This window comes from Filicampus tigris, chromosome 1 (genome assembly GCF_054856515.1).
Source record: "Filicampus tigris isolate MCC_2025a chromosome 1, RoL_Ftig_1.0, whole genome shotgun sequence".
Taxonomy (NCBI): Eukaryota; Metazoa; Chordata; class Actinopteri; order Syngnathiformes; family Syngnathidae; genus Filicampus; species Filicampus tigris.
Genome location: NC_141217.1, coordinates 2250647 through 2394825, shown reverse-complemented (window position 1 = coordinate 2394825; position 144179 = coordinate 2250647). Strand labels below are relative to the sequence as shown.

At 41.8% G+C, this 144179-nt stretch overlaps 5 protein-coding genes across 23 annotated transcripts in view; 1 reads left to right on the top strand and 4 right to left on the bottom strand.

The window, feature by feature from the left end:
- The window catches only part of hm13 (histocompatibility (minor) 13), a 30460-nt gene extending 6384 nt beyond the window's left edge, over positions 1 to 24076 (bottom strand). The window contains exons 1-12 of one of the 4 annotated variants that reach the window (XM_086046790.1): positions 22905 to 23720; positions 12233 to 12277; positions 11725 to 11760; positions 4523 to 4621; positions 3293 to 3375; positions 3128 to 3216; positions 2957 to 3042; positions 2728 to 2853; positions 2604 to 2661; positions 1868 to 1988; positions 625 to 727; positions 465 to 550 (exon numbers count right to left, since the gene is read on the bottom strand). In XM_086046790.1, coding sequence (XP_085902916.1) covers positions 465 to 550; positions 625 to 727; positions 1868 to 1988; positions 2604 to 2661; positions 2728 to 2853; positions 2957 to 3042; positions 3128 to 3216; positions 3293 to 3375; positions 4523 to 4621; positions 11725 to 11760; positions 12233 to 12277; positions 22905 to 23129 — 1157 coding nt within the window. In that variant the 5' untranslated portion in view covers positions 23130 to 23720. Of the gene's footprint in view, positions 1 to 464; positions 551 to 624; positions 728 to 1867; positions 1989 to 2603; positions 2662 to 2727; positions 2854 to 2956; positions 3043 to 3127; positions 3217 to 3292; positions 3376 to 4522; positions 4622 to 11724; positions 11761 to 12232; positions 12278 to 22904 lie in introns of all 4 variants that reach the window. The other 3 variants (XM_086046813.1, XM_086046798.1, XM_086046805.1) reach the window with 3 other exon arrangements.
- Positions 24077 to 27991: 3915 nt separating this feature from the next.
- Positions 27992 to 59652, top strand: LOC147152467 (deoxyribonuclease-1-like). 4 transcript variants are annotated; one of them, XM_086046766.1, is made up of 10 exons: positions 27992 to 28160; positions 38442 to 38606; positions 38682 to 38770; positions 39769 to 39780; positions 49610 to 49696; positions 54263 to 54360; positions 54421 to 54533; positions 58416 to 58573; positions 58646 to 58742; positions 59194 to 59652. In XM_086046766.1, the coding sequence occupies exons 2-10, from the start codon at positions 38448 to 38450 to the stop codon at positions 59317 to 59319; spliced, it is 939 nt and encodes a 312-aa protein (XP_085902892.1). In that variant the 5' UTR covers positions 27992 to 28160; positions 38442 to 38447; the 3' UTR covers positions 59320 to 59652. The 4 variants fall into 4 exon arrangements, with proteins under 4 accessions (XP_085902892.1, XP_085902874.1, XP_085902903.1 ...); XM_086046748.1 differs by having other exon boundaries at positions 38682 to 38782; XM_086046777.1 differs by lacking the exon at positions 39769 to 39780.
- Positions 59653 to 71423: 11771 nt separating this feature from the next.
- Positions 71424 to 95795, bottom strand: LOC147152466 (uncharacterized). The gene is made up of 6 exons (XM_086048148.1): positions 95385 to 95795; positions 86658 to 86875; positions 80250 to 80418; positions 77169 to 77264; positions 76579 to 77062; positions 71424 to 73112 (listed from the first exon to the last, which is right to left on the bottom strand). Exons 1-6 carry the CDS (start codon positions 95409 to 95411, stop codon positions 72205 to 72207), a joined length of 1902 nt encoding a protein of 633 aa, XP_085904274.1. The 5' UTR covers positions 95412 to 95795; the 3' UTR covers positions 71424 to 72204.
- Positions 95796 to 99203: 3408 nt separating this feature from the next.
- Positions 99204 to 127443, bottom strand: LOC147152465 (uncharacterized). The gene is made up of 7 exons (XM_086051308.1): positions 127408 to 127443; positions 126349 to 126816; positions 108820 to 108970; positions 102750 to 102817; positions 102473 to 102582; positions 100927 to 101018; positions 99204 to 100448 (listed from the first exon to the last, which is right to left on the bottom strand). Exons 2-7 carry the CDS (start codon positions 126811 to 126813, stop codon positions 99910 to 99912), a joined length of 1425 nt encoding a protein of 474 aa, XP_085907434.1. The 5' UTR covers positions 126814 to 126816; positions 127408 to 127443; the 3' UTR covers positions 99204 to 99909.
- Positions 127444 to 134567: 7124 nt separating this feature from the next.
- Positions 134568 to 144179, bottom strand: part of edem2 (ER degradation enhancer, mannosidase alpha-like 2) — a 10284-nt gene continuing 672 nt past the window's right edge. For 3 of the 13 annotated variants that reach the window (XM_086046652.1, XM_086046633.1, XM_086046643.1), the window contains 12 exons: positions 144171 to 144179; positions 143505 to 144056; positions 140204 to 140314; positions 140088 to 140127; positions 139889 to 139994; positions 138110 to 138235; positions 137800 to 138011; positions 136214 to 136355; positions 136015 to 136139; positions 135798 to 135942; positions 135161 to 135282; positions 134568 to 135093 (listed from right to left, as the gene is read on the bottom strand). The exon at positions 144171 to 144179 is cut by the window's right edge. In XM_086046652.1, the coding sequence (XP_085902778.1) occupies positions 134641 to 135093; positions 135161 to 135282; positions 135798 to 135942; positions 136015 to 136139; positions 136214 to 136355; positions 137800 to 138011; positions 138110 to 138235; positions 139889 to 139994; positions 140088 to 140127; positions 140204 to 140314; positions 143505 to 143641 (1719 nt within the window). In that variant the 5' untranslated portion in view covers positions 143642 to 144056; positions 144171 to 144179 and the 3' untranslated portion in view covers positions 134568 to 134640. Of the gene's footprint in view, positions 135094 to 135160; positions 135283 to 135797; positions 135943 to 136014; positions 136140 to 136213; positions 136356 to 137799; positions 138012 to 138109; positions 138236 to 139888; positions 139995 to 140087; positions 140128 to 140203 lie in introns of all 13 variants that reach the window. The other 10 variants (XM_086046678.1, XM_086046659.1, XM_086046668.1 and 7 more) reach the window with 10 other exon arrangements.

The following is a 144179-nucleotide window of genomic DNA, read 5'->3' as shown; positions in this document are numbered from 1 at the left end:
CGCTTAAATAAAAAGAAAAAAAGATCGGCACAGTATTTTTTGATTTTGTGGAGGTGGCTTTTCTTCACAGGAGGTCACATTTGATCAATGGTTCATTTGATCTGTTGCAGCTCATTCGACCGGAAAACAAATTCCTTGCCTGTTTTTCATAGTTGTCCAATAAAGACAATTCTGATTCTGGGATGAAAAGTGGATGCAGATAGAGGGAGAAGACAGACAGACAGAAGTGGAAGCAGACAGAGAGAATGAAGAGGTATTCACAGAGGAGGTGGACGATGTGTTGGCAGATAGACGGGAGGAAGAGGAAGAGACAGGAAATGGATGCAGATAGACAAGAGGAAGATGGTGTCTGAATACCGAGAAAGATGATGGCTTGTGTTCACTGAGACTTGTTGCCATGACAGGAGCAGTGGCTCAGATCGCTCCTGCAAGGATCACGTGACCTGCTTGCCATGAATACTCACCTGAACATCTCGGTAAGTTCTCCTTTGAAGAGTGCCACCACAACAGGGAAGCCGACACAGGCAGGCACCAGATAGAGCAGAGCGGGCTGACCATACACAAACATATGTTAGCTACTCTCCGAGGGAAGGGGGCTTGATGGCACTATGACCTAAAACGCACCTGTGCATGTTTGAAGGTGTGCATGACGAAGATGGTGAGGCCCAGTCCGAAGATGTAAGCCAGGAAGCTGGAGCAGAAATAGGTCCTGCTGTTCTTCTTCAGGCTGCAGACAAAGAAGAACAAGAAAATCTTGCAAAAGATGATGGCGAGAAGTAGAGATAGACTGATATGTTTTTTTCAAGACCGATACCGATTATTAGTAGTCAAGGAGGCCGATAACCGATATTAAGGGCCAATATTCATTTTCACTAAAAAGGAAAATATTGGTGTCAGAATAAAATTTTTAAAAAACTCTGTTTTTTCGTTTAAAAAAAAAACTTTGTTTAATCGTCTTTGACCATATGTGTATTGAACAATTTTTCAGATTTGCATAACGATTTAAAAAAAAAAAAAAAGTCATTATTATAAATGTTTGCCACAGTGGCCATCTTTGTTTTTCCAAATTCTAACAAAAAGAGATATTGTATTGTCTTCAAATAAAAACAAAAGGTGCATAGTGTTCCCAGGGTCAGTAGAATCTCTTATAAAGTTCACAGAATATTTATATAAATACTTCCTTGAAGCTAACACTGTTTTAAATTGATTTACCATCAGCCATCAGATTTTTAAATATATTCGTCAAAATACTGAATATCTGCGCTGATCCCCGGCCCGGCCGATAAGCGGTCCATCCCTAGAGAGAAGTGATAGGTAAAGAAGAACAAGTAGAATAATGAAAACAAGTAGAAGGAGAAGAGCAAGTAGAGTAAAAATAAAATCGTGGAAATAGGAGAACAAATGGAAGAACAACAAAAATAGAATAAGTAGATGGTTAAGTAGTAGAGAAACAACTAGAGCAAAAGCACATTTACAAATAGAATAAGGATAAGAAGAAAAGATGAACAAGTACAAGTAAAATAAGATTAACGAGAAGAGGAAAAACAAGAAGAAAGAGGAGCAAAGAACAAAACGTAAAATAAGTAGTTAGAAGAATGAGCAGATGTGGACCGAGTAGAATGCAAAGACAGAAAAGTAGAAGTACAAATACATAATGAGTGATTATTCGATGAACATAAGTAGACGGATAAGAATCACCAGAAGAACAGGTAGAAGTAGAGAAACAAATACAACTCAAATAAGTGGTAAAAGAACAAGTGGAAGAGTGACTCAAAGAACGAGCAGAAAGAGGAAGGAAGAACAAGAATGATGAGAGATGGGAGACAGTAAGCTGTGGCTACGGCGAGCATCCCAACTGCAGGCTTACCTGACGTCAAAACGCAGCAGCAGCGCAATGAAGATACCCGGGATGACAATGTCACCGAGACCCAGCATGGCAAAGTTGCTGGCATTCAGACCTTTCTCCAATAAGTCTTGAGGAAAGACCACTGGCAGGGGAGAGAGTGAGCACATCAGGATGTCTCTGCCGCCATTTTGTCAACAAGTTGAGCAGCGAGCAGATAAGATGTCGCTGAAGATTACCAGTACTTTTTTGACAGCCATGTTGAAATCTTTTTTTTTTTTTTGGGGGGGGCGACTGCTCACCCGTCCCCTCTACTTGTGGGGTGTTCCATGCACCACAAGTATTGTTGATACATGAATTGCGTGATTACAGATTTCAGGTCCAGGCATAAACAAACCAGACACACAGAATATGATAAAAAATATACACACACACCAAGGTAAAACACTAAGAAGCATCACACAAAAGACAGCAGTACCAATTTTTTCAGAAGTGGGACTGGTATCGTGTAGCACCTATAAGATGATGTTTGGTAAATGTGTAAAGATTTTGCCAACAGAAACTGTAAATTTGTACCTCAGATTTCTGCAATGTATTGACCCTTTCATTTACAAACATTTTGCTTGCACTGGTGGTCCATCTAGGTCTATTGAGTAATAATCTCAATGCATCATTGTAAGCTTTACAATAAATTGGAACATTTGAGTCACTTTCACACATGTGATCAGATAAAAGTCTCGTGATCATAACCAATACTCACATTTAATTGGCGCCTCAAAAGACTTGGCGACTGTCACCATGACATTGGTACCAAATACCTGAAAAAATAAGAGTGTCATCACCAACATTATGTTTATTCATTTCAGGTGTCGTAGGCCTCTTACCCAGAAGATATCGTAGACAAACAGCCCGCCCAACAGGATGCATCCGGTACTGACATTGTTCAGGTGCAGAAGTTCCACCCCGTTGAGGGCAAAGGCCAGGCCAAAGAGATTGTTGGCGATCCAATGCTGCGAGGCCACAAACACACAGGTGTGTTATTGGCCGCCCCAAAGTAAAAAATGATTGGCTTCGAGTGTGCGACATTATCAGGCCAACTGTGATGTTCAGTACCTTTTTGAGAACGTACCAGACGCCAACCACGCCGCTGGCAAGCAGACACACCAGGTTCTTGGTGTCAAACTCATAGTTAATGATCTCTAAAGAGCCAAAACAACAGAATTTGACCGTCAGTGCGTGCAGGCTAGAGGACTAGGAGGCACACGTTTTTGTTTTTTGACTCACCTTCTTTGTTCTCACCAGCACCCTGCGTGAAGAGCAGCTGGTATTGCTTGTTTGGTATGGAAGAGGGCAAGACTCTGGACAGCAGAGGACTTGAACACCAAGAAGAGTTAATGCATGTTAGCCTACAAGATGGCGCCGCTTAATGTGCAAGACTGTGTGAATTACCTCATTGTGTGAGACAGCGCCAGCACACCAAGCACAAAGAAGTAGACCGACAGCAGCAGGTTTATGTACTCTTGAGAAAACACCTGCAATATCACCACACAAGTACCAAATGTCATGCTAAAACATGCCAACTGCGTCCCTTAGCTGCAAAACACACTTATAAGAGTAGCTGGAATCACTCGGATGTTGACCAGGTATAACCAAGGCTGGAAATATATATATATTTTTTTCTTTGCAGAGCAGTTTCGTGAATCGACAACTTAATTTGAGGAGCAACTTTTAACATTTTTTGAGCTTTTTTTTTTTTTAATTAAATTTTTGGCAGGTTAATTAATCCCAGGGAACTGGAGCAAGTGTTTTATACAACAATAAAAATATGACAATATAATGAATGAACTATTTTAAGCACTGAAGAGTTATTGTATTTTAATATAATCAGTAGGTTTTATTTAAATTCACATTGTGTAAAACAGTAAACTTTATTTTTTTGTTGAGAAGCAGAGCTAAATCTATTGAAAAAAACCTCTGCTGTAATGTAATTTTAGTAAATAACATTTATTTTATCGTTTATTTTAAAATGATTCCTTTACTTACTCTACATAGACATACAAAAAAGTTAAGAGTACAATAAACCTTAAAGCGAAAGTCAACCCAAACATATTTTTTTCAAGAATATGTTCCCAGCAGGCCCACTAGTTGTAACACTGCATTCTGATTAATTTTGCATTTGTGGAATATAAATTAAGCAGCAAAATGCACTCGATTTTAGCCATCTCTGTGGGCGGCCATTTTGTCTTCTGTCGACTGAAAATGACATCACAACTGCTCACAATGACCAATCAATCAATACACAATACATTCCAGTGGTGTTACCAGGATGCCTGGCTAATGGGTGGGCATTAGTCTTACCTAGGGGGTCAAAAACGTGCTACAATGCTCAAGTAGGTCAAAATCCAGCGTCGGGCTACTGCACCTTAAAACGTGTTTTGTTTTCTCCTTAATTGAGATAACTGTTGTTGTGATTTGGGCTAAACAAATACAAGTTGATTTGATTCTGATTTTTTGTTTCCCATTCATCAGAACTACATCCAGTTTTCTTTGGGTGGGCAGAGTGTGTCCGTGGGTGGGCACTGCCCCCCATGTGCTACAATTCTATAAATAGTCAAGTGTGTCTTAGCTGTTCACAATGGATAGTTTGAGCCAAGTACAAAGAAGAACCTGCAAGGTCACCTTGAAGAAAAGATAGAGTCCAAAGAGAGTACAGCTGGCAATGATTGGGAATCTGGCAGCATCTCGGCTTGTGATGGTCTCTGGCATGTCTGAAGCGTTCTGCGGACAACAGTGTTGGTAGTTAACACAGTTAGTCTTGTTCATCAAACCTTTGAATGGGATTAACCAAGTATGCCTGCTTCAAAGGACAAAGATCTCAAGAAATAAATAATCAAAGATAAAACAACATTAACTTATTAATTGCCAGCCATTCGCAGCACAGCTAGACCCAAGTGTCAGTCATTTTCAAGGATTTTGACCCATCTTTGAAGGACCACAGAATATTGTGTTTTATGTAGTGCTGTCAAATTTACGGCGTTATCGGGCGGTAATTACATTTTGTTATTGATCGCGTACAAATATTTGACACATTTAATTCATGCGCAGAATGACCGCCCATGCATAATCCCACTCAGAAGTGCAGTGAGCAGCAGAGCGGATGTGTGTTGCCCGCGGGAGTATAAAGAAGCATTTCGAAAGAAGAGGGTAGCTGTAAATCTCAGAAATGTGAATAAATTGGTTTGCCTCAGCCATTGAGGATGAGTAGAGAGGAGGGCTGTCTTGTTTTGTGTTCATAAAGTCAGTTAATCTAACACACAACGTTCTGATAACTGTGCTGCTTCTCGCGTCATATGAGCCAATCATATCGATGTGCACTTCAGGGACAACTCGGAAAACATAAACTCTAAGAATATTACAAGGGCCACACATGAATGTGTACATTACACAAGCACACACTTTGTTTGCACACATTTGAAATATTTCTGTCACTGTTCTGAGGCCCTTTTGGGTTTTTGTAGTGAATAAAAATACTGTCTACTACAGAAAGCATGTTAATAATTTCAAAAATTTAATTTTCATCTCATGAGGATTTCTTGTTATAATAAAAAGATACATTACATATGAACAGTATGTTGAATGCAAATATCCGTCTTGTGTCTTATCTTTCCATTCCAACAACAATTTACAGAAAAATATGGCATATTTGGGAGATAGTTCGAATTGCAATTAATTACGATTATTTTTTAAGATGCGATTAACTCGATTAAATTTTTTTTATCCTTTGACAGCCCTAGTTTTATGACTATATTGACAAGGGACCTACCAAAAGATAGATAAGACTTTCTTCATTCATCAGAAAAACATTTTATTTCTAACATTTGTCATTCTTGAGTAATCTGCAGTAGAGCAAGTTTCACTGAAAATGCTGTTTCTGGGGAAAAACAACTGAGAAATCAAGGGTTTTGTGAAAAGACACCGATATTTTTTGCTTTTATGACACCTCAGATATAAAAACAGTACTTTTCTTATAAAAAAAAGCAATCTCTAATAAAGCAATTTTGATGGAAACACAAATGTACGTTCACGTATCTATTTACAATTTGCAAAAAACGTATGAACATTGTGCTACATACAGGTGCATTCATGTGTGTGCGTGTGTGACTGTGTTAAAAGGGACGGTGGGGCCCTTGTAATGGCCATGTTTTCACTAACAAGTTCATTTTATATATTTTTTGATCAGGAAAATGAAAAGAGTTGTCATTTTCTATTTTATCAATAAATTTGGGAGAAATGAGGAAATAAGTGACGCCATGAATAATACCCCTTGTTAATGAGCAGAATGGAGGAAATAAGTGACTCCATGAATAATACCCCTTGTTAATGAGCAGAATGGCTACGGCCCCTACCGTTCTATCCTTGTTCGGTCTGAGTCACTGGAGGGACCGATTACAAACTCTCCATTGGAAATCATTGTACTTTCATTGCTTATAACGCCCAAAAATGGCGATCAATTGGCACCAAAACTTATGTGGACATTCTTATTAATGACCACTTCAACATATCATAAGGCTTAACCTCACTGTGGCCAATTTATGAGAATGAGGAAAGGTGGAAGTGAGCATGAGCTACATAGATTTATGCTGGGACGAGCGCACACTGCTTCTTTGCTTAATAAAAAAAAAAACACGGCTTCTTCGCTGATCACGGTTAGGACGAGTGAGGCATTTAACGCATTTAACACCAGTCAGGATATTTACAGAGACTGAAGTGGGAATGAGTGGACGTGCACATTTATTTGGATGAGGAATGGCCACAGTTTTTCGACCGACAACACGCCGTGGAACGTAACAGCCGAAACGTTCATTCCAATGCGGCCACACTGGGCTGTGGAGTCGGATGCGCACGTTCAAAACACTCCTGGTGTTCGATGGACTTACCTCACTCTGACGCCGCTTCACTCTCGCGGCTGCAAGTGGTTTCGGACAACGCACGCTACTCCTTGGGAGGCAACCCCGCGACATGAAGACGCAGGCTCATGATCACCTCCACACGCGGCGCGGGCAGTAAGGAGCTAATGTTGTTGTGCTAACGCCTTCTGTTTTAACGGCCTGAAGCTAGTTGTTGCTATTAGCTGTACTGTTATCCTACGGTTAGCTGGGGAGGGGAGGGGATGGAAGGGAAGGGGGTGGGGGGGATAAAGATCCATGCTTGCCTGATTGCTTGCCCACTGCCAGTCGCCGCCTGCCTCCCGAGAGTTGACACGAGTTTAGCGTCGCTAAATGTCCGAAATATAACCAGTCGGGGTTTGTGTGCGCATTCATGCTCTTGTCCGCTTCAGCCTGTCTAAGTGGAGAAGCGATCGCCACGGTATTTTTGATTTTGTGGAGGTGATCATGATGAGATCACGTTTTGTGTCAATAAATCCAAACTATTGTGCAGATCACTTTTATACTTTCACAGGTTGAAGTGGAGCGGTCACTGATAGTGTAGTGGTACACACGCCTGAGTTGTGTGCGGGCAGCGTGGGATCGATTCACGCTCAGTGACAGTGTCTATGTGTGCCCTGCGACCAGTTCGGGGTGTAGTCTGCCTTCGCCCATTGACGGCTGGGATAGGCTCCAGCAACTACCCGCGACCCTGTATAGGATGAGCGGTTTGGAAGATGACATGACATGACAGGTTGAAGTGGACAAAAGTAGTAATGTGCATTTGCATTTTGGTGGCGATCGGTCACCGTTTCAGACAACAGAACTGACAAAGCGAGCAATATTACCACATTTGGCTCCCTCCCATGATGTAGGCAGCTGAGACAGAAAACATAACATAAGCCACGCCACAAAAAGGGGCGGGGAAATTTGTTGTAAACCCAATCACAAAAAAAAAGCCCTTACATCACTACAGAGTCTTTTGAGGTGGGCATTTTAGTACTGATGTCATTGTGCCAATGTTAAGCTCATCCAAGTGTCCCTTTAACTATGATCACTAGAAGCATATATTCTGCGGGGGTATGGGAGGTTGGAAGCCCACGAAAGGATACACACCACATTGTTCAACACCCCAATACATGGTCAGAGTTGTTTTTTGCACAAACCCAGTGCAAGAGGTTTCTTCTATACAGTCATACAAATAAAATGAAGTACTTTTGAAATGAAACTAAACACTGAATGAATGAAAATACAGTGTTCCCTCACTTCTAAGCGGGTGATACGTCTCATGATTACCCGCGATGGGTGAATTTCCACAAAAGTAGAGGCTGACTTTTTGGATGGGGGATTTACGCCTCTATTAAAGGAGGGTTAATTAATTTCATGTATGGCTTGATTGGTAGTAATTAATTGTTACAGATACAGTTACCGGGGGTAGAAAAAAGAAACCCGCTCAACACAAACAACTTATCCACGCTACTTTTAAGCAGCCTGGAGAAGTGAAAGCAGACAGAGCCAACAATATTCGTAATGAAGCAATCGGCATATACATAGCACCATCTATGCGCCCATATGCTTTAGTCGAGGAACCGGGCTTCAAATGTTTTTAAAGATGCTGAAGCCCTGTTACAATGTTCCATCCTGGGCGCATGTTAGCAAGACCGCGCTCCCTGTCCTATACAATCGCACAAGAGCCGTGGTGGACCATGAGCTGTCCTCTACTGTGCCCTAACTCTTAGAACAAAGTTAAAAGTTACTAGTTGGCAAGTGTGACCTGATTTTATCTGCAACCTCATTCTATCCATACAAGAAAGGGGGGTTTCCTGTGTTTAATTATTATACCTTATTATTATTATTATCGAACAATCCTAATGCGCAAGTTTTTATTCGATTTTGTGCTTTTATAACAGGGAATGTTTTGGGTTTATAGAAAATTGAATTGTAACCTGCTCTCTGTTTCAACAAAACAAAAAAAAACTAGTCTTATGCATTTGAGACTTACTGCTGTACCGAACCCGTACCGAACCATGGCCCCCACACAGAGGTACGTACCGAACCGTGACTTTTGTGAACTGTTACACCCCTACTATCTAGGGCTTTGGTCACATTGTGCTAAGCAGCCAGGACAGAAACACAGGGACTTCTTTTAGAACATTCTTCTTCTATGGTTATTGCAGTTTCATTCCATCAATGACAAGGCCAAACGCACACGAGTTTAGTTTGGCGAAGAGATTTGCAATGGCTCGCTACATTAGCGTCTTCGTTGCTATCATTCGTTGTGGATTTAGTAGCTGCTGGTTACTTTGCATTTATGGGTAGGCTTGAACTGCTTCTTTGGTAAGCAAAGTCCTTCTTACAAAGAAGGCATATCACCCTGCCTTTATCAATAGTGCCGTCAGGGCGTTTTTTAAATTGACCATTCATCAGACTCTCACATGCTCCTCCATCTTCTCTATGATCCTGAACCTGCCCTACCACCTACAATGGGAGCCTATCAGGTTATGCCAAACACGATGACAGCCAGCCAGTGTCCACTTGAGGGTGTGAAATTGACCATTGTTTTTTACACCCCCAACAACTCAAGCACAAGCCATCCATCCATCCATTATCTGCCGCTTATCCGAGGTCGGGTCGCGGAGGCAGCAGTTCAGCCCTTTCCAGCTCTTCCGGAGGAATCCCAAGGCGTTTCCAGGCAAGCCGGGAGACATAGTCTCTCAAGCGTGTCCTGGGTCGTCCTTGGGGCCTCCAGCCGGTGGGACATGCCCGGAATACCTCACCAGGGAGGCGTCCAAGAGGTATCCTAATCAGATGCCCGAGCCACAAGCCGCATGCATCAAAATGGATCTCCTCATCATACAGAAACAGTAAAGTTAGAGATGAAAAATTAGATTAATGCGATTAAAAACATGAACGCTTTGACTCTGACTAATTAATTGATTGCAATTACTGCACTAATTTGACACTCCTAATTATAATCACACTCAAATGATTTTAAATGTACTATTACATGTTTTCACATTCTCCTAAGAACATTCACAAATTGTTTTGAAAACCTGATATATTGCCCACCTATAGATTTCACAGTACAGACTGATGATGTGATATCACATTTTATCAAGGCACACAGTTGGGGAAAAAAAAGTCTGAGAGTGCTAAAGGTTTACACTTTTCTTCTGTGAAGTCATCAACATCCCACTGTCTGTTAGTGACCACCCAACTATGAGAAGATCCCCAAGAGAGAAGAAGCACTGAGGAGCCACATTGAGAAAAGGTCTGTTGTCGTCATATTTGATTAAACTCCAGAAGCTGAGAGGAGATGTTGCAAATATATTTTCCTTTTATTTGGACTTATGATTATGATTATTATTATTATATTCTGATATTTATTGTACAGTTTTATTTTGCGGGGATTTGCGCCTCTGTTACACCGAGATGGTTCGCACACTTCTAAATACTTGTTAATCAATTTAACTATAAAAATGCATGATGAAGAATATAAATACCAAGCTGCAGGCTTGAATTTAGCTTCGACCGACCACGGCAGCTCACGATCACGACGGAACTTTCGCTAAAAACTACGTTAAAGTTTTAATTTTTATCATTAAATTGACTTACCTTAACTAGAATGCCATAGTGTAATTTATCCAATCCTGCACTTTAAAACGCTTGTCGTCGTCGTGAAAAGTGAAAGTAAAATGGCCGCTTCTTCTTATTCTTCTCCTACTACTTCATTTCAAAAACAAAGAAGAAGCATGGCCGCCGGATAAGGATCATGCATTAACTTTATCTTTTCACAATAACATCAATAAAGCCCTTTGGATAATATGCAACGCAGGATTGTAGTTAAGGTAAGCTGTTTTAAGACAAACTAAGACAAAAGTAATAAACACGTTCACACTTTATTTGGCGATGTCTTAAGTCGTCTGTGCCGCTGGCCGGCCGGGAGCGCGCTGCGCTCACGACTTATAAACACAGCTGTTGTACTGTACTATCCGATTTTTACAAAACTTCATTTGAGCAAACACATCATTACAAATATGGAGGAGAAAGTATCCAGCTTGACTCTGACTAAATCAACGGCACATTTGAATAGTGGACGAGACTAAGCGAGAGGCTGCGATGATGTGCACCCAGTCAGATCACACACAGTACAGTGTGTGGAAAAAGTAAATCCACTTTCCAGTCACCGCCTTTTATGGGTGCCTGCGGGTATGTACAAAGCCTCCGAGTCAACTCTTCTTCTCTTATCTTTGAAACAATGCGTTTTTCTGCAATACAGCTCCCAATATGGCTGTGTTGTTTCATTTTTAATTTGTTATGAATGCTACTGAAAAATCCGCGATGCATCGAGGGCGCGAAAGTTGAAGCGCGAAGTAGCGAGGGATCACTGTAATTGCTGACTGTTGTAAAATCTTTTTCCAGGCTACGGTCGTTGTTGTTCTCCAATATTGATCATTGTGTTTTCTTCTAAACAACGTTATTTGTTCAAAAACGAGTGGATTAACACTTATTCCACGAATGCAATATTTATCAGAATGCTTTGTTTCAACTAGTGAGCTTGCATAGAACATATTGTTGAAAAAAAAAAAATGTTTGCGTCGACTTCCGCTTCAAGATGTTCATTGAACTTAAGTCTAAAAGACTTTGGAGGCACATTTCTGGCTGAATTCCAAATTGTTCCACGTTAGTCCACTGTTGTCACAGTGCACTTGACAAGTGACTGACCTTTTTCAACGTAATGCTTTCTTATTCATGAGATGCATCGATCAAAATTAAGACAAAACAAGTGATCTGACTGGTGAATGATGGGGGGAAATGTGAAAAAAATCTCTCATGCGGTCGACACGGTCCACGGTTGTCATGGTGATATGATGGTGGACTAATTAGTTGCACACACACACACACACACAAAGTATGTATGTTTACATGCATACAAACAGCATCTTTCATACTCACTCGGATGCCTGACTCGTACGTTTTGTCTCCGAGATCCTATGGACAAGACAAATGTAAATGACAAGACAGGAAGAAAGAAACAGGATCAGGACTGAATCCAATTAGTCATGCAGAGGGAAAAGCACATAATTGAATGTTCATTAATGAACGAAGGAGAAAGAATGATGAGAAATTAAGACAACGTAACTTTGATTAATTTGAACTTTCACACCACCAGAAATGTGACACAGACCATTTACATTTTCTCCCACTCCCTGTTCGCTAGTGGAATAAAAGTTAAACTCCCGTAAGTCCAGTGGTCACAGGCAAAGGAAGACATTCTCTGTCAATATCAAAGCAAAGCAGAGGTATACATAAGTGTGGCAGTTCATTTAGTTTTGAAAGGGGACATACTGTATGATGTCAAAGTAGGGCTGGAACAATAATTCAATACCAATATGTATCGCGATTGACATCAATAGAAAATGCCTTCAGTTGAGCCTTTGATAGAATATTTTTAAAAACAAACCCGATTGCGGCGTGGTGCGTGATGTAGGCAGCTTGCATCCGCCTCCTAACACGACAAACAAGTTAAACCAACGAAGAAGAAGCATCTAACCCAATGGAGAATGCGTGCGTGCGTGCGTGCGTGCCTAGCGGCCGTGCGCCATACTCGCGTCGAGCGAGTTCGCGGCGTAACTTTGTTCAAATAAATGACCAGTCGACTCAGTTAAACTTTTTTGATAAAATGATATTATGCATGATAAACCGATTAAACTCCTACGGATGGAGACATGGTGTACAAGTAAAAGAGTTCCCTGTCTTTGACATGCTAGCGCGCCATGTCCGACGCTCGGCATCGCACTCAAGTTAAAATCAAGCAAGTAAAATATGAATGGACTATGGCAATAAAGGGTCCGTGAAAAGAGAGAGTAGTCCTAAGACTGTTGGTCAACGATAATGTACAGTGGGTTGCAAAAGTACTCATACCCATGAGCAACACTATTTCTAGGCATAGAACAAAGCATGGGCGTAAACAGCCTGTTTGCGAAATACTCCCCTGCCTCGAAAAGGTTCAGTCCATTTGATTCCCAGCACCGCTCTCGCCCCACTCCTCCTTCGCTCGGCTCGTGTGTATCACGGTGAGAGTATGTTATACAGTGGTTATGTTGAACAACTATTTTACCACCCAATACCATGACTTTGTTAGAATCAACAGATATTAGTCTTCATTTCAGCTGCATTGAATGGAATGTAACAATGATCAGCCTTGCTTAGTTGTTGCGTGTGTGTAAGCGATGTGTGTGGTCATCCTCCGAGCACCAGCATGGACATTCGCATTTTTTCTATAAAAAAGCACCTTGTTCAGGTGAGAGTCTATTACCCACAGTAACTATAAAGAAATACACAAAACCTCTTCCTAATTTATTTGTATATGGTTGTCAGCACTAGGAGAGAGAGGGGTAGAAAGGGAGGAGAGGGAACCTGGAGACCCAGAGAACACAGGTAACACATTCACGGAGAAGCAAAATATGAACAGTGGCTGAAGTTAAAAACATCCCATCCAGAATAAAATTTAGGATGTATGCTGATAACTATGCATTTTCTCCTCATCAGTTGACCACATTATCATCACATTTTGATGGATTATCTATAAACCATTTGCTCTTAAAAAAAGTTATGAATTGATACTGATTTTTATGATACGGAATTTTCATCTTCTTGGTAATAAAATAGCTTGTGTTTGATAACACAGAGGTAGATTATTTATTTATTATTTATTACTTATTTAAATGACTGAATTAATATTTTTAATGACTGAAAGATGTTTGCATGTGGTTGTTAGTGGAAAGGGAGAGAGATAAAGAAAGGGAGAGGAGATGATGGTGCAAGAACAGGAAGAGTGTGTGTACTTTATCAGAAATAAATGAATAAAAACTGGGCATGGCGTAGTAATAGTGTTTCTGCTAACCACAAAGTGTAATATGCTGTTCACAAATGGGAATTGACAGTCCTGAACAGTGTTGAATGATCCTAATTCACTTTAAGTGAAATTTAAAAGAAAAAATTGAACCAGCCAGACACTCTCGGTGCTCAGCACCCTTAAAGCTCTGAACCTAAAATCGCCCCTGGAACAAAGGCAAAGTATGTTTCACCTTTCTTGCGTGAAAGAAAATAGCATAAACACAACAATCCATCACTGTTTTTGTTCATAAGCACTCTTTACTTTATATAGATTGCAAAAGTCTGTATTTCATTGTTGCAAAAATATTCACACCATTGCATCAAATTTGTTATTTTGTATTGTATTGTATACAGATAAACTCTGCAACTGCCCTGTTGAGCCTTTTAGCATCTTTGCTGTCCTTTGGGTACTTCATGTGCTGGTGAAAGACATCTTGGAGAGTAGGCTGCTTATGAGTGGGTGGTGTCACCCTCTCTGAGCCAGTAGCACTAGACTTCTGTTGTTGGTGGAGGGAGAAGGTACAGTATTTTAATTAACATGATCATTTTAATTTGAATGTCATGCTTTATTGTACTTCTTATAATTCAAAGGGTTCGTGTTTTGAAACTTTACATGAAACATTTAATGGACATAACTAGAAAAATAAATTGAGGCTCATATCATCTAGGATAAGATTAGATATTTACAAAAACGTGTTTCAATATAATATTTAATTTATATAATCTTTGTGCTTTAATTGTTTATTTAAATATTTTTAGAATGAAAAATAAATGACATTTAAAAAAATATATTTTATGTATTTATTAACCATGGATGGACATGTTCAGGGGTTGAGAGTGTCTTTTTGGCGTACCCAACAACTGGCGAGTAGATTTAGTAAAATTGATTTAGGATAGGTTCACACCGCAGGCAAATGCGACCCAGATCGGATTTTTCTGCCCATATGCGACCTGCATCAGATTTTTTTTATGACAGTCTGAACGGCTCAAGTCAGATTTTTTCAAATGCGACCTTGGTCGCTTTCATATGTGGTCCTGGATCGGATACGTATCCGAACTTTTCCATTGCGTTCACGGTCTGAACGGCCAGGTCACATATAGCCGACATTGACTTCTTTGCCTGACGACTTCCGCCCGCTTCCCCACAGCTCCGCTGTGGCGCACCCCCAGTGGACCGCCAAGTAATTGCCCAATAAGGAAAGAACAACAAATGAGTCTTTACAGCGGCCGTATATTAATTTAAAATATCGATACTTGGCAATTGATAATCGATCGGAAGACAAAACATCGTGACGTATCACCATATCGAGATTTTGTCACACTCCTAATTAGTGCAACTCTGCATAGTGTATAGTTTTGGTTCAATTTTAAAACGCACTTAAGAATTACAGCTAAAAAATGTAAGGCCAGAGTATCGTCATCAATTTAAGTCGCTCTTTTATTTATAAACACGTCAGGAATGATGGCTTGAGTTGCAAAGTTTAATACAAGTTGAATATACTATCATCTTGTCTTCATGATTTGTTTGTACATCAAGAATTTAAGCTGTAAGCGAATGATGCTTATTATAAGAGCAGCAGCTCGCTGCTGCGATTTGACGCGATTTGTATATTATCCGATTAGTCGACTAATTGCAACTACTGTTAGTGATTAGTCGACTAGCAAAAGAATCGTTTGTGGCAGCCCTAACTGTAAATGTACATGTATGTACCTGAACAGATTCTTTCGGTTAATCGACGGCTGACTTGCCTTCTGAAGCTGAGCCGTGATTGGTCGTTACCTGAGTAGTTGTGATGTCATTTTCAGTCCACAAAAATGACAAAATGGCTGCCCCCTGAGATGGCTAAAAAGGGGTGGATTTTGCTGCTAACTCATATGCCACAAACGCAATATTCATCAGAATGCTGTGTTTCAACTTGTGGGCCTGCTGGGAACATATTTAAAAAAAATATATATGTTAGCGTGGATTTCCCCTTTAAGTGACATAACTGGAAGTATCCATTGTGGCATTCATGAAAGCTGATACTTGTTAGCAACACATTAGATCTGTTTGCTAGCCAATATTTTATGCATTCTGATGGCTAAGGTACTAAAGACCAATTTGAATACAGTACATCTCTTCCGTGCCATGTCTGTAATTAGTGTTTCCCAACTCTATCAGCTGTTTTTTTTTAAGACACATCACACAGAAGTGTAACAGCTCTGACGAAGGCTGAAGCGACAGCTGAAACTGTCAGCAAGGTAAGAGTTTGCCCATTATAGCGCTATTACAAGGAAGATACGGACATGACAGTGTCGTCGCCCTCCACCGCCGGGAAAGACTTACACAGCAAAAAAAAAAAAAAATAAAAAAAAAAACACACCTCCGATTCAACCTCAGATGCAAAAACCCCGGCAAGCCTCAACATCAAGAACCCTATTCCAACCAGAAACGCAGAAAGAAAAAAATCATAAATAAAGCAAAGAGAACAGAAAAACAAAAAGCAGAACAAGAAAACAAGAAATAACAGACCACTGCAAAAGAAATAATCAGGCTATGGACTGAGAGAAGGGGAAAGTCATCACATCAGAAACCAATCAATTCAAAAGATGGATCAAGGATGCCATCGAAATAAGACGACGTGGAGACAGGACCATCAACAGGGACGAGACATGCTCCCACACACTTGTGGCGGGGAGCTGGAGCGTAGTTTTGATCGGGTCAGGGAGCATTATTTTGAAGGTTTCCCGACCTAATCAGCTGTTGTTGTTTTTTTTCCCCAAGACATGTCACAAGTGTGACAGCTCTGACGAAGGCTGAAGTGACAGCTGAAACAGTCAGCAAGGTAATTCTTTTCTCTCTTTACTGGAAAAAAATGTATTAAAAAAATTACTAAAAAGAAAAAGAAATTGCAAACTGCTTTTCTCTCAGAAGAAAACCACTTTCTCACATTAGGATTTCTTCAATTGTGTGTTTCATTTAAAACAAAAGAAAAACAGGTGCAGGCAATAGATCCACTGACAAAGATTTTTTAAATTTGTGGCCACAATAAATACCATGGACACAAAAATGTGTGTGGGTGCTCAAAATAATTTGTGGGTTAAATTTCACTTGAATAACTTGACATCTGGGTTAGCAAATGCTGCACACCTTTGCTGGAGACCTCAGTGTCTGGTGTCCTTAATGAACAAGTGTCTTTAAATAGTCTGTTCTCATCTTTAGGCTGCAATGGCAGCTTTTTCCACTATTCATAATAACCAGCCTAAAAGAAAATGCAATCTTACTAGTGTGTAACCATAGTCTTTAACCCCCCACATTTTTGTCCAGGTCTGATTCATGAATTTTTTTTAAAGATAACTCTGCTGAACCACAATTCAAGAGCAATGCCTGTGTTATATTATGATGATTAGTTCATATCGTTTGTGGAATTAGGCTGGAGATGGAGCATTACAGTACGTATCGCCATCTCCTGGTCAGTATGAGAATTGCTGTCAGTGACAACTTCCAGGAATCTAAAACAAATATACGAGCCGTATTTCGATTTGTCGCTATGTTCTATTATCGTTTTAGAATAAAAAAAAAAGAAAAAGAAAATCTAACTGTTTTTTTAAATACTTTTCCTTACTTGTTCCAGACAACAAACTAGAAAATCAAGCTGTATTTCAATTTTGCTGATTCTATTTTAAAATGATAAATAAAATAACCTGTCGTTTTTCCATTTTTAATATCTGCTTCCAATCATAACATCCAATGACTAAAAGAGACACGGACCGCGGGGGACTACGGACTAGTTCATTTTTGGTACAATGAACTTAGTTAAAGAATCTCCAATTATGAAGTGAACTAATTCGTTTGAAAAAGAGATGACTTTGAACTAGTTAAAATAGAAAATTAACTTTCTCAACCTTGTGAGGGACACTCATCCATTCTTGAGCTGCTTTGAGCGTTCACATTTTTTTTATTGATACTTTCAAATATTTACAAACAATTGTTGTATAAAGTGAAAATATCAATGGAATGTGACATACATACAAAAAGCCAATATAGAAGAAAAATTACATAAAAAAATGTAAAGCACAATAAACGTTCATTCGAGATCAACCAGAGATAATTCACAAAGGAACTGTAATGTACAAACACTTTTCTTATTTTTTGTTAATTTCAAGGTATTTACATATATATGGGACTCAGTAAGGAATACCTGAAAATTTGGACGTGATTCGGACATCCTTATTTTGTGTAAATAAAACTTTCCAAGTAAAAACATACAACTGATCGCAAAGGACAAAGATCTGTCATTATGTACAAAACTTGTAATAATATCTTTTACGGCAATTGCCCGTTTTTTTCCACATATATATGTTTTAAAGTCTCTCCCAAATTTTGGTGACGCAGGGCAATTACAAAATAAATGCAGAAGTGTCTCAGAGGCTAGGTTCACTGCACCGCAGGCAAATGCAACCCAGATTGGATTTTTTTTGCCCATATGCGACCTATATCTGATTTTTTTTAATGAACGGCTCAATTCCGCTTTTTTCGAATCCGACCTGGGTCGCTTTCATATGTGGTCCTAGATCGGATACGTATCGTACCACCATGAGCGCACGTCCAGCACAATAATTAATCTGGCCGTGCTGAACGTGCGCTCCCTTTTAAACAAAACTTTTATCATAAACGACCTGATTTTAGACAATAATTTACATGGTATACTTTTGTCTGAGACATGGCTTGGTACAGATGCTCCAGTTGCTCTCAACGAGGCTTGCCCACCGAATTTTAACTTTTTATTTTCTACAAGGGATGGCAAAAGAGGAGGCGGGACTGCATCAATTTTTATTAATACTCTTTTATCAAAGGAGATCATTTTTAGCAGCTATTTATCGTTTGAACACCATGCCTTTGTTTTTAGCAGTCCCCCTATTCTCTGCATTACCGTCTATAGACCTCCCCATCATTCCACTTCTTTTATTACAGAATTTTCAGAATTCTTATCCATTTTATATTCCAGTTATAACAGGATATTAATAACTGGCGATTTTAATATACACATGGACAACATCTCGGACCCACTATCCAGAGATTTTTCAAACCTTTTAAACTGCTTGGATTTTAAACAGCACGTCTTGCAGCCAACTCACAACAGAGGACACACCCTGGATTTGGTTATAACCTATGGCTTGTCTGCTGGTGTGTCCTCTGTTGTTGACTTGGCAGTGTCAGACCACTACTGTGTCTATTTTAACATCGCCAGTTTTAACCATCTAGCAGTCCCGGTCAGAACAGTGAAGAAACGCTACCTATCTTCTGAGGTGGCTGCAAATTTTATCGAGATCTTAAAAAACACTCCTGCTGACATTTTACCTGCACCCTGTGATCTTATTGTTGACAATTTTAACCTACATCTTAAATCATCATTAGATTCAGTAGCTCCACTTTTAATTAAAACAACAAAAACAAAGACTATACCCCCGTGGAGAAACAATGCTATCAAAATATCAAAGAGAAAATGCAGGAGTGCAGAGAGGAGGTGGAGAAAAAGTAAACTTACAGTACACTATGAAATTTTATGCGAACAACTGAAATCCTACAATAAAACAGTAAAACTGGCAAGATCTTCCTATTTCTCAAACCTCATTACAGTCAATAAAAACAACCCCAGGGTTCTCTTCTCCACCTTTGAACTTTTAACTAGTTCTGATTTTAATAAGTCCCCACAGAGACCAACAGATGCTCTCTGTGAGGACTTTGCAGACCACTTCAGAAGTAAAATCGATGACATAAGATCCAGTCTTTTAGCCCGTCAAAACACAAGTTTTAATAAACCCGGACAATCATATTTACATGAGGAAACACTGGAAAGTTTTGCCCTGGTTGATGCAAGGACACTTGTTCGAGTTTTCTCCCAGGTAAACCCAACAACCTGCCTTTTGGATCCAATTCCCACATTTCTTTTTAAGACATTTTATGGATTTTTTGAAGAACAAATTTTAAATATAGTCAATTGCTCTCTTCAGACAGGCGTCTTCCCCGCTGCCTTTAAAACGGCGGTGGTGAAGCCCCTTCTGAAGAAGAGCGGTTCTGACCCGAGCGTTTTTAATAACTACAGACCCGTATCCAACTTACCGTTTTTAAGTAAGATTTTAGAAAAACTGGTTTTCATCCAGTTGAATCATTTTTTAAATACAAATAATATTTTGGAGAAATATCAATCTGGTTTTAGGATGAACCACAGTACGGAGACTGCTCTTTTAAGGATCTTAAATGATATTAGGTGCACTGCAGACGTGAGAAAACTCACAGTCTTGGTGCTACTGGATCTAAGCGCTGCTTTTGATACAGTAGATCACCAAATTTTATTAAATAGACTTAAAAATCTAGTGGGCATCTCTGGTACTGTTTTTGACTGGTTTTATTCCTATCTCACAGACCGATATTTCTTTGTAAGTATGGATACTTGTTCCTCTAAAACTCATGAAATTAAATGTGGGGTTCCTCAAGGTTCGATTTTAGGCCCCCTACTTTTTAATCTTTATATGCTTCCCCTCGGGGATGTCATCAGGGGACACGGCATCAGCTTTCACAGCTATGCTGATGACACGCAGCTGTATATTGCCGTGTCTCCTGATGACACAGGACCCATTGATACCCTTTTAAATTGCATTTTAGATATCAAGTCATGGATGGCAGATAATTTCCTACAGCTCAATCAGGACAAGACTGAGGTTTTAGTTATCGGTCCCGAAGGTCAGAGAGAGAAGCTTTTACCAAAACTACACATTTTTAATCCCTCACACTGTGTGAAGAACCTTGGCGTCATTTTTGACTCTGAGCTCAGTTTTATTCCTCATATTAAAAATGTAACCAAGATTGGTTTTTATCACCTTAAGAATATCGCCAGAGTCCGCCCGTTTCTCTCTCAGGCTAACACGGAAGTGCTGATGCATGCCTTTATTTCCTTTCGTTTAGATTACTGTAATGCCCTGCTCTCTGGCCTCCCGAAAAAGAGCATTTCACCGCTGCAACTACTGCAGAATTCAGCCGCTCGGGTGCTGACGAGAACCAGAGGGCGGGAGCACATTACGCCAGTTTTGAAATTGCTGCATTGGCTCCCTGTGTGTTTCAGGATCGATTTTAAAGTACTTTTATTAGTTTATAAATGTGTTAATGGTCTTGGGCCATCTTATTTATCTGATTTGCTTTTATCATACCAGCCCTCGCGGATCCTGAGGTCCTCTGGCGCCGGCCTTTTATTTATTCCAAGGGTGAGGACCAAAATGCATGGCGAGGCTGCATTCAGCCATTTTGGTCCTCACCTTTGGAATAGCCTGCCAGAGGATGTCAGGTCTGCAGAGACTGTTGATATTTTTAAGAGGAAGCTCAAGACACACCTTTTTAGTTTGGCTTTCAACAACTTTTAAATAATTTATCTTTTCTTTTGATTGAAGATAATTCTATGTTTTGCTTTGAATGTTTTAAAGCACTTTGAGTTGCATTTCTATGTATGAAAAGTGCTATATAAATAAAATGTGATTGATTGATTGATTGACGTATCCGATCTTTTCCAATGCGTTCGCGGTCTGAACGGCCAGGTCACATATATCCGACATTGACGTCATCTGGAGCCAAAAATGTGCAGGCAGAAGGAAACTGCTGGCAGCAGGGGATCGAATCTACAAAGTTGTTTTGAGTAACACTATTGACTTTATATTTTACTTTAATTTAATCCACCTTGAAACATGAAGCATAAAGTGGACATTTATGGCGATCGTAGTAATTCAGCCACGTCATCGTTAGTGATATCTCCATTAAAACCTCGCCTCATAATTTCCCCCAAATACTGTATTTATTTCTACCTGCTACCTAATTGCTTGACTGTATAAATGCCCCGACACGCTGGACCACATTTATTTCCGTAAACACAACGTCGGGTGTGACGTCGTCTCTTCTTCTACGCATGCGGGCCACTTTGACGACGCATGTGTTCATACAGCAGACAAGACCGAGGTCGCATTTATAATGTTAAATGAACGCTTACACACACAAAAAAATCTGATTTTTTCAAAAAATCAAAATTGAGTATTAAGACCTGCAGTGTGAACCTAGCCCCTGACTCATCTCCACAGAAGGTGCATTTATCATCTGCATCAGTGAACTTGGAAAGGGAGTTATTGCAACGATAAATGCACAGTATTTTAAACCTAAGCTCTCTTATTTTGTTTGAGATGCAGAATTGAAGGGGGCATAACCATGTTCTACGGCAATTTTTGTCATTTAATGTGTTCCGGTAGAACTGGGCGGCCAAGTCCGGATCCTCAAGAGCCACAATCCAGCCTGTTTTAGGTTTATCCCTACGGCAACACACCTGATTAAAATCATCAGGCTTTTGATCCCTACAGCAACACACCTGTTTCAAATGATCAGCTCATCAGCAAGATTGCCTGATGATTTGAATCAGGTGTGTTGCCATAGCGGTAAACCTAAAACAGGCTGGATTGTGGCTCTTGAGGATCCGGACTTGGCCACCCCTGCAGTAGAATTGACCTCGTGGAGATATTTTATTATAGCTACAAAACGTAGTCCTAATGTGTTTATTCGTGCAATTTTTTACTAAATATATCAATTCCTCTAATTATGAGAGAAGGTGTTTTGAATCTGTATAGCTTGATATGTCAGATGACATTTCATCAGCTAAGTAACACTTTGAGGAAGCGCATTTACAATTGACTAAAACTCTTTGAACTTGACTGCGGTCTGGGAAGGATTTTGTTTTCCCAAAATGTTCATAACTATTGTCATTACTTTCAAACAAATCTGAAACATAAATTATAACCCTTTCCTTTCAATCCAGGCTTTATTATACAAAGTTTTTGCTTTGAATGTTCGCGTGCAGCGTATCTTTTCGCCAGTAGGACACACAACTGCGTCTTCCCAAATGCGGCAATCGAGTCTTCAATTTATTTAAATATGATGTAGCGTCGATACTTCTCGCGCGATTCACGGGAAAATAACGCTAGGTGGCGGTCAAGGTAAAATATTCACTGCGTAAGCAAGAAAATGACGTCAACAGCCGTCCGACTATTAAATGAGCCCGAAACAATATAACACAAGCACAAACAACACAAGGTCAAAATTCAACAACGGTGAACATATTAATTAGAACATAGGTTGTATTGGGAATCATATTTTGTAACGTAAGAAAGCTTCGCGAGCTAGCGCGATGATGCGCACGAGTAGCCCCAGCTAACGGGAGTCTTACCTTGGACTTGGAGCAGGCCACGGAGCGAAGAGCTCCAAAGAAGATGGGCACCAGAGCCATGAGCACCAGGCTGCCGTAAGCCAGTGCTGTGCCCTCCGGCGTGGCCACAAACTTGGCGGTCGCGTTGAGCGCCTCCGTCCCATTGGAGTCGGTGGTGTTCAGGGCGTCCAGGAGAGCGGCGGCAGTCTCCGTAGCCGAGGTGCTGGCTTTCTCCACCTCAGACATATCTTTCCGGGATCGCGGCTGTTAAGGCAGGGGCGGCGGATGGCGCTGGAAGTTTGTGGAAAACAGACCGACAGACGAAAGGACGAAGCCGGAATCGTAAGCTTGTCATTCGTGGACGACACGCAATCCAGCCGGTAACCAACTAAGGCCACGTTTCTTAAAGCAAAGAGTTAACGTGCAGGCAGATCTCTCACTCTGAAGCTGTCGGAGAGCAGCACAACATAAACGCGTGCTAACAGCTGTACGGTGGATCCCCGCATACTTACGGTTCGGCACAAGCGGATTCGTATATTTGCGGACCCCCCCCCCCCCCGGTTTTTAAAATGTTATTAGTAGTTCTTTTTAACCTTATTTTTGTTTTTGTTTTTTTTAGGAAAAGGGGTTATTTTTTCCAATGCATTGTATTCAATATGGTCAATTATAAACGGATCCATGCGGATATAATCACGTTTACATCGCTCTGTACGCTGTAAAACAGCCGTTGGCAATGTAATCGGTAGATCAGAATAGCTGATGTCACATTAAGCAGTTGAACAGAGATCTTGAATGGGGATGATTTCAACCGGAATGACAAAAAAAACTTCTCCATTTAAACCCGTCTAATATAGAGATGGTGGCTTTCACAAATCAGCAAAGCTGATCTCAATCAGTCCATACATCTGGTGATTATTCTAAACACTTTGTTGAAGATAAGTAATGTTAGAAAACTAACAATACGTACAGTGTACATATCAATTTCCAATGTTTGCATTTTGTTCCAGAAATCTTCAGTCTGAAATAACAAATTAACTCGCTCATACTATTCATCCACTCCACTTTATCTATATTTCGGTCACATCATGAAAAAGGCAGGCAAAATATTGTAAATGAAAAGTAATTTCAAAAATAATCAATCCATTAATTGATCTTAGGAAGGATGAAGCATCCGCCCCCACCACCCCACCATAGACGCAACCATTGCACACAAAAGCCATGAAATAAAGAAAATCAATGTCCTCGTTGTAATAGACGATCTTTGTTATGAGGACCAGGAACTTCTTTTAGGCAACAACTTTTCAAGCTACACAGCAACAGCACCTCTTACAGACAAGGGGGCAAAACTACACTAATACAAGTCATCCGACGCTGCCATGTGATTCCAAAATAAAATACAAAATATAATATAAATACGAATCGAATCATATACTGATATATATATATATATATATATATATATATATATATATATATATATATATATATATATATGTGATAATGTTTTTCACATGACAGCGACGATATGTATGTATATATGAGTCAAAATAAAAACATAGACTCAATAATTAACTTCTCGACACCTAATGGCCTTGTTTTTCCCTTTTTTCATGTTAAACTATTTCCTTGGCAGCTGTAATGATGCCCAGTAATGCGAAGTAATTTCACATTGAAAGAAACTATTGGGTAGTACTTCCTCTGTTGGGGACATGTAGCACATCACATCCCTTTCATTTCTTAGTGGAGGACGTCTTTCAAAACAATAGCAGCTTTAAATAACACCAGTCTCAGTCAAGGCAGCTGTTTTATTATTATTATTATTATTATTATTATTATTATTATTATTATTATTATTATTTTAAGAATTGGTCAGATTTGCTAAAAAGCTATTTTGTCATGGTTCATCAAGATTTTTTGAACCAATTGCTTTCCCCCCATTCCCCCCCATCCCAATTTTCACGCTCCTCGTATTTTGGTGAGAAGTTGTTTGGGACCAAACCTTATGCTGATGCTTTATAACAATGTGTTTATAACAATGTGGATAAAGGTTGTATTTCTGAACAGAGAGGCTGTGGGAGGCTGTCGTTTAGATTACTGTAATGCCCTGCTCTCTGGCCTCCCGAAAAAGAGCATTTCACCACTGCAACTACTTCAGAATTCAGCCGCTCGGGTGCTGACGAGAACCAGAGGGCGGGAGAACATTACGCCAGTTTTGAAATTGCTGCATTGGCTCCCTGTGTGTTTCAGGATCGATTTTAAGGTACTTTTGTTAGTTTATAAATGTGTTAATGGTCTTGGGCCATCTTATTTATCGGATTTGCTTTTATCATACCAACCCTCGCGGATCCTGAGGTCCTCTGGCGCCGGCCTTTTATTTATTCCAAGGGTGAGGACCAAAATGCATGGCGAGGCTGCATTCAGCCATTTTGGTCCTCACCTTTGGAATAGCCTGCCAGAGGACGTCAGGTCTGCAGAGACTGTTGATATTTTTAAGAGGAAGCTCAAGACACACCTTTTTAGTTTGGCTTTCAACAACTTTTAAATAATTTATCTTTTCTTTTGATTGAAGATTATTTTTTTTCTATCTTATCTTACTGATTCTAGTTCTTAGACTATACTACTGTTTTGTCTTTTAGTTTTGTTGCTCTCTGCCGTTGTCAGCTTTTAGCTCCAGTGTTTCCTCATGGGGGAGCCTCCACTTTGAGGGAGGGGTGGCTGCCCTTCCCGCGGGGGCTGTCATCGCAGGGACTCCTTGGGTCTGGGTGGCCGGCGGCCTCTACACTTTGTAGCCTGTCTAATCCGGGCCTCTAAGGTGGTGGCGCCCCTGTGGCCGTGGGCTGTCATTCCCCTCGGCGCGGAGAGCTCCCCTTGGGTACCCTTTCCTCATATGGTTTCTCTGTGCCTTGTCATGTCTTTTTAACACATTTTATCAGGTTGTGCACTTTGTGTGGGTGTGTGTGAATGATTGCTGATGTACTAATGGATATCTGTCTTGGGTTTGTTGGGAGGGAGGGCATGAACGGATTTTTTTTTTTTTTTCTAATTATCTATGTTTTGCTTTGAAAGTTTTAAAGCACTTCGAGTTGCATTTTTATGTATGAAAAGTGCTATATAAATAAAATGTGATTGATTGATTGATTGATTGAATGTGGAATTTATTAGTCATTTTAACTAGCCTGACTAAGATGAAACACATTTTAGTTAAATCCTCTTAACTCGCAAGGACAAGTTGATATAATAATAAATAAGTTAGTTGGACTTTTAACTTTAATTATGAGTTGTAAGAAGCAGACTTGAGTTAGTTTGATAAGGTAAATAAAGTTTTCATGCTCTTATACTACACTAATTATTGTTTTAACTTTTTAAATTCATCAAGTCAATGTCACTATAGCGTTGTAGTTATCTCAGTATTGTTTTACAAGTCGTAAAAGTTGACTTCACTTTAACCACTAGTTGTATTGACGTTGTGAATAAATCCTAACATTACGAAATGGAATTCTGAGTCAGTGTGCTTTACACCAACAATGTTATAAAAAGCACTTCAGGCTGTCCTTGATTGCAAAGGATTTGCAACAAGGTATTGAAGTGGCAGTTTGATTTATGATTATGTTAATTTGTCCAATTACTTTTGGTCGTGTCCGCTGATAGTGTAGTGGTACACACGCCTGAGTTGTGTGCGGGCAGCGTGGGGTCGATTCCCGCTCAGTGACAGTGTCTATGTGTGCCCTGCGACTGGCTGGCGACCAGTTCGGGGTGTAGTCTGCCTTCGCCCATTGACGGCTGGGATAGGCTCCAGCAACTCCCCGCGAACCCTATATAGGATAAGCGGTTTGGAAGATGACATGACATGACTTTTGGTCGTGGCGGCACGGCGGTAGACTGGTTAGCACGTCCGCCTCACAGTTCAGAGGTCATGGGTTCGATCTTCCCGGCCTCCCTGTGTGGACTTTGCATGTTCTCCCCGTGCCTGCGTATCCCGGGTACTCCGGTTTCCTCCCACATTCCAAAAACATGCATGGTAGGTTAGTTGGACACTATAAATTGCCCCTAGGTGTGATTGTGAGTGCAGATGTTTGTTTGTCTCTCTGTGCCCTGCGATTGGCTGACAACCAATTCGAGGTGTCCCCCGCCTGCAGTCCGAAGACTGCTGGGATAGCCTCCAGCACTCCCCGTGATCCTTGTGAGGATAAGCGGTATGGATAATAGATGGATGGACTTTTGGTCGTAAAACGGTGGGGGCACGATCACGATGTGTTGTAATTCCCACACCATTCACCTGATTTGGATTTAAATAATACCCTCGAGCTCAGAGTCTGCATTTAAAGCACATCTTGATTGTTTCATTTCAAATCCAATGTGGTGTTGTACAGAGCTGGAATGATGAAAATTGTGTCAAAGTCCAAATATTTATATTGACCTGACTGTAAGTCCGTGTAGTCTCCTCCAACGTAGTGTATCCAGTGGCCATCTGTTTGAATAAGAAACACTGCCCTCTTCTGTCAACGTGAGAACCACGCCGCAAGGCATTCTTCGGACGGTTCCAGAGGTGTTCGGGCTTGTGAAGCAGGAGTGCTCAAGTCCGGTCCTCAGGAGCCAGTATCGAGCCTGTTTCCCATCTCTCCCTACATGCAACACACCTTATTCAAATGATCCGCTCATCACCAAGCTTTGCACAAGCCTTGATAACGATTGTCATCATTTGTATGCAGTGTGTTCAGGCAGGGAGAGATGGAAAACAGGCTGGATTTCGGCTCTTGAGGACCGGACTTGAGCACCCCTATAACTGTCATTGTCACCGTTTGTAAATTTCCGCATAACGTACTTTTCAATGATGATGTGACGTCCATTAGGAATGCCAACGGGTCGTCTCGCCCCATTTCAACCGTGGCTTTGGGGCGTACAATACTCTCTATTTTTACTTGGTTAGGTTGTTGTTCGCTGGAAAAAAAAACCCTAAACAAATCACTGGCGAAAACGCCCTTCTGACTTAACTGACAGAAGGCCGACTGCGCTATTGAAAAAAAATGCTTACTGTACTTTTTTTGGTTCCTCAGCTGTCAAATTGTAAAAAGAAAGAAAGAAAAAAAATAATCGACACGCTTTGAATGCAGCATAGCTGGGGGGCGTGTTCCACTGCTGAGTCAGGAAGGTGTGAGCCCTGAGCAGGTAAAGAGAGACCGATTCGGAATGAGAAAGAAATAGAGAGACCCCACCCAGTCAAGTATTCGCTTCTCTTGCTTGATCACTACACAACCAACGCTGAAACTTTGGGCACAGGTAAGAACACTCGGAACTGAGCGTCGTGCACTTTACTTTGGCGTCTATTGACTTGATGTTTTGACGGTAAAAACAAACAGAACAAATTAATAAAAGCGAAAAATGTTGCTTGTTTCAAATCCCCCCTTCCACTCCCTTTTGATACGGACCGCGTGTATATTTCCATAAAAACACTAATAATAGGCTAATACACGCAAATATTCTCTGCTGAGTGGGGCAACAAGGATCCAGACAATTCATAGTCGAATATGTTAATGAATTACAGGAGTTAAATTAAAGTTTACCTAAGAAATCCAGATTCGCCGCTACCGAGCTAGAACGCGGCTGTAACGAAACTAAATAGTAGCAACGAGTCATGATCGTGGCTAGCAGTTGTCAGCTAGCGCCCACGCTGACAGTGGCCTGCGCTGTCAGTCTCAGGTCATAAATTGGATTGACAGGGTCCAGGCACAATTATGTTGCATAATTGCAGCTGTTTAGGAATATTTTTGGGGAAATGTAGTTACACTTGAAGGGCTTATAGGGGAAGTCAACCCCCAAATTTTCATTACAATAATATGTTCAGGGGTGCACATTTTTTTCTTGGGTTACTAACATGAGGACCAGGAGATTGACTTTGGTACCCACTCGAGGTTCAACAGATCACGTAAGTCACGGTTCAGATCGGTCACGGATTTTGAGTCACGGATCGGATTGTGTTTCCGATCAGCAAAAAAAAAGAGAAAAAAAAGAAATAGTTAGAACTTTGACTTCATTTATTTTATAAAACACTTTTGCCTATTATAAAACTCCAATGTATCATATGGCCATTTAGGATTTACGAACGCAATATAAGCCAGGATACCTTGTTGTTATTTTATACACTGTACCACATATAAAATAAGAACATTTTTATTTTATTCGGACGTATGGACATATTCTGCATGACATTTTGAGCTGAATGTTTTCTTGAAATTATTTAATGAGCAAAAGTGTTCTTATAAAATAAATAAAGAAAAGGTTTTAATTATTTTTTTCCATAATGACAAAGACCTTGAAGTGCAATTTAAGGCACCTTCCTTTACACATGGACAGCGCATTACAAAATAATCTCCACAATATTGAAAAAGAAGTTTAAAAAAAAAGTAAGCCAGGCTGTTGAACTACCAGCCAGGCACTTGGTGCTAATGATAAGAGCTGCTAGCCACTAACGCCGGAGACTTGTGCCGTATCATACAATGACAGCCTAATTAACTAGCGGTTTGTTAGCGTCCTAAATTATCGACTGAATATGACTTTGGGATGGCGTTGTGTTGATGTAGGTGGCAAGCCGAGATGTTGAAAACAGATGTCAAGTTAGCTGTTACGCCACCACGGAGGTCAACATCAAAGTAAAAGTCTATTAAGGCTATTGCATTGGCATCAATGTATTATTTGTTAAGCTTTATTTTAAAGTTAGCATTTGCGGAGGTGGTGTGTTCGTTCAGAATGCTTGCAAAGCGCTCCCATATGCGATTTACATAAGAGTCTTCAACTTTCTCTGCTGCTATTACAGTGAATGCGGACTAATTACGTTGACTTAATGTGAACGCGCACGTTTTTTATTCACCAACCATTCTGCGGATCGGTGCCAAGCTAACACATACCAGATTTAAATGTAATATATAACGACCTATGAGCAATTCAGCTTACAAAAAGCATCTCGGAACATTCTTTGTTGGAGTATCTTGGTGATTTATGAAAGAAAACGACTGACGTAACATAAATTGCACCTAAGTTGTGCGTAGGCTAGTCATTTCTTGCTTTTTTAAAGCGGAAGTCAATCCAAACATGTTTTTTTCAAGAATATGTTCCCACCAGGCCAACTAGTTGAAACACGGCATTCTGATAATTTTGCATTTGTGGAATATAAATTAAGCAGCAAAATGCACTCGTTTTTAGCCATCTCTGGGGGCGGCCATATTGTCTTCTGTAGACTGAAAAGGACATCACAACTGCTCACAACAACCAATCACGGCTCAGATTCAGAAAACAGGTCAGCCGGTAATGTCAGTTTCCTGATTTAAAAAAAAACAAAAAAAAACATAAATTGAGCTCGTGAAAAATGGACCATCCCAGCTGAATGATCCCAAATACAGCTGTTTTTGTCCATCTCAGAAGGCGGCCATTTTCCACTTTTTGTCGACTGAAAATGACATCACAGTTGCTCAGGGCTCAGGTAACGACCAAATATGTCTCAGCTTCAGAAAACTGGTGAGCCGTAATTGGTCGTTACCTTAGCCCTAAGCAACTGCAATGTCATTTCAGGGTTTCCTCCAGAAAACTTGCTAAGCCTAGTGGTAGAGAAGCTAACCGGCTTCATAATAGATATTTAGTTTTCGTCAAAGTTCTGCATTTACATTATTGATCGGCCTGTCACGATGATACATTTCTGCGGATGAAATATTTACCCAGAAACTAGATGGGCATTTTACAAAAAACTGAGCATCCGTTATTCGTCATCCGTCTGCAGCATGGGTTCCCTTCCGTTGTCCGTCATTTGCCTTTTTTTCCAAGGGGAAAAAAATAGTACATGGGTACCCTTCCGTCGTCCGTCATTTGCCTTTTTTTCCAAGGGGAAAAAAATAGTACCTGTCTTCAGGCCAGTCCGCCAATAATTTTAAACAGTCGTCCGTCGCGAGTCCGACTAAACTTTCACTAGCAGCCCCCACTGCCCTGCTTGATTATGTTTGAAGAAAAATAGTGACTCACTGCGCTTTGGAAGCCTGGTCCCCCACTCAAATCTGTCCCCCAAGCAAGAACAACTCACTATTTTCCTCCCCGCGGCCATCGAAACCTTGCCGCGAAAAATAGACAAATGACGGACGGCAGACTAAATAAAGGGGTTTCCGTCTATGCTTAATCCGTCTATTTAAAATTATTTCCCACTGTTCGTCAACCAGTCAGCAAAACGGTCGTCTGTCAGTGACGGATAAACGGACCGGTCCGTCAGATAGACGGAACGCCCAGCTCTGGAAACTATCATGATAAACGATAGTATGATTTGTTGTTGAGGCCTTCGCACGGGGGGTGTCCTCTTGGAGGCTCCTTAGGCCCAGGTGACCGGGGGCCTCTACACTCTACTCTACTGTGTAGGGTCTACCCTGGTTAATCTGGGCCTGGGATCTTTGTGATGGTGGCTCTCCCTGTGTAGACTTGGGCTGTCATTCCTTGAATGAGCTCCCCTTGGGTACTCATTCCTCATATGGTTTCTCTGTGCCTTGCCGTGTCTTTTTTAAGACTGGGTGTAAAAATGCCTTGTCCATTGCAGAAACAGCAAATAAAAATGCACATGACCTCCAGAATCCTGGCGCAACAGCAAAATGCTTCAATGTAAACAAAGGCGCGCATCAGAAAAGAGCGTACAAGAGTGGCTGTGTTCACGAGTGTTATCGTTGCAAAGTACAACACCGAACTGCAGAATGCAAGTTTAAAAAAAGAGAAATGCCATGCATGTGTAAAAGTTGGCCACATTGCCAGAGAGTGCAAAAATAAAGGTAAACAAAAAGGAAATGCTCAATCTGTTTGTGTGAAAAAGAGCAGTCACATAAAGTTCAGGAACAGCAAGAGGATAGGAATACAGACAGTTCGGAGGAAGATCCTTTTGCATTACAAAGTATGAAGTTCAAGCTAGGCCATGTGAGTGAAATACACCTAAGGAAAGTTGAGCCATACACGGAGAGCATGACAATAAATGGCAAAAGAGTTACATTTGAGATTGACACAGGCTGCAGTCTCACTGTAATGAATGAAAAGACAATATAGGGAAATACAAATACTCCCCAGATCGCATAAGTCCGAATCAAGTTGGAGACTTGTACAGGAGACCCAGTGGGAATTGTGGGAGCAGTTATTGTTCCAATCAAGTACAAAAAGCAAAGAGCCAAATTGTCCCTAGTGGTCGTGAAAGGAGAGGGTCCCAATTTTCTGGGCCAAGGCTGGCTAGAAGGCATTCTTCTCAACTGGAAAGAGATAAAAGCCAGACACAAACCACGTGGGGAACATCATATCCATTCTAAGGGAAGCACACAGGGAGCGAATGAGGCATTACAATAAGTTTAATTGTGCAAACATGAAGTTTTCAAAGAGGAGCTGGGCACATAAAGAGCACCAAAGCTTCCACTCATGACAATTCTGTTCCACGCTTCTTCCGTCCAAGTTCTATTCCTTACGCCATGAGACCAAAAGTGGATGAGGAAAATGACAGGTTGCTTAAAGAGGACATAATCACCCCGGTGAAATACTCAGAATGGGCCGCTCCAGTAGTACCCATTCTGAAACCAGGGGGCACAGTTCGATTATGTCGGGACTACAAATTGACTGTAAATACAGTGTACTTGCGCAGTATCTAATACCCAGAGTGGATGATTTGTTAAATGCACTATCAAAAGGAACACAGTTTGCCAAGTTAGACATGAGTCATACTTATCAACAAATACTCATGGATACTCCAAGAAATACCTCACAGGAAACACGCACAGAGGATTGTTCACCTACAAGAGACTACCGGTCGGTGTGGCCTCTGCTCCGGCCATATTTCAGAGAACAATGGAGAGTCTCCTAAGTGGAATTCCTCTGGTAACAGTGTATCTGGATGACATTTTGCTCAGTGGTGTGGACAAAGACGATCGTATTAAGAACTTGAACAGTGTGTTAAAAAGATTGAAAGAGGCTGGACTATGCCTCAGGAGGAATAAATGCACCTTCCTTCAGGATGAAGTTGAGTACCTTTGCTATAGAGTGGACGCACAAGGACTCCGCCAAGTAGCTAGAAAGGTCAAAGCCATTCAAGACGCTCCAGCCCCAACAAATCTTACTGAGTTAAAATCATTTTTGGGATTGTTAAATTACTACAGCAAGTTTCGTCCCAACCAGGCCACCTGGTTGGCACCATTACATGAACTGTTGAGACATGATGTTCGGTGGAAATGGAATAAGGAACAAGAAGAGACGCTCCAAAATACCAAGGACTCGCTAAACACATCGGATGTTGTTGTCCACTACTCAGCAGACCGAGATCTGGTTTTGTCATGTGATGTTTCACTTTATGGCGTAGGTGCAGTATTATCACACCTCATGGAAGATGGAAGTGAGAGACCGATTGGATTTGTGTCCCGTATTTTACAACCTGCTGAGACAAGATACTCACAGTTGGACAAAGAAGGACTTGCAGTCATATTTGGGCTTAAAAAATTTCACAAATATTTGTACGGACGCAATTTCACCATTTATACAGATCACAAACCGCTGATCTATTTTTTGGATGAAAAGAAACCAATTCCCCAAATGGGATCACCACGAGTATAAAGGTGGGCTGGGAAACTCGGTGCATACGATTATAACATGGTCTACAAACCAGGCAAGCACCACGCAAATGCTGAAGTGTTGATCAGATTGAGCAGATTACCGGTCCCTGTCAAATTCAGGAGAGAAAAGGAAACTGAGCAAGTGCTAATGATGGACATGTTGGAGGAGACACTAATGAATGCTAATCAGATTAAGAGTAGTGATAGACAGATATGATTTTTTTCAGGGCCGATACGATACCGATTATTAATAGTCAAGGAGGCTGATAACCGATATTTGAAGCCGATATTCATTTGTGGAAAAAAGGGATAAAATGTGTTAAATTTTTAAAAAGTAAAAACACTTGTCTTTTAAATGCCTTTAAGACCATGTTTATTAAACATTGATGTTAAAGTATACTGTTCACAATGTAGGAGTATTACTTAGTTTTGCCTAAGTTGTTTTTGGTTTATTATTGAAATATATTTAATTTGATATATGCTGGTTGTATAATTGTTTAACTGACCATAAGGATGTTTTTGCTTGAAGGGTTAGGGTTAGAGTGAAACTATTGCATACTGTTGCTGTCTACAAGGTTCCCCAGTAGAGGGCGAACTCACCTGTTACATTCAATGTGAAGATACAATACAATTTTATTTGTATTGCGCATTTCTCAACAGCTAGAGCTGTAACAAAGCACTTCACATACAAACAACAAAATAGCCATAATACAACAAGTGAAATCAATAAATGAACATTATATACAGTAGACACTAGAAAACCGCCCAAAAATGTGTCAGCCTCAGGTCGGATCAAAAGCCAGAGAATAGAAATGTGTCTTCAACCGGGTTTTAAAAGTGGACAGAGAGGGGTCTTGCCTAACATCCAATGGGAGGTCATTACAAAGGGAAGGGCCAGCAGCCGAAAAGGCACGATCCCCTCTGAGGCTCCGATTAGTTCTCGGCACCTCGAGCAGCGCCTGGTCCGCAGACCGGAGGCTGCGGGAAGATGCGTAGGAGTGGAGGAGCTCAGAGAGGTACGGGGCGAGGCCATTTAATGATTTATAGACAAATCTTAAATTGAACCCTAAAATGCACTGGGAACCAGTGAAGGGAGGGCAGAATTGGGGTTATGTGCTCCATCTTCCGAGCTCCAGTTAGGAGGCGGGCAGCAGCATTTTGGACCAACTGGAGACATATAAGAGAGGACTGGCTGACTCCATAATAAAGTGCATTTCAGTAATCTAGCCGAGATGTAACAAAGGCATGGATGGCTGTTTCTAAGTGCTGATGGAAAAGGAGGGGCTTTACCTTAGCCAGCTGTCTTAAGGTGAAAGAAGCTGGACTTTACAACAGCACTGATTTGCTGGTCCAATTTAAGATCACTGTCCATTTTAAAACCAAACTTTTAGACTGTTGGCTTTAGATATGAAGCCAAGGGGCCCAGGTCAACAAGGTGGGATGTAGAAGAGCCACTGACACCGAATACCATTACTTCTGTTTTCCTTCCATTGAAAAACCGGATTCTTATGTTTTTTTGTTGGGTTGAATACAGTGATTGCAAAATGAGTCAGAGCGTGTTGCTTTCTGTAAATTAACGTTTTATTTATCTGTTTCAAGGCTCACGTGCTGACAAGTAAGGTGGGGGAGGAGCGCAGGGAAGGGGGGCACGGGGGGAACGGGGTGATGGGGGAATACAGTACAAAACCAAAGTTAAACGTTTTATTTTCAACATCGTTATATTGTATAGACACAATTATATTCAACTCTACATTAATGCCATTCATCCTTGACACGGCAACCGGAAAAAGAAATGGAATTCAGTCGAACTGCAGGTGAGCGAAAGCTATACGCTGTACACATTATACGCTGTGCTGGCGGCGCTGGTGCTCATGGGAAATGTAGTTGACGTAGGGCAAAACATTACCGCTCTTGTCCGTATGGCGCCGCCATAATCACCGAAAACTGAAAGTTCTCTAGGGTTGCTTTAAAATGTTATTTTCTTATTAAGCATATCCTAATATTTTGAATTAATAACAATTTTTTTTTAATTTTGAAGTTCTTTTGTCAGTTTTAATTTGGCTGCTTTTGCTGATTTTAGAGTTTTGTTATCAAAGTATTTTATGCAAGTATAGTATCTTAAGACTACACGAATATAGTCCAATTATGGGCCGACAAACGTAGGTGCTCTTAGCCGATTATGAGTTGTCTTGACGCATCGTAGGCCGTGTAGTGTGACATAATCAACGATTGGTATGTCTGTGTGACATGTCCTACGTTGTTCTTCGGCATTGACAAATAGGAAGGCAGTGTGTCCTACTTATGTGTGTCCTACTTTCAACCAACCAATCAGCGTCCATCAGCACAGAACGCCCCCTCAAACGTTCCGGGTAGGTGCACGAAGACCCTGCTGGCCAGGTAGTGCTCAGGTAGTTCCTGGTGGAACTGTCCAGCCTGAAAAACTTTTTTGTGTGTCAACAGAAGTATGACACAAATTACCAGGGTAGATAGGGATGTTCCAAAATTAGTTGCTGCGGTCCGAAAGGGGTTCATGTTGCTTGTAAAATAAAGTAAGTCAGTTGAATTTATTGAAAACACGCACATGGTCAGGCTGGTACCACCTCTGCCTCAATTTCAGCCAGGAATTACCCTGAAGTATTTAATATTAATGCTTCAAAGAATAAATCATTCACAGAATTATTTACTTAGCAGTGACCGTTCAACAATGCATATTACACACATGCGCACGCATATATTTTTCAATAAATGAAGGCCCCCAATCACTTTAGTGTTAATGGTTATTTTCATGTGCAATCATTTTCAAGGACCAAATATGGGCACCCTTCCGTCGTCCCTCATTTGCCTTTTTTTCGTGGGGTAAAAAGAAAAATACTACCCGCCTATACGTTGGTCCGCCACTGATTTTAAAAGGGCTTCCGTCAGCTATCCAGACCGCAAACTTCAATAGCAATTTCCACTTCAACAGAAATTTTTGGGTTGACTTCTCCTTTAACAGTGACGAATGTGAATGTCACTTTACTGGTTCTGCCGCACTCGTTGATCTTTGCCGCTACAAGCCCGAACACGCTTGCAAAGGACGTTAGTCCCCGCTGAGCTCTTGCACTTCCAACCATGGGCGCATATTGCAGGGATGACACCTCTCCCCCCCACCTTCATGATGACTGCACTATGTTTCTATTTTGTGTCAAAGTTTTTCTTCCTGCAGTTTCTCTCTATGGGCTCATTGCGACCCACTCGCTCTTCGGAAGAAGTGGGTCAATTGTCCATTGTCCCAGTTGGTCAATGCAGAAATCTCCATAGCAGGGTCTCCTAGGATGTGATCAAACTCTGATCTTGTGTCACTCAGTTGCTGTAGAATTCAGACAGCGACTTCCAATTCGGTCATCATCACCTAGCCCTCTCCCCAAGGAGAGGGGGCAGAAAAGAGAATAGAAACAGCAGTAAACAGGCGAACAAATAGTTCAACTAAATGCAAGAGTAAACAAATAAGTCTTTAGTCATGTTTTAAACTTTTCTACTGAGGTAGCGCCTCTAATATCCATGGGTAGGGCATTTCAGAGCACCAGTGCCCGAATAGAAAATGCTCTAGAACCTGTGGACTTCTTTCTGGCTCTCGGGATCACTAAAAGACCAGCATTTTGTGAGCAAAGGTTTCGGGACGGAACATACGGTACAATGAAGTCAACGAGGTAGGAGTATGCTAAGATGTATAGTATTTTATAGGTAAGTAACAAAACCTTGAAATCGAATCTCAAGTGGACTGGGAGACAATGCAAATTGGCTAGTATCGGGGTAATATGATCGAACTTTCGCATCCTTGTCAGAAGTCTCGCTGAGCATTTTGCACTAGCTGCAGGCTTTTAATACTAGACTTGGGAAGACCAGAGAGCAAAACCGTTACAATAATCGAGGCTAGATGTAACAAACGCATGGATTATGATTTCTGCATCACTAGCAGATAGAATTGGATGAATTTTAGTGATATTGCGGGAGTGAAAAAATGCAGTTCTAGTAGTATTCTTAAAAAATAATAATAATTCGGCCATATTTGGACATCCAAGATTTTTGGCCGATTTATAATTTTATTTTCATATTTCGAGCTCACAATAATCTTACAATCTACACTATAGTTAAACAAACACAAACAAATAAAATACTTTGTTCAGATATTGTGCAGTTTTGGTGTCGCTTGCAGCAGGCGTGTCAGAAGGCAGCCACGCACGCCGGCTGTTTGCTGTGCTGTCAAACGTCTCTGAGGAAGGCGATGCTGATCACCGAAATTGCACAAGGTCTGAAGAAAGAAGTTAAAAACGTTGACTTAATTAGAAGACATGATATACGTTTTTGAGACAAATAACATACTGTAACGAATTGGGTTGTCTGTGATGTGACATTTGTGTTTTGCTAAGTTGTGTTGTTTCCGAGGTTCCTGAATGCATCACGGTGGAAGGGTGTCTAAGTGAGAGGAGTGAGCAAACAGCGAAGGACCGTGTGTACTTATGGCGGAACTGTTGTTGCATTGTAGCACACGTTTGGCATCGACTACGGCCCACATCAGCCGTGTTGGAATAATAAAAAGGGAGATAACAAAAATACGTCTGACGTCGTGTCTTTGGAAGACGTTACAATACACTTCAATCGGACACTTATAATTTATTTTCCCAAGCCACACAGAGCTGCAACGTATGGATGAAAGAGCCGCATGCGGCTCCAGAGCTGCGGGTTGCCGACCCCTGATCCAGTCTAAAAATGTTGAATAGTGACAGCCTAATTCCATGCAACCTTCTTTTCTTTCTTCCTTCCTCTGAATTTGCTTTCCTCACTCGTTCTCATGCAACCTCACTTCCACATGTGACCGCTCTCCTCCACACATGACCTTACTACCATCATTTGTGATCAGACTTCCTTCCTTCCAGTGGCTCTCTGCAAACAGCTTCATGTGTGTTTTATTCCACAGCTGAACATGAGGTGGCGCGCTTCTTACCATGGTCCCCTGCTGACCTTCCTGTGTGTGGTGGTCTGGGGTGGAGCCGTCTCAGCCTTCAAGATCTGTGCCTACGATGTGCAGAATCTTGACCCCAAGAAGGCATCAAATAAAAGAGTGCTGCACACGCTTACACGGGTACCTTACACATACACGCACACGCACTCATAGACTTGCACGCTTTTTATGTGCTCAAAAGTGCTTGTGCTACAGATTGCTTCCCGCTGTGACATCACACTCCTCCAGGAAGTGATGGCTTCTGATGACTCCTCTGTCAAAACTTTGCTGGCATCACTCAACAGGTACAGTGGAAGGTACTGATTTAAGCCAAACTCACTTGGACTACTACTTTGTCGCGATTAATGTGTCCATCTCCATTTTTTTTCTCCACCAATGATACTGTTGCACATCTGCATTTGGTGTAAAGTGTGTTTTAACTTCAGGTTGGCAGGTAAACAAATGGTGACAAGGACAGAGTCAAACCCGTCGAAGTTCACTCGCTGTCTGTTGGAATTACTTAGTTCCCGTCAATGATGTATTGGATTTAGAATTGCTACAGTTATGCTGCAGTCAGACCGAACAGTTGAGCTATTCTCACAACGTGATTACATATAAAGTCAATGCAGTTGTTGCAGATAGGTGTGAATCCGATTCGCTCAGGTACAGGAACACAACCATCGTGTCACGACAGCCAATCTGCGTCAATAATATACTTAAACACGGCATGTGTATGTACTTGCAAGGTAGCATGCAAAGGCGATGTAGGACAAAATTATCATTGGGGTCTGTGGGCACAGCCAGCTTCTAATACCGGCAGGGACAGAAACAAAAAGAAGCACGTTTGGAGAATAGGGAGCGAGGAAGGTGGCATATTTGGAAAGTGATATTACACTTGTTTACAGTTGTTGAACTGTGAACCAATATAGCAGTGGCATTTAGTATTAGCTTGAGTTTCTGGGTCACTGGGAAATGTATTAAAAATCAGAGTACAGTTGAAGGGGAAGTCAACCCCAAAATATTCTTTTCAAGAATGTGTTCGAAAGACAGAGCTAATTTTTCCGTCAGATGGCATCCCAGGCGCTTGTAACATATTGACAGCGGAAACTGTTATACCTCCTGAACTTGCAGAAATGCTTAATGTTAATGTGTTGCTGTTCGTGTGGTCCATTAGGTCATCCTGAGTTTTGTCAGAATACGGTAAAGTTTAGAGGTGTGAGTGTCAGGCTTTCAGACCTACAAGGTGCTTGTAGTGACCTATAACCTTGCAGTGATGTCATGTCTGCTTTCTGACCCTCAACAGGGAAGCTCAAAGGTATGATGAATTCTTCGAGCATGCGTCGTCAAAGCTTTCGCAATGAGCCTTATAATCCAATCTACTAATCTGATTGGCTGCGATTGCATTAATCACATGATTTGCCAATGCACCACATCGGCTGACTTTGAAACTGTCAATCGAGTGTTATGATGTGATGTGTACGGCTAGACATCACATATGATGTGTTTAATTTATACTTTTTCAAATTAGAACTTTAAAGAACTTGTGTGCGTGCGTGTGTTTGAGTATCCTAAAAAGAGCTATATGAGTTATTGTTATTATTATTTTTAGGGATGCACAATATCTTTTACTTCAAGCAAATACCTTTTTTTCAAGCTGATAAATTCCTGTTTTTCGATACTGAATACGATACGTTTTTTATTTTTCAAGTTTTCAGTCACCTGGAGGAAAGAAATACACAAAGATCTGTCCTAGTCAAATGTGACACCTACCACTATTACAAAAAAATTAAAGAACAGATCGTTGTCGAGAATTTCACATTTATTTATTTTAAAAAGAAATTGTTTGTTTTGAATGGCTTATCAAATGTTAACTCTAGCGATAGTAAAAAGAAACCAGTAAATGAATGCCAAATGGCATGTGCATATAATCGAGTTCAGATAGAAATAGATCTACAGTATGACTGAACATGCATGAATTCGGACAACATTCATCACCATCTAGATGTTATTTTACTTTACTGCAATAACTACTTCATGTCACTACACTGGATGCACATGGAAAATACAAATTTAAAAAAAAAAAAAAAAAAAGCTTTTAGGAGTCCAAAACTAGTGAGTTAGTGTTTATAAAGTGCACTAACAAGTACTACAAGCTGAAAATGTGCATTGTCAATAAATACAGTAAATGCAGAACTGACTACTGCATACAGTACAGTCCTGTATAGTTTGAAGTTCTCCAAACAAGCAGGCAAGCAAAGCTAGCTTGACTAACGTCACATGTCAATAAATTACTAGTGACGCTTGTGTCCTTATTTCCATCTAACACTGTACGCAAGAGTGTGTCACCTTGAATTTGTAGGCAAATATACAGCCGAAAAATAGTAGAGGCTCTTAAAGTGGAAATCAACCTAAACACATTTTGTTCAAGAATATGTTCCCAGCAGGCCCACTAGTTGAAAAACGGAATTTTGATTTAATATTGCGTTTGTGGAATATGAGTTAAGCAGCAAAAAATGCTCATTAATTGTAGGCATTCCTGAACACGTTAGTTTTGCACTGATTTCTCCAAACAAATTGATAAAAGTTCAAATGCAAGCTAATATCATTTTCCTGATTAAAACCGTTGCGCCAAGTGGTTTATTAGCTGACAAATTTCTGTGTCCTCAACGATGGTAACTGGTTGGTCCATGATGAAATCATAGATTGTGTAAGCCCTCAGGTCAACTCTGTCAAAATGTTTGCATTTTTCTAATGCAGTGAGGATGGGAGCAAGCCCTGGGCCTTTCTTTGTGGCTGGCTTTCGGGCAGTTTACTTACAGCGCAAGCCTCTTCGTAGGCTTTTCAAAACACTGTTGTAGCGCTGAACGTTTTAAGTAGCTGATAAGCAGAAGTGGGAGTAGGTCACATATGCAAGTCACAAGTCAGTCTCAAGTTCCAAACTTCAAGTCTCAAGCAAATCACTGTGAAAAAAAAAAATCAAACAAGTCGAGTCACCACCAAATTTCAAGCAAGTCAAATCAAGACTTGGTTCAAACAAACCTCAAGTCAAAAAATCTTGCTCAGTCACAACATATGTTTTTTCACTTTTCATACTACGAAGAGTACATTTTCTCTCAAATTTAGTTGAGCATTTATATCTTTAACAATGAAATGAAAATAACTTAACCAGAACTGGGTAGTCCGTCCCTGGGCCCGACCGGTCGGACCCTCCAGATGCCCATTTTTTGGGGCGGAGGGGTGGGGGTGACAAATTAAAAAAAATGGCTGGACTAAGCATGGCCGGAAGTGGATTTTAGTCCGGCCCACTAATCGGCCCTCATGCGTGTGACGTGCTCGCGAGGCACGGGGTCGGAACGGGACGGTGGCCGACAATGTTTACGAATATGGCCGGGGGGTCGCGGCCGGAAGGGTACCCAGGTCAAGGGCGGTAGGTTGCGGCCGGATGGGCAAAAAAGGGTCAAGTGCCCAGCTCTGAACTTAACTTATAAAATGAATGCCTACATTTCAATTATTTTGACGAAAGCATGTTATTTGTTCATACTAACGTTTATATGAGTGGCACACTGTTATTGAGGTGATAAATACTGAAATGCTGCATGTGGGATTAGGGGTGTCACCAAGGCCGGCCCAAGTCATTTGGGGCCCCTAAGCAAAATAATGCCAAAAGGCCCATATTTTTGACACACAATTTAGTCACAGTGTACTATGCAACCCATACACCCAGATTTCACATATTCGTCAGATGTTGTTGTACTGCAGAACATAGTTGAGTTATGATTTTTTTTTTTCATTTTAAGATTGTAATCAAGTATCAAAACACACATAAATTGTTTTAAAGTCAAATAAAGCAAACTGTAATAAAATAAAGAATATGATGTATAGATAGACAGATCTATCTATCTACATATACTGTATGTACAGGGGTGCACAATTTTTTTTCATGGGGTACTCACATGAGTACCAGGAGATTGTCTTTGGTACTCACTAGGGGTACAACGGATCACATAAGTCACGGTTCAGATCGGTCACGGATTTTGAGTCACCTATCGGATCGTTTTTTTGATCAGAAAAAAAAAAGAAGATACATAGAACTTTGTCTAATGTCTAAAATGGCTATTTAGGATTTAAGAACACAACTTAACGCAATAAAAGGCAGGATGTATTCTTATTTTGTAAGTGGTACAGTCTATAAATTCCAAGGTATCCTGCCAGACATTTAGAGCTGAATGTTATCTTTGAATTATTTATTGAGCAAAAGTTGTTTCTATGAAATAAATGAAGACAAAGTTAGATTTTTTTTTTTTTTTCATAATGAAAAAGACCATCCATTATCTATACCGCTCTTTGAAGTGCAATTTAAGGCACATTCAACATGGGGAGCGCATTACAAAGTAATCTTGGTCAACAACATTGAAAAAGTTAAAAAAAAGAAAAGTACTGTAAGCCAAGGAACAGCTGTTGAAGTACCAGCTAATGGTAACAGCTGCTAGCCACTAACACCAGTGACTTGTACCGTATTGCACAATGACAGCGTAATAAACCAGCGGTTTGTTCACGTCCTAAATAAGAGACTGAATATGATTTCGGTGTGATTGTGAGTGCGGGTGTTTGTTTGTCCCTGTGTGCCCTGCGATTGGCTGGCAACCAATTCGGGGTGTCCCCCGCCTACTGCCCGAAGACAGCTGAGATAGGCTCCAACACGCCCCGCGACCCTTGTGAGGATAAGCGGTATAGATAATGGATGGATGGACGTTTACTAAGGCTATTGCATTGGCATTAATGACTCAATGTATTATTTGGTAAGTTTTTTTTTGAAGATAGCCTTTGCGGAGGTGGTGTGTTCGTTGAGTATGTTTGCAAAACGTACAATTTATGTACTCTCGAGGGTATTGAACTTCCTCTGTTGAATGCGGACTAATCGCGTTGCCTTATTGTGAACACGCACAGTTTTTTCACCAACCATTCTGCAGATCGTGCCAATCTTGAACCGATGCTTGGTCTTTACCATTCAAAGATGATTCGTTCCACTGCACCACTAGTGTGTACAGGTACGCAAACGCGCGTCGTGACGCAAATGACGGTACGCATCAGTGATTTCTGTTGCGCATGCGTACCAGTAATGTGCACTCCTGTATGTGTGCGTGTGTGTGTGTGTGTGTGTGTGTGTATATATGTGTGTGTGTGTATATATATATATATATATATATATATATATATATATATATATATATATATATATATATATATATATATATATATATATATATATATATATATATATATAGATAGATAGATAGATAGATAGATAGATAGATAGATAGATAGATAGATAGATAGATAGATAGATAGATAGATAGATAGATAGATAGATAGATAGATAATTTTTTTTTAATTGTTTTTATTTATTTTTATGCTTCCTTGCGTTCATTTAATTATATGGTCAATAATTATTGTGCATCCCTAATTATTATTTTAAATTTATTATTATTATTATTATTTTTAATTCCTGTTTTATTTTTTTTATCATCATCATTGATAATTGGCTTCATTTAACCCCCCGACTAACACGCTCACTAACAGCAGCCATGTTGATTCTCCTCAGTGATTGGTTGGTGAAAGTGCTTGACCTTTAATTGCTAGATGCAGCGCTTGCATGTGCGATTGTCTGTTGGACCAAATGTGAACTGTCATAACATGGCAAGCTGGGGTGGGGGGGTTGTGGGCGGGGTTGCTGGGGGGGTCGGTAGCTATTGCTTATGACAAAGGATCATGTGATCAGTGGTTCTCAAACTGGGTTACAAGGAACCCCACCCCGGGTATCCGTGAGCCGTCACTTGGAGGTTTGCAAAGTAATTTACAATAAATCATGTTTCGTTCTTTGAAAATAAAAGTGCATACCTACTTATTGGTGATCAGTGAAGCAAGAAAACAAATCAGTCTTAGCTTTGGGCCAATTACCGCCACCTTCTCTACAGTAAGTGCAAAACGTTTCCATATTCAGTATAGCCACGGAAGTAATCCACAAACAATCACACGAAACACCACAAACACACAAAACAGTCTTGAATATAATTAATTTCGCCAAGATTTAACAGAATACTACAACCATAAAGATTTATATGCAAATAAATACAAAGAGCTGGACATTTTGCTAAAACTTCCCGGTCCTTTTATCGCAACCGGGATACCCTTCCACCGTCCGTTTATCCGCCTTTTTGTCCAGCCGGACCAAATAGTAATCGACTATAGTCTGGTCCGCCTATCATTTTAAACGGGCTTCCGTTAGCATTTCCGACTACCAACTTTGACAAACTACCACTGTTGTTCTCTAAGCCGTCAGCAAAACGTCAGTGACGGACTGAGAGGGCCTAACCCAGGTAGTGACGATTGCACTGACGGATGAAAGCCCACCTCCGGCAGTGCTTAGCCCATCTTTTTTTTTTGTTTGCTGTCAATCATGTGTCCGTCACTGATGGACCTTCCATCAGTACTGACGGAATGCCTACCTCTGAGAAAAACCTTGAGAAGAGACCACAGATAAGGGTGTAAACATTTGTGAAAACTCATGAAACTTGGCACACACATCAGGCCTGACAAAAACAAAACAAAACAAAACATATATTAGAGGTTTATTGTGCCATTCTCAAAAAAATTCGAATTCCAATGTGCCAGTACCCCAACATACCAGCACCTCAATGTGGCCCAGGCTGTGAGGGCCATTCATAGTTGCTCGCAGCTCTAATTATTTACAGTTTTTTTTAGTTTTTTTTATTGGTAAATGGTAAATGGGCTTTCACTTGTATAGCGCTTTTCTACCTTAGGTACTCAAAGCACTTTAACACTGTTTCCACATTCACCTACTGATGACGCAGCATCAGAAGCAACTGGGTTTTCAGTATCTTGCTCAAGGACTAGGGATATCACGATATCCAAATGTCACGATACGATAATATCACGATATGAACTTCACGATATGATAATTATCACGGTATTGGGGGGAGATTGGCAATATATAAAAAGTTCTCAATACTGTACAAAATCTCACAATATTGTAAACATGAAAAAAAGAAGCTACAAAAAAAAAACATCACAATTTTTTGTACATAACAGGATTCACAAAGAAATAGGCTTGGCCAGTCATGAGCTCCAATTGGCGATTAGCGTGGGTCTTAAACATAGGTGCATCAAATTAAACTGCACTAATAAACTAACCACCAGAGGATGCTGAAACTGCACAAATGGAAAACAACTTGGGATTTTAAACAGATTTCCTGCTATTAATATCGTGACATGAGACGACAATATATTGTGGCCATTTTAATACTGCAAATCACGATATTGCCGATATTGTGACATCCCTAGCGATTAGTGTGGGTCTTAAACATAGGTGGCATCAAATTAAACTGCGCAAATAAACTAACCAACAGAGGGTGCTGGAACTGCACGAATGGAAAACACCTTTGGCTTTTAAACAGATTTATTGCTATCAACTCATTCAAGTACCACCTTTTCAGACCCTCTGTGAAATGACATATAAATATGTCATTGGGATAAAATGAGTTACTATCCTGACATGACGATGACAATATATCATGGCAATTTTAATATTGCAATATCACGACATTGCCGATATTGTGATATCCCTATCAAGGATACATCAAAATTTTCACAATGGCCAGTGATCGAACAGTGATGGGAGATGACCACTTAACCATTCAGCCATGCCCCCCCATTGCTATTATTTTAGTATAGCAATGCTGTTCTGTGAAAAACATTTATGTCCATTTTTTTTCATTTTTCGTATTTTTACGTTAATGGTGTTTCCGTGTTACAGACATTGCATTAACGTGAACATTTTTTTGAAAAAATCCAAAATTGGACATGGCGTGTTTTTCACAAGACAGCGTCCGTATTATTATTTTTCTTTGTTACTTATTGATTTTGTTGTTGTTGTTGATTCATGTTATATTTAAAGATGAGTTTTCAAGCATTTAAGGATGTTTTTTCAACAACATTTCTACACATTAAGGCATGAAATAACAGAGCTGGAAATTCTTTCATACCGACGGAAGGTCCGTCTGTACGTCACTTTTTCCACATCACACACAGGCGCCACACAAGCTGACACGCAGCCAAATAAAGAAAACAATTAATATCAAAAGAAAACAATCAAAATAAACACACACACACAGCACGGTGTTTGGTGAAACAAAAACAATATAGGACATGTCACTGAGGACCGTGGGACTGAAAGGTATACAACAGTGTTTTCTGTATTTGGCTGCGTGTCAGCACCTGTGTGTGACGTACGTAGTACCAGCAAGTCCGTTCTCAATGCCGTTTGGCTGTCGCCGATGACTCAGACGGACTGGGCCTAAAATACGGCAGCTCATTGATGGACGTACCGGACTGATGATGCCCATCTCTGCGACATATGATACACAATGTCCCAGTTTAGCCCAAGAAGTCCCAAGCCTTGTCAAATTGAAAATAAAACATAAAAATAAGATAAATATGATAGAGATAAGTGGTGCGCTTTTTCACGATTTGAATGTGTGCAAAGATTTAATGCAGCACAGATGTGGATGTAGCATAATGAAAATGCAGGTCATTTTGTATTTGCCAAACAAATTAGTTTTCAACAATAAAGTGATCAATGTGCAGCGATTAATAGGCATGGGGGGTGATGGTAGTTTAGGGTAGTAGGCGTTTTAGCTGAATAGTTTTGTTTTGAAGTCAGTGAATAAGCATTCTCAATAATCGTGATTTCAGCATAAATCAAAAACAATCGTGATTTTTTTTTTTTCCCCATACAAATTATAGTTGTCAACATCGCCTGTACTTTTGTGAACTCGCACCTCACTGTCCGCAGACCTGTTGTTAAGCGGAAGCAGATCATGTCTGCTAGTGACGATGGATAAATCTTTAATACAATTTAATTTCAAGTTCCTTTTCAGTAAACAGAGCATCGTTTCAGTTGAAATGGTTAAAAAACCCACAAAAAAATCATAAAAATTGGTGTGGCATGTTGGGGTGCACATGGTATAGTTAAGTATATTTGGCAATTGGTTATGAGGGGCCAATGGAATTTTTTTCCCCCTTGTAAGGGCTGTCTGGATCCCAACAATTTGATAACCCCTGTATTAAAGGAATGATGCAAAAAATAAAATAAACAGCAAAACAGTTAAACAGCTTGAGCCCCAGGAGGACATCCAACAGAAAATTACACGTTGTACACATTTTGAAGTGAAAAAAAAAAAAAATTCTGTCCACAAAAGTTATGATTGGATGCATCTTGCTAGCAGTACCCATCAGCATCCTCCAGAGTCGCACAGGCCAAAAAGGCCAAATTGCACTCCTTCTTCAGCTTGACCATCGCTGGTGTGCACCAGCACGAAGCCCAAGACATGCGGTCGCCAGTCTGATGACATGAGCACAAAGTTGATCATCAAAGTGTGGCCTAGGGTCCTGTTGCCAATTGCACGCATTAGACACCCATGTAGTTGAACATGAGGTTTGTTATGGACAATCCTAGATGAGCACACAGTCCAAGAACAGCACACCACTCGGATTCTGACCAAGTCTCACTGTCTTTGCCCACGTGTGCATGGAAGTCCTCTAAAATACACACTTCAGTCAAAACACTTATCAGTCCAACAGACACAATCATCAGTCCAAAAGGCACATTTAATGGTCAGATTTTCCATTTCAAAATATCACTTTTGTCCTGTGAAAAACATGTATGTCCAAATTTGGAATTTAAAAAATGTTTTCACGTTAATGCGATGTCTGTAGCGCGGAAAATCTATTCACATAAAAAGTAAGAAAATTTTTTAAAAGACACATAAATGTATTTCACAGGACAGCAACGATATAGTCCATAGGACATAATTATTTGTCCAAAAGACATATTTTTAAGTGGACAGTGTAGAAATTTGTGATTTTTAAATTTCATCCATCCATCCATTATCTGTACCGCTTCTCCTCGCAAGGGTCGCGGGGCGTGCTGGAGCCTATCCCAGCTGTCTTTGGGCAGTAGGCGGGGGACACCCTGAACTGGTTGCCAGCCAATCGCAGGGCACACAGAGACAAACAACCGCACTCACAATCACACCTAGGGGCAATTTAGAGTATCCAATCAACTTACCATGCATGTTTTTTTTTGGAATGTGGGAGGAAACCGGAGTGCCCGGAGAAAACCCACGCAGGCACGGGGAGAACATGCAAACTCCACACAGGGAGGCCGGAGCCGGGATCGAACCCACAACCTCTGAACTGTGAGGCGGACGTGCTAACCAGTCGACCACCGTGCCGCCGATTTTTAAATTTTCATTCATTTATTCATTCATTCTATTCATTTCAATAATATGCAAAAAAATATGTTCTATCACATCAACGTACATTTAAAAAGTAATAATAATTGCAGGGTTAATTATCGCTAATTATATTACATGGGTCGCGTCTCACCCTACAGGAGGCTGACATGTTTCACCACCATCTTTCTGCTACGGATACCCGAGGAAGGCAAATCTCCCAATCACTAATTTGCTGGATCAGTGACGAAAGAATGTTTAACAAATGCAATGCATTTACCGGTACTTTGTCGCTTGAAGGAATACTAGAAGTTGTTTGTGATGACGAATTGTGGTCTCTCTTGAGGCACCGTAGTCTGCAGACTTCAAAATGCACGCTCTTCCAACTTAGGTCGTCGCATTCTGTTAGTTCACCACTGAATGGCATTGAAAAATCCAAAAATTCGACACACTTTCTCTTTAATCTGAAAAACACATCAGTCAAAAATGAATGTAAAATGTATTTGTCCTGAGTTCACATTTGATATACACTAGTAGTTCTAAATAAATGGATAAAAGTCAAGGCTGATTTTGTTTGTCCAAAAAACGGAGAACACATTGACATTACGTCAAAATGCACATTGAATTTAAGGCACTTTTTTTTTAAGTCAAAATAAAGTACAGTTTGGTTTAAATACATTTTTAAGACTTATTAATGAATAAACACACACATCAACAAATTATATGTTTGTGATTGATTGTGTGTCAGTTATGTGGTTTATGTTGAGTACTTGTATGTATGTTTGTGTGTGTGTGTGTGTGTGTGTGTGTGTGTGTTTGTGTTATTTGGAGGTATGAAGGTTACCATTACAGCTCGGTGTCCAGCCCCAGTCTGGGAAAGTCTCCTGATGACCTGCAGAAGTACGTCTTCATCTACAGGTGAGACACCATCATCGTTTGCCATAATACGCCTCCTCATGTTGGACGACATGTTTACACCCAGTAGTGCCAAGGGATGTAACTGGACTGGCCCCCGGCTGAATTATTAAAAACTGCACTATCGATAAGCTCCGCCCTTAATGGTTAATTTTATATTGTGTTTTATGTCAATTTATTGGCTTTACGTATTTATATTTTTATTTATATATTATTTATATCTATATTTATTAATACCTGTATCACAGCCTTTTATTTTTTTTGTTCTATCTATTGAATTGTTTGTAAAGTGCTTTTTACAGCTCCAGCTGTTATGAAATGTGCTATATAAATAAAATTGTATTGTATATTACGATATGATATTTAGTATCGTACGAAAACGTCCATTGTGCCATATAACCCTACCATTTTTATTCTGTTATTTTGATGTGTGGGTTGGGTATTTTGAGCAACAGTAGCGACTCCTCCACCGTCCTAGCCCAACCTACTTGGGCTTCAAAGCCATGTCACCGGTTTGGGAACCCGGGCCGCTGTATCAGCAGCTTTGAAGCCTCAGAGGAGTGAGTTTTTTTTTTTTTTTTTACTAACAAACAGTACACTCATGCGTTAGCTGGCGTCCCTTACATTGGGTTTGCTCTGTTTCTACAAACGTAGCATCCGAGCGTCACTTTGAGTGGCTATACCTGGAGAGGGAGGGAGGGATTATGTCGCAACATCACTGCTGAATGCACATTGCTTCAAGTGCATAAATCACTAAAATGTCAGGGGCAAAAACAAGCAAGCTTAACAAATACATAGAAAATGTGCTCTCACCTCACAGAAGTGCTTTTTGTAGCGTAACTGCGTGTTCCAGCCTTTTTGCTCCACACCAGTTTTATTTTTACACTATTTTTACACTAAATAATTGTTTATATTATTGTTTATATTTAACTCTGTAATAGTGATTTGTTCAAACCATGTATTTTTCTGTAAATTAATGTAAATTCCTTTTTTTCATTGTGTTTTCATTGTGTTGTAGTTGCAAAACAAGTACATTTGTTAAAAAAAAGAAAAAGCAGCGAATCTAATATTTGTTTTTGATTTTCTAAACACAAAAATGGGACTAAGAATACTGTTAAAAGCAGTTATCATTAAGAGCAGTAGAATCGTTCAAATCGTAACGATACCCATCCCTAATAGTACACGTTTACCCAATTGTGTTGTTTTCTAATTAGAGCAGACATGGGCAAAGTACGGCCTGGGGGCCACATCCCGCAGCCTCTGACCGACCCCCTCCTTGTGACTATGAAGTCGAAGTAAAACCTAAAATATGCGCTGTTTTGATTTTGAAATTCTTTATTTTGTGCATAAGTGTGTATGCTAGTACAACCGAAGTAGCAAGCAGAAGTTAGAACTTGTCTGCAATGATGCCAACTTAGCGACATTTTTGCAATATTTAGCAACTTTTCCAACCCCTCCAGCAACAATTTTTCCCCAAAAAGAGATCAGCAACATATTTCCTGCACGGTGGAGGGAAGGGGAGCAAGAATATTTGGCCTGAGTTTAGAGTTTCATAGTTTCATTTACTGTACGTATTAGGTCTGTATCATAATACATCATTTACATAATAAATAATATATATCAAAAATATAAAAAAATAACTATTAAAAATAATAAATAATATTGTGCTTCCCACTTATCTAAATATTTGGGAGTCCTGACTACGAACGGCTAATATGAGTTGGAAATTGGTGCACAAAATCACTCTTTTAAATTTGTAGTGTAATGTAGTGTAGTGTAAAAATTTGTAATGTGTAAATTAAGTGTAATGTGGTCCCTTTGCAAAATGAATTGCCCACCCCTGAATTAGAGGGTACCAAATTAATGATCTGTCACACTTTTTGGCACTATACTGTTTGGTTACCAATCACAGTGGTAGGTAGGTGCAACCGAGACTGAAGGGGTGTAGCGCCGTGATCCCACTTAATATTTGACCACACTTCCGTCCGATGCATTTTTACATCCTCAAGTGACCCCAATTCCTGCTTGCCTTTGTTGGGGATTTTACATCTGTCATATGCAACCGAGCTTTCTTCTTTTGAGCTCATTTAACATGTGACCTTACTTCCTCTGTGTGAACTCACTACCTAACATGCGATTTCACTTTTTTCAGATGACATCGCTTCCTTCCTTTTGACCTTCAGTTATGTCCTTTGAACTCACTTCACATAACTTACTACCTCCTGTGACCTTGCTTGCTTTCCACACTGCTTCGACTCCTGCATACACATGACATTTCATTCCTTCCTTATGACCTTTAGTTGTTACCTTTGAACTCAGTTAACACAGAGGCTTACTGCCTTCATGTGTGACCTTACTTGCTTTCTACACTGCTTCACTTCATTTGCATGTGATTGCATTTCCTTCACCCGCGACCTCTATTCCTCATGTGACCATGCTTCTTTCCAATGACATCACTTCCTTCACTTGTGACCTCACCGTCACTTCCTTTACTTTACCAGACTTAATTCCAAGCACCTTACTTGTTTTGACCTCTCTCTCTTTATTTGAGCAATCGTTCCGATGACATGTCCCTTCCTTCACTCTTGACACATGCCGCACACACACGTCATTCTCTCTCGTGATTGGTCCGTTATGCCGCATGTTGTGATAACGTACTCTTTTCCCTGGCTTGGTTCTTTGAGGGCAATTTATTTGTCACCGCGGAGGAGAGGATCCACCACGCAGCTTGTTGCTGCTGCAAAGCAAACTAGTTTGGCAGCGGTCGTGCGTGTTATGTCACGTATGTCTGTGCTAAGAACCCTACACAGGCACGTACCACCTTCGTCGCCACATTCCTGATCGATTTTGCAATTCAATTAAATGCATAATCATCTAGGTCCTTTTGTTGTAGCAGGCACGATATCCATTTTTGTCGCTGTCGTTTTGATCGTTTCTTGGCAGTAAAAACGACTTGAAGTGAAACCGCAACAAATTTTCAAAATCAAAATAATGCGCATGGGTTGCGTGCATGACGTGCTCGCGAACTCCGGTATTATGGCCACTTTTGACCCTGCGTCTAACATTAGCTCAGTATTATGGGACTCTGATCACAGAATGCTGACTTTAACCTTGCAACGTATGCAATCAAGGCAGTTTGTGTCCACATTTATTATAGTGACTTCTGGCACAGCTGCAACCTCGCTCACGTGTGTACTTCCCCGACATCTTTGGCAAAGTGTCGTTTCGTTTTGCAAGCAGTGCTTCTTTTACAGGATATCCTAGGAATTTGAAAATGTGTTGGAATGATGCCAAATGTACTTGGTGTTGATCCTTGAACTTACCGTGTTGCTGTAGCGCTGGTCTCTGCTGAACAATGTGTACATCGCCTTCTGGTGGTTCCTCGCACATACTGTATCTTTAGCCTCTGATACAGCAGTTTCAATTTGTCGTGAGGAGTGCTAACCGTAGTAAACTCTCGCTCATGCGCGCGGAGTTCGTCTTTGAGTGCAAAACAGACCTGCGCAACGTGACCACATGAATATGGCATCATGAAAAATGGTGGAAACAAGTCAGTTGTCACATACCTACATCATTGCCTTCATAGTTTGTTTTGTTTAATATATATAATTTGTTGATGTTTACAGCAACCTTTAAGATGTTTTACCAGTTTAATGTAATTTTATTTAGTTTGATAGCTTTTGTCAATACATCTCAGCTGAAGTGTACACACATGCTGGTCGGTGTGTGTAAAGTGTTCTGTATCTATATTTATGTTATAAGGAGAATAAAAATGTATTCATTTTTTTTTAAATACAGACTTTTCCATATGTCAAAATGAAGCAATGTTTGGCACAATTCCCAACATAACTAATGTGCCACCGGCGGAGCCATGGGTGGGCCGTGGAACAATGAACCAGCTCTACACCCTATACAGAGTTCGCCCAACCAGTCTACATGTGTTTTGTGGACTTGGAGAAGGCGTTCAATGGTGTAACCAGGTGTATCTTGCAAAGGGTGCTCCGGCAATATGGGGTATTGAACACCCTAGTAGGCGCTGTTCGAGCCCTGTACGACCGGTGTCAGAGTTTGGTCCGCATTACAGGCATATTTCTGATTCTTTTTCCAGTGAGGGTCGGGCTACGCCAAGGCTGCCCTTTGTCACCTGTTCTGTTCATAACTTTTATGGACAGACTTTCTAGGTGCAGCCAAGGTGTTGAGGCCTCCTCAATCAGTGATTCTCAACTCTTACTGGAGCGGTTCGCAGCAGAGTGTGACGCGGTTGGGATGAAAATCAGCACCTCCAAATCTCAAACCATGGTCCTCAGTCGGAAAAGGGTGGAGTGCCATCTTTGGGTCGGGGATGAGATCCTGCCCAAAATGGAGGAGTTTATATACCTTGGGTTCTTGTTCACAAATGAGGGGAGGATGGAACGGGACATTGACAGGCAGATCGATGCAGCATCTGTAGTAATGTGGACTCTATATCGGTCCGTCGTGGTGAAGAGGGAGCTGAGCTGGAAGGTGAAACAAAAAATGGAGGAGTTTGCGTTTTAACTCTTCAGTTTGACGCTGATGTTTTGTTATCAGGACAGAGACGGTGCGTGTAATGGGTCAACATCAGTACCAAGGCCAGAATCAGTTTGTCAGAGCGCCATTTGCTGCTCACTTCAACAGCAACGCAACTGGTAAGCATGACCTATTTGCATGATGTTGTGTTGTTTTATGAGAACTGCTTTTGTCGGCAGCTATCAAGAATTTTGTTCTGGTCGGGCTGCACGCGGACCCAAGCAACGCTGTCCAGGAGATAGACCACCTGTATGACGTCTTCAAGCAAGTGCTGAACAAATGGAGTAACAAGGTGAGATGCACGCTTACTTGTGACCACCTGACTACTGATTAATGAATTTACACCTACTGTACATACCCCGGCAAAAATCATTTAATTTTTGAGGAAAAGAGGCAAATCACGGCTGTTCCACAAAATTGAAAATGCCGCCTTTCTGACTTTACAAAACACAACAAAGCCAGAGAGAGAAATTGTTGTAGTCAATAATTTTTTGAGAGCAAGTAGAGAAAAAAAATCGTGAATCACTAAATTCTGAGGAAAAAATTATCAGCTTGTAATTTTCAGTTCTAAAACAAACACCTACATCAGACCCTGTTCACATGGAAATGGAGGATTCGTTCATGAAAAAAAAAAAAAAATCTCTTTGACTCATTGACTGCCATTGACAAATTGACTTGTTTTTTCACATTCCAGCAGTCCCAGGAATGTATTTATATATATATTTTTTCAAACGTTAGGGTAAAAGAGGGTCTGAAAATGTTTGGCAGCGAATGAGTTCAACACTGAATCGTTTCAAGAAACTTGTGTCCAGAAGGCGACACTGAAAGGCTGTAAAGTGTATGCCAAGTCTGAAGTGGCACTGTAGTGCAATCACAGGAAGTCATCAGAAAATAGAAAAGAAACCTGAGCATGAAAGAAGACAACGACGAAGCAAAGAAGAGTAGTTGCAGCAATGGCAAATAATTCAATACAATCTCTGGAGGATTTTTTTCATTGGAGGGATGACAAGGTGGAGTTTCTTCTTTAGGTCCTCACACAGTTATCCAGTAGAGCGGGGCAGGTGAAGCTTCATGAAGCATTGAGGCTTTCCTTCAAATTTGGCTGAAACAGATTGGGATTTTTAGTGCTTCAGTGAAAGCAACATATAGTAAGGGACATCTACTGGAAGACTCAAGTCAAAGCAACCTATGTCACTTAAACCCATTGAGGCGGAAAGCCCCTGGCTCAACATCTCCCCAAAACCTATGGGTAACTATAGAATCACCCTCTTTTCCCAGAAAATTTTACACCTACAAAATAAAAATCTCAGCCCCTGTAGCAGATAGAAACATCATTCCAAAAGAGGATGAGTCACACAAGGCCTGAGTTTATTATTATTGACTGTTTCAATCAATAATGTCAAAATAAAGTGTCAGTGCAAAAGAAGCACTTCCGGCTCTAGTGGTAGAAACACGGTTATGCGCTCCCGGTTAAAGACATCATTAGCTAGGATGGTCCATTTTTCAAGAACAAGCTCAATTTATGTATTGTTTCACCAGGAAGATGATATTAGCTCTCATTTTCAATTTCATATATACAATAATAGGTTATTCATGTAGTATATCCCAACAAGAAAAGAAGAGGAAAATAGTCAACGTATAAACCTACTCATGTATACTATAAACCTACCCATATATACAACTGTACTTAAACTTGTGTGCATCGGTACAAAAGCACACCATATATATATATATATATATATATATATATATATATATATATATATATATATATATATATATATATATATATATATATATATATATATATATATATATATATATATATATATATATATATATATATATATATATATTTTTGGTACCCGCAAAGTTCAACACAGGACGATTTAACAGTTTTTGTTTGAATGTAATGGCAACCCCCCTATAAAAACAAAACAGCAACACCAGCACAAATACACAGCAAAGCGAGCATATCTTGAGAGCTCATATGCTGGTCTATTTTATGTGCGGCCATATGTATAATGTGGCTCTTTGCAGTAACGCTTTAAAAATCATGGCTCTAGTTTTAATAAATGAATGCTTTAATGTGATAGTAGTCATTCTTGTTGGAATTAGTATGTTCCTTGTAAAAGAAAGAGACTCAGTTGAATTTACAGAATACATGCACTTCATGGCGTATGGTCAGGATGGTACCACCTCTCTCTCAATCTGAGCGAGGAAAAACCCTGATTACATTACATTATCTAACAGGTTCCAAATATTATGGCATTTAAGTAATTTACCGATTTTATATAGTTTTTTTTTGTACAGTACTTTTGAACCTATTTTTGAACACAGCAAGTGATTCTCTCCTTTTCAGGTCAGTTCTGAAATTATTCCACAAGCCAACACCTCTTAACAGAAACACACCTTTGTTTTTGTTTTGGATTTTTTGTAGACTGTGTAACCATTAAAATGGAAATTAACCCAAACATTTTTTTCAGGAATATGTTCCCCGGCAGGCCCACGAATTGAAACACGGCATTTTGATTAATATTGCGTATGTAGAATATGAGTTAAGCAGCAAAATCCACCCCCGTTAGGCCATCTCAGGGAGCGGCCATTTTGTCGCTTCAGTCGACTGAAAATGACATCACAACTGCTCAGGGTTTACCCAAGCTGGTAACGACCAATCATGGCTCAGCATCAGAAAACAGGTCAGCCGTGATTGGTCGTTACCTGAACCCTGAGCAGTTGTGATGTCATTTTCAGTCGACAGAAGTGACAAAATGGCCGCCCCCAGAGTGGGCTAAAACGGGTGGATTAACTCTTTTTCTGCAAACGCAATATTTATCAGAGTGCCTTGTTTCAACTAGTGGCCTCTAGTTGCTTTAAGTCATAGAGACTCTAATCTCAAACAGCTTCTGAGTATTGTGGCAGAGCAGGTTATTGTGTACTTTGTACATTATTTGTGCTATTTCAAAGTCAACCAGGTCATAAAATTTCATAGTGTTTAATTTGATAAATAATAGATTTGTTGGTTCAGTATATTTCGACCGATGAATAATTGTAATTGCTCTTTTTGTAGTTTGAAAAGGAGAGTATTTGTTTTATAGGTGAATCCCCATATTTCCACACAATAGGTCAGGTATGGTAATACAATTGAACAATAGAATGCGCATAACTTCTTATTCAGGACATCTATTTTGTACAGGATCCCTTAACATTCTTAACATTTTACTTTTGATGTTATCTATATGTGACTTCCAACATAATTTTGCATCAGTTACTGCTCCAAGGAATTGATTTTCATGCGTTTTTTTCTATTTCAATAAATCTGACTTGTGTTTAGTTGGTCTAGTGTCAAAACAATTGATAATGATTTTGTTTAAAGAGGAAGTCAACCCAATGATTTTCTTTCCAAGAATATGTTCTATGCAGGCCCACTAAACAAAACATGGCATTCTGTTTGTGGAATATGAGTTAAGCAGTCCAATCCACCAGTTTTTAGCCATCTCTATTCTGAAGCAGCCTTCTATGAGCCCTGATCCAAATCCTATTGAACATCGGTGCAAGGAGCTGAAACATGCTGTTTGTAGAACGCACCCTTTAAACCTGAGACAACTGGGGCAGTTTTCTCATCAACAGTGGGCAAAATACTGCTGAGAGGTGCACACGTGTCAGTGAAAGTTACATAAATTGTTTTCAGTGATGCCTTCAAAAAGTTGCACAACACAAAAATAAGTTAAGTCATTTTTGTCCAGGCCTGTTTCATGAGTTTGTTTTTTAAAATAATTCTGTTGAACCACAATTCAAAAGCAATCTCTGATTTTCAGTGGTTAATTTTCATAAAATGATCTTTATTTTTACTTTTGTCAGATTCAAGGCATTTCTGTGACGACTGCATTTTTTTTCTTTCATTAACAGAGCCAACCATTTTGTCACTTTGTGTAGCTTGCAGAAACCACTCATTCGGCTTATATAAACACAACATTAAACATAGAAAAGCACAGACCAGAAACGCTGACACGCTCACACACAACACAAAACTAATTTGGCTCGACAGCATGACTGGATGGCAAGATGTCGTTTCAGCTGGCGACCACATGAATGCATTTATGTGCAGCAGGTCCCCAGCCCATATGTACCGGTAAATGTGTGTATGTGTGTGGGTGTGCGTGTGCGTGCATAGAACGTGATGTTCTTGGGAAATTTTCATGCTGGCTGCGCTTACATGACGCGCCGCGACAAGAAGAACATCCGACTGTTCACCAACAGTAGCTTCTTGTGGCTCATCGGAGACAAAATAGACACCACCATCACGGAGGAGACAAGCTGCGCATATGATCGGTAGGTGTGTGTGTACGTGTGCGTGCGCATTGAAATGATGTTTGATGTGTGGCCTCGCATCTTGTACTGCAGGATCGTCGTATATGGAAAGTCCTTCCTGAAAGCCATAATGCCGTTCTCCGCCAATGTCTTCAACTTCGCTCGAGAGTTCAAACTGACCAGGACGACGGTAATGCACACTTATGTTGTTGTCACGCATCCTTGCATAATGTTTACGTATTCATTGACACTATTAAAGCTTTCTTCGCTTTATTTGGCAAACCAGTTTGAAAGTTAACCACTGTGTGAAAAAAGAAAATAAGGCTACCCTCCCTTTGAAGATCCCTGTCACATTACAGGGGGAACAAGGAATTGTGGTCATTTCCATGCTCCTCCGTAGCCATTATGTGTTCACTAAAATGCTATTGATGCTAGCAGTCTGCATTTGCCCCATTGAAATGTATTTACTGTCATGAACGCAATTGACATTATTGCACGGTGTTGTAATACGTGTTTGCTATTCTGCTATTAAATTTCACCCTTCTGTGGTGTCAACACACCCAAAAAACTAAGAAAAAGCTAAAGTAATTTCCTTTTGGTGTAGATGATTGTTGGTTACTGAGTGGTGTTTTTCCTTCCAGGCTCTGCAGCTAAGCGAGCACTTTCCTGTGGAGGTGAGGCTCAAGAGCTCCGCCCTGCTCCTTCAGGCCATGCCGCTCCTACTTCCGCTTACCATCGCCCTCCACTGTTTTCTGTCAGCTCTGTGAATTCCCTGGACCTAATAAAGTCCTGATTGGATGCGACAAACATCAATGTTTCTGGTGACGCGCTATTGCCCGCATGAACACTTAAAATACATGTATATTTTCAAACTGTCACTACATAAATGCACTGTTTAGACATACTTGTTGAACATTTTTGGGGGTCTTGGTCTGTTTTGCACAAATCATAAGAAAAAAAAAATCACGAAAAATGTCAATAAAACCTCAAAAGGTCGTTTTAATTATTTTATCTTGTATGTAATAATTTTCAAGATCATGTTTGGTTTGTTGATCTTTTTACATTCTGTGAAATAAAATTATATATACGAATATTTAAAAGTGTTGATCGCTAAAACAATGATGTCATTACACTATATTAGCTAAATGCATTTTGCGTGAAATGTTGCATTTTAGTTGATAATTAACCTTCACAAAATTCATTTGCAGTTTCAAAATAAATTTCCATATTAAGATTGAAGGTCACCTCCCTGATCTTACCGTAGTAGCGGGGTTTGTGTGTCCCAATGATCCAAGGAGCCAAGCTGTCTGGGACTTTTGCTTTCTGAATCTGGTAGGGTTCTCGTTGAGGGACGAGACAGCATGACTCAAAGACCTCCGAGCCTGCATCCATGGGGCCAGGCCGGGGCATAGCCCAAAGAGGCAATGTGGTCCCCCGTTCCCATGAGCACACCACCTGTGTGAGGGCAAAGGAGGTCGGGTACGAAGAGAGCTGGGCGGGAGCCAAATGTGGGGACATTGACGGTCCAATCCTTGGCTACCAAAACTGTCTCTAGGGACATCAATGGTCACCGCTCTAGCTGGGAAGGAGCCCGAGCTGGTGTGCGAGGCTGAGAAATGTTGACTAGATATAGCCGAGCTCAACTTGACACATGGCTCGGGCTCTGGTACCAGTCTTCTCAAGAGGGGTTGGACACTCTTCCACTCTGGAGCTGCCCATGAAAAGAGGCGCCAAGCAGGTGTTGGTATATTTATTGCCTCCTGGCTTGATGCCTGTATATTGGGGTTCACTCCAGTGGACAAGAGGGTAGCCTCCCTTTGCTTTCGGGTGGGGGCGGATGGCTCCTGACTATTGTTTGTGCTTATGCATCAAACACGTGGACAATACCAGTGGGACCTGGAAGGGCGTGGTTGGGAGGAACGGCTCCCCAATTAGAACCTGAGCAATGTTCTGTTATTGGACTTTTGTTTTTGTCATTGGTCGTTGATAATTGTAACAACTACACAGGTTTCGTACAGGTGCTTGAAAACCTTGAAAGCGCTTGCATTTTAATGTGCTTTCAAGGTTATTAAATGCTTGAATTTTGGGTGAAGTGCTTGTAAATGCTTGGAAGTGTTCATCATATTTCTCGGCAGTTTGACTCATTAGGCTAATTATAAAATGAGGGAAAAAATCAATTAAGTGTCCTTAAAAATGAAAGCTACACGCTTGATCACGGATAGTCTCACATCAAACTGAAAATCTCGCAAAACCCCTCAAGATTAAACGTGCCTTCCTAGTTAAAAAAAAACATGGCGGACGAAGACAGAAGCAGCAGGGGTCTCAAATCGTGTCTTGACGATGGCGCTCGTTTGTGGATTATTTTTAGCAGAAAAAAGTGACTCAATAAGAAAAGACATCGGGCTCCGTTGCGCCATGACTTGTTTGATTTTGGATTCCCACCGCGCCTCTTCGCCGCGCCGTCACCTCGGTTTCTGATCGGCTGCACGTCACTGTCAACCGGCTGCGTGCTCGTTTGTCCTCTCATGGTGCGAAGTTGGGCCAAAACAACTTAACATGTTGAAGATCCCCAATTGGAGTTCGGACGTCCTCCGAAGTGATGAGTCTGAGCACACAGTCACAGCTGGATTATAGCTAATTCAGGGCTGCTGTTTAAGAATGATTTAGAGTTTTGATACAACATGGTTGTATGCATTTCTTCCACTATTATTTTTTTTGTCTACTTAATTTGTCTGGCTAACTCACTGAAAGCAAAAAAAGTTGTCTTTTGTTAGTTATATTAAAAATGGTAACAGTCATAAGCGGTATAGATAATGGATGGATGGATAAGGACGGAGGGACGAGGCCGGAAGGGTACCAGGTAGCGGACGGACAAAAAAGGGTCAAGTGCCCATGCAGCTCTGGAAATAAGTAACAGTCTCCTTGCAAATGAGGCAGACACAGTTGTTGCGTATTTCAGTGAAAAAAATAGTCCAATTTCCACCTTAAAGTTAAATTGTCGGTCCTTGCTGTCAATTTTATTTTTTTTTAATCATTGTTGCCATTTTAGAAACTGTCCGAAAAGGTCACACAGGGTTATGGCGTTGGACAGAGTGCTGCCGCCCTCTTGTGTGTAAATGTGAAATCGAGTGTATTTTATACGCTTGTCAAGGGGCTATGGGCCGAACGTTATTAATTTTAGAGGCATTTGCCCAGCGTTTTTTTTGTTTTCCTTTTATAAAACACACACACACTTTCTCGTTCGACTCGCAACACTACCACTGACCAGCGTGGTGCATGCAGCGTTCTTCTATTTTTTGCCCAGCTCGGCCGGTTCTATACGACATATAAGACACGTGCGTGTGCCGTGAGGCTCACTTTTCAACCTGAAATAGCGGTGACAAACCTGCGCCCAGACCTGGTCCTATGGTCTGAATCCTGCCAGCGGGTCCTCATCGTTGAGCTAACCCTCCCATGGAAGGATGCGATCGATGAGGCATACGAACAGAAGAGGCTGCGATATGCCAGACTAGCAGTTGAAGCAGAGGGGCGGGGCTGGAGCGTGAAGGTGTGGCCAGTGGAGGTGGGCTAGCCAAGTCCACCACAAATCTCCTGAAGGAAGTGGGCATCAGAGGGCAGGAGGTCCTGGAGGGCAATAAAAGAACTTAGCCACTTAGCCACAGTAGCAGAGCGGAGCAGCCATTGGCTGTGCCTGAAACGCAGGGACGCAACATGGGCTGCCAAATGAGTCCCTCGTTACCGTTAGGTTTCTTTTTTTTTTTTTTAAATAAATTCCGGGGTACATGTGACAGCGCAACCCCAAACAATTTTTTTGTCATGGTTTGCCACCGTGCGCCACCGGGTCTGATCAGCCTGTGGTGGGCCAACCTCAGCAGAGGGTGTCTTGTGGAAATGGCCGAAACACCCAATGACGTCGAGGCACACAACTGATGATGTGACGGGGGCGTGGTGCACCACATGATTATCGGTGCCAAGTCCCACTCCACTCAAGAGGACATTTCCAACCTTTCATCTGTTGTGCTGAACATTAGGGATTTCAACAGCTAGTCCTATAAAGAAGTAATTCCTCCCATGTTTTCCCTTCGGTATTACCAAGCGACACAATGGCCTAATTCAAATCCCCTCATCATATGCGCCAAAGAGGCCTAATCTAACAGCGGGGGAGCCTTGGACTCGCTGCAGAGCGAGGGAAAGCGAGTTTGGTGAAGTGCTCCGGCACGCCTTTGGGGTTTCCCCGGCGCTTGAGAATGACCCACGGACCGGAGGAGCTGTCCGCTCAAACACTGACGCGAGACCAGCCAGCGGGGGGGCCCTCCAATTGCGTTTTGATTAAAAACATTAAGTCCAAGTACCGTTCCAACATGACTGATGTTCAGTGGAATGTGTGTGCACGGCTCGTTATGAGCAGCTCCTATCCCTTCCATTCAGTACAAGTTGCAGAGTAAAGTAGGGACAGAAAATGTACGCTAGTTTCATTGTGTAATATGGGTTCGTGCAGTTATACACATATTAAGAATTCTAAGTATAAATAAACACAGTAAACGAATACATAATGAAGTTAGAGTGTTTTGACTTGGTCATTTTATAAGTTGCTCACATGCTGAAAAAGAGTGGGCACCCCTGCTCTGAATCGTTGTAGAAATCAATCCATTATTTTCATTATTCTTATAGTTTTTAAATCATCCAGTAATAGCATACAGAGGAATCTGGGCCCTGGGGGGGGGGCACACGAACAGGGATACATAAGCTCCGTGGACATATTTAAGTCTACAGCGGTTAATGTCTGCAACTAATTAGGTATTCGTGAGGGTACCTTCTTAAACTGTTTCTTGCCAGCGATGTCGCCATGCAAGATGTAAGAGTGCTACTTTAAAAGGGAAGGAAAAAAGCCGCTTTGACTGTCGGCAAATGGAACCATCTGTCTTCTCATCAACAATGGCACAAACCGCTCCATTTTTTATATGCACCTGCTTGCGTTTGCCCGTGAAAATACCAACACCTGGTCTATCCTATACTTCCGTGCAGATCAAGATTGTGCTTTGCGGCTGACTTGCACTGGTCGTTAGAATAGAGCCCGTGGTACGGTGCAGTATAATGTTATTAAAGACAGCATGACAGTCCATTGAGTCCATTAAGCTTGTATTTCATCAAATAATAACTGGTACCACAGGGAAAGTCTTCAACACAATGCACACAGCTTGCAAAGCAGATACCTCCGACATTTCTAGGGCTGACATTTATTAAGACAAATTCTGTGTTTTATTCTACGTATGTTTTTGATTGTGCTGCACTGCTGTAAACCAAATTGCCTATTTGGCAATACAAAGATCTCTCGCTCAACATTAATTGGAAAACAATAACAATAACGGAACAATCCACCATAGTACAATTTCATTATTTATTTGTGAGTAGAGTAAATAAATGTCCAAACCAGGCAACCAGACAGTGAGGAAATGTGGTGCTTTACTGTAGCTGCCCATCCCTGAGGTTCCTGATGGCATAAGAGGATGCTAACATGTACATAATAATTTTACATAATTACAAGAAGGAAGTGTGTTTAAAAACAAACAAACAAAAAAAGGAACATTTTTGAATGTCAATGAAACTTTGTATGAATCTATTCTGAGTGGGACATGCTCGGTGTATCTTAAAGCTATAAGTAAACACAAATGTCAACAAACACGTCGGCGAGCATTTTGTACTATATAGAAAAATAACATCATTATAAAATAGACGTTGGTTGTTGTACAATGTCAAATTCATACATATTTGTCCAAAATCTATAAATGTCCTTAGTGTTTCACACATTTTGTTGCAGAGTTCTGTCTGTCATGTTCTGAAACTCCCAAAACTTGTAGGGTTAAAAAGATGACGCAAAAGACCTTTTGCTAAATCACACCCCACTAAAATCACACTGACCAATCACAATGTAACACAAACAATGTTAGTTCAATTCAATGACACGTTTTAAGATGTTTTAAAATATTTTGGAAATATTTATGTGCTTTTATGAAGTAATTTGGTTTGGTGTTCTTCTCCTGCAACACCCACACATTTTTTACATTTTCCAGAACCAAAAACTGAGCCAGACAAGTCCAAGCTCTGGATAAAGCTGTGGTCAACTCTATAGTTATTTCAGTCCCACGTAGAGAATTTTGGACCACTTGTCTTGAAACAATTGTTTTAACTTGGTCAAATTGTGGAGGGTATTTGAGTATGAGCTACCCATATACATTTACCCAATCATCTCAATTGAATTTCAGTCAGCACTTTGACCTGGTCACTCCAAAACCTTCATTTAAATTTTTTTCATTCTTGAGCTTGAGGGCCAGAATCGATGGCCATGTGCTCTTCGACGGGATTTTATGATAGAATTATTTTTTCTATAAATCACTGCAAGTTGTCAAGGCCCTCACACAGCCACATTTGACTGATGTTTTCTTTCTTTCTTGTTTTTTTAAATTTTTTATTTTTTATTCAAATGTTCTGCTATTTTCATTACAGAGGTGCTACTCCACTTCAAAGAAGTTAAGGTTTTGGCCCGTCAGTCCACAAAATATTTGTCCAAAAGTCTAGGGTATCATCAACAGATTTGGGCATTCTGTCAGACTGGTGGACCGTCCGTTTTACTGATGTTAGACGATAGACGCAAAATTAAAAACAAATATGGACTAAGGACGGATGGAAGCGGGTTTTCGTCCGTCAGTGTAATTGTCACTAAGCCGATCACGTACCAAGTGACCTCACAGTCCGTCACTACGACCGTCTTACTGGCGAGAGACAGAAACGCACCCCGCCTGTCTCTCATGTGTTTGTTATGACAGCAGGCTCACTTGATAAGACTGCATTGACTATAGATGTACAGTAGGTGGTGGTATACACCAAAGAGAGAATCATGAGTCAGTCATGCCGGTAAGGCAACACTAATTCATTCTCAAAGAGTAATGCGCGTTGCATCGGATCAGAAATGCGCGGATGTTCGGAATTGTCAATAGGGCAACAACTAATTAATGAGCCAAGACAAGATTTTGCAAAAAAGGCCAGATTTCTTGAGGTGAAAATGTGGGGGCCCGACCATTTAGCCTGACATTCTTTTTTTTACATGGATCACCAATAAATCCAAGCGCATTTTCAGCAAACCAAGTCTGCCTTGCCATGTTTTGCTCGAGGCGCGCCTCTCTCTCTCTCTCTCTCTCTCTCTCTCTCTCTCTCTCTCTCTCTCTCTCTCTCTCTCTCTCTCTCGTTCTCGTATCTTGTTCTCGATTTTTCCGGTAAGGTTTTGTTATATAAAGTTTTTGTTCCTCGTCACTTTGACTGAGCGCTTTGTGTTTCGTGTTTCGTCTGTTTCGTGTTATTGGGACGTGTTATATATATATATATATATATATATATATATATATATATATATAATATATATATATATATATATATATATATATATATATATATATCCCGGCTCCGGCCTCCCTGTGTGGAGTTTGCATGTTCTCCCCATGCCTGCGTGGGTTTCCTCTGGGTACTCCGGTTTCCTCCCACATTCCAAAAACATGCATGGTAAATTGATTGGACTGTCTAAATTGCCCCTAGGTGTGATTGTGAGTGCGGATGTTTGTCTCTGTGTGCCCTGCGATTGGCTGGCAACCAATTCAAGGTGTCCCCCGCCTACTGCCCAAAGACAGCTGGGATAGGCTCCAGCATGCCCGCGACCCTTGTGAGGATAAGCAGTATGGATAATGAATGAATGAATGAAAATAAATGTTCTCGTAAATGTTTTCGATTTCAAAACAGGGAAATAAGTAACAGTCTCCTTGCAAATGAGGGAGACACAGTTGTTGCGTATTTCAGGGGGGAAAAATAGTCAAATTTTCACCTTTACTTAAAGTGTCGGCCCTCGCTGTCAACTTTCCTTTTTTTATTCATTGTCGCCATTCTAACCGGCGTAGCCGCTGATACGGGCACAGCGGAGCGGGGAGGGGCTTCGCTTGGTATTTCGACATCGCAATCAAGTGGTCGTCACTGTGCTAATGCAAACAATATTGCTGTCTTGGTAAAGTTCAACAGCTGTAAAAACAAAAAGAAAGTAAAAACATACCAGGTATACCAAGCTCCTCGCTCTCGGTTCTCCAAGCCTGGTGTCTTTTTTCTTGTAGTGGTAGCTGGCCATGTTATATACTGAAGCAATGTCCACAAACGGCAACGCTAATCTTTTCCTCCATTTTGCGCCCTCCACACAAAACCCGCCGAGTGTACAGGACACTGTGTGCGACGTATTATGCCCCGATGCTGATTGGCTGCTGCGACGCAAAGAGTGAAAAAAGTTCATTGGTTTTATACGTGGCGAATGGACAGACTTTTGGTGCTTCGCTCCGTGTCCCACCGCTCCAAACGCATCATCAGTGCCCACCCGCGTGAACTGCATTTACTTAAATTGAATTGCACCACCAGAAACGACCTCAACAGATTTGATGTGAATGCTTTATTAATTTTATGACAGAAGCTGCGGGCCGGGCCCAAGCACGGTGGTCTACTGGTTAGCAAGTCCGTCTCACAGTGCCGAGGTCGTGGGTTCGTATCCACCCCCGGCCTTCCTGTGTGGAGTTTGCATGTTCTTCCCGTGCCTGCGTGAGTTTTCTCCGGGTACTCCGGTTTCCTCCCACATTCCAAAAACATGCTTTGTAGGTTAATTGGACACTTTAAATTGCCCCTATAAGTGTGATTGTGAGTGTGTATGTTTGTTTGTCTCTGTGTGCCCTGCGATTGGCTGCATTTGGCCCCGGGGCTGGACTTTGGACATGTCTGAGCTAAGAAGTAATGAAATAGCTTTGAATGCAGACAGTTTTACAGAGAAGTTCTTGTGAGATAAGTTTGACATTTCTGTTTTTATTTATGGAAAGAGTAGGGTTAAGAGGTTGTGAAACAGTATTTTGTAGCCCCCCTATACAGCCACCTACTGTACAGGAAGCGCAAAGCGCTTTTAGTTAATGGAAGCAACCAGCCCGGCAATCAAATACAGTGGTACCTCTACTTACGAAATGAATTGGTTCTGGAAGAAATTTCTTAAGTAGAATTTTTTTTAAGTAGAGACGTGTTTTCCATGTAAATGGCCTAATCCGTTCCAAGCCCCCCAATATTCAGACATAAATGTTTTATAAAGCATAAAAATGCATCAAAACATGTAACAAATACAAACATGTTACAATTAGATTATTCCACAATAAATGAGAGTTGTGCATAATGTAAAAAACAAAGAATAGAGTAAAGAATAAAAATGATGGTCGTTTACCTTTTAATTGCTGTCCTCATCGCTTTTTGCCCTCTTTGGTCCATGTTCTCTCTCAGGAGTGTTTTTTTGCCTGGCGTTTTGTAAAGGACTGATTTAATAATGTGGCAACTGTCGATACATTACGGTCATATTCTTTGGCGAGGTCAACCAAACGCATCCCCCTTTCATACATTTCTATTATCTCTTGCTTTGTTTGTATGGACAAAAGAAACGATTTTCTCCTTTTTTCTTTTCCTCGTTTCTAATTCACGTAAAACTATCGGAACACCTCATGGCCCGAGGGGCAAATGACGAGGACGCTGCATAGACATATCTATCACATGTATATCTAGCTACCTGTTTATCTACACACAGACAAATATGGTAGAGGTCCCTCTTAGCGAATGGGATGCCAGGAAGATGCTAGGTAATAGCCAATAGCAGAGCAGCCATAAGAATGTTGCGTTCAGGAAACTCCGGAGCTGCAAGTAACAACCCATACTGTATTTTTACCTTTCGTAACTTGAAATTTATTTCGTAACAAGAGGCAATATTTTCCTGTTGAGGCGTTTCGAATGAAGAGACGTTCATAAGTAGAGGTACCACTGTACACGAGGCATCCATCCGTTATCTGAGCCTCTTTGTCCTCACGAGGGCTGCGGGCATGCTGGAGCCTATCCCAGCCGTCTTCGGCCTTGAATATGAGTAATTTCACCAAGACTTAACAGAAAACCACAACCATAAAGGTTTATATGGAAATAAATACACATACATAAAATATTAGAGTCAAACAAATATTGAAAGTGTTTGATCCTATTGAAAACAGGAGCATTCACTCTCACACACATACATAGTCAACGCAGTCCTCTCCAAGAAACTCCCGTGAACAAGCACACACGGGGTGTCAGCCGTCAGCAAAACGGGCGTCAGTCAGTGACGGCCTGAAACGTCCATCGGTACTTGACCCAGTTAGTGACAATTACGCTGATGGACGAAAACCACTTCCGTTCGTCTGTCTTTTATTTATTTTTTGTTTTCAGTCTATCGTCAATCATCAGCAAAATGTGCGTCCGTCACTGATAGACTTGTCTGTCCGTCTAACGGAATGCCCACCTCTGCAAAGCACAATACGGACCACGCGGTGGAACCGCAGACCTGGAGAAAGACACGAGCTGCGATAGGTGCTCAGCCCCAGAAAAAGGGGAAATGTCCTGCTTTCAAACGTACCTGTAAAAAGTGCAATAAAAGAGAACATTGGACACAAGTATGTCAGATTAATGCAGTGAATGACGTCATCTAGAGCATAGGATAATTTCAGTTTTTGGTTGAAGTCAGCAAGGAGGATAACTCAGATAAATGGACTGTCAACACTTGAAATAGAAAATGCGCCACGCAACTTTAAAATTGATACAGGGGCCGATGTGACTGTTATAAATGAAAATACTCTGGACTCTCGACGCCATTGAAAACAACATTTCGACGAGAAGAGCAGGCATTGGGGAGCCTTCTTGCCCCTGTGGGACATTTGCTGCTCGGTAAACCTTCCATCCTTGGCAGAAGTGGAGAATGGTGTACCTGTCAATACTGTCCGTTGAGGATGTGGAAGACATCAATATTGTTGGACTTCCGACAACAGGTATCCTGCTATTTGGAATTAGCAGTTTCCTGATCTATGACAAAATTCAGTGACGGGAGCAGCTTCATTGGAAGGGAACAGGCTGCCGATCTTTCTGGATGGTGTGGGGCAGATGATCAGCACTCAGACTCTTGCAATGATCAAACTCAATCACAAAGTGGATGCGGTTTGGAGTTTCTTTGCAAAGTGGAAAAGAACTGAGAAGAGGTTGGCACGTGGCCTTGAAAAATTTTGGATTCGGCTAATTGACGCCACTGAGAGTCACAAGCTGAAAGACTTTCATGGCTGGCTGAAATTGTTGCTCCTGCTCCCAAAACATCTGTTTTCTGTTCTTTTTCCCTGGAAGAAGAATAGGCTTGGATGCTAGCATCCCTATCAGCCGCTCACCCCTTCCCGGGTCGGAGACTGATAAGCCAAGGAAGTCTCCACGAACAAGACGATAAGCTTGGCAAAGCAGCTGTGGGCGCCCTCACGCACACACACATCCCTATTATCACCATCTTCGCTGGATTCCTATTTTCCCCCGTGATCAGCTCAGAACCTGAGCTGCGGAGCGCTCGAATGGACTGAGTTGCTTGTTGGACCTGGTGCGTCGCGAAGAGTATTTATTTTTTTATTTACTCTATGTAGAACTACAAAAAAAATAATAATAAGAGTATAAAAAAACCTTTAAAAAACTAAACAAAAAAACCCCAGCATCAGCAAGTTTTGTAAGTTAAGATTGGCAATGAGAAAAATTAAAAGTGCCTCTACTTTGAGCAGCTGAAAAATGTGCGTCCGGCCAAGTGAAAATTTTTGGGGCAGTCTCCGTGGTTCGGGAAGAACTTCCAAATCTCGTGATTCTCAGCTTTGCTATTGTTTTTGTTTTATTGTTTTGTGTTTTTGTTTTAATGAGGTGCAAAATGCAAATTTTGACCTGCAACCTGCGATGTGAAACCTCTTATCTTGAGCCTTGGAAATTGTATTAATTTTAGGCGGAAGGGAGGGATTTGTTTGGGGTGGGAAATTGATTACCTTTTCAATGTAGGGATAGACCGTTGACACCCCAATCCCCCACCCCTGTAAATAAAGTCATTGTTTTGAGCAGGTGTCACCAACCTTTTTGAAATTGAGAACTACTTCTTTGATACTGATTAGTGTCAAGGTCTTTGATGCACACTTCTGAAATAACAAATTGGCTCAGATTACTTTTTTTAAATTATACTATTATTAACAATTAATTATATTCATTTATATAATTGCCCATGGGCACCATATTTGTGACCCCTGGTGTAGAGACTGCACTTGGTATTTACTTGAGTGGTCTTTGTGAGATATCAAAATTGGCTTGATAATCCAAAACATTTCAGTGTGATTAGTATGTAAAAAAAAAAAAAAAGAACGAAGAAATCAGATATTTGGAAGGGTTCAAATATTTTTTCACTGCACTGTAACTGTCCATCCAGAAATTTTACTGCCACATACCCTCACTCAGGTCATGGATGAGCTGGAGCCTATCCTAACTATCTTTGATCAAGAGACAGATTACACACTGGACTGGCCGCCAGACCCTTGCAGACATTGTATTTGGATCGTCTGTAAAAAATGATAAGCTGTTGTTTGCTCACCAACCAAAATCCTAATGTTATACTATTACAGCAGCTAAGTGAAAAAGGCTCACTATAGGCTCATTGTTTCTTTTGAATCATCATAATTATAGAGAGCTAACAGTGTTGATCTATTGCTCTGTGAATGTGTATGCTATGATAGCTTAGCTGTTTGATTTTTATTTTTTGGCATGGGTCCCTTGTGCGGTTTTGATAGTGAAGCAAAACATTGAAAGCCAAATTAACTTAGCAACCATAACTTATATCAGTGATTCTCAACCAGTGTGCTGTGGCACATTAGTGTGCTGTGAAAGATCATCAAGTGCGTCGCAGGAAATGATCCAATGTCAATTAATATGACAAAAAATATATATTTTCTCATTTTAAATAAATGTTTTGTTTATTTCTCAACCACATATAGTAACAGGCAAAACAATAAAATGTTCTTTCTCCAGATGACAGAAGGTACATAATGACCGTGTATAGCCACTTTTTGCGAATTGTTTTGTTAAGTGGGGTGTTATGTGATTTTCTCTGATGTGCAATATGTGCCTTGGCTCAATAAAGGTGGAGAAACACTGACTTATGTAACCGAGGGACTGGAGGAAGACTTAGAGGTACAATCCGCTGGTGTCGGGCTGAAACCTTCCATGTCCATATTTGGTAAATGTAATAATTTTTCACAATTTTTTGGGATTAGTCAGTCCCCACGTGTATGTCATTTTATTTTTTACAAATTATTGACTAATCTCAAGTGTTGAAAATGGCTTGTTCTCGTTGAAGATGCAATGTTAATGACTCAAGAAACAAGTCATTTTTTGGGGGGTTTCCCTTAATAGTGATGGCTTTGGAGGTACGAGTATTCTGCCTGAAGCCAGTGAATCAATATACTAATGCTGCTAGTTGTTTGCTACTAATAAAATTATCTATCTCTGTTTATGCTAAGCTAACAACAGTCTTTTGATTGATAGTTGGGTGGTTCTTTTAGCAAGAAAATAAGCCAAGGTGGACCTGAAGTGGCAACAGGTGGCTCATGTTCTCTTGTGGTCCACAGGTAGTGTCAACAACAACACCTGACTTCTATTGATTATGAGACAACAAACAAACAAAGAACGTAAAGTGGAAAGATGTGTCAGCGTAGCCTTATCAGGTGTAAGGCTCCACTCCCTCAGACCGTAGTAACAGATAGCAGAGGGCTGGGACACAGTTGAGAGTCCACCTCCACTCGGGTCCCATGGGTGAGTAGTTCCTCTACTGTTGTCCAATCATCAAGCAGCTTGCTGTTCCTCAGTCGGTTCTGCTTCCTGTGGCTCAACTCCAGAACCATCCGGGACGACAGCGAGCTCTGACCGCCACCTGTCGCAGCCTCTTCGCCAATGCGTCGCTCTCTGTGTTGCCGAGACAGCACTAGGTGACGTCTCCTCTCAGCCCGGTTGCAGTATCGGCCAGCCCAGGACCCGACAAACCCCAGGTGGTCACCCGGTCGCTCCAATTCCCCACGCACCTCCTCGTCGGTGGTGACCTCACTGCGTTCCTTCGCCAGCCTATAAGCTCTGGCCCGGAGCAGCTGATTCCTGACAGACTTCTGATTGGACTGCCGACATTGGGGGGAGGGCGGTGAGCTGGGCTTCCGGTGTGCTCCCAGGGTGTTGTAATATGGACCAGCAGAAGCTTTTGGGATTCTGGCTTGATTTCCCAGAGTCTGAAACGCACGCCAGTCTGCTGGACCACAAGAAACCAAACCATGACTCCTTGGGTCATCTTCTCTACTGCTGCTTGCACTCTGGCCGGTCCTGGTTGTGTTATGGTGACTGATCAGGCTGGTTCTATCCATGCTGAGGTGAGCATGATAACTGGCCAGCGTGTTGTTGGTTGAATGCGGGTGGCTACTCTGGATCTTCTTCGTGACCGGGTTTGATTCAATATTCATTGGGTGACTTGCCCTGCGGTGCCGCTGGGCCTCACTCAAATCCATTACAGTCTGACTGCGTCCCGGGACCTCGATGGTACGGCCCCCTCTTGCTTGGCGCTGCTCAAGCCACAGCGCCCTCCGCTGGCAGGGCTCCGTACGGCAACCTGGAGGCAGATAAAATCTATCAGCCTGGTTCTGGCTCTTGGACAGTGCCAATCGCCTGTAGTGGAACTGGAGAGCAAAGCCTTATTTTTCTCCAAGCAGTAAGGTTTAGTTTAGTTCGGTGTGCATTTTTCTAGCTTTTCAATTGTGAAGAATTCCAAAAGCATCTGACCTCTACCGTCTGTTTGGGGTTTGTCAAGAAAAAAATGGTTGGCTGTGATGATGATTTGAGTCACTTGTTTTTAAATCATATTATAGTTCATGGAGATGACTTTGCCTAAATATGGTGGAACCGCACTTGCTGATTTTGGATATTCCGGATCTTATACTTTAATGTAGTGCCTGGTGCAAATGGGTTTCAGACCAGTTTGTGAATCTTTTCTGTATCTGCTGAGATGCTAAATTGACTTGTTACTAGATGTATTTGTGTTTTTTATATGATGACAATAATACCACTGGAAATTCTAAAGTTCTAAAGTAACACCTGCCAACCTGCCAAATGCCGGTTAAAATTCATTTAGCCAAAGATATAGAAGCCAAATATGGGTCAAATGTTTGCATGTGCTACTTGTCTCGAGCACTGTGTGACGCTGTCACTAGAGTATGTAAGAAAGGAGCATTTGCGTGCGGCAGAATTTGTTTTTAGACGCTATGTGTTTTATGGAGATGTTATTTCTTGGAAAGTGACAGATAAACTTCGTATTTCAGCAAATGGCTTATGGACTCTCTATTGATGGACACAATCATATATCAAGCATACAGCCTCCACCGCGTCAGACCAAGCCAAACCAACAACACTTCACTAGCCCAGTGTTAGACTGGCTATTATACCATGTCTTGATAAAAACTTAGCAGCCGGTTTGGCCAGTGATGCATGAGCCAATTGTGTCAGTCAGATAGCGTTGGGCATTGAGTCTCGAGAATCATTTGGAGATGGGACTATTCTCCTGGAATCGTTTGCATTTTGCATTTCAAAGCAACTCTGCAACTGTAACAATAGAAACAGACAACAAACAATATTTGGCTCTTCGGAAGCCAGAATAATGTGTTTGCTGCTAAACTGAACTGGGTTACCAAATTGCTGTCATTTTGTCTGTTTCGCAGGTTAGCCTGTCAGTCTAGTGTACACTCATTTACACTCGTGTCAATTTATTTTCATGAGTTTAAAAAAAAATAAAGCTCTGTAGTGAAAGTAAAAAACATCAACATATATTGAAGTTCATAAATTTGATATTGAAACGGGTTAAAAATTACCCTGTGATAAATTCATAGTAAAGTTAAAAAAAAAGTGCAAAGTTAGAAATAAAGACATAAATCTATGGACAAGTTCAGATAAGTTCATCCAAAAATGACTGGTTAACATCTAGGCAAGGGCTGTTTCATTTAACACTAAAACAATTCATCAGTGTAAGAAAAGATATGTGAAGCGAAAAAACCCAGCTAGGTAAAACCAGTGTAGTACCTGTACGAGTTCAATGAACCAAGCTTCATGAATGCGTTCATATTTTGGGTGAACGTGAAATGAAGGTAGTGTATTTCTGCCGGATGAACGTTTTTGCAAACGCGCTCATTCTGGCGCCTGTGAACGACAGTTCATTTTTGTCTCGAGAGTGCCAGGTTTTTTTATGGCCTTCTCAAACCACACGACTTTTTTGTCGTCCACTGTCAGACTACCAGATGAATATTGTTCTGTGTCTTGGACCGGGCGAGACGTCACACTACAAATCTGTCACTGACCAGACCCCGCCAAATCTTCGCATGCGTCCATCAAGATTCAGTCCAATGGTGCAAGTCCTTTGGGGAAATGGGGCAAGCAAGTCATGTCGACGGAGGCATTATGCGCATGTGCGTTTGTTCTCGTTCAGAAAAGGAAAAACAAAAAGAAAAAAAAGATTATGGACCTGCATTTGTCAATGCTGAAGAACCAATCGAAGGACGATGTAGGACATGTCACACTATGCGGCAAGATGAACAGAAATTCTGGCATGCCAGACTTTGGTCGTTGTGGCTGTGAAGTGTCCCAGAGACTACTGGTGATCGTTGAGTATGTCACACTACATGACTACGATGCGTCAAGGTTAAGAGACACGACGTTTGTCTGCGACACGTCTGTCAAGATTGGGCTTCATTCGTGTAGTGCAACGTAAGCATTAGTCTTCCAGGAGAAAACCTGGCATAACACACGGTAAACGAGCCTTCATATGTAGGGGGTAAACACCTTATTTGGCAAGCCAAGCCAGTATGGAGCCTCACGAGGCTGCATGTCTCATCAAAATGAAAAGCACAATGGTAGCTTTGGGTGGGGAAAAAAAGAGTCCGTGGTGGTTACCTCACTCTGAAGTAGCGAAGGGCAGTAGAGACGGTATATTCAATATAAAAGATATTTTATATTGACAGCATATCGTGGTAATGCATGTTGATTATGTTCCCTTCCGTGTGCTCTACTCAGTGTGACAGAAATGCCATAAATGTATGGCCAGCCCCAAGAGAAAGTAGAAAAAGACCTCCATGAAATAAAGTATGTTTAAGTCGTTATGAACGCATAACCTCGCTGCTTTCCGCTGTTCGCATTTGGGAATGCTTGTTGCCTAAAAAAATGAGCATTTAAGCAACACATTTTTCCTCATGAGATTGTAGGGTGAAACCTAACGGTGTCTACTAGTGTAGACTGAATGGGTGGCAACAATGGGGAAATGCCAGTATTTTGAGGGTAATGGCTAGTTGTAATGTAAAATAAATAAATAAAGAACAAAAAAACGAGTTCATTTTTGGAATGATGGACTTAAATATTTTATATGAACTATGAACTGAACATTGTAACAAATGTACTGGGTCCTTTAGTTAGGTGTTGCTAACTAGTGATGTCATAGGCTGGCGCCTATTTGTAGGTTGCCGCCCTGACTTCCCGCCAGTTGGTAGCCAGACTTCGAAGGAGATGGACGTATGTTTGCCGTCCCACTGTTTTTGCTGGTCAACCATTTTTTGTGACGCAAGGTGAAGTGCGGATGAATCTGCTTTGTCATGTGTGATTTAGCGGACCTGCTACTGGGGTTGTTTTTGTGTGTGTGAATAAACGACGGGCTTTTTTTGATATCCCAGCATTGGCGTGGATGTGTAATTTTTTTTGCCTCGTCTTTTTCCTCTTCACCGCACCAACCCGAACCGTTACAACATGTTCTTTAAAAGAATTTGTGAACTGAACTTTGAATTCTACAACGTGTAGAAAATTAACTTTACCAACACTGCAGGTAATAAGCAAACCATCCATGATTTTTCAAAATGTTGGCTTGACTAGTGGGCCTATTGAATGATGAATGATTGGCCCAATACAGCTGTATCAAAGGGTGAAAAAACAACAATCTACAATAACAATGTAGTTATTTTGGTACCCTTGACAACCTTTCATACTAAACAAGACAGGCAAGATAAAGGAGACTGATTGGAGTGCTATGATGAAGGTCCACTAACCAGAAGAGGGTGAAGGCGGCGAGCGGTTTCGGGGCAAAGTGGGACTCCTCTCGGCTCGGTGGAAGTGCACCGTGGTGGTTGTGCTGTTGGCCACCGTGCAGCAGGATGACTGCTGTGCCCGCGCATGACTCAAGGGCATTGTCTCAGGGATGGACTCCAGATCCCAGCGGCCTCTCTGTTCGTGAGGAGAGTGGCCTGAGCGTAGGTGATGGGCATGTCCATGGATGTTGTGGAGACACCTGTGCTCGCCAGTGCTAACACTGTGGAAACCCGAGTCGCTGGGTTCCGAAGAAACCAGAGACTCTGAGGAAGAGGAGGAGCCCCGTGAGGAGGGGGTGTGGCCCGGTAGCGACGACATGGCATCGGTCTCAGCTTCGGAGAGCGGTACCCGGTGATGTGGGCTGTCTGGGCCGCAGCCCAGTCTGCTGTCCAGCTCATTGAGGGGAATGTAGCCCAGGGGACGCCAGGCGGGGCAGTAGTTGGACTGCAAGTAAGAAATCAATAACATTAGTATACGACAACAAAATGTTTTTCTCCTTGTTTGTCAAAATGGGTTATTGGTTGAAAATGATTCTTAGAGGAGGTAAAACCTGTCTTGAGTAATTCTTATTCTCCATTTCTCCAGAGCTGTAACAGCCAAGCAGACAACTCTCGGAATTGGGCTGATACGCCGACATTACTGGAGCCTGGACCAACACAGAAGTACAATTTTGGATGATATTTTAAAACATTTAAGGCCATGTTGAAGACAAGTCATGATTCTTTTTGACAGACATGAAGAGCTCACTGTTATCTTAATAACATGCTTAGCTCAAAAAAAAAAAACTAAAACTAAAAATGTTTAAGGCACCTGTCCTGTCTCATGCAAATGAACCACTGCTCACCCCAACTCCCTCTACTAGTCAAGTCAAATTTATTTATACAGCCCTTAATTACAAAGGAGTCTCGAAGCGCTTCACATGACCACAGTTGACAAATATTAACAATATCCCCTGATGTAACCTCACAGGAAGGTAAGGAAAAACAAAAACATCTGTGGCAAAATAAGAAATCTTGACAAGGTGCTACAGATGGAGGAATCCCCCTACCAGGATGACCAGGTTACAATGGATACAGAGTGGGTAACATTTAACACAATATGATGCTATACAATGGAGTAGTGTTAAGAGTCCATTTAACAAGATGAAGCGCTGCAAAAAGACACCTTCGTAGAAGTGGGTCTTCTTCAATATCCGGGCCCAGTTGGTCAATGCAAAAATCTCCATAGCAGTGCCTCAGAGGGGGTGGTCCAGCTCAGATCTGGTCCACCATCCGGCGTCTCAGAAAAGGAAAGCACCATTAACACTGTATAAAGTGTGGATGGGGTGCTGATGACCACGGATGTTGCGGGTTGGTGGGGAGAATATTTTGAAGACCTCCTCAATTCCACCGACACGCTTTCCACTGAGGAAGCAGAGCTTGGAGACTCTGAGGTGGGCTCTCCTATCTCTGGGGTTGAAGTAACAGAAGTAGTTAAAAAGCTCATTGGTGGCAAAACCCCGGGATGAGATCCTCTCAGAATTCATAAAGGCTCTGGATGTTGTGGCGCTGTCATGGTTAACACATCCCTACAACATCGCGTGGACATCGGGGACAGTGCCTCTGGATCGGCAGACTGGGGTGGTGATCCCCCTTTTTAAGAAGAGGGACCGGAGGGTGTCTTCCAATTATAGGGGAATCACACTCCTCAGATTCCTTGGTAATGTCTATTCAGGGGTGCTGGAGAGGAGGGTCTATCGGGAGATTGAATCCCAGATTCAGGAGGAAGATTTTGGTTTTCGTCCCGGCCGTGGAACTGTGGACCAGCTCTACATCCTCAGCATGGTCCTCGAGGGTGCATGGGAGTTCGCCCAACCAGTCTACATGTGTTACTCCCTCGGGGAGTTCTGTTGCGGGTGCTTCGGGAGTAGTAGGGAGCCCCCTGATAAGGACTGTTCGGTCTGTGTACCACCGATGTCAGAGTTTGGTCCGCATTGCCGGCACTAAATCGGATTCGTTTCCGGTGAGGGTTGGACCCCGCCAAGGCTTCCCTTTGTCACCGATTCTGTTCATAACTTTGATGGACAGAATTTCTCGGCGCAGCCGAGGTGTCAAAGGGGTCCGGTTTGGTGGCCTCATTATTGCATCTCTGTTTTTTGCGGATGATGTGGTGCTATTGGCTTCTTCAAGCCGCGATCTCCAACCCTCACTGGAGCAGTTCGCAGCTGAGTGTGAAGCAGTCGGGATGAAAATCCGGGCTCTCCCTTAGAGATAAGGTGAGAAGTTGAGGGACTCAGTCGGGCCGCTACTCCTCCACATTGAGGGGAGCCAGTTGAGGTGGCTCGAGCATCGGGATTAGGAGGCCTCCTGGACGCCTCCCTGGTGAGGTGTTCCAGGCATGTCCCACTGGCAGGAGGCCCCGAGGATGACCCAGAACACACTGGAAAGACTATGTCTCCCGGCTTGACTGGGAACGCCTTGGGATCCCTCCTGAAGAGCTGGAAGACATGGCTGGGGAGAGAGAAGTCTGGGCTTCACTGCTAAAGCTACTACCTCCGCGACCCGACCTCGGATAAGCGGCAGATAATGGATTGATGAATGGATAAAAAAAAGCATTATAGGAATAAAATAATGTTTTATGATTAAAATGTGATTTAAAAAATTAAAAGCTAGTGAGAATATATATTTTTAACGAGTACATTTAAAGTAAAATATTTTATATGCCTGAGGCTGCGCAACTTTGCGCATGGAAAAGTCACCCCCCCAACTCCATTGGATCATCAGATTTTGAGAATTGACTGATTTTCAACTCAAAGGTCCAGTCAACAGGGTGATCACCACTAGCCCTCATCATCACTAGCCCTGTATGTACAGTGTGTACGGAAAGTATTCACACCCTATGAAATGTTTCACTTTCTGTCATTGCAGCCGTTTGCCAAAATCCAAAAAGCATTTTATTTCTCCTTAATGTACACTCAGCACCCCATCTTGACAGAAAAAAAAGAAATGTAGACATTTTTGCAAATCTATGAAAAAATAAAAACTGAAATATCATACGGTCATAAGTATTCATACCCTTTGCAGTGACCTTCATATTTAACTCACAAGCTGGCCATTTCTTCCGATCCCCCTTGAGATGGTTCTGCTCCTTTATTGGAGTCCAACTATGTTTAATTAAACTGATTGGACTTGATTAGGAAAGATCAACATAAGATCTTACAGCTCACAGTGACGGATGTAAGGACGGAAGCTCTTTAAAAGGACGAGGATGGACGGGGTCCGGGATGATTATTTTTATGAATAAGGACGGAGGGACGAGGACAGAAGGGTACCCAGGTCGCGGACGGAGGATGTACTGGCAAAAAGGGTAAAGTGCCCATCTCTGGTAAAGTCCCTCCCTCATCTGACGCTGGCTGCTGGTTGGTCATTCGCAAAGATTCACGAGTGAGTGACAGGCTCAGCATTTCAGTTTACGCTCCCAGCCAACATGCCCGTGGTTGAGCTCAAAGTAGCTGAGAACGCTTCAGGAAGTGATTCGTTCAGTCACATTCACTCAAACGATTTGTTCTTGAAACATACGCGAACGACACAGCATATGTACTAAAAAGTCACTTTTACATTACAGTGTGTGTTCCCTTGAATTAATTGCTCACCTGGTAGTCCAGGCGGTCCAGATGGTCCAAGCTGTAGGAGACACTTGGCAGGTAGTTGGTGGTGTGATGCTGGGTGCTGGAACCTCTGGACTGGAAACCATTGGTTGAATAGATGTCAGGTGACATCATCAAGGTGTTACTGGTGGTATACTCATTGTCATATACGTGTCTGTGAGGAGACAGTCATTAAAAATGAACATTAATCTGTAACAAGGCTGTTTGGTATCTATCTATCTATCTATCCATCCATCCATCCATCCATCCATCCATGGAGGGGTCAGAAACGTAGTTTGGCTGTGGGCCAAATCAAACAAAAAAAACAATCTTATTGCAGGCCAAAATTACATTTTCATCAGGCAAACCTACTGTAATAAACGTCCATCCGTCCATCCATCCATCTATCTATCTATAGATATATATGATTATTCACCTCATGAGTACCAATGACCAAATTGTTGTGCCTTCTGAGGACCTTTGTGAAAATGAAGTTGAACATGCTACAAGTACAAGTAGTACTAGCTACTTTCTCCTTTGTACTTTTTCTAACATTTAGTATTTGTTTTGCATCACACTATAAACCGTTTTGCACTACTGACAATTGCGGGCTTGCGTCAAAAAGACGTCACAAGTCAAGATGGCGGGCAAGTCGGTGAAAACAAACTCTCCGTTCATTGAAAAGCATTGAATTTTGGGTCGTTGTCATTTGATTTGTGATTTTTTTTTCTGCTACATTTATATAGATAATGATGCAAACTGGTTAAAACCTAAAATATGTATGAAAGAAAACAGTCCATTTATCACACTCGAGAAGGATTCTGACCACTTTAAGAAGTGCTCACTACAAAGCACTGCGGTCTTGGTTAGCGTCCATTCCGAACTGTCCAGTTCCACTCTCTTCACTCCATTTACCCAATTTCTCTGACGTTCAGGGTCCACACAGTAACATGTAATGATAATTTAGTTTCCATCATGTTATGGTTGGATGATCCAACTGCACAAAAACATCCAGGCATGGTTTTCTGCAAGCTTTATATGCTAGTCACAGGCAAAAGCAATACAATACGGTGGGTTGTTTTCACCGACAAAGCGTGCTGCATTGTGAAATGGAATGTTCGGAATTGTCAATTTACAGTATTTTTCCATGATTGTTTGAGTGATACACAGCCCATAATTTGGAATAAGATCCTGCAAGAAAAAACAGCCAAAGCTTGTTGGAACAATATCAGTGAGAAAGTGGGGTGGGATTCAATAAAATATCCTTCTTCCCACTCCTCTTCAGGCAGTATTATTTGCCCTTTTGTATGTGAAACACTTCCTTGTCAATTATGATATGAAATAAGATATGTAAATGCTTACGTCTTTGTCTGTGATTGTAAAATTCTTTTGCCCAAAATAACTGGTGACATACTGTACATACATTTTTGCTATGACATTTGTTTAGCATAGAGCAGCGGTCAGAAACGTAGTTTGGCCGTGGGCCAAATCAAACAAAAAAAACAATCTTATTGCAGGCCGAAATTACATTTTCATCAGGCAAACCTGCTGTAACAATATCAAAAGCTCATGGTTTGGTTTTATCGCGGTATTGATATCACTGTATGACATTTATTGCAATATTGTGTGAAAGCTCACTGTATTGCAGTAAGCCTCACTGTACTGTCACTCATGGTTCATCCACTAATTTGACAATATTTGTGTTGCGTAGTTGTCTTTAACGTCCTCCCAAATGAATGATGTAATATATGCTCCAGTGTAATTTATTGGGCAAACCACCCTAAGTGCAACACTGTGTATATTTATTTACCCAAAAAGTAAAAAAAAAAAATACAGAAAAAAGTCAAAAATAGTATTTACGAAAACACTGGGGTTCAGCTATAACCATGTTCAGTTGATTGCAAATGTGCAAACCTCTCCTACTTACTCTTGTGTAGTGCCCTTAACCTCAGTAGACTTTACGCACATTCCTCGAACATGTACAACATCTCTTATATATGCTTAGCTCCTCTCCTTGGGCATCACATAGTACAATTAGACATTTATTTATTTTATTTCAGCACAGAGGCATTTTAATCGTATTTAGCTCATAACATAAATTTATGTGTATTGTCACACATTGTCTACTACCAAGTAATGAACAAATGTGTTATTTAATAAAACAAAAACTTTCACCTGACTGCTGACACGTGTAAAAAAAACACCCAAAGCCTTATTTAAACGGCTCGTAAGCTACACCCATGTTTGGACTACCTACATGGTGCGTCGTTTGTCGCATGCAGCATCTCGTAACTTGTGAGTGTGAGTGTGTGTGTGTCATTGTACGCTTCAAACTACAGTAAAACAACTATCGGTAAGTGTGCACCCTCTGCTGCTCTACTGAAACTGTAAAGGAAGTAGGATTGATGTGATGCCTGGTGTGTAGATTAAACTCAGGTGGAAGTCAAGGGTTGAGTGTGGAAATGTAATGTCTGTGCGTGGTGTGCACTAGACTCATTGTTGCCATGTTTCCCAGTCCTTACTGACGGAAGCACTCCGTCACACTATCCTCCTCCTCACGGAGATTGACTATGTGCGGCCACCTGGACAGATAGTCCGCTACTACATTTGTCTTGCCCGCCTGATGCTGGATGTTAAACTTGAGTGGTTCTAAAGAGAGATCCCTCCTAGTAAGGTGGCTGTTGTTCTCCTTCCTGCTGTGGATCCAGGTGAGGACTCGGTGGTCAGTTTCCAGAGTTTCCAAAACTCCCATCCGAGCATTTAGTAGCACAAGATTCTCAAGGCCCACTTGATGGCCAAACCCTCTTTCTGCACCGTGGAATACCTGGTTTCCCGTGGCTGAAGTTTGTGGCTCAGGTAAAGAATTGGAATGAAGGAGCGAACTTCCTTCTTGGTTTGAGGTCAATTGCAGTTCTTGATAGCATCCATTGAGGATGCACCTCTCCTCGTCCCAACTGCTAACCTTGTCTCCTGCCGTGTCCATTCACATTTAGAGGGCTTAGTGTTAATCCAGCCTTCTGGAGCTTCCACAGCACCACAGACAGGTGCTGCAGATGTTCTTCCTAGGTGTTGATGAACATCACTACATCCTCAAGGTAGGCTGCGCTGAACCGGTCACCACCTTGGAGCACTTTGTCCATTAGTCTATGGAAGGTTGCTGGTGCTGGTGGCCGAATGGCATGACAGTTAACTGAAAAAGTCCTGCTGGCATTAAGAATGCTGTGTAAGGAGGGCTTGACTCCTCTAGAGGCACTAGAGCCACTATCCTTTGCACAGGTCAGGGTGATAATAAATATAGCTGTTCCAATCTCCTCCTCAATCCTGGGCATTGGATACGCACCAAAATTGGAGATAGCATTGAGCTTCCGCAAATCAAAACAGATCCGAAGAGAACCATCTTTTTTGGAGATGATAACCACATAACTGCACCACTCTGAATTGGAAGGCTCAATTACTCCAAGTCCCAGCATTTCCTCTGTCTTTTGGGCCAATTTTTCCACCAAGTGTTAAGGAATTCGTTAGGGATGTTTACGAATTGTGGACGTCCATCTTTAAGCCGAATGATGTGTTCAAAAAGAGACTTAATATTAATATTGAACACTGATCCAGGGAAGGTGTCGGTGCTAGGCTTATTGGATCTTGAAACTTGGGTGGGGTTAAATGGAACAGTCCTAAAATGGTTCAGGTTCTATTTAGAGGAAAGGAATTACTTTGGGACCATTGGAAATGGTCTGCTCCTTGCCTGAAGGCCAGAAAAAATGGCCGTGTGGCCCTGATGAAGCTCTGAGACCTCAGAGGGTCTGAGCCACGAGAACCCTACCAAGATCTTGGTTTCCTCCTTCCAGCTGCCTCCATTTTCCTTATTTATTTTCTTTGTCTCCAAACAAGTCGAAGTTCCATACACCTGCTCATCATGTGAGACTCCGCTCTCGAAACCTACGTAAGTGCAGACTTTGCAGCTCACAAGGGCTTCAGTTTTGAGCATACAAAATTGTAGTGAATGCTAGGAAACTTTGTGTATTTTTCGTATAGTCTGCCACAGCACAGTTATCATTACCGCCTTCTCACGGTTTTCATTTAGACATCCCATTTCTCCCTTACACCCCATTCTTTCTTATATTTGCTTTTTTTCCCTTCATTATTCATTTAGCCTTGCTGTAGAAGAGGATCTTGTAGCATGTTTCAGTAGCTGTAATTTATAAACACTGTCCATATACAGAGGTCCAGTGTGAATTGTGAGTGCTTGGTTCAAAGTATTAACCTCTATTTTGGTTAAAAAAAAAATAACAACTCGAAACTTATTTTATTGTAGTCCCCTTCATATTTCAAGACTGATTTAATTAGGTTTCTCATCAATTACCCTCTCTCCAATCCAAAATTTGATGTGGTGCCCCTAAAGGGTGAGCCGGAGTAATGCAGTCATGTCTCCCGGTCGCTATTACAAAATACCTACACTCTCACGAGTGACCCCTACTATTGCTACAATATAAACAAAAGCAATCAAATACTGTAGTTCAATAAGAGCACTGTAGACGCGTGTGTGCGTATGTGTGTGTCAGCGTTCGTGTGTGGGGGTGTGTTTGCGTGTGTGTGTGCCTGCTTGTGAGTGCCGACTCCCACAGAAGCGAACAAGTTGAGACGGTAGAGGGATGTTGATGTATGTAAACAAACATGCATGCAAATGACCATTGATAAAGTCCCAAGAAACTAACGTGTCCATTTTTTCTCATCGAACAATAAATTGATTTTGTGACTTGAAGACATCTTCAAACACCAAAATAGAAACAAAAGATTAAAAATATCACTCACCATTCCAACAAATACAGTAACGACACAGTGCAGTGTCACAGCGTTTGTTATCCATCCATCCATTTTCTGAACCACTTCAATGTTAGCATATAGCTGGGCCATAGCTCGACTTTGTTTATGTTACTTCTATCGCCTATCAGACACGACAACAATCCAAAGAGGTCCCACTGACTTGGCAATTTCATCCGCGATGTGAAAGTGCGGTGATGCTCGGATGCCCTGGTTTGTTTACGTTGCCTTCCACCACCTACGGCACCTGCCAGACCCGACAACAATTCACAGACGTCCCGTGAATCGCAGGCGATCTTGTCTGCAATGTCTAAAGTGCAGTGAAAAGTTGTGGAAACCCATCAATTTGTCCACACGATTATAACATCCAGCAACAAAGGTAGAGTAGTGTTAAAAGGCATCGGTTGTCATCATTTTCCTGCAGCCCCAGAAAGATGCCACCCCCGAGGTGGTATGATGGCTATTGGGTCAGGTGACTGCGCACCATGCGCTTGTGATTTTTTTTTTTTTTACCCCAAGTTTCAAGCAATAAACATTGCTTTATGTGACCAGTTGGGGGTGCTAGGCCAACCGGCAAGTACCCGTTTGCCCCAAGGAATGACACACAATAAGATACAGAGGATCAGCAATCTGTTTCTTCTTTTATTTATTTTAGCCCAATGTGAAAATATTTTGGTAAAACCAGTCTTGGTTTTAAGGAAAGAGGGCACTGTTGGGCGCCGTAGGAGTCACTTGCCCGGTCTCTTGAATGCCACCTTCCCCCACTCAATGGGTACTGCTTCCCTTTTGGGTCTTGACAGTCCGGCCGCCAACCATGCGCAGTGCCACGTTGTGTTCAAAGCCTGCGGTTATGGCTTCACAGCAACCGTCGGCATTAAAACTCGTCACACCACGACATGCACTTAAAAAGGGAAAGCAACGAGTTCAAGTGAGGAACAATTTGCAATCTGTATGTATAAGATGCTTTAAAAGATTTTTCTAAAACTCCACTTTAAATTTTTATCCAGTTTAAAATGATAATGTAGGAGAAACGGTCGGAGTCCATCAATCGGTCCAGCAAGGGGGTTTCGACCCTTCGATCTTCCCTCTGTGTCTAACTTAGCTCGTCGAGTGCTTGGTTCGCAGTCCAAAAATCACGCTCTTCCGTTGACAGTGCAGTGCAATGCAGTGCACAGTCCCTTGGCCCAGGGTGTACACCTGTGTCTGGTTGGGGTTAATCGTTGCTAATCAGTGTGTCAATTATGGGTCAGGACTAGGGCCGAGTAACCTGGCGACACTTTACAGTTGAGGAGACTTCAGCTGGTACGTAAGTTAGTGTATTTAATGTGTGTTTCAATATCGGCTGAAATATCACCCTATTGCAGTATCGGACCGATACAAGTAATGTCAATTTTTATTCACTGTACATTCTGGTAATTTTTGTAAGCTACTTTTGGTTACTCTTCTTTGCTTTTGAATGTTGTTAACTGTTGTGTTTATAACCACTTGTAAGTGTTGTGTCTTTGCTTGCGTGGAGCACATTGACTTGTCTTGTGTATGAACTGTGCTATATAAATAAAGCCGGCTTGCCTAAAGTGCATGCTACATACAACATACCCAGTGTTGTATCTGCCTTTTCCCTCCGCGACCTCCACCAGTCCCATGTCTCTCAGTGCTTCCCAGTGCCTTTCCGAGGGGGTTCTGTGCTCCACGCGCCTCCTCCGGTGGCTCCGCCCCATTTTGCCCTCCACCTGCATGCCAATTGGCTGTCCATACTGGTCCACGAAGCACTGCTGCTCATCACCACGGTGTCTGTGGCGGGTGGGTTGTCGAGCCTGGCAAGAGGGGCGACACATAACAAAGGCTCAAAAACACACTGGAAAATACCTTTACAGTCAACCAAAGTCAGAAGGAAAAAAAGCTACACAATTACAACAAAGTGACTGCCGTCAATGCTAGATGATCTACCTCGCTCTCGGAGAGGACACACCGGTTGGCATGGCAGAACAAAATGTTCTCTGAGATGAACAGAAAGAATTAGTTCATTGAAACGTACCTGCACAGTTGCCTGGAAACAAGATATGTATCTTGTTGGCATTAGCTGCTATATGCTGCACGACCCTCATTCCAACTTGGTCGACTAAGTGCGTCACTCGCTGTACAACATCCTCACATTTTCATAATCACGTTTTGGCAGTAAAATGAATAGAACTGAGATATTAGTAGAAATCTACACAGAATACTATCTTTGTCTATATGTCAAAGATGCATATTAACTCTGCAGGGGGGTAGATAATGACAGTATTTAAGAGTAAGAAACACCTGCATAACAGTGTTGTTGTTCAAATATTTGAATATAAAGATAAACTATTTTCTCATAATTGAATGAAAGATTGTAGATCTGATGCAAAGCTCGATTGACATTTTGTTCAGGATTAGGTTACATCTATAAAATATCTAATTCAAACCAATTTAACATATTTACAAATACGAAAAAGTGGGTGTGTCAACTGTCGCAGCTTTCGTGGCAACATTTTGTTTCATGAGTCTCTGTGATGCTTCTGTTGCCACGGTGACAACTGCAGTCAACAAACCAAAAGCTGAGACGGTAATGAGGCTCACAGGATGTAGGTCAGAAGCACTCGTTCACCCCGCCTGACTCTTTATGCTCACTATGCAATGCCTTAGGCACACACAAGCAGAGTCATGCGCCGATGCACGTTGACGGAAAGACAAATTGATTCAAGTGTCGCTTCGTCCTCGATGTAGCTTTCACTTGTTTGTTTCCACTTTGCTCTCAAATATATTGCCCTCTCACTTGTCACTTTCTCAATATATATGATCGCGCAATATTGCCTCACTATCCATACATCAATTTTCTTCATCTTTATGTGACGGGACACACCTCCCAAGTATTCATGTAGTCAGAAGGTAAGTCTTTTTTATCTTTGTTTTGTTCTTGTCTTATTTTTTCACTTTCATGAGGGTTAATCATGTTCAAATGTTATTTTGGTTTGCAGACTCCTTCCTGGTACATGGAAGAAGTTGAACAGGTGAGCAGTGGCAACATAATTGCTTTATCTAGATCAAATCATCAAAATGAAATGGCTTCTCCTACAAAAGGTTTAAATTGCCACTTGACGTCTTCAGGTCTAAATTGAACCATTTGTTGATAAACTCTGCAGTGGATAATAGCAGGAGAAATCATGCATGTGATGGTGAAGAAATGCTTGATAAAACATTGCATAAGCGAGTGATTATGTTGTCGAGGTGGAGGAGGAGAAGGAGGAGGAGGATGAATCACTCGCTTTTCTCCTTTTTTGGACACAACACTGCTTATTTTATTTATGGTGAGGTATTGTTTTGGATGAATGGAAGTTACACTTCCTGGTTTTGTGTTGTGTTGTCAAATAAACATCAAATGAGGCCTGTCATGTCACAATGTGACACAATGACTCATTAAACAACCAGCTTTACATTGTGTGCGACACACAAAGTAGGAAAGCATACAGCACAATATATGCACAAAGACACCACAATAATAAACACTATTGCCGTGTGTCTAGTTTAAAGATCAATATCATCCACTCCAAACATGCTATGATATCCGTCATGTGGATGAACACAAAAACAAAAAAACACCAGGCTAACCATTTATTAACCTCTGATGTAAACCACCACAACAAACATACATGCTTGAAATCCTGCATCTTATTCTTAATGAACACAGAGCCATTTCTGTTAACTACAACTATAAACATGATAATCAAAGTTTAATGAGGTCCACCCTACTCTATAAACATCATGTTAAAAAAAAGATAATGGGATGGTCCAGCCGGGATGGTCCATTTTTCAATAACAAGCTCAATTTACGTTTTTTTTTTGTTGTTGTTTTTTTAAACAGGAAAATGACATTAGTTTGCATTTTCAATTTGATCAATTTGTTTGGGAAAAATCAATACAAAACTAACCATCTTAAAACTGCCTACATGAACTGAGGCCACACCGCCCTCCCTCCCCTCCCTTCATGTCTTGGTGGGAGTCACCACGCCAATCACAATTTGCCCATTCAAAGTCAAGGTAAATATCATATATATCAATAAAAATATCTTGCTTATAATGTCACAATAATGGGGACCAACAGGCCCCAAAATGTATATGGACATCTCTACTCCAAGTCTTTGGTTTCAAGTATCTGTCGATACAGAGTCCCGATCCAATACATTAACTCATTCTGTACCAGGCGTTTTCAGACCCATTGTGAAATTACATATAAATATGTCATTGGGATAGAATGAGTTAAGAAAAAAAAGAGCGTGTATCCGGTTTTGCTCAAATTAACCCTTAGCTGGACCAACGATTAGCTGGACTAAAATCCACCTCCGCCCTTGCTTAGTCCGTCCCTTTTTGAAAACTTGTCACCCCACCGTCTTCCGTCCCCAAAATGGACATCCGTCCGAGACGGAGCGACAGACAGTTCTGTCCCCGGGAGGGACTGCCCAGCTCTGCAAACACCACAATCTTCTTTACTTCTTCTTTTTTAGGCACAAACACAATCATTCACACTCGCATTTTATCGAGTGGGAAGTGAACCCACGCTGCACCACCACTCAACCGGAGCCACAGAAAGACCACATTTTTTTCATGGTTGAAAATGAAGTCAGACAATATATTAAAATGATTGTACACTCCACAAATAGGAAAGCACTCAAGATTTTGTATTTATGAGAGCGCTATAATATTTTTGTAGAGTATGTTTCTTTTCCTGTTTGCTTCACACTGGCTGTTATTTTGATGTGTCATTCTGTGTTCTTGAATAAAGCATTTTAAATAAAGAAATACCTTTTTTTTAAATAAATACTTGTACAGTTACCTAGGTAACAGAGTGGGGCCAGCTATGGTTATATGATTTGGCTGCGATATGGGCTTTATGTGGCCAACTTGTGGTAACCAGATGTGGATCACAAAAGGACCGTAATTCATTGAGGTATGTGGGCCAAGCGCAGGTGGGTTTTGCTACTTATTTTGCTATCTGGGCTTCTTCCGTGGACGTCAGTCGACCTTTAACGCAACAAATGTGGCATGGTGTCTTAATGGTGTGTGCGTGTGCGTGTGTGTGTGTAATGATGATATAATACAATCCTTACATCTGTAATGTAAAATAATACTGTGTAGGGGGAAAAAAAATGAAACTGTATTTAAGTGTGGGAGAAGACTGCTATACATATGGCCCAGAGTTCTAAATTGATTTCTGGGCCAGATACTTGACTCAACAACTGGCCCACATCTTTGTTTGCTAGAGTCAAGACAGTGCCTCCTTACCCGGTCCTGGGCCATGTTCGGTTCACATGCCGTATGCCAGTGCCGACTGACTACCACCTGTGCCAGCTTCATGCCAGATCTTTCCCAAAGGCCTTTGCTATGTGGGTACAGTCACTACAGATGTGATTACCGGTACTTTCTTTCATGACTTGATGCTCAGTCGTGAAGAAAACACTTCCTACCTGGTTTCCGACACAGAGTGTCAGTTTACCGCCCATGCTTTCCCTGTCTTTCTAAGAGAGAGAAATAAAGCACCTACATTCTAGCGCAGGGGTCTCCAAATCCGGTCCTCGTGCACCCCTATCCAGCCTGTGTTATATGTAACCCTGTTCCAACACACCTGATTCAAGTGATCAGCTCATCTGTAAGTTTTGAATAAGCCCGATGACGATCCTGATTATTTGAATCAGGTGTGTTGGAAGAGGGTTACATATCAAACAGGCTGGATATGGGCTAAAGGGCCAGAGTTGGAGACCCCTTTTCTAGTGGCTATTATTCTAAAGCAAATTGTGCTACTGAATGATTCAACCGAGTGCGGAAAGAGTGGATACAGGCAAACAAGCAGTGACAGAGTTTGTAATGACCTATCGTGCTACAACACAAGCGACAATAGTAGCTTGTCCGTTTGACTTGCTGAGAAGCAGGAAGATGTGCACAAAGATGAATGTTCGTCCCATCCTATGTAGTGGGTGGTCAACTGGTTAGCACGTCCGCTTCACAGTGCAGAGGTCGTGGGTTCGAATCTGGCCCCGGCCTTCCTGTGTGGGGTTTGCATGTTCTCCCCGTGCCTGCGTGGGTTTTCTCCGGGTACTCTGGTTTCCTCCCACATTCCAAAAACTTGCATGGTAGGTTGATTGGACACTCTAAATTGCCCCTAGGTGTGATTTTTGTATTCATCCCGAACCGTTTTGGTGCGGGCTTCACGGTTCGGTACACACAGTCATACGCCAAATACTTCTGATGGGGAAAAAAAAAAAAAAAAAGGCAACGCCTGATGCTGCATTCATGCTACGTCACACCAACTGCATTGGGAGCGTTTCTGGTGGCGCGTTTCAATTGCGGGCGGGGTGGTGCGAATGATGCGTTTGGAGCGGTGGGATGCGGAGCGAAGCACCGGAAATCCGTCCATTCGCCCCATTTGTCATGTATTAAACAAGTCATCTGTTTTGCCATTCTGCCTCGCGGCAGCCAATCAGCATCGGTTATACTACGTCAGACACAACCAAACAGCGTCCTGTTCACTCGGCGGCTTTTTTTTTCTTTTTTTCTTTACAGTTCTTGAGCTTTACCAAGACGATGTTTAAAAATGCTCCCAACAAAAAACAAAAAAAACCTTATATAACAACATATATATATATATATATATATATATATATATATATATATATATATATATATATATATATATATATATATATATATATATATATATATATATTTATATAAAACATAATATACAAACTCAAGGGGGGATCATAGCATTTCCAAGCAAAAAGTATCGGTATCGTATCGGTATCGGCCGATACTACCCTGTATTTACTTGGTATCGGATCGATACCAAAACTCCCAGTATTGCCCACCCCTAGGACTTAGCCGATTCTGACTTTGGGTCGCGTCAGTTCTATGGCCAGGCGTCGGCCAAATGAGCCGGCCAGGCCGCCCCGGGCAGGATCACCGACCCCTTGAAGGGCAACTGCTGCCACCGCGGTGTCCAACGGCCGCTGCAGTTGTGGAGATAAGTGGGAAGGGCCCGGCTCACGCCCAGAGTCGCCGCTGCTGCCCACGCTTGCCGGCCGGGACAAAGCGAGCCGAGGAGCTGAGCGCGAGTGGGGACGAGCTAACGTGCTAGTTCTACGCAGCTTTGGTGGCAGGAGTCCAAGGCTGCGCGCCATGCGCGCACACATTTTTTTAATCGGTCGTACTTCATTTGGAGCTCTTCCGCGCGGCTAACTAGGAATCGAAACTTAGCACCGATATTCTAAAATCTGGACGGTTGCAGGAGAACCGAAATGATGGAACCGATTCCACTCAATTCCGGGTTTTCGGTGCCCAACCCTAAGGGGGACACAGCCATGCATGTGTCTGCCGAGCAATTCATCCTCATCGTCAATATTTTGAAGCAGACGTAACGCCACCTCTACTCTAAAACTTTTTTTTAAAGATACATGTATAGATCATGGCGACCAGCAGCCTTTATCAATGCAGCAGCTGGTTGCTATGGAAACCTTAATCACACGATCAAAATTGACGGCGTCAAAAGGGGGGTTAGATTAACTTCGAAAATAACGCGCTAAATTGACAGCCCTAATATATAAATAAATCCAAAGGTCCAAAGGGGTGAACCCCAACATACAGCTGTCAGGACGGAGGCAATAAGTATGCCCGCACATGCTCCGCGCTTCCCACCGTGAGCAACTCCAGAGTGGAACAGAGTCCAACCCCTCGCAGCAGGACTGCTACCAGAGCCCAAGCTGTGTGTGACGGTGAGTCTGACCATGTCTAGTCAGAACATCTCTGCCTTGCACACCAGGTGGGCTCCTTCCACATCAGAGAGGTGACACTCAATGTCCCAAGAGCTAGCTTCTGTAGCCGGTGAATCCACATTGCCTTTTCTGGCTGTGCCCCATGGGTGCAGGCCCACCCACCAGGCACTAGCCAACAAGCCCCACCTCCAGGCCTGACTCCAGAGAGGCGACCCTGTGATCCGTGTGCGGGCAAGGGAAAATGAAGTCCATTCATCTCAATCATTATTAGGGGCCATATGAACCGTACATTGCCCGGTCCTTCACCAAGTATCTGTTTGCCATGGGTGACAACTTAGCCCCGAGGATCACTGGGACAGGCAAAACCCTCCCTCGCGGTAAGGTGACGGCTCATGGAAGGAAAGAACAAAAGGTATCCCGCCTACTCCTGCCTAAAGACAGCTGGTATAGGCTCCAGCATGAGCGCGACCCTTGTGAAGATAAGCTGCGCAGATATGGATGGATCGATGGATATTTAATTGTTGGTTGAGGTAAGCCTTCAAACTGGTAGAGAAAGTCAAGATTCACCTGGGGAAAAAGTTTAATAGAAAGTCTTATGCAAATGTAAAAATATACCTGACATATTATGACAACTTGTTCAAACATTTTGCATGTGAAGACGTATATGATTAACTGATACCTAAATGTTGGACAGAAGGAATGGGCAACTTAAATGCTAGAGGGGGCTACAAATTTTCATCAGTGCTACACGGGGGCCACACAGGACCACGCACTTCCTAATCCATTGTATGACAAAAATGCTATTTTAAATATGGACAAAATATGTGGATATGTGAAAAATATGTGCTCTCAATACGTTTAATTTTTGAAAATGTACAACAAAGGGTTTGAAGCAAAACTAAATAAATAAATAGATTTCCAGTGCAAAGGGCTCTCCTGCATAAGAAAAAAATACCATTCAAGAACAGCACAAAACTGCTGAACACAAAAAACAACTCGCTCAAAAGTGTAATATTATTGAGGTACTATGTTTGTCCTGAATATCAAAACATATCTGCAAAAAAATTATTAGGCCTACTCAGGTTGTAATATAGGGCAGTGTGAGCGCATCTATGACATGTCTGCTATCTAGTGGTGATTGGTGGTATTATATACTTAAAACTACATTTGACGCCTGAATGATCGGAGTTCGGAAATTGCAGATTCACATTTTTTTTGGTCTATTTTTTCAATATTCATGAGTTTTCCCATTTTATTTGGGATTTGTTCCCCTCTCATTTCCCCATGTTTTTCATGGAAAAGAGGCCACTCAAAGTGTGGTTGTGGGCCGCCAGTCGCTCATCCCTGTTGTAAAGACTATTCAAGAGTGATCAATTATCAGAGCTGGGCATTCCGTCTATGTGACGAATGATGGGTAAACATTTTAAAAAGACGGACTAAGCTTAGTCAGAAGCCCATGTATTTAATCCGTCTTTCATCTGTAGTCCGTTTTTAGTCTATTTTCCACGGCGAGGCTTTGATGGGCGTGGCGAGCGTGGCAAGAGACAATAGTAAGTTGTTGTTGCTTGGGGGACAGATTTGAGTGAGGGACCAGGCTGTGAACAGGCTTCCATGTCGCAGAGAGTCAGCGTGCGTCAGTCTTTCTGTTCAAATATCGGCCAGCGGGGGGTGGGGTGCTATTGAAGTTTGCAGTCGGAGTTGCTGACGGAAGCCCGTTTAAAAACAGAGGCAGACCGGCCTATAGGCGGGTACTATTCCCACCACCTAACCTCCTCCCCAAAAAAGGCGAATGTCGGACGACGGGAGGGTACCCATACTGCAGATGGATGACAAATAATGGATGCTCAATTTTTGGTAAAATGACCAACTCAACCAATTATAATACACTTTGATCAACATCCATCCATCCATTATCGATACCCAGCTGTCAATGTTTGTCAATGTAGAAAGGTCAATGTAGGCGGGGGACACACCGAATTGGGTACCAGCCAATCGCAGGGCACACAGAGACAAACTAACATTCACACTCGCAATGACACCTAGGGGCAACTTAGAGTGTCCAATCAACCTACCATGCATGTTTTTGGAATGTGGGAGGAAACCAGAGTACCCGGAGAAAACCCACGCAGGCACGGGAGGAACATGCAAACTCCACACAGGAAGGCCGGGCCCAGATTCGAACACACGACCTCTGCACTGTGAGGCGGACTTGCGAACCAGTCGACCACCGTGCCGCCTTTGATCAACATGACAAAAGCAAAAGCATAGTAAACAGCTCCGAATTATACATGATCATTTGCATGGACGTACCAAAGCATTTGCAACTTTTTTCGCAACAAGTTTTGAGAATTTAAATGCTGATCTGAGAAAGGTGCGAAAGCGATTGAGAAAAAGGCTTCCTCAGATGTTGTCATAGCATGTGACCACCACCAGTTTCTGGACAATATTTGGAACCTTGTTTCCACGGTAACCACAAATTCACAAGTATCCAACGAAATGTGCCTCCTAGCTGATATTCTCCCTGGAATAGGTCACTCACCTTGGTCCGAGTGAGGTGACACCCCATGCTGGCAGCAGGCCAGGTCTTACGAAGTGTCAGGATGGCGAGGAGGAAGAGAAGGAGGAGGAAGGGGAGCAGGAGGAGGAGGAGGAAGCGGGCCGGGAGAGGAATGTCAGGAAGAAGAATCCACGATGTCGGACGCTCAGTCTTGCTCCTCCGGGTGGGAAAAAGCCGTTGGCATGATGGTGCCGCGTGCAAGGCATTCCATCGCAGGAAGCACAGATGAAACGATGAAGAGGTTCCTCCTCCTCCTTCGTCTCTCCACTTCTCCCTTTGCCTCTGACCGGCATCCAATCACAAAGCCCAGATGGTAGCTGTATGCTGTGATTGGCCAAGAGCAGCGTTGCTGTAAACATCCATTCAGGCTTTTCTCTCTATCCTTCGCCGCTCATCTTCTCTTGTCCCTCTCCTCCTCTCTTCATCCTCATCTTCCAAAACAGACACCTCACGAAGGACTTTTATTTTGACAATCACAGCAGCATCAACAAGCTCTTCCTGCTCCATTTGAAGTGTTGCATCCAGGGGCGGATTGGCAATTTGAAAATTGAGTCACAACTCCTGAACTGGTCTAGAGTCATTCCAGAATTGGAGGACATTTGGGCTTCACATTTCTTGAAAAATAAACCTTCACTTTTCCCATTTTCTGCTACATATTCATCACTAATAATACTAATACTAATAAATTACAAATAATAGTTTAAAATGTCTGAGTAAACTGGAGGAGATGCAACCCTGTCAATGTAGTGCATCTCTGTCACTCTAATCACAGCAACAGGGTTGCAAATCCGGATGAATGTTAGCTTTGTCTCAGGAGTAGAAGCTAGCTGTTTAGCTAGCTGTTACTGCTGACCAAAGAGGACAAACCTATTTATGTAAAGAAGTAAAGAAAAACGACAACAAATTAATTATTTTCAAGCAATCAAAGCACACAGGAGTGCTTCTCGGATGTTTTGAATTTTCTCAAAAATATCTTTTTGGTGCTCTTCAGTCGAGGGATCAGGACTTAAATAAAAAAGGAAACTGAGGCACTCAAAGTGATTTCTGATTAAAAGGCCTTTATTTTAACATGGCCGGTTGGAAAAAATGCCTTGGTAGGTCTTCGTCAGGGCAAGCTCGAGTGGACTAGCGTGGTACTGCTTTTATACAAGTACCGGTAAGTCACATGGTCTATATGGGCTAGACACATGCAGTCAGCTGGTGCAAAACATCCAATCTGCAATATTCCAAAAACAACTACTAAAAATAAATCACATCACAATTGACAATTAATATCCTTTTATGAAAAGACCTTAAACTAAAGGAAAGGGATAAAATCCCTTTCGCCATTTAGACCAGGAAACGCTGTGGCTCTTAATGTATAAATCCAATAAGATTCCCGCAGTAGAAGTCTGACAGATTAAAAAGACTTCTACAGAGGGAATGTTATTGGATTTATACATTAAGAGCCAAAGAGTTTCCTGATCTTTTTAATCTGCCAGACTTCATGTCATGTGATTCATTGCTTTCTTCTTCTTCTACCATGCTAAAAAGCAGAGCTGGGCATCGCCTAAGCCTCACGAAGTTCCCGTCTACATATTTAGCCGACCTACGTGGTCCCAGTCAGTCCGAGACAGCCAAACGGCGTCGAGAACTGACTTAACCGGTACCACGTTACACGCAGGTGCTGCACACCTGACACGCAGCCAACAAATAAAAAATAAAAAATAAAAAATTGTTGTACACCTTTCAGTGCCACTGACACAATGACATGTGCCACATATTGTTTTTATTTAACCGAACACCACGCTGTGTATGTGTGTATGTGTCTGTTGCTTTTATTTGATATTTTCGCTCAGGAAATACGCCGTACCAAACCAAATCATAAAGGAATAAATACTTAAGCACGATATACGTAAATAAATATATGCCCACAAAAAATACTGCAGCATTTTAGAAAAATAATAACTACAAAATAATATGTATGTATTTTATAACAGCGACTCACGCGACGCGAGAGCCGCACGGGACAATCTCAGCAGTCCACCACTGTTTCTCATTCATTTATCTGACACAATTTACATTAAAATAAACCCACAACAGAATTTTAACAAACAAAATACGTTTATTAGACACTCGAGCAGCAAGTAATGATCTTCTTAGTCGATGAAGTCATTGCCAGAGCGCGCATAAAAGTGACATCCGTAAAAATGACTGCTTTTGTAGTTGTAATCCTCGTAGTCCAATTTTAAGTACAGTCCAGAAAACCATGCGGCGCTTGAGCAACAAGTTGCTTTCAAGAAGCAATAAATATATCTGTCAGAACAACACTAATGTAAATAATTGTGTGTGTGTGTGGGTGTGTGTGTGGGCGTGTGTGTGTGTGTTTGCGTGGGGGTGTGGGGGTGTGTGTGGGTGTGTGTGTGTGTGTGTGGGGGGGCGTGTGTGCGTGTGTGTGAGTGTGTGTGTTTGAAAGGGCTGAGGGACTGTTTGTGTGAGTTGAATCCAATGCTTGTTTTTTCAATTGAAGAGGAAGTCAACCCAAACATTTTTTTCAAGAATATGTTCTATGCAGGCAAGGCAAACAAGGCATTCTGATTAATGTTGTTTTTGTGGAATATGAGTCAAGCAGCAAAATCCAGCCATCTCAGGGGTCTGCCATTTTCTCACTTCTGTCGACTGAAAATGACATCACAGATGCCCTGAGGGCTCAAATAACGACCAATCATGGCTCAGTTTCTGAAAACAGGTGAGCTGTGATTGGTCGTTACCTGAGCCCTGAGCAACTGTGATGTCATTTTCAGTCAACAGATGTGATAAAATGGTCGCCCCCAGTGATGGCTAAAAACAGGTGGATTAACTCTTATTCCACAAACGCAACATTTATCAGAATGCCTTGTTTCAACTAGTGGGCTTGCATGGAGCATATTCTTGAAAAATAATATGTTTGAGTTGACTTCCCTTTAATAAAGTATTTGCATAAGAGAATCGATCCTCTTATTCATGTTAAGGGTATTAAAATTCAAGAAAATAATGGGACAAAAAATCAAGCGATTCTTTTACAGTAAATAAAATGTGCGATTATGAGTTAATTCCGATGAAATATTTTAATCGATTGGCAGCACTAATATATATATATATATATATATATATATATATTTTTTTTTTTAATGCTGTCAAGTGATTAACATGTTTAACTAATAAGCAATTAACATTTTTTTAGCTAATAAATCTCAAAATTGTCCATAATTGTTCGCGGTTAATCGTATTTTTCAACTACGATTTTTTACGAAGCTTAGAACAAATATTTTCTTGAGTAAAATCTTGGAAGTAATGTGGGAAAAAAAATTACAGTATATTTCTATTCAAGACTGTTCTAGTAGCTTTCTTTGATTCTTGAATGAGATTCTTTTTCTGTGAAACACAACTGCTGAACGATACACCAAAGATGTACAACTAATATGGTATTTGAAATTGAATTTGCATAGTGCGCAAATTATTTGGGATTTCTCCAATGAGCTGTTGAGCAACTTATTAAAGTAAAACTGTGTAAAAGTCCGTCTTTGCACCAGTGACTCTCCTCTAAGTTTGGTTGTAAAGTGAACAGAGGTCAGCTGTCACAAGGAGTACATACAACAGTTAACTGAGTTAATTTCTTTTAGTGCGTTATAAAATTTAAATTAATCTCTATAGTTAATGCTTTAACTTTGACAGCCCTAATATATATATAATATATTTCATACAGATGTGTATCCGTATGAGTGTATCTGAGTGTATATGTGTTTGTTGTGTATTAGCCATCCATCCAAAATATCAACAACATTTTATGGAAAAAAAACTTTATTGTATTTATATACAACTACTGAAGCTATGTGCATAGCTATGCTATGATAACAATGAGACAATAAACATATTTTATCATTTAACTCACCTGATTATGACACTGAAGTAGGCTGAGGCTCATAGTGGGAAGAGGCACCAAGCTCATCAGACATCAACTACACTAATTTATGCACGTAATGCCACCTACTTCACATGTGTAACTTTAGACCTCAAAGAAGGCTCGTCAAACTCAGAACAATTCCATAAAAATGTCAAAATATTATAACTTCCTGTTTGTAGTTTTTATTTCCTGCTGGAGAATCCTCACGGCAGTCCAGTTCATTAAAGAGCCAATGTGAGGGATTTAGCAGCTTACTTAAAAAAAAAAAAAAAAAAGTCACACTCACCCAGTTGTCTCACCATGTTAATTTGCATTCATGCTCAATAGCGCTCCTAGTCGCCTCATGCAACATGCAAACTCCTCACAGGAGGGCCTGAGCTGATATTCGAACCCAGAACCTCTCAAATGTGATAGTCACCATACTGCTTGGAATTATTACAATTACTCTAATGAAATACATTTTCAATAAACATATACATATCATCACAAGAGGCCCCCAGCTTTTTTATTATTTGTATTTTTTACAAACTGATAGAGATATGTTCTCCATGTGTGTGTGTTTGTGCGTGTTTGTTGTCCTCTTCCTCACAATGGCAGAACAATGAGGATGAAGAAGATAAAGGAGAGTAAAGGAACAAGCATGAGCGGAGGTGATGATGCTGAGGAGGCTTCATTCATCTCTATCTGAGGTATCGTAATGATTGGCAGGCCCTCCATTCTTGTTTCTTGTTGTCCCCCCTTCGAATCCTCGTCCTTCCTCATGGCTGCTTTCCGCTGGTCTGAAGTGGAAGTCAGTGGGGGGGGCATTGTCCTGCTGGTGATGTCCGCTTGATGGTATGACTCTGTTGTTGTGAGAGAAAGAACAAGCACACCCTCCTTCACCTCCTCGTCCTCACCCGAGGGGAAGGTGGGCTTGGGTGTCACGAGGGGAGGAGGAAGAGTTGGGGTCAGTGGCAGAGATGTGGTTTTGCTAGTTCTGCTGGTTCTGGTGGTGATGTCCCCCTGGTGGTATGACTCTGTTGTTGCGGCAGAAACAAGAAATGTACCCTCCTCCTCCTCCTCCTCCTCCTCCTCCTCCTCCTCTTCTTCTTCTTCTCCACCGTCATTATCATCCATGTCAGGAACTACAAACCACACGCCAAAATAACATTTTATTAGCTTTTACCATTGTTTTGTTTTCCCTGAACAGACTTTAGCTGACATGCATGACATATTTCACTGACCAAGTGTCCAATGTCATCAAATAATATATTGTTTTATATAGTCATACATATATGAAACATAGTCTTTCTAAATTAATATGCAATGTGGTCAAATACTGGAATATTTAATGTACTATAGGTAATTAAAAAAATTTAATGTGAGCAATTCTAGTGTGTCGTGTAGTCAGATAATGTAGTACAGTATGTAATACAGTATAACATTTTATGTAATCTAGTCAAATAATGTAGTATGTAATGTAGCATCATAATGTATTATGTAATCTAACCCAATCAAGTATTTAATTTGGTCAATTTTAATAATATGGTGTGCGTGTGTGTGCGTCTGTGTGTGCATGCGTGTGTGTGTATTAGCAGTAAGCTAATTAGGATAATGCCATACCGCAGAGGTTGTTTTCACATGTTTGTAGTTTTTCCGGACATTGGGAGCAAGAGTCCCCTTCCACATAAGGGCGCTCATCTTCGTAGTTCCCACTGCACACATGCGTGCATGCCCATACACACAGACACACACACCCACACGCGCACAAGCACACACACACCCCCACACACACACACATCAGTGGTGGCACATTGCAAACACTGATCTCCGCAAGGGGCTACGCTCACTCCATTAGTTCACATAGGCTCTGATAATGGTGAAAAAGTAGTGCTGGTGTGTTACAGTACTCTTAGCATTAGCATTAGCTGTGGCAAATAAGACAAAGTAGAACCAAGGCCCAATCCCAATACCCACACTTGCTCCCTTGTGCCCCTCAGTTGGACGTTTCCATCGAGGCTGCGAGTGTGTAGGATGGCCCAAATTCTCAGAAGTGCTCCGTTGCCCCGCCCCATTTGCACCCTTGTTCCACACTTCAGCTGAGCCTGCATCCATGGGCCCTCAGCCGAATCATATTACCCACAATTAATTGCGGTTTTGACCAAGGTAGTGAAAAAATGACGAAATTTGGTGGAATTCCTGTGCCGTAAAAATTCTCTTCAAGTGGAAATATCAACTCAGTGGTGTTACCAGGATGCCAGGCGTGGGTGGGCATTAGTTTTACCTGGGGAGGGTAAAAAAGTGCTAATTTTTATGTATGAAAAGTGCTATATAAATAAAATGTGATTGATTGATTGATATAATGCTCAAGTAGGTCGAAATCCAGCGTAGGGCTACTGCACCTTAAAACATGTTTTGTTTTCTCCTTAATTGAGATAACTGTTGTTGTGATTTGGGATAAACAAATAAAAGTTGATTTGATTTTGATTTTTTATTTCCCATTCATCAGAACTACATCCAGTTTCTTTTGGGTGGGCAGAGTGTGTCCGTGGGTGGGCAATGGCCCCCCTGCCCCCCCTCTGGTAACGCCCCTATATCAAATTATTACATAGTCTATCATTTGTATATGTGTAATTGATGTCAATCAATGTTTTAAAGGCACCTATGTATTTTGTCCTAGCGTAGCTGCCGTACTCAGCGACCTTCTGCGCATGCGCTGCATATCGTGCGGGAGCCGCAAATAGTCCAAATAATGGAGACATAGCTCCCATCGACTGGAAGACCAAGCCAGAATTTTTATTTTATTACTTCTTTACTGAAGTTTTAATATAATTTGAGATTTGGCAAAATTGCCAAAGATGACCTGTGCCGCCATAGTTGATGAGACAGGGGCGTAAATCGATGATGTCACACGCACTGTCCCAATCCTGCAATTTTTGTACACTTGTAACCTGCGCCCTCGAACCCTTTGTGCACTTCGACTACGTGTGCACTTCTGCGAAGACCGTAGGGTACAAGTGTGGGTGTTGGGATTGGGCCTAATTCTGAGCAGCAGTACTGTTAGCAATAGCATTTACTTTGGTAATGATGAAAAAGTAGCACTGTCATTGGATTGCAGTGCTGTTACCATTAGCATTAGCTCTAGTAATCTAGAGAAGTTAGCACTGACGCTGGGTAGTAGTTGCACACCAGGAAAGAGATCTTCTCCCATGCCAGACCTTCCATGTTGTTACACAGGTGGGCGGCACAGCCCACCCTGTGAGTATCCGACCACACCATCTGCAAAGTCATGGCAAAGTCTCACATGTCACTTACGTCTATGGAAGAATGCAGCAACCTTGTCTGGAAATACGCAAAGGGACAAGATCTCGTGTTTCACGAATCTGACCCGGGGACGCTACAGCAGTGTGTATGGGTGTGTGCGAGAGTGTGTGCACGTCACTGACCTGTGTGTAGTGTCCACACATCTTGTCGTCATCACAACTGTTGGAATGGAAGTCATAGTGGAGATGTTCTACAAACCCACACATCCACACACACACACACACACACACACACACACACACACACACACACACACACACACACACATTTTAGTGATTGAATTTGGAACTAGTAATGGGAATAATTCTCCACTCTTCACTCTTAATTTATTTGAGAGACAGTTATGTGTACATGAGACTGCCTTTAATTTCCACTCAAACAAATGAATGAGGTGAACAAATAAATGTCTCACCTCCAAAAGGCCCCTCCTCTTATGCAGTATGCATTGTGGTCAGTAATGTATAACGCTGGTGTCGGGCGGAATCTTTATACCTCAAAAATCATCACTTTTCAGGTCACCCAAAAAACGTCATGTTTGTTCAATCATTAACTTTGCAAGCCATTTTCACAACTTTAGATTGGTCCGTAATTTGTAAAAGTATAATGTACATATGTGGTCTGACCCATAGTACAGTTATGGAAAAATATGAAATTGATCAAACTTTGACAGGGGGTTTTGGCCCAACGTCGGCAATACGTAATGTGGTTAAATGATGTAGTGTGTAATATAGTCAAATTATCTAGAGTGTCTTGTGGTCCAATAAAATACTGCATGAAATGTTGTCAAATAACTTATTAAGGCAGCTCAGGACAGAAGTATTTGTAAGCAACAGGTTTCAAAGAGTACCCCACATGGATTATTTCCCTTGAGGGCATTGGGGGTCAGAAGGATGCATTGTGTCTTTGTAGATTTGGAGAAAGGCTGTGATAGTGTGCCCCAGGCGTGGAGCACACCCAGGCTCACCCAGACCGTCAGACTGCCCACCCAGTGAGATTCATGAAAAAAGATGTACTTTTGAATTTTTGTAAATTATTATTAAATTATTTTTGAATTTGTGTTTTGTTGTTTTTTATTTTATTGCATATCAAGAAAGGCATTTGTGTTTGTCTAAGGAAGATCTGAACTTCATATTATTCAGTTTGTCATTTTATTTGAATATACAATGTGTCCAGGAGAATTGTGCTCAGTGAGAGAAATATTCGGGCCCACCCATTAGCCACGTTCTGGCTCTGCCCCTGGTGTACCCAGTGAGGAACCCTGATACGATACTGCACGAGGAAGTCTTTAAGTGGCAGAAAATTACTGTATGTTGGAATAGTACAGGACAGGTATGGTAGTAGAAAAGTGGTGAGGTGTGCTCTAGGTGTGACAGCTTAATTTAAGGTGGAGGTGCTACTGCACCAGGGATCAGTTCTGAGTCCCCTCCTGTATGTAATAGTTATTTATAAATTGACAGATGAGATTGACTGGAATCCCCATGGACCCTGATGTTCATGGATGACATTAAGAAGGGAAAGCAGGGATTAGCTGAAGGAATATTAAGAAAGGTGGAGGCATGCACTGGAAAGTCGAGGGTGACACAGGAGTGGATTTTCACTCCCGTTCCATCCCACTCCCACAGAAAAAAAAATCCCATACAGTCCAGTCGCAGATCATAGTAAAAAAAATCCTGTGCTGTCTGGTGAAAACGACTCCCATCTCGTCCTGCTCCCATTCAGAATGACTACCACAACCATACTGCTCCCATTTTGGAGATCAGCTACATTTAAACAAACAAACAAACAAAAAAACAAACAAACAAACAAAAAAACAGTTTGTCATCCCCTCTTGTCATGGACACCTCCACCATCTGCTCCTGTGAATTTTTTATCCTGTACCGTCCCAATCCCATGATTAAAGGTAAAGTTGACTCTCATCCCGCGGGAATCCTGCAGGATTCCTGAAACAAATGTCAGGCTCTACTGCACATATGTCAAAGTCAAGGCCCGTGGGCCACATCCGCCCCGCGAGAAGGTTTTCTACGGCCCCTGGGATGATATTGCTTTATTATTAGATCCGGCCCGCAGCAAGCTGGTGTGGGTAGCAGATCTGATCGGGTACTTTGCGCCTGCCAAAGACGTCACGCTTTAAAATATATTGTAGCAACTTCAAAGAACACGCCGTCAGACGTAGTTTAATCATCATGTTTTTACTAGTCCAACCGGCTACTATGGGCCACAGCCGACGCCAATACAGTACGACAACCGTTCAGTCAAAAAAGAGCAACGGCTCTCCTCCTCCGCTACTCTCGCTCGCATGCCCTCCAATCCAGCGAGCCGCGCGATGCATTCATTAACCTCAGAAACAAAACAACTTGGCATGACACAAATTTGACCACAACACAGATAACCCAATTCGTTACACTATTTCTGTAATATATTTCTTTGCATCAATGTTTGCCACCCCATGGCTGTTCTACATGCTGACTGAAGACTTCACGTCACTTTTCGCGTCTTTTAGAATCGGATTGTGGTGAAACGTTATTTGGAGTAAAACACACTTTATTAGAAATACTTCATGTTAGAAATCTCACATTGTTTTATTATTAGTAATTGTTGGCATTTGATAAATTCATTGAGTTTCGACGTAGTGCTGAGATGTCCCACACCGTGAGCAGGCATTGAACGCTATTCGAGCGCTATGTGTTGATAGTGAGTGACTTTTTTTTTCTCTTTCCTCCTTCGACACAGCTCATAGTTTGTCCGTACCAGCAAACGCAGTAGTTGCAAATTGCCCGTGTTTCACCACTTTTGTTGTTGTGTGTAAATGTTAAAAGGTGAGTTTATTCATTTAAGTTCGTGTCAGGTAACTGCTGTACATAATAGCCTAGATATGTTCTCGTGGGGGCGGCACGGTGATCGACTGGTTAGCACGTCCGCCTCACAGTTCAGAGGTCGTGGGTTCGATCCCGGCTCCGGCCTCCCTGTGTGGAGTTTGCATGTTCTCCCCGTGCCTGCGTGGGTTTTCTCCGGGCACTCTGGTTTCCTCCCACATTCCAAAAAACATGCATGGTAAGTTGATTGGATACTCTAAATTGCCCCTAGGTGTGATTGTGAGTGCGGATGTTTGTCTCTGTGTGCCCTGCGATTGGCTGGCAACCAGTTCAGGGTGTCCCCCGCCTACTGCCCAAAGACAGCTGGGATAGGCTCCAGCATGCCCCGCGACCCTTGTGAGGAGAAGTGGTACAGATAATGGATGGATGGATGTTCTCGTTAGTGATATCACGTTGATGAACACTAGTTAGTTATTTTGGCTCATATGCTAACTATTCTAGTGATGAAACGTGTGAATGTGTATTGTATGTATTGTTTGGCTGATCAATTTCTTAATACAGTGAATTGTAATGTTTAGGCATATTGTTAACAAATGGATATGCATTGGATGATGTTGCTAGGTTATTCTTTGTGTTGTTGCACACCACAATAAATAGACGTGTCAAGTGGAATACGGGCCTGTGTTTTCTGACCGGATCACCCACATTCATACCTTGCCACTCTAAAATAGAGTAGCTGGAGACATCATACCAATCATATGATACTCTCCGTTATATTTCACATTAGCACAGTTCATACAATCTTGCAGCCCGAGTCAACCAGGAAATTGTTTCCAGTTTGGCAGGAGAAACGCAAACGGAAGTGACGTGCAAGCTGCCTCACAAAAGTAGCAGTAATGTACTTTATTTTATTTTTCATTTAGTAACTCGGAACATAAAAACACAACAGCCAGGGGCGTGACGAACAGAGGCAAAGAAATAGATTACAGAAATATAAAGCATGACATCATCAGCAGGCGCGAAGGACCCGATCCAATCTGGACATTTTTTTAAATTTCAATGAACATTATATCAGTCCGGCCTTCGGCTTGTTGCAAAATTTTGTATTTGGCCCTCCGTCCATTTGACTTTGACACCCCTGCTCTACTGGAAAGGAGAAGAATGAAGATTGGCCAAAGTAAGACCTAATTATGGTGGTGGAGGGATAAAAAAAAAACCCAACTAAACAGGTTGGAACAGGTGGAGCAAAGGGTCTGGTCTGGTGTGTTGTGTGATAAAAGAGTTTCTGCAAGGATAAAGGGGAAAGTTCATGAGACAGTGGTGAGGCTGGCCATCAGATAAGACATTGAGACTGTTGATTTCAAGTCTTTTCGTTTGTGGTGCACTAGAGTCTCAGGCCTCAGACCTTGTCTACACGTAGCCGGGCTTTTTTTAAACAACCGAATATTCCTCCCCCACTCCGTGTTGGAATACACATCCTCGTTTGTTAAAAACGCAGCTACACTACACCGCGGACGCGCGTTTTCAAACGCATGCCAAGCCTCTAGGTGGCAGTAGTTAGCCAAATACTGTCCATTCAGAAGGAACGTCCGTCCTTTGACGTCACTTCTACGAAACCAAAAACAGACAGCGTCAGACTCGTTCGTGAGGACCGACAAGAGGTCAGAACTGCTTTAAAACCTTTCAACAAGAAGCAGTACTTGGTTGCGGACAAATAGGTACCGGTAAGCAAAAAGCACCTTGAGAATGGCTATAACCAACGCGGCTCCGCGGGTATGCATGTTGACTCTCTTGAAAACACAAGTCGCGCAAGTGATGTCAGAGCATTTTTGTCGTACAGTGATGACATAAATCTCCGGGTCTAACTGTCCACAGCCAAATGCAGGTCCGGAGATATCTGCAAAACTCCAGTTTTGCGTTTTCAATGAAAAAACGCTGGGGACGTTTTTGGCATTCTAACTCCGAGATTGCTTTTTTTCCAGTTACAACAGTGTCTGCATAGAAATAATCACTGGAATCAAAACACCCAAATTAGGATTTATGTAATGTGTATTGTTATTGATTGTGTTTATGAAGGTGTTTTAGTTAAAAAACAAAAAACGTTTTTTCATCTAGGCTTGGTTATTTGCACTTTTGCCTTACTGTAAGGCGATTGTCAGTTTTTTTAAATTTAATTTTGACTTATTACGAGTCACGACACATAATGAACAATTTTGCCAATGTTGTCGCTGTAACCTGTTCGTCACCTAAGAAGAAAATATCTCCCTAAAGAATGAACTAACTCCAAAAACTATTGAAGAACAACAAAAACTTGGAATTGGAATTTATAAAAAGCTTTTGGATCTAGTAGTAGGCTATGAAATATGTTACTATGAGTAACATGGAGTTGCACTTGTAACATATTTCACGGCAGGCAGGCATATGATGTGTGATATCTTGCAGAGATTGACTCACTGTGTTGTCATATAAGGGAACATGTTTTACTCCATGAATAGGCTTATTTGTCATGGGAAATAATACAACAGGACAACAAACACAACATTTCCGCTGTGTGTGTGTGTGTATATATATATATATATATATATATATATATATATATATATATATATATATATGCATATGTGTATATATATATATATATATATATGCATATGTATATATATATATATATATATATATACATATGCATATATATATATATATATATATCTATATATCCATATGTATATGCATATGTATATATATATATATATATATCCATATGTATATGCATATGTATATGCATATATATATATGCATGTGTATATATGTATGTATGTATGTATGTATGTTGAACTAATACAATTCGTCTGCCATGCCACACTGGAGGTCTGTCTTCAGGAAGAGAAAATACTGACTTGAAGATAAATTCTGACAAATTTAATTTAAATGCATCAGTAGTTGAAACACTACACTGTTCTGGTTGTCTTAGAAGACATTTCGTCTTTCATCCAAGCAGACTTCATCAGTTCATGCACAAGGCTAGGTAGGACAGCACTAGCATATAGTATGTAATGCAGTCCAAGTAGGTGGCGTTGTCAAATAATGTAAAGTAATGTAAAGTAGTTTGCAATGTGGTCAATTAATGAAGTATGTAATGTAAAAAATGAAACACGGTCAAACAATATAGTGTGTAACAATCAAATATTTTAGTTATAATTTAATGTAATGTAGTCAAACAAGGTAGTATCTAATATCAAATAATGTAGCATGTCATGTCGTCAAACATAGTCTGTAATGTAGTCAAGTAATGCCATATATAATGTGGTCAAATAATGTAAAAATAAAAGGTTCATGAGCTTTCATTGACTTTTCGTGCATCCTTTGCAGTCTCACTCACCAAGGAACCACTTCTCCAATGCCACCCGCAGGTCCAGGGGCCCAGTTCCAGCATACAGGTTCTCTCCGATGTCCTCCAGGTCTGGGTTGTGGTTCCAGATACACTTGGCGGCGTAGCCCTCAGCCAGCAGTTTCAGCATCGGGTCCCATTTCTGAAAAAGCAGCGAGTGAGTGAAGGCCTCATAGGTCGGTGCTAGCGTTATCTTGACTTGTCACTCACACCCATATCGTCGGTTTGAAGACTCAGGAACATTGACATTAACTCATGCTACTACACTGTTTCTTCAAAGGGGCCATCATTTACTCAACTCAGCTAGTGGGAGACCTTTATTTGTCTAATGAAATAATTATCAGAGACGGTGTTAGCGCTATAACAATTGAAGTATAGTTCCATCCACCCATCTTCTTCGGCTTATGCAGAGTCAGATCGCGGGGGCAGCAGCCAATTCATGAGAGCCAGAATTCCCTCTTTCCAACCACTTCATCAAGCTATTCTATGGAATCCCAAGGCAGCCGGTCAGAGGAAAGATATAAGGCCTTATATTCGTTCCCAGAGCAAATGTGTGTTTTCGCAGTATTTCTGTGTCTGTTTCGTCAATGAATATTGTGTCCACCTGTGTGCATTCCACCCCTTAGTGTTCTCCTACCCTCCCTCACTGATACCTTGTGTGTCTCGTCCTGGTTTTTCACGTTGTCTCGTCAGTATGCCTGTATTTAAGTTCCTAGTTTTTGTTCAGTCCTTGTCAGATCGTTGTCACTGTCATGTGTTTTGTTTCTCCTGGTGTTGGGTTTTATTCTCTAGTAGAAAAGGCTCAGCCTCCTCTTTAATTTCGTTGCTGTCAGTTCACGTTCCCGTGATCACGTGTTTTGTATCTTGCAGTGTTCCATAGTTTTTCCTGCTTCCGGGCCTGAGTCAGGTGCAGCCTTCCAGTTCAGCTCGATATCAGCCTAGTCTGATGATTCCTTGTTGTTTCTTATTTCATTGATACACCTTTAAGCCTTGAGTTAATGACAAAAACATTTAATCTACCCACACTCAATCTGTCAGCAATCTATTTATCAACAATCTATCTGTCTGTCAATCAACAATTCAATCAATCTTAATTTATATTATTTTGTGCATCAATGTATGTTCGCTTGCAAGACATCAGTCCAGTAAAGGATACTAAATCACACCTTGGAGTCCTGTCTCTTCCTGCCTGTGCTCTGACCGGCACACCATCTTGTTTGCAGTTAGCCCCTTAAACGAACTAGCCATTCGCCTCCCCAACATTTTGGTCCTTCGAGCCGGATAACTATTCAAGATGGACCCAGTGGAAGAGATGTATCCTGCTGTGATACCTAAGAGACGAACTCAGCCTCCTGCTGCCCTACAGGACTATGAAGTAGATTATGTTGGACATCAGCCATGAGACTTTCCACCACCAAGTGCAATTAGAGTACCTCCAGCCACGCAAGATTATCCAGTCCAGGCGGCCCCATTCCGGACACCTTCCTCCCGACGCATGAATGGGAATGCTGCTCACTTCGAGACTCCTCAGCTAGCCTCACGTTGTTTCCAGAGAACCAACACGGAATGGGACACCTTGAATCTCGTCCCAAGCCAACTCCTACCACTTACCCTAAGCAATTAAAATAATGCAGAAGGAGAATGCAAAGTTGCACCAGTCACAACAGTGGATCCAATCAGGCATAAAAGAATTGCACAAGGCTCGGAATGAGATTAAAGAACTAATAGACATTGCCCGCTCTTTGAGAACAGGAATGGCCCAGCCGTATAGCCCTGCTCCAAGAACAGAGAACCCCCCAGGTGTTGTGGGCCCTGTCTCTCCCCCCAAAGCAGGCCCTAAGGAGGCAAATGATTTGCCTCTTCCGCCCTGGCCTGAACCCGACTGGCAAAGTGATATGGAATTACTCAAGATTGAAGAGGCCAGTAATAGGCCCCTTTACTCGCCTTCACCTCATGACCCTTTTCATTCCTTCGAATGGCCTCCTCCGCCTCCTCCATGTCCATTTCCAGTGAAGACAATGACACACCACTTGGCACCTACTACAGCTCAGCAGCCTTGGACCTTCCATATGCGTTCTACTCACAGCATCTCACCAGCTGTCTGTGAGACGACATATAGAGGCCCTAATCCTACCATCCCGAAGTCCAGCCACCCAGATCCCAGTGAATTTGCAAGGTTGCGTATAGCTTTGTAAAATTTGCTTCCAGCCAATGCTACAGAGCTGTTTCGTTATCAGATACTGCTGGATCACCTCAAGTTGGAAGAAGCCAGGCTTACTGCTGACGCCTATTTGAACTCCCCCAGCCCCTACACTGATACCATGGCAGCTCTCCATGACAAATTCGGCCAACCACATCAACTTGCCCTTATCAAAATAGCTAGTGTTCTGGAGGCCCCTGAAGTTAAGGTGATGTTGCATCCTTCCAGAAGTTCTCCCTTCAGATACAGTCCCTAGTGGGCCTACTGCAGACTCTCGGTCCAGCTGGGGAGTTTGAACTCCAATATGGCTCACATGTAGTTCACCTACAAAGCAAACTCCCTGCTGAGCAGCGCGCTGACTTCCGGCGTCACCAGTTGAGGGAATCAGGAACTAGCCACACACTACAGGACCTGTCGGAGTGGCTTCCAAGGGTTTGACAGTCAAATCAATACACGAGCTGGTAGGGAGCGGCCAAGCATGAAGAATGACAGCCGGCATGCCAAACAAACGGTGACCATCCTGCTTGGTGTTGGCGAGTTTGCAGCACCTAATTCCCTGAAGAGTGGAGCAGATAAGAGGAAGTCCAAGGCCAACGCATAGTGTCCCTACTGCGAGTGCAACGAACATTATCTTAGCCAGTGTACTGAGGTTTCTAAGATCTCCACGGAACAGCTTAAAAAGTGGATCCAGACTAACAAACGCTGTTGCCGCTGTGCACGCACCCACTTATCTGCTCGCTGCACATTGAAGAAGCCCTGTACCCTTTGTCAGGGAAAGCACCTCTTAGCCCTTCACGAGGTGAATACTAGGACAGACAAGGCCCCCCAGGAAGTTGTAGTTAAGGAAGAGAGCTGTTTAGTTAGTTCCGCCTCCAGCTCTCTCTACCTTGATCGACCAGGCGCCGGGAACAGAGTCATGTTAAAGGTGGTCCCCATACTCATCCACTATGGGGGACAGACTCTGAACACTTTCGCAATCCTCGATGATGGGTCTGAAAGATCGATGCTATTACCAATGGCAGCCAAAGCTTTGGGCATGAAAGGCATTCCGGAAGATCATCCTCTGCGCACCGTGAGATAGGACATTGAAGTACTCCCCGGATACACGGTGTCCTTCCGTGTCTCTTCAGTGACTAATCCTCACAGTAGCTACAAGATAGAAGGTGCATTTACAGCCAGCCGTCTCAGCCTAGCCAAGCACACCTATCCCATTGATCGCCTTCAACAGAAGTTCAGACACCTCCGTGGCTTGCCCATCCCTGCCTTCAGAGAGGCAGAGCCATCACTCCTTACTGGCTCATACCAGCCTCACCTTGTGACACCAGTTGAAGCTGTCAGGTTAGGCCCACCCGCTAGTCCTGCTGATGTTCACACAAGATTAGGGTGGACCCTCCAAGGCCCAGTTCAACTCATGTTGCTACCCCCCAAGTCCGTTCAGTGTCTGTTCACCTCTTCCCCTCCCCAGCTCGAGGAGCTATACACATATGTTGAGAGGCTGTGGAAAATGGACTCAGTCCCTCACCGTCCCGAAAAAGAAGTAATACGATCCAAGCAAGACCAGCTGGCAGTGACTATGCTCAAAGCTAAAACCCTTCGCGTGGACGTGAATGGCACCCAAAGGTACGCTACACCGCTGCTTCGCCATCCAGACATGCTGCCTGCGGCCTGACGGATCACTCCCCCAAGTTATATATCCGGAGACCGAGACCCTGAGTCGCAAGCGTTAGCGGCACCCTCAGGTTCTCGCTGACCAACTCTGGTCCAGGTACATCAAGGAGTACCTTCCTAAATTGCAGACCAGGCAGAAATGGAATTCTGCTACCACGGAGCTCCTGGAGAACGCAGTTGTTATGGTAGTGGACCCTCAGATGCCCTGGGCTTCGGGGCCCATTGGACAGGTGACCAAGGTTCGCCGAAGTGATGACGGGTGTATTCGGTCCGCTGATGTGGACATTAAAGGTCATCTGTACACCCGTCCCATCGCTCGCCTTGTGTGGCTACCCGCTTTACCATCCGGGGAAGATTAGACTTTGTGTTAGTGAGCCTTTATTTGGGAGCAAATGTGCCTTGCACATTTGGGGGCGACTGTAGGAAAGGCTCAGCCTCCTCTTTAATTTCGTTGCCGTCAGTTCACGTTCCCGTGATCACGTGTTTTGTATCTCGCGTTGTTCCACAGTTTTTCCTGCTTCCGGGCTTGAGTCAGGTGCAGCCTTACAGTTCAGCTCGATATCAGCCTAGTCTGATGATTCCTTGTTGTTTCTTATTTCATTGATGCGCCTTTAAGCCTTGAGTTAATGACAAAAACATTTAATCTACCCACACTCAATCTGTCAACAATCTATCTATCAACAATCTATCTATCTGTCAATCAACAATTCAATCAATCCTAATTCATATTATTTTGTGCATCAATGTATGTTCGCTTACAAGACATCAGTCCAGTAAAGCATACTAAATCGCACCTTGGAGTCCTGTCTCTTCCTGCCTGTGCTCTGACTGGCACACCATCTTGTTTACAGTTAGCCCCTTAAACGAACTAGCCTTTCGCCTCCCCAACACTAGTGTTTCTTTGCTACTTTGAGTTTTGGAATTTTCAAGACTTGTTCATGCTGGGTTTTTTTTGTTGATAAATATTTTCTTCATGCCCTGCGACTGGCTGGCGACCAGTTCGGGGTGTAGTCTGCCTTTGCCCATTGACGGCTGGGATAGGCTCCAGCAACTCCCCGCGACCCTGTATAGGATAAGCGGTTTGGAAGATGACATGACATGACATGACATATTTTCTTCAGTGCTTCTCCTGCCTCCCTGCATTTGGGTTCTCTACTATGCAATCATGACAGAACGATCGGACCAAAACTGGACCCGCAGGACCGGTGTCTGGCCTGGCTCCAGCGGCGCACGCCTGCGGCCGCCACCCATTTCTCTTCCGGCGGAGCACGGCCTGCAGCCGCCAGCCTTTCCTGTTTGGCGGCGCACGGCCTGCTGCTGTCGGCCTCTGATTGGCAGGCTCTGTGCCCACCTCCTGGCCCCTTTCTGCCCACCCTTTCTTTTTTTTTTTGTTTGTTTGTTTGTTTTTGTTTTTAGGGACGTTTGGGAGCCGTCCCTTGAGGGGAGGGGCAGGTACTTTCATGTTTGGGCTTTTTTAGTTTTTCAAGCCGTGATTTCAAGCTACAGTCCAGAGTGTGAGAAATGAACAGAGAGGTGGATGAAAAAACAGCTGAACTAAAGTGACAAAAAAAGCCTAGTAAAATTATGATTGGGAGGTAACTTTAGAGAGTCAATGTGGCTTGTGATCAAAAATGTTAATTTAGAACCATAGTTGTATAATGTTGTTATACTGTTATTTTTATCTGTTGTTCTTTACGCTGTTCTCTCTTTTCTCTGTGTCTGACCCCTCCCCTCATTCTGTCCGACAGCGTTGTCAATAAACATCCATCACAATACAAATAATCACAGAGGGAGTATATCAAAACCCCCTGTTGCACACCAAAACTTTTCCTGTATAAAAAACAAAACAAAAAAAAACAACCGCCCATAGCAGCCCCCTTCCATTCCTCCCCCTCCAAAAAGACAGTTCAGGAAAAAAAAGAGCTGTGGAGTGTGCAACTTACAAATATGGACACCACATTGTGGAGTGACCACATATCAAAGTTTACTCATCCTTGTTATGATGCCAGCTCCACATAACCTATGATCATTTTCATCACACACTAATTGTTTATGTGCATTAGCGCTGCTGTTTTGGTTAGCAATGGAATTGTACTTTGTAATTCTTTAATATCCAGGGACAGGAGGAGAGATACTTAAAACTTAATACCTAATTTTTGTCTGACAAGAAAAGGAAAGTTGTTTGGGTCGAGTCATTTATCTGCTGCAAAGCTGCTGAGTTTGATGTGCGCAAGTGACACAATGATGTGAACATTGGGCAAGTAGTTTTGGGAATTTCAGTTCTGATATAAGAAATGTACCAAAGTGAAAACTGTAAGAGGAGTTGTTTTAGTGTGTGTGTGTGCATGTGGGGGTGTGTGCGTGCGTGTGTGTCCAAACACTAAGTAAGTCAAGATGTGGAGAGCCTGTAGAGAAAAAGGAGAATGTGCAGCCCTGATTATTTACACATCTTTGTCGCATTTGTTGCGTGTCGCAAATAATTAAGAACACACACGCATGCATACGTAAACACGCACACATACACACACACCCCCCCCACACACACACACACACGCACGCACACACACACACACACACACACCAACCAAACACTTATTACAGTTTTTCTCAGTTGCTTTGGTACATTTCTCTGAAATTTTCAAAAGTAACATCGAGTCACTTGTGCACATCAAAAAATTTTTGGAGTCTTTTGTTTGAACAAGTTGCCATTGCTGTGGTATATACCGTAAATGCAAATGATTTTGGAAAATTGTCTTCTATTTTCTGCGTTATCAATTACTTGTATCACATTGATTAAAATGTATAATAATGGGTCTCTACTGAATTTTTTCACCCCCACAATAGTGATGGGCATAACAGTTCTTTTAAGTGGACTGAATCATTAGAATCAGTTCATCAAAAAGAATCGAAAGAATTCAAAAGAATCGTTCACCGAATCATTCAGCCCCACATCCTCCCACCCCCACCCCCGGCGCGGACGGGGTGGATTTTCCCCCCGAAAATAAATAAATAAATAAATGTATAGATATGTTTGTCGTTTGGATTATCGTTGCTAACAAAAACCTATGCGTTTGCATTGATGTACTGTAATCACGTCAGGCAATAGTCGTATTCGTGTTTGGTGATAATGCACTGGACTTTCCAAAAAAAAAAAACCACACACACAAATATTTAAAACCATTATTATAACCATTAGAATCGTGGTTATAATAACTGTGATAAATACTAACAACAACAATAATCGCAGTAGACACTATGCCTACATATATCAACATTTGTTATTTTGGAGGACATAACACACGGCTGTCACCCTCCCGGTGTATTTTTGTTTTCACGTGTTACGAAGTGCAGGCTTGTCAAATGAAGCGGATGACTACATGTCTGGTTAAACGTTCTGTTGCGCTGAAATAAAAACAAGAACTGATAAAACACTCGAGCGCCAAACAAGATTTGAAATAAAAGTGCAATTTAATGGCAAACCAACATTCTGATGATCGCACCACATTATAGTTGCAGTAGACAGAGAGGATAATAATATTTAATGCACATATGTGTATTGTCATAAATGTTTTCAAATAAAGTTGTCCCATGTCCACACCAACGTCATCTCCCAGCTGCTGCAGACCGGGGCGCCTCATCACGATCTCACTGAATCATTGGTGAACGGGAAATGACATCACTGATCCCCGCAGCAATACGTTCACTCACCGAATCGTTGGTGAACGTAAAATGACATCACTGATTCCCGCAGCGATACGTTCACTTACCAAATCGTTGGTGAATGGGAAATGACGACACAGATTCCTTCGTGAAGGCCAATAGCGTGGCAGTATGTTCAGTAAATCCCGCTTACATCTGACGTTGGCTGCTGATTGGTCGGTCGCGAAGATTGACAACATGCGCGTGGCTGAGCTCAAATGAACTGAGAAAAGAACGAATCACTTCAGGAAGTGATCCATTCACTCACGTTCGCTGAAAAGATTCGTTCTTTTTGAACGAATCGTTCACGAACGATCCAACACTACCCCACAACATTTGGGAATTAGTTAACCACATAACTCTTGGTTGAACTGGATCTGTGGCCTGAAGGGCCTCTTTTGCGACGCTATTATGAGCCGCACTTGATGGCCCATAAAAGCCCTGCTGTGTCGATCGGGGAATAGGAAGTAACGAAGCCTGCTGGAGTAGAGGCTGTGCCATCTCACTAATCTACCTATCATGAAATGTATTAAGTTTTTCTACCGAATAGGTTGACATTGCAGTCCCACAATGAAAATCAAATTTTAAAAAACAATGAAGTGTTCAGACCTTGCATATTTAGTCATACCTTGTTGTGATCTATTTTACCACAAGGCATTAATTGAGATACTATTAAACTGAATGTATAAAAAGTCATCTTTTATATGTCACTTCCTATTGGGAGGTGGCTGTCCCAATCTCTAACTCCTAAATTTCCATTCATGAAAAAAAAAATGTAGAAGATTTTTGCCAATTTAAAAAATACTTTACTTTAATAGAACATTTTGATTGCTTTTAAATGTATTGTGAAAGATTTACATTGATTTTGTAGATTTGTTTCAACTTAGACGTTTTTATGAAAAAAACCCTGTCCCAACTTTTCATGTCACTACCGAAACGCAAAGAGTATTTGTCTGTAGTCAGGGCTTGGTTTTAGCCACATCCCCAGAAATTTCACCAGTAAGAGACATCACCTTCATGTTCATCACTGGCCACATGGCGAGTAATTAGTTGACAGCATTATTAAGTTATGTGCCCTCCAATGTCTGAAAATCAGCATGTGTTTTTTAGGACCGTCACTACCGAACACCTCATTTCGGCAATAAAATGAGCACTTTTGATTTTAATGCTAAATGTACTGTTTTCTATCTCTATACACATGCTCAAAACTGTCAGTGGTAGTCACATTGTGCCTAGCATTGTTGAGTATTTCTCAACAACTATCATAAAACGTCACTACCAAAACGTTTCGGTAGTGACAATATGATGTTTCTTTTTGAATAAAGTAAGTTTTAAATAATATAATACATAGACACATATGTCATACATAGATCTTTCTGACTTTAACAATATTCTATTTCATATTTTATCTTAATTTGAAGGGAAAAATAAAACCAAAACAGTCACTACCGAAACATACAGAAAGGTTTCGGTTGTGACATAATGGTTTCTTTAATGACAATACGATGTTTATTTTTCAATAAAGTAAGTTTTAAATAATATAATACTTAGATAAATATGTCATACATAGATCTTTCTGATTTTAACAATATTCTATTTCATATTTCATCTTAATTTGAAGGGATAAACACCAAAATGCCAAAAAGCCTAGCAGAGACAGAGTACAAGCGAAGGGTAACAATGACCCAGTGAAATCCGAAGAATATTTAATAAAGGAAAGCGAAAGAAATAAGAGATGGAAGGAAGAAGGAAAGCTGAAGTCTACCAATGAATTATCCGGCAGAGAGCAAAGGAAAGTCAGAAGAGCATGGAGCAAAAGACAAGACCACCGGATGCCTCTCCAAAAACAGAGAGAGAGAGAACATACATACAGGGAAATATATAAGTTACAAAAATGTTTGTCATTCCAATTGAATTTTCATTTGGAAGGTGAAACCATAGTTTTTCAAAGATGAAGAGCCCTGTGATGGACAGGTGACCGGTCCAGCATGTACCCTAAGTTTTTGTCCAAAGTCAGCTGCGATCAACTCCAACCCGCTGCGACCCTGAGTACAGCTCAAAGCAGTAGAAAATGGAAAAAATAATGTTTCAATTGTTATAATACACGTTAAAAGTTAAAATATAGCAAAACTAGTTAAGTGATTACAATGCTACCCTCACACAAAGTATTACTGCAACAGCAGCAACAATATAGTCACATTTGAAATTTTGCAGTCACTACTGAAAAAAATGATGTTTTAACAAAAATAAAAAGTATTGAATTATCAACCAACAATTTTTGATAATGATTGTTTAAGGGTATGTTTGTTTTAATTAATGATGACTTTTGAAGTCAATATGATAAACTTTCTAAATGTTACAATGAAAAATAGCATATACATTTTGATTTATTTTGGAAAAACTAATATTAAATTCTGTTAAAAATTCATTTAGATTAATTTTGATGTCAAAACCATGTATATTAATTTATAAAAGTACTCTGTAGAGGGGGGAATGGAAAAAAATATGAATCGGCGAGTAGAATTATTTTTCTGTAATTGTGTGTTTCGGTAGTGACACATTTTAGGGACAGGCAAGATATTTGGGAAAAGCTAGAAAATACAATTTGAAAATTGACTGTACTTTTACTATATTTGTGTCCCTTAGATATGGTGCAACATGAATACAATAAAAGTTTTTCTGAAATAAAATGCAAATTTCACACATTTTCCAACTCTGAATTTGAACCAGTTCAGTAGAATATATTATATATATATATATATATATATATATATATATATATATATATATATATATATATATATATATATATATATATATATTAATATATATATATATATATATATATATATATATATTAATATATATATATATATATATACATATACATATATATATACACATATATATATATATATATACATATACATATACACATATACACATATACATATACACATATACACATATACATATATATATATATATATATATATATATATATATATATATATATATATATATATATATATATATATATATATATATATATATATATATATATATATATATATATACATATATATATATATATATATTAATATTAATAATGATGAAAACAACATTAAACACAGGAAAACACCCTTTCTTGTATGGATGGAATGAGGTGCAGATAAAGTCAGGTGGCACTTGCCAACTAGTAACTTGAAGATGCCCCACCACGGCTCTTGTGCGATTGTATATGACAGGGACCACGTTCAAATGTGGTGATCGCTTGGATACTGCAGCCGTTCATTCGCGCACAGCGGAGAGGGGAGGTGCTTCGCTTGGTGGTAGACTACGACAGCATTTTTCAACATCGCAATCAAATGGCCGACTCGCTATGCTAATGCTAACAATATTGCTGTCTTGGTAAAGTTCCAGAACTGTAAAAAAAACATAAAAAACAAGGCGCTGTTTGCCCGTGTGTGACGTAGTTTGCCCGACGTTGATTGGCTGCCACAAGGCGGAATGGCAAAAAAACCAAGCGGAAATGACGTCTATTTAAGTCATGACGCCGTGTGTCGCCGTACACAGTGGGTTACTCAAATGCCGGAGCAACTATGTCCGCTCAATCATGTAAATGGGATATTCAGATTGTTTCAGAAATCTGAATTTTGACTTTAACCTGAATCTTGACTGCATGTAAACGTAGTCCCTATGGTGCTGGGGACAAAAGGGAGGAGGAGGCACGGGCGTCGTAAAGTCGAAACGTCGTAGGCTGCGCATGTCGTAATACGCGGACTGCCTGTGTGTGTATACATATACATCCATCCATCCATTATACACATATAGATATATATATGTCAGTTGCATTCAGTTTTTTTTAGCGCATGATTAAGGTTTCCATAGCAACCACCGGCTGTACTGATTAAGGCTGCTGGCCACCACAATCTATACATGTATATTAAAAAAAAACATCTTGAGAGCAGAGGAGGCGTTACATCTACTTCAAAATATTGAGGATGAGGATGAATTGCTCGACTGAGTCCCCCTGCCCCGGGTGATAGTCGTGACGTATGTGTTGGTAATGTAACCCTTAAAATTGTACTTCCTTATCTTCGGAGGCCATGGTATGGCGGGTTACAATAAAGGTTTGACTTTATCTCTTCTGGCGTCTTCCTTGCTAGAGACAACCGACATGGCAGGACAGTGCTTTGTTGCGTCTTTATTCAGACGTGAACAGCCTCGCTCTAATTCCCCTCTCTCTTATTTTTTCTTCGCTCAGGAACTGAGCCGTACCAAACCAACTCAAAAAGCAATAAATACTTAAGCACAATATAAATAAATAAATATATACTCACAAAACAGTATTGCAGCATTTAAAATAATACAATACAATACCAAATAATATGTATGTATTTTATAACAGCATGATACACGCAGTGCAGCCGCATGGGACAATCTCACCAATCCACCAACTGTTTCTCATTCATTTATCTGACACAATTTACATTAAAATATACCCACAACAGAATTTTAATAAACAAAATACCTTTATTAGACACTCAAGCAGCGAGTAATAATCTTTCTAATCAATGAAGGCATTGCCAGAGCGCAATAAAAGTGACATCCGTAAAAATGACTGCTGTCGTATAGTTCTAAAACCAAGCGGAGCTTGAGCAACAAGTCGCCCAATCGTGTGTGTGCGCGGAAGCGTGCGCGTGTGTGTGTGTGTGTGTGGGGGGGGGTGCTGGGGTGTGTGTGTGTGTGTGTGTGTGTGTGTGGGTGCGTGTGGGGGTGTGTGGGCGTGTGTGTGTGTGTGTGCTTGCGTGTACGCGTGTGTGTTTGAAAGAGCCGGGGGGCTGTTTGCGAAAGTTGAATCCAATACTTGGTTTTTCAATTGAAGTGGAAGTCACCCCAACCATAGTTTTTTCCAGAATATGTTCTATGCATGCCCCCTAGTTAAAACAAGGAATTATCATTGATATTTTGTTTGTGGAATATGAGTTAAGTTGTAAAATCCATCAATTTTTGACCAACTCAGGGATCGGCCATTTTATCATTTCTGTCGACTGAAAATGACATCACAGATGCCCTGAGGGCTCAAATAACGACCAATCATGGCTCAGTTCCAGAAAACAGGTGAGCTGTGATTGGTCAGTGAGCCCTGAGCAACTGTGTCCTTTTCAGTTGAAAGAGTAAGTAAAGTAAAGAGTGAGTAAGTGGCGGGTTTGAATAGTAAGTTAGCCAGCTAATTGTCTTTAAATAAACCTCTTCCGTTAGCATCTCTCCCGCGGGGGCATCGTGTACGTTTTTTGGAAGGGGGGGCGGGGCGAGACGTAGGTCGGAACGGGGCGCGGGCCGACAATGTTTACGAATATGGCCGGGGAGTCGCGGCAGGAAGGGTACCCAGGTCAAGGGTGGAGAGTCGCGGCGTACAAAAGAGGGTCGAGAAATGGCTTAACTAAGCATGGCCGGAGGTGTATTTTAGTCTGGCCCGCTATCGGCCCTCGTGCGTGTGACGTGCTCACGAGGTGGCCAAAATTCACCTCAGCATACTCAGTGAAAGGCTTATTTTTAGGCTTCTTTCTACTCCCGCGTCGGCGCGAGCTGTTAAAGGAATTGTGGCATTGCCACCCCCCGGCCCCTCTTTGTAATGGTATGCCCCAGTTGCAGGTGGGAGGCGCGGGTTACATGACGTGACAATGAGGAAATACAAACAAGCTTTGAGCGCACGTTGCTGTCTCACATGTTGCAATGACAGTTTCCCACACGGAGACGGATGCACCAGGCAGCTCGTTGCTGCAAAGTAAGCAGAAGCAAGCTACTCACCCACGTTCCCCCTTAGCCGACACCTTCCAGATCGTTTTCGCGATAAAATTAAATGCATTAAATGCAAAACAACTTATGTCCACGAGTATATTGCTGACTCAACTCAACTGACGTTGGCACATCAAGGTGGAGTTCATGCACTTCTTCTGGCGTTCACTACTTCCGCAAATACGACATAGCAAACTTGCTGTGTATAGGGATTTGCTGGTAAGCTTTTATTTTGAACGCCGGGAACGAGAGGAAGTGGAAAATAAATAAGTAACTTGTTGACTGCCATTGCTGGCAGTCTGGACCCAAATAATTATACAATACGAAAAAAAACAACCCCGGGGCTCGCAATGGAAGTAAGCACGTGTAGTTTGGTAAGTAGTAAAGTACTGTAACCAACTGAGCTATCTTGAGCTGTTGTGGTTGAATTCGTGTTTTGCAAAGTTGTGTTGTTTCCGAGCCTGTTGAATGCGTCGCACCGCTTGCTGGATTGGAGGGGGTGCGGGCGAGAGAGGAGGAGCGGAGGACGAAGGAGAGAGAGTGTGTGACTGGGTGGATTGAATGGTTGTTCTACTTGTGTTGGCGTCGGCTACGGCCCACAGTAGCCGGTTGAATGAATAAAAACGCGTTCATTGAACTACGACTGACGCTGTAGCATTGGGAGACGCTACAGTACTATGTGGCGCATTTTGAAGCGTTTCCACAGCGGGTTTGAATAGTAAATTAGCCAGCAAATGATCCTTAAAAAGCCTCTGCCGTTAGCGTCTCTCCCGCAGCGACCTCAATCACGGACGCTTTTATTTATTTATTTTTTGGGGTCGGGGGGCGGAATGGGGCGGGGGCCGACAATGTTTATGAATATGGCCGTAGGGTCACGACGAATATATATATATATATATATATATATATATATATATATATATATATATATATATATATAGAAGGATAAGGTATATATTAAATGCTTACAGTTGGTTAACAAAACAGAAATTGCTGTCCACTTCTTTCCTACTCCCCTTACATACATTTTCCTTCGTTAAACACGCAAGACAGGCTGGGTGTGTGTCTGTCAGTCGTCAGCGAAATGTGCATGCTGTGGTGTAATGGTATTACGTTTTGAACCACTAGAGGGCAGACTACGCTTGTAAGTACAATTTACTCTACATTGTTGGTGCAGGCAGTTAATCAAGGCGACTTCATGGTAACGCAGAAGAAAACAGTGGCCTTTCTTTTTAAAAACCCAACACAACATGTCCGTCAGTACATGACCCGGTTAGGGACGGATGAAACCCTACTTCCGTCCTTGCTTACTCTGTCCTTTTTAAAAGAAACTTCTCATCCTCTCTCCTCTGTACCTGTGTGTATATGTGTATGTGTATATATATACCTTATCCCTTTGCATGCAAAGTATGTCCTTGTCTGGGACATCTCTAGAGCGTGAAAATCTCTCCAAACCGTCATTCATGCTCATGTCAGTCCTGTCGTATACTTATAGCTATAACCCGGAAATGGAAGGCTTTCGTTCTCCTCCTAAAATAACATTTAGTTATTTTGCATTAATTATTTTTATTGCAAAATATTGCAATAAAAACTGAAAATCTGGGCGGCACGGTGGTCGACTGGTTAGCACGTCCGCCTCACAGTTCAGAGGTCGTGGGTTTGATCCCGGCTTCGGCCACCCTGTGTGGAGTTTGGATGTTCTCCCCGTGCCTGCGTGGGTTTCCTCCGGGTACTCCGGTTTCCTCCCACATTCCAAAAACATGCATGGTAAGTTGATTGGACACTCTAAATTGCCCCTAGGTGTGATTGTGAGTGCGGATGTTTGTCTCTGTGTGCCCTGCGATTGGCTGGCAACCAATTCAGGGTGTCCCCCGCCTACTGCCCAAAGACAGCTGGGATAGGCTCCAGCGCGCCCGCGACCCTTGTGAGGATAAGCGGTATGGATAATGAATGAATGAATGAAACTGAAAATCTCATTATAACGCAATACTATTGTGAAATTTTGCAATTATAGTTGCATTATATTGCAAAGTATTGTGTTATAGCCCAATCTTGATGTTGTGATGTCCCCTGGTAGGCTCCATAGTGGAGTACTTGCCCTCCATCTTAAAAAGTTGACGCATCGCCAATCAGCCTGACAGTGGTTAGACCAATCACAGCTCACTTGTTTTCTGAAGATGAGCCATGATTGGTCGTTACCTGAGCCCTGACCAACTGTGATGTCATTTTCAGTCGATGTAAGTGACAAAATGGTCACCCCCTGAGAAAAAAAACGGATGATTTTGCTGCTTAACTCATGTTCCACAAACGCAATATTAATCAGAATGCCTTTTTTCAACTATGATCAAAGCGAAACAGAACAAGCTAGTTATCTTTTTATACAATAACTTCTCTTATTATCAGACTAAAGTGGTTCTTTTTGTGCATTAAAATATCAATGTGAACAAATCCTTTTGATAAAGTGCTTTATATATCGGAACAATATTCAACTTTCTCTTTTGGTGGAACAAAAATATATACACAAGTATTAAACTTGCATATTTTCACATTAAATTACCCTGCTGCTGCGATTGTTCTGTTCAAAGAACAATTTTATGTAACAGTAAATATTGTCATTCTCATTTTGCCAATGCCTTGCATATTCTTTTTCAAAAATATCCGCTGGTCTACGGGGTCTGGTAGCAAGACAGTTCGATCTCCTTTCTAACAAAATCCAAAGTGTTTCTACAGAAATGAAAGACTTGCTTCGTCTTAAAAAACTCCTTCCTCGACATCATGATCTATATTGACTATATTGGGGTGTCACGGTCTACGTGGGTGTATTAATACATTTCGGTAATGCATGTTAGGTTCGGTCCACTTGCGTACCGTTTCCGATCAGTTTTTTATCTTTAGCGCGGGCTTACGTGCGAGTAGGCGAGTTTTCACACGGATGCTATGAGTGTTTCACGCGTAGGAGAGTGGGGGCACAGAAGAGGAGCCAGAAGCCGTGATGAACTATAAATGCATAGATAAATGGCATTATTATGGCATACGCAAACAAGCCATAGCTCAAAGGTCCCCCCGTGCACTGCGGTCTCCTGTTTGGGAACATTTTGGCTTTCCTGTTAAAATCGCCGATGGGAAAAGGTACGCGAATAAGTCCCAAAGTTGTGTGTCGACATTGCTACATGGAGATCGGCGTCTATGTGCAGGTAGCACGTCTAACATAATAACGCACTGAAAACGGCATCATCCAATTGTGAATGTTTCTTCCACAAGGAAGAAAGCAGTCCTTTTAGCCAAAAACCCAAATAGCGAGATTCATCATATGCTGTTGAACATTCAAAGATTTCAATGCCTAAAAAGTGTATATAATTTCATAAAACTTTTTAAAGTTACTGTATTTGTTTTTCATTTCAAAAGAGTTTTAATATAGTTAGCAGTAATTGTAACTGTTATGTATTTTCTTCACCACAAAAAGTGTGTACATGTACTGTAATGACAACTTGTCTTTAACTCGAATACTTAGATGTGTCATAAGATGTTGCGGCTGAGTGTTCAAAGATTTCAGTGTCTTAATAGTTTACAAAATTAAGAGATCTTTATTGTTAGTGTATTTTTTAGTCTGGTGTAATATAACCCGAATGGTTCACTTTTATTTATTTTTTCTAAAAAATGTACTGTTTACGTGTCATCTTTTCAAAATAACCTTTTTTTTTTAATTCAGTTTTTTGTACCTAAAATATACCGAACCGAAGTTTCAAGAAACCAAACTGAACCGTGATTTTAGCGTCTGGCGCCAACTGGCGATAGTCTGCACGAGCAAAAAACGAATGCTACTTTATTAAAAATAACATTCAATAACAACAAACGGCAGCCAATCATCGGGCACATATAGGCACTCACACTGACATTCAAAACTAAGGACAGATTTAGAGTATTCAATTAACCTATGAAGCCATTTTTTGGGATGTGGGCGGAAGCTGGACTTCCTGGAGAAAACCCACCCAAGTACGGGGCGGACATGCAAACTCTACATCGGAAGGCCAGAGCTCAGATTCAAATCCCAACCTTATCATTGTGAGGCAGCCTTCCTTCATGAGAGTAATTATTAGATATTCAGTAGTTGCCTTGGTGTGTATGAATGTGTGCATTTTCCTTCTGCTTACCAGTGGCAGCATGGCAGAGGCACTCGGGGACACCTGTCCTCTGTAGTAGTTGTGGAGCTCCACCAGCAGTTCTTCCTCCTCGTCACTGAGGAGGCTCCAGGCTCCGGGAGCCAGCAGCGTGCCCAGCAGCAGCCAAGCCAACAGAGGAGTACCTGAGGCGGTGGAGAAATTGGACAAGCGCCCCCTCCTCGCTGGCACCTTCCTGACCTTCTGCCGCTCTAACGTGCCCTGCACTTGCATGTTGGGAAACAGAGTCCTGGGAGTGTTGGAGGAGGGTCCGTCCAGAGGTGTCTTTGTGTGTGCGTTGTGTGTGTGTGTGCTGTGCCGTCGTCTCCAAGGTGCAGATGTGTGACTTGATCTCCCCCACAGCTGCTTTAAGCGCGCAAGAGTCCTCCCCACACGCGCACACACACACATATTGCATCCTCCTCTTCCTCCTCCATCATCCCTCCCTCCTCCTCCCATCAACTGTACATCAGAGCCACAAAATATCCAACATTTAGCCACCTTTCGCACAAACCCAAGTTTTGTAATAGTTGTTTGTATAGTTTCAAACGATCTCAACATGCCTTGCTGTTGTGTGTCAGGGTGTACGAATCGATTAAAGTTGTTCTCAATTCCAGGAGGAAACAGGCTATTTCAAAAACACTGGAGGCGCCCGTGGCTGCAAGCTATTAAATGCACAAACTGGATCGAGTATATAATCAGGAGTGCCCGCCTTTGCAGTGCTCATTGGTTTAACTTTGGTTAAGTTTTGGTTTAAGTTATCCTCTATGTCTTGAAATGTTGAGTAAGTAGTCAGGAATTGTGGAATAATGGCAAGTGCGAGCTAGAAACTGGTAGCTGAGCTTCGGTGCACACTAGCTCCATGTAACTTGAGCTCTGAATTCATTAGCATTATTGTTTGTGACATTTACCTTAGCCGTTTTCCCCTGGGCATCTGAGAACACCTCATAAACTTAAAAGTATCATAAACTTAAAAGTATCCATATCGTTCCCTTTTATATAATACAATAAGCAAGAAATCAAACTGACAGACTAGCTGGCGATATTACTCACCCTGCCATTCAAGTAGAGTTTGCTGTGAGGATGTAGTTCACCAGCAGGGCTCACAGTTGTCTCTCTAGTGTAAACAGGTGTATCCACTCAATACAAATTGATGTCTGTCCATTGGACATCGGCCAATTTGTAACATCTCCCGCCCACTCTAATCCCATAAGGAACAGAAGGTTGCTTTCCCTCTGGTAACGCTATTTCTTTTAGCGTCATTTTTGCAATCCTTAACAGGTTGTCGGCTTGTGTACATAACAAACTGCACCATTGTTTCTGCGCCAACTGTGCGTGCATCCTAATTATGTCATCTTTCTTGTCACACTGGAAATGGGTCCATAGATTTATTATGAGGCTACGTTCAGTCATTCTGTTTTGGATTTTAATTTGGTTTGTGATTTAGTCCTTGGTTTTGGACTTGGTTCTTGTCTTGTTTCTTGACTTGGTTAATTTTTTTCTGCCTTGTAACTTAGGCTATGTTCACACTTCAGGTCAATTCCAATTTGTGCTTTGTGCGCATGCATATCACATCACGAACACGGTCCGTTCACATTAGAAGTCACATTGGTTTTTCCAAAGTGAACAAGTACATTAGAAAAAAATCTGAATCTGGCAATATGCCCTGCAGTATAAATGTAGCGTTTCTTTATGTGAGTAATCAACAGAGCTGGGCACTTTTTTTTGCCCGTCTACCCGCGACCCTCCACCCTTGACTTGGGTACCCTTCATGGCCCAATCCATGATTGACGTCGCCGCGGGAGAAATGCGGCAGAGACTTTTTAAAGATCATTAGCTGGCTAATTTACAATTTGAACCCGCTGTGGACACGCTTCAAATGCGCCAGTAGCCAACTCCGTGTGCTTACTTGCATTGCTCGCCCCGGGTTGGATTTGTCGTATTGTATAATTATTTAGGTCCAACAGACAGCGAGAAGTCGCAGTCAAGGTACTTATTTATTTTCCACACTTCCCCTCCTTCCCGGCCTTCAAAATAAAAACATACCAGCAAACCACTACACACAGCTGGTTTGCTATGGCATATTTCCGGAAATAGGAAAAACGCCAGAGAAGTGCATGAACTCCACCTTGATGTAGCTGCGTCATCCTTGAGTCAGTGCTGCGCGCAGCTTAAATATACTCCCAAAAAAAAATAAAAAATAAACAAAACAAAACAAAAAATAATAATTATAATATATATACTCGTGGACACAAGTTGTTTTGAAACAAGTCAGGGGGCGTCGCTTCAAAAAGACAGCCATAAAGGGACCGAGATGACTAGACGATGCATTTAATTTTATTGCGAAAACGATGTGGAAGGTGGCGGATAAAGGGGAACGTGGGTGAGTAAATTATTTCCACACACAACGCTGCTAAACTAGTTGCTTTGCAGCAGCAACAAGCTGCGTGGGGCATCCTCTACGTGTGGGAAACAGTATGTCATCACAAAATGTGATGTGATAATGCACCGATCACAGCAGCAACAAATCCTGATGTGTGCGTGGCATTTGTTGCAGACCTGTCACCAACAACACAATGCGTCAGTCATGTGAATCAATGTGGCAGTTGTTTGTGTAAGAAGAGATGTGAGACAGCAACGTGCTTAGTCCAGCCATTTTTTAAAAATTTGTCAGCCGCCCCCCGCCCCAAAAATGGGCATCCGGCCCAGGGACGGACTTCCCAGCTCTGGTAATCAATATGATTAAAGTTCAAGGAATCAAGTCAACAAAGAAGAGAAATCACACACACAAATACGCACGCGGATGTGTGAGTGTTAACGTGATGAAGTAAAAAAGCGAAGAAGAACCACAACAAGATGTTATTGAATCACATCCTGAAAGTTCTAAATGTTCCTAAGCCTGTAGGGTGGAGTTACCAACATAAACACACATGTGCAGTGATTTATTCTATTCACACGTTGCTACATCGCATTGTGTGTGAAAGTGCGAGTGCGTGTCCATGTATGTGTGTTGAGCAGCAAGCATGCTAACCTTGGATGGAATTCCCCTTTAGTCACAATGTGAGAATGCTGAAAACACACACGGACGCATGCATACACACAAAACACACGCACGCACACACATCATGAGAAGACTATGCAGTGATGTGTGAGCCTCGCCCTTGTGATCTTGTTGTCATTGACTAGTTGCTAATGGCTAACAGATGATTATGTGTATGTGTGTGTGTGTTAATGGCTTCCAATGCTTGGGTCCTTGCTACAGGACAATTCGTTCTCACATGCTTTGACATGCTGTGCGTGTGTGTGCGTGTGTGCATGTGTGTGACTGTATACGGAGGTGTGGTGTGTTGTGTTTAGGGGTCTGCAGCCATAGAAGATACACATCACAACGTTAACAGCAGACACACGTGAAATGTTCAAATAAAAAAATGAATGTTTGCGTCACTTTTCCTTGATGCCTCCTCTGTTGAGAACTATTCTCTATTCTAAAGTGTCAAACTAGGCGTTCACATCAAGTGCTCATGTGAGCCTGATGAAGATGATGATGTCATGGCTGTGGAAGCTGACGCCTCCTTAGAGACCACGTCAAACATTTCAGCAAACATCTGGACCAGTGGACCCCAACCCAGGAACTGCTTTCACTGGAGACTTGCTCTGCCCACATATCCAAGAAACAAAACAACAAAGCATGTCGTGGTTCTTTACCTTTACATGCCTATGCTGGTTGTAAGAAGCTAGTCTGCTTCTTGACAACTGTTGAGCTGCCCTTGAGAATGGTATCAACGCCCCCCAACGCAAACCTAGCTTTAGAGGTGCAGCCCTGTTTTGTGTTCCGCTTTACTCTGACATCTCTCCTTGAATGCCTGTATGTGTGATTTAGGGCCAGATTATTTCAATTATCGATTAATCTGTTGATTATTTTGAGAATAAAGTGATGAATCGTTCAATGAATAGTTCAAATCGTAAGAAATTAATTATCGTTTAGTTTGGTTTGGTCCGTCACATGTCAGAAAATCAGCACAAATGTTGATAATTGTTTACCAATGTACAAAGTAAAAGCAGATTTTTGCAAATGTTTTATGTTGATTCAACCACGAAGATATCAGTCTGCTTTCATGGAAGATGAGAGAAATCTGACAATTTTTACTGTTGAGGGGACGAAATTCCGGGTGCTGCCAATCTTTGCGCCATTCCTCATTTGCATTAAAATCCTAATCATTGCGGAAGCAGAAATAAACTCGCTGGTCCGTGCATGACATTGGCTTGGGTATTTATACAGGTAAACTGCACGATCTCCCCTTGCGGATGATGTATAGTGTGCAATTGTGACGTGGGCAATTGGAGACTGTCTTGCACCCACGACTGTATGTGCATATGTGAACACCCCCCATCTCCCTCGCCCCCAATAGTAACGGGGGTGCTATTAATTTTTTTTTAAGATGCTAATGATTATAGACATTTTGGGCCACATTTTGTTTTAAAATTGACTAGGTCATTTGTAGATGAGGTAAAATCAAATCAAATTAAAATATATATAGTATGCAAAATAGTTTATTGATCAAATAGTGAGTTATTCTTGTTTTAAATTGTATTAAAGAAACCCCAGAAACTATCACAAAAAGACGGACAGAAGAGTAAATGAGATTGAACAGGCTCAAGATGAACTGTTCATTGGAGCAATAAAGTTAAGACATGACCGGCGGCAGTCAAACAAAGATGACAAAAATTGAAAAGTGCTGAAAATGAATGGCTTGTCTTCTGGCTTGATACTGGTGCTGATTACAACATGTTACCAAAATCAGCTTTCAATCAAGTGTCCATAATTATGCCAATTGGGTGGTGGCGTTATTTAGTAACTTGTAGTGATTTTTACGGCAGCCAATAGCTCCTTTCCTTACTGAGCTGGGCAGCGACCCTCCGTCCCCGGTTTCCATCCTGCATATTCAATCGACCCACGTTGACCCGGCCCATCCTTCACCAGTGACTGCCAATGGGCGTCGATTACATAATCTTTACGTCACACGTAAGTGCCGCACGAGCACACACGCCGCCAAACAAAGAAAAAATATCAAACAAAAACGACTGACACAAACACACAGTGCGCGTTGTCATCGGTGAAATAAAAAGACTATTTGACACACGTCATTGCATCTGTGGGTCCAAGGTACACCACACCCTTTTATTTTTTATTGTTTCCTTACCCGACCGCGTCAGGAGTGCGGCACCTGCATGTGACGCGGTATCGGTAAAGTCCGTTCTCGACGCCGGTTGGCTGACTCCGACCGACAGGGTCCACGTGGGTCGATTGAATATGTAGGATGGAAACCGGGGATGGAGGGTTGCCCAGCTTTGCTGGCTAAGAAGCAGCAATATATGCCCGAGCAAGAATCCAAGTACAGTAAATGAGACTGACCTGCCAATTACCCATCTGTGTCTGTCCTTATTGACAATCGAAAGCCGTCCTGATCTTATATGGCACCCCCGACTACGATGTGAAGCGAAGTTGCACTTCCAAATAGCTCCTATGCACCTCAAACATAGACGCCAACTGTTGAATGCAAAAGAAGTAAAGTGGCAAGTTGCTAACTGTCGGTTGTGGAGAGAAAACACTCTCATTATTTGAATTTGGGTTGAAACAGTGGCTTGTGAAATGATGGCAGGTGTGTGCTGACTCCCATTTAGCATGAGTTTAATTGTAAATACAGTACAGCCACCTCCCTACTTGTGAGAGGGAATGCACACTTGTGCAACCACTAGGGGTGGGTGATACTGGGAATTTTGGTATCGACCCGATACCAAGTAAATGCAGGGTAGTATCGATACCGATGGGTAGTATGATCCCCCTTGAGTTTGTAAATTAGTTATTTTTTAATATATACATATATATAATACTATTTTTTTCTATTAAATAACTACAATGCAAACTTTAACAGTATAAAAAAATAAAATACTTCTATAGAATACAAGGACTGTTTCAGAACAAAAGTCAAGAGTCGAACCAAAAAAAGCATCAATGTAACGAAAAGTGTAAACAATACAATGTAAAAACCTTTAAAAGTAGAAAAAAATACTTCTACTACAACTGTCTCAGAACAAATGTCAAGAGTGTGTGTATTTAAAATAACAAAAATATATACATAACAATGTCAAGTTGACATGTATAATACCTTCCATTGTACAATATTTTGAAATTCAAGTCAGAAAGTGCAAATACAGTAAACAATACAATGTAAAAATCTTTAACACTATAAAAAATAAAATACTTCCATGAAAACAACTACTGTTGATTTTTTTGACTGAAAAGCCTCTGCCAGAGTACGTTGTCTCTGTGTCCGCGAGGGTGTTCTGGCTTGGGGATCTCCCTCCTCGTCCCCCTCCCTCAACTTCGCTTGCAGCTCGTTGCTCTCTGTAGGGTGAGCTTTTTTCATATGTTTGTGTAAATTCGTGGTGTTATCACAGTAGCGGAGCACTTTATTACACAAATCACACTTGGCACTGTCCTTTTCTGTTGTTGTAACTCTCCGACTCAGAGAGTTTTGAGGAAATTGGTGGAGGAGAGAAGTATCGATCAGGACAATAGTATCGATCCGATCCAAGTACTTGCTTAGTATTGATAATATTGGTATTTGGATCGATCCGCCAACCCCTGTAACCACATTATTCAGTTGTTAACTTTTACTTTCCTTCTCAAAAAGGTTCCAATTTGTTTTCCAATTGAGTTGTATCAGTAATAGGTCACATTCATGGTGGGGAAAAAACTTTAAATGTCATAGTTTGGTTAGAAACAAAGTGGAATTAAATTGAACTTTTCAAAAACAATTCAGTGCAATAAATTCAACCGTAATCTCAGTTGTTGTTTATTACCTTTGAGGTGTAAATATACTAGTTAGCGTTATGATTAGTTTTTTTTTTTTTTTTAAGTTTCACTCCAATATTTGTTGTTACTGAGCAAGATTGTATGAATTGACTTGCGACAGCTTGCTTGAACCAAGTAATGACTTGACTTGACTTGCTTGAAATTTGGTGCTGACTCGACGTGCTTATTTTTTTGCGGTAACTTGGGACTTGCTAGAGACCTGAAGGCTACGGCTTGTGACTTGCGCATAAGTGACTTATATACTCCCATCTCTGAAGTATTTACTAACAAGTTGCGAGCGTAGGGCTAGCATGCTAGCTCTTAGCGCTCCTCCATGATAAGTAGTCTGGATGATTTCGACAGTTCACATTTCTTTGTAAATGTTATTTAAGATGAAGAAAACCCGCAGTCAATATGATCTAAAACAGTCACCATCGATTCTGTTCGAGTCACTTTTGAAACTGACAGCGCTGACACCAACACGTATCCAGCCAGAGCTCACCTGTTTCAGTCATTAAATTTTGGGCCAACAAAAAGACTACCGTACTGCCCTAAACTAAACTAAATTAATCAACGAAACGAAACGAAACTTGCCAGCATGGCGGTTGACTGGTTAGCACATCCGCCTCACAGTGCAGAGGTTGTGGGTTCGAATCCGGCCCGGTTTGCATGTTCTCCCCATGCCTGCGTGGGTTTCCTCCCATATCCCAAAAAGTGGATTGGACACTCTAAAATTGCCCCTGGGTGTGGCTGTGAGTGCGGATGTTTGTTTGCCTCTGTGTGCCCTGCGATTGGCTGGCAACCAATTCGGGGTGTACCCCTCCGACTGCCCAAAACCAGCTGGGATAGGCTCCAGCACTCCCCGTGACCCTTGTGAGGATAAGCGGTGTAGATAATGGATGGATAAACTAAACTAAGCTACACACCAGGGCAGATAATACTGCTGAGTGGATCATTTTCTTGAAAAGAAATGGGAGGGTATAATATTCATATAAATACATTCATGATGCAGGCTGGGAAAAAAATTAAGCTTCCCCTCTTGCAGCTGCCACCCGCCACTGGTTCAGTTGTTGAACTGTATGCTAACAGTCAAATGAGTAATTATTTAAGATAACATAAAAGCATAAGAGGAGGACATGAGATAAGGATACAGGTCAGGAGGACACAAGACACATATGTAAACACATGAGGTGGTAACAAAGGATGAAAAGACATGGGAAGCAGAGGAAAATGAGAAAACGAGAGTAGAGAGCATGTCTCATTTGACGTCAGAATGCTTCTAGTCAGCCCCCGTTTTCCTGTTGAGTGCTGCCCTCTCATGGTGATGTTAAGTAAACAAAGATGATGTCACACAAGGTTATAAATAAAAATGTATTATAGTCTTATTTATTAAACACAGACACAGCGATTAAGTCACATGACACGCAAGGTCAGGTGTTATCGGTGAAAACTTGTCCCAGCACGGCGAGTCGAGTGCTGAAAGGCTGAACAGGACAGGACAGGGGGGGAGTCTTCCGCTTGCCCGCTTTTAGAGCGATGCTCTCTGATTGGCCGTGTGAAGGAATCTCTTCCGAGTCGCCACCGTCTTCTTTCGCGGGCTGTGATAGGCCGAGGAGGATGTCGCGGAGCTCCTGTTGTTCGCGGGCGTGATTGCTGCAACAGTAGAGTGCCGCCGGGTCCAGCGGATGGGCCTCTGTGTTGAAGATGTAGCCCCCTGAGCCCAGGATGCACTGGCCATCCTCTCCGCCCTCAACCCATGACTCCGTCCCGCTACTGTGCAGGAAGTGGGTGGGATCAAACAGTAAGTAGAGGTACTTGATTGTCTCAGCCAGGAAGAAGGATTCCATTCTGTTGTCCAGCTGGTGGTCTCGCAGGTCTTTCACCTGAAAGCACAAAAGCCGTCAGCTTGGACCGAAGCCCTCATGCCACCTCTGCCAAAGAGGCACTCACGCTGGCATAGCCGCATGGCGTCTTGGCGATCCGTTCAAAAGATTCGACAGCGTCCAGGCCGAGCTGCAGGTATGTGTGATCGCCCGTTGCCTTGAACAGGTACATGGCGCTCTCCACCAACTCTGCATTGCACAAAACAAGGAAACCAAAGATGAGGACTTCAGAGATAAGGATACATGAGATGAGAAGACATTTGATGGGTGATTCTCAACCAGTGTCTTGCCCAAGGACACAACAGCACATGATTTAGACAGAGCGAGATTCGAACAGCTGACCCTCCGGTGACTGAACGACCCGCTCTACCTCCTGAGCCATGGCCGCTCCATTAATGAACATATAAAACCAAGTTATGTCCCATTTTGAGACGTCGAGTTAACGCCATCGGTTGAATTGAGCCGAAATGACCCCCCATTACAATTTAAGTAACCCCAGAGGGAATATATCAAACTCCGCTGTTGCACATAAAAACTGTTCCGGTGTTTACAGATCATCCATTCTGCATGACTGAGGAGCCGGACAACACAAAGAAACAGGAAGCACTTGACTTGCAATCTCAGTACAGATAAGAAAAACTGGTGATGAGGACAGGGAAACCACAAATGACAACACAATAAATGAGAATGTTTAAATAACAGACCGGGTCTGAGTGGGTATCCCTCCCTCTTGTCCACAGTGTAGGCCTGAGAGATGCTATAGAACTCAGGCAGACCTCCAAACTGTCTCCACACCGAGTAATAGTTCTGGAAGGTTCTGACGGCACCGTCCAGGTTGCCTAGCAGAGACTGAAATAAAGACAAACACTTTAAGGCACTGCTCGCTCCATACCAAGTGGTGGCATGTGGGGGCATGGCTACCTGCAGACCAGGCCAGAATGCTTCCAGGGACTGGAACACGGGCATGGACACAGTACCTTTGTGCATCTGCACCCACAAGTACCAGTCATCAAAGCGTGTGTAGTTTTTAAGGGCCCGGTCGTAGGCTGTTGTACCACAGTGACACCTCATCACACATCGGTCGTATCTCTGCAGGTGATGGGTGGATCACCTAACTCACCGTTAAACATGTGCAGGAGCTCCTCATCCTGCAGCAAGATGGCGCCCTTCACCAGATACTCAAAATAAGAGTCCACTCCCGCTCCAATGCCAGCCTCCTGAGCCACCCACTTTTTGGAGACCACATCGATGTGGTTGCCCACCTAAAAGCGCACAATGACAATCATTCTTATATATACATATACACATTTGCATACATACACAGACACACACATCATTTTACATGTCAAAAAGTGTTTGCGGCTCGCAGTGTTTTTCCATGGAAACCGGGTCAAAATGGCTCTTTGAGGTTGCCGACCCCTGAACTAGAGGGCAGACAATGCCTGTGAGTACAATGTTACTGCAGGGAACACACATGAAAAAGAAAAAAAAAAAAACTCTCCAGTGTTGTGCAGGCAGTTAATAAAGGCGGCTCTGTGGTATCGCAGGATAAAACGGTGGTCTTTCTTTTTAAAAGAATCCTACACAGCCCAGAAGCAGAGCAGAGACTCGCTGTTCACCCCACCCCAACAGATCATGGGGCCCCGCTTCAGATGCCACCGAGTGAGGATGACGAACCTGGACAGGCATTCCAAATGAACGAGAATGAGCTCTCTATTTGGAATGAATGAGCGCTGGCAGCCAGCTCTGCATGCTGCTCGCGAAACCACTATTGCACCATTTCATCCACGATCGTACGTATGAAATTGTAAACATGGTTTTGTAAGACAAAATTTGTGTGCTGTACACACTGCATTTTCTTGGCGGCAGGTGGCTGTGAAATCGAATTTTCGCAGAACTGGGCACTTGACCCTTTTTTGCAGGTCTGTCCTCCATCCGCGACCTTATCCCTCCATCCTTATTCTTAAAAATTATTGGTCCCAACCCTGTCTGTCCTCGGCCTTTGTAATCAGTTCCGTCCTTACATTAGATTGAGTTGATGTTGCTTGGGGATTGAGGAACGGGCGAAAGGAAGTGACATTTTGCCTATTGACGAGACTGGAGCAACGTACCGTATTGTATTGTATTATTTCAATAAAAGTTAAGTAAGCAAGTTAATGCTTTAATCGCCCACTTTGTGTGGTCAGTTGCAACGGAACAGAGTTAAACAAATATGATGATGGAGATGACGCGAACTGGAGCTAGCCATGGGTCAACACAAGAATATTTAAGATTGCGTAATAATATTATTGGGTTTTGTTTGTTTCACAATAAAAACAATTATGGCAAACTAAGGCAATGTTATTTTAGGAGGAGAATGAACGTCTTCCCCTCCCGGTCATAGTTTTCAGTGTTTTTTCCCCCCCTTGTCAGTGAAATGGACGTCCACTAGAGGGCAGACTATGTTAGAACAATACTGCACATGAAAAAGGGCACTCCAGTGTTGTGCAGGCTTAGCAAGGCACTCTTTGAACCCAACACAACACGTCAGCTGGGACCTTTGGCGGTTAGAGGGACAAACGAAAATCTATCTCCGTCCTTGCGTAGTGCGTCCTTTTTAAAAGATTTCTCATCCTCCGTCAGACCATCCACAAAACGTCCCGGACAGACGGACGGTTCCGTCCATGGGACGGAACGCCCAGCTCTGCCTACACGCTTCACATTTACCAGTCCGATGTCCGACCTGGTCTTCCACAGAGCCCTCAGTGCACGGAGCGCAGTGTCCTCATATGTGGTGTTGCCCGTAAGTCGGCTCAGTGTGGCGAATTCCAGGATGAAGGTTCCCACGCCAGCGGTGCAGGTGACGGACGTTTCGGTGGGACTGACGCCCCGCAGCAGGTTAACCGTGCCATAGGGCATTCCAGTGGGAGTCTCGAACGCTGGAATACAATGGGGACAATGATCTTTGAGCTTCCAAATGTTCTGTTGTTCTACTAAAACCAGCCTTGAAAAATCACCGTGTGTGCATGTTTAGTACCAGGTAGCAGTTTTCTGGCAGCATCCTCGGCCATCCTCAAGAGTGGTCCGGAACACGGCCAGCCAGGCTCCAGCTGCACTCCTGCCCGGCCTGAGAGCAGGTGGGCGGACAGCAAACCCCCCACCACTAAAGAGCGCACAATGCATAACTCAATAAATGGGAAAAAAAGTGTGTACCACACCCCTATAATCGATGAAAGTGAAAATAGAAAAGGAGACATGATCATACATCATACTTGAGATTAAAACGTTGCATGAGCCCATAGACCCCCTTCAACATGGCCAATCCTCCAAAAGATCATCAACCTTTGACTCCAAGTTCTGCCCACATTCGAAGCCGTAGCAAGAAAGCTTGACTATTTAGTATACATTGTTGTGCAAAAGTAATAGCTCCCTTGAACTTTCAGACCTTCTGCTGCATATGAGGCTTCAAACAATGATATAAAATACACCAACACCAAATGGGACACAGTTGTGAAGTGGAACTAAATTTAGACGATATACAGTGGGTACGGAAAGTATTCAGACCCCTTGAAATTTGTCCATTTCTGTGTCATTGCAGCCATTTTCCAAAATCAAAACATTTCATTTTATTTCTCATTAATGTACACTCAGCATCCAATCTTGACAGAAAAAACTGAAATGTTTGCATATTTATTTAAAAAAGAAAAACTAAAATATCATATGGTCACAAGTAGGGTTGTGACAATTTTATATTACTGTATTGTCTTTTAGAAAAAAATCTGTCTAGTCGAAATCTACTCACCAGTTGCTGGGTATGCCAAAAAGACACTTTCAACCCCTGAACATGTCCATGGTTAATAAATACATCAAATATATTTTAAGAAAATGTAATTACATTCTTTAAATATTGAATAACCAATTAAGGCATAAACATTGTATAAATGAAATATTATACTGAAACATGTTTTTGTAAAACACTTTATTAGCCCACAATATCTAATCCTATCCTAGATGATATAATGAGCCTCAATTTATTTTTCTAGTTATGTCCGTTCAATGTTTCATGTATAGTTTCAAAACACAAACCTGTTGAATAATAAGAACAAGTACAATAAAGCAATGATATTCAAATTAAAATGGTCATGTTAATTAAAATACCTTCTCCCTCCACCAACAACAGAAGTCTAGTGCTACTGGCTAAGAAAGTGTGACACCACCCACCCAGAAGCAGCCTACTCAAGATGTCTTTCAACATTATATAAAGTACCCAAAGGACAGGGCAGGTGCAGAGTTTATCTGTATGGATCAAGTTCCATTATATTCAGCAGAGAAGTTATTAAAGGCATTGCATGAGTATGAGTTCTCTTGGCAATGATGCAACAAGTTTTTCACACCTGGATTTGGGGATTTCAGGGGTTTTGCTGCATTTTAAGGGCACGTCCTCTTCGTCTTTCATTTTTGTAACTATTAGTTGAGTGTTTTTAGGTAATACTAACTTTAATATAAGGTAATTTTCATTCTCTTCTGCTGCTTTGTGAATGGCTGTCACCTCATGTCTTTTTAATTTAATGTTTTAGAGGAGATCCAGAAGACGAATAAAAAATAATGTTTCAATCACGTACACGTTGGCTTTGCATTGTTACCCTCCAAGTTGGAAACGGATTGAAGTACCCTCGCCTCATCCCGTCCTGCATTCTCAACTCAACTTAAATGCATTTATAAAGCTCTTTAAGAATGGCTACATAAAAAGATCGGCTTTGACAAAAGTCTAAAATGGGCATGACGCCCTGCAGTATGAACGTAGCCTTGTACAAACCTCTGATGTTGGTCTCAAAGACGGAGGCATTGATGTCGATGTCGAAGTCAACTGTGTCTTGGAGAAGTGACGCCACGCGCTGAAATTCAGTTTGGTTTCCCAGCACCTGGACACACACAGGCACACACATGCCTATATCAGGTGTCAAAGAATAAAGGTAAAGGATTCAACAAAACAGGAAAGCCATTTCCAATCTCACCAGCAAGGTATCAAGTGCATCGATAAGCGTCAGTGAGAAACTGAAGAAAAAAAGAAGAGGAGATGATGATGGTGATTTCAAATAACTGCCAATTGGAAGGAAGCCTTTGACCTCACCTGCCCCAAGTGTCCTGACCATCACAGGTGAGGGGGCGAAGCTCATCATAGGGGAAGGCGTTGTCCAGGTAACTGTTGTAGGCGTGGTAGAACATATCTTTGATTCGTCGTCTGAAAGGGAATCAAGTGCATATGAACATGATAGTTACTGTCCTTGACACCTCTAATGTAGCATATTTACATTATACTGAATTTAATGTACTACAGCACACTCCTCTAATACAGCATGCAATGGATGGATGCAATGTTCAAATGTGACCAAATTGGATCATTTCAAAACTTTCTCCACCATTAATGTGATCTATAACCTACGGAAATGCGGAACTGCCAATGTGGAATAAACGGAGCTAAGTAGTTTCAATGTACAGTAATCCCTCGCTACTTCGCGCTTGGTGCATTGCAGGTTTTCAAAAAGTACTCATGAAAAAATAAAGATGAAAAATTACAGCCATATCGCAGAAAGACGTGTTGTCTCTAAGAGAGAGTTGACTCTGAGGCTTTGTACATACCCACGGGCAGTACAAGGCGCAAGCGAGATCTAAGAGCTCGGGTGGATTTATCCTGTGAGCTGGTTGGCTGCCCATTATCGTAGCCTCACCCGGGACTTCCCTTGTTGTGTCTCGCCGTTCTTTGATTCGATTCCGGTTCTTCACGATTCCGAAACAAAAAAACGGAGTTATTTTTAGACAAATCACACGAACTTCTCTGTTCTTCAATTTCAAGAACTTTTTACTATTTGTGAACTTAACCATGGATTACTCAAAGGGCTGTTTTCAACCAGTATATTTATTTTAATAAATTTTTTGCATTACCATTTAGTATTATTTTTCACAAGATGAGAAGTTCAAGACAACGCAATAATGCAGCTGTTACTGAAAGCATGCTACTGAACACCAATTGATAAATCTGAACGGTTCAGAGAACCGGAATGATGGACCCGGTTCCACTCGATTCAGAGTTCTCTGTGCCCAACCCTAGTAGGTGTGGAACGCTCCGCGAGAGTGACGAATTGGCCAACTCGTCACATTTTTGCTACGCGCCGCAGAGGTATAAACCAGGCTTGAGTGACGGCGAATTAACGTTACATGCAGTATCTACAGTCGCGACCGTTTTTTTTAAATATACATTTTAAATTCTCTTGAAAACATCTTGGGCGGCCGTCTGTTTGCTTGGGCGGCCCGCCCAAATATTAACATGGTGTGGGAAACACTGCCAATCTGTACGTGATAGAAACATGCGCACGCATTGAGTGAAGGCGGCGCGACGTAACTCAAGTTGTATTATTCGGTTTTCAGCGCATTATTCGATATAATTTAACACGCAGTTTGTATTGATTCTGCCTAAATAGGTGGAAAGATCTGCGCCTTCGCATTCATTATACCAACAAAGGTTTGCAATCAAATCGTTTTTAATGACCACAGTGAATTTCAGTAATTGAACACGATTTAAAACGGAGAGGATAAGAGTAATGGGCTCTGATGTTTCCAGCACCATCAAATTTAAGTGGCAATGTGCAAATGGGTGGTCTCCTGTTAGAGAACACGTACTTGTATTGCAACTGACTGGTTGATTTCTATTTGTTATTTTTGCAAAGATGATCGTGTCGAGAGAAGCAAAAGTTAAACAAACTATAGTCACTTGCATTCTGCATTAGACTCGAGGTGCGTTTAATGACCACTGACACAATCGGACATCTCAAAATGTTATGGACTCATTCAATGCATCAGACAGTTATAAACTACACCTCGAAACAATGAGTGCTTTCTAACACGGTGCCCCATTAACAATAGTGACTATGGCCGTTTCATTCAAAGTATACGCACCTGTGTGTTTGATTTGCTTTTTTTTATAAACAAGGTTTTGCAAAAAAATAAGTAAAAGTCAGTTTTGAATCATAACCTTGTCTCGGGGTTATAGGTGTGGGTCCAGACTTCTTTTGGGTCTGGATCCGGACCACGATCCAGCAGTTAATGAACTCTAACTTACTCTAACTCTAAATTGATTTGGTCGCCCATGCAAACGAATGGGCGCCGTGGTTGGCAAATTACAAATTGAAAATAAAGTTGAGCTTAGTTTTCAGAACAACAACATTGAAAGGCTCTTTTGCGTTAACTGCGGTGCCAAGCCATGTTGTTTGTTAACGTTCAACATGAATTTTGGATTTTGGACATCTGGCAATGGATATATCAAATTTCCCAAAGTTCGGTGCACGTTTGTGTTTACCTGATATCATGCATCTCTTCCTCGGTAAATTGATGAGTCGCCGCCGTGGTGATGCACACACAAATGAAGAATACGCGCATGGGAGCGCGCATGGTGGCCGACGAACAAATATTCCAAAAAGAAGCCGGCAACGCCACTATATAACCTCTTCTACTATGCTACGCGAAGAAATACAACCCACCACAGACATCAAAGACTGTTAACATGTACAAGTACAGCTCATTTCTTCGAACTGAAACGTTACTAGCTCCGCGATGCCTGTAAACCGACCCGGAAGTTCTTCTTACGCCGCCATATTAAGGAAAGTTTCAATCATAGACAAGTACAGATAGTTGTGCCCTTGTCCGCGGTCTGCCAACGGATTTATAGGCCAATCCCAATACCCACATTTGCACCCTACGGTCTTCACTGAAGTGCACCTAGTGTTCGAGGACGTAGGTTACAAGTGTACAAAAATGACAGAATTGGGACAGTGCGTGTGACGTCAACAACGTATGCCCCTGTGTCAGCGAGCATTGCTACACGGGTTATTTTGAAAATTTTGCTAAAAGTGTGTTTTTTAACATTAAAACTTCAGTGCAGCAGTAGTAAAGTAAAACTCGCGTTCGATCTTCCAGTCGATGGGAGCTATTTCTTCATCATCTGTACTACGTATCGACTCCTGCCACCTGCGCGATTTGCAGCGCATGCGCACAAGGCTAAGTACGGCACCTCCACTAGGACAAAATACGTAGGTAAACGGTGATGTTAAACCATTACCCATATACAATTGATAACCTTTTTAATAATTCAATACATTTACTCTTGAAGAGACATGTAATCGGCGCATATGCTGGGATTCCACCTTATGTCGTCATATACCCACAATTTTGGTCAAATCCGCAATGCATTATTGGCAGAGGTGGGTAGTAACGAGTTACATTTGCTCCGTTACTTTTACTTGAGTAAGTTTTGGGAAATTTTGTACTTCAAGTAGTTTTGAATTCACTATATTTTGAACTTTTACTTGAGTAGATTTGTGAAGAAGAAACTGTACTCGTACTCAGCTACATTAGGCTACATTGAACCCGTTGGTTACCTACGTCCGCGTAGGTTTGCTGTTTCTACCAACAAACTAGTGGATCTTGAGTGCATCCAATGTTCCCCTCTGCCAGTTAAATCCCCTCCGCGTAGATTTGCTGGTTCTTCCAATAAACTAGTGGATCTTGAGTGCATCCAATGTTCCCCACTGCCAAGTATCTTTGGACTTCTGAAATAGAATCTGCAGTTGCACTTCTTTCACATCTCCTGACTTCATCGTCCAAATGCTGCCACAGGTTATCTCAAAAAAATAAATAAATGAAAAATTGACATTTTAGTACAATTTCCAACAACAAATAATAATGATGAATAACATGCCAGATGTGGTTGCAGAGGGCTGTGATGATGGTCCAGGATGGGCCTCGTTTGTGTGCCCGATGACACACACAATTTCAGACCGCAGTCTGGTTATGGCTTCTGTGCACCTCGAGGAACTGCGGAAGCCAAGTGAATCAGTTCCTGAACCCTTCACTCTCCACAATACTGAGGGGCTGGAATTCCTTGACAATGAAGTTCAGCAGTGCCTCATCAAGCAACTGCTTCCTGGAAGCTTAAATGTTAAACATGAACTGGAGAATAAATCAGTAATAATTACTGATTGACAATTAATTATCAACAAAACAACTTTGAGGAAGGAAGAGAATGGCTGTATAGCTGAGCTTACCCTGGGTGT

Excerpts from the sequence above, each read along its gene's own strand:
- LOC147152465 (XM_086051308.1), bottom strand. The coding sequence starts at position 126,813 with ATGGGAGGAGGAGGGAGGGATGATGGAGGAGGAAGAGGAGGATGCAAT. Across the intron at positions 108,971-126,348 it reads CCTCTGCCATGCTGCCACTG|AAATGGGACCCGATGCTGAA; the intron begins GTAAGCAGAAGG and ends CTGCTTTTTCAG. Across the intron at positions 101,019-102,472 it reads GTGTGCAACTACTACCCAGC|TGGGAACTACGAAGATGAGC; the intron begins GTCAGTGCTAAC and ends GCATGTGTGCAG.
- LOC147152467 (XM_086046748.1), top strand. The coding sequence starts at position 38,448 with ATGAGGTGGCGCGCTTCTTACCATGGTCCCCTGCTGACCTTCCTGTGT. Across the intron at positions 49,697-54,262 it reads AAGTACGTCTTCATCTACAG|GACAGAGACGGTGCGTGTAA; the intron begins GTGAGACACCAT and ends TTTTGTTATCAG. Across the intron at positions 58,574-58,645 it reads ACAAGCTGCGCATATGATCG|GATCGTCGTATATGGAAAGT; the intron begins GTAGGTGTGTGT and ends CTTGTACTGCAG.
- LOC147152466 (XM_086048148.1), bottom strand. The coding sequence starts at position 95,411 with ATGGGGTGTCACCTCACTCGGACCAAG. Across the intron at positions 77,063-77,168 it reads ATAAGAATTACTCAAGACAG|TCCAACTACTGCCCCGCCTG; the intron begins GTTTTACCTCCT and ends TCTTACTTGCAG. Across the intron at positions 73,113-76,578 it reads GCCGCCTTCACCCTCTTCTG|GTTGCCGTACGGAGCCCTGC; the intron begins GTTAGTGGACCT and ends ATCTGCCTCCAG.